Raw genomic sequence first — 144,179 nt, 5'->3', positions numbered from 1 at the left:
ATGTTCCTTGTGCTGTTGTATTACATATCGATGGAAATTACTTACTTTCCCATCAAGTCCTGCAGGTAATTTTTGTGCAGTTTTGGTCTTTTGCCTCAGTGCCAGATTATGCCTTTCCCAGAACCTAGTACACCAGGATACAGTGGCCTTAAATCCTTTGCTGTGATCTGGGTTATAGTCGGCACACTGAAGTGCAAACATACCTATCTTGTTTCGTGTCACTACATAACCATTGTGACGATGCTCATGCACCATGTCTGCTACTTGATTTTCGAGTTCTGGCCAATGTGGGGTGCCTCTTCTTAATGCACACTTACTCCTTGGCATACTCTTTAACCTCCCTAGCGGTCTGATTATGTCCATATTTCTGTGCTCAAAGCTGTACATTTTTTTGCATGGAAATATGTTGTTTTTTTATTGTAGGCCTGTAATTCTTATTAATAACTCACAGAAATCTGTCCGAACAAGAGTCTAGTAAACATCTCGGGTATGATAAAATTTGAAACACAAAATCATAAATTATAATATAATAAATAATCATAAAAAATAATAATATAATAATAATACATTTAATTCAATAATATAATCAAACCAAAAACACTGAAATTTGAAATATAGCGCCAAGTTCGCACATCACTAATCGTTTTCAGTGTCTGATGACGAATTTCCCCCATGAATCATTATCACTCAATTCTGCAAGTGGTTCTGATTTACTATCGCTGTTCTCTAGCCGGTCTGAAACCGCTTTTAACCTAAAGGGACGCTTTTTTGACGCCATGGACATTTCTCAGTTTCCAGGCAGAAAGAACAGTAAAAATGCAGGCAGGGCGCCGGACAAAGCACTCGGGACAAAATGTATGTGAAATGGGTTGATACAGTAATGTTATACTATAAGTATTGGTGTATTGAGTGAATGTCACATTTTAAAATTTTTTAATTTCCGGACGGTTCTGTCCCCCGTACGTTCCATACATCCCAACGCTCGCAGGGAACGGAACCCGGAAGATGGATGCCGGCATTGGCCGGAGGAGATGGACGGGGATGCTGCAGGGGGGACATCGTATGAGCGCAGGACAAAGTAAGTGATCGAGGGATCCCAGAGCAACACTGCAGTGTATTCCTGAGTGTAGCTCGGGGTTACAGCTTCTGGTACTGAAACACTCGGGAATACCGGCAGGGGGTGTTAATGAATCTTCATTTCCTTTCCAGTCTCGGACCTTCTTTTCTGTTACTGCATATTGTCTTGCAGCAGTGCAGTTATTATGTTCCTTGGCAAAGTTTACAACTTTCAGTTTGAAACTGGCTTCATATTTCCTTCTTCTTGCTGGAGCCATGATGGGGTCTTGTCTACCAGCCATTTTGTTTAAATATACGGTACACCCACTAATCTGTCAGCCCGCTAGATGTGCGGTAATACGGTACTGTATGTACGTTAGCTTCAGCTACATACAATATATATACAATATACCACGCTGAGCCAAGCTGGCTCAAAACGAATGTCCCTATGTTAATCTGTCAGCCCGCTGGATGTGCGGTACTACTGTAAGTACAGTAGTTTAGACTACATACAGTATACACTGGGCCAATCACGGTGAGCGATGTATTCTACTAATGAATACAAAGCCTGCTCGGATTGGCTGAGTTAGAGAGTCAGGCTGATGATGTCACAACCTCAGCCAATCCAAGTAGGCTTTGTATTCATTAATAGAATACATCGCTCGCCGTGATTGGCCCAGTGCGGTATATTGTATGTAGCCGAAGCTACCTACATACAGTATTACCACACATCCAGCGGGCTGACAGATTAGAGAAGATTGTTTTGAGCCAGCTTGACCCAAATGAACTAAAGTTTCACATTGTCTACCCCGCGTATAAGATGACCCCTGATTTTTGGGGTATATTTTTAAGTATATAAAGACGTCTTATACGCTGGAAAATATGGTAGTCTGATCGGTGATTATACAGTTGTACTCAAAAGTTTTCATACCCTGGGAGAAATCATGAAATTTTGGCATTAATATTGAAAAACATAGTGATCATATGAAGCCATTTATTATCACACAGTTGTTTGGCTCCTTTTTAAACCATAATGATAACAGAAATCACCCATATGGCCCGGATCAAAAGTTTCCCTCCCCTGGAATGTTTGGCCTTGGTACAGACACACAAGGTGACACACACGGGTTCAAATGGCAATTAAAGGTAATTTCCCACATTTGTGGCTTTTTAAATTGCAATTAGTGTCCGTGTATAAATAGTCAGTGAGTTTGTTAGCTCTCACATTGATGCACTGACTAGGCTAGATACTGAGCCATGGGGAGCAGAAAAGAACTGTCAAAAGACCTGCACAACAAGGAAATGGAACTTTATAAAGATGGGAAAGGATATAAAAAGATATCCAAAGCTTTGAATATGCCAGTCAGTGGTGTATTTAGGTTTCGTGCTGCCCTAGGAAACACAAAAATTTCCCCCCCACCACCACCACCACGGAGAGATCCTGACACCGACTAGCACCCCCTCCCCCACAAAGCCTGACATTGACCAACAACACCCTAGCTCTCACCCTCACCTGAGAGAGCCTTCCACTACCTCCCCCCCCAGCGAGATCGAATACACTCACTCTCACAGCTCCGGACATCCCTGGGAGCATGAATCAGGCTCTGCATACACCATCAAGCAGCCCGCAGCCTCTCTCAGATCCCACCTGGTCCCCATGCTGCGTGTCCCTTCTTCCATCCCTTCTTTTGGGGGGTGGCTCTGACCCCTGAAAAATGCCGCTGCCCCCTGAAAGATGCTGCTGCCCCCCCGACAAAATGCCGCCCTAGGCAAATGCCTTGTTTGCCTTGTGGTAAATACACCCCTGCAGTCAGTACTGTTCAATCACCTGTTCAGGGCTTTCCTGATACCAAACTCAAGGTCAGGTAGACCAAGAAAGATTGCAGCCACAACTGCAAGAAGAATTGTTTGTGATACAAAGAAAAACCCACAGGTAAGCTCAGGAGAAATACAGACTGCTCTGGAAAAAAGATGTTGTAGTTATTTTAAGGAGCACAATATGACAATACCTGAATAAAAATGAGCTGCATGGTTGAGTTGCCAGAAAGAAAGAAGTCTTTACTGAGCCAATGCCACAAAAAAGCCTGGTTACAATATGTCTGACAACACCCTGACATGCCTCTCAGCTTCTGGCACACTGTAAACTACAGTAATCAGACCAAAATAGAACTTTATGGTCACAACCAAAAGCACTATGTTTAGAGCAACAAGAATACCATCCCCACTGTGAAGCATGGTGGTAGTTCACTGATGTTTTGGGGGGATGTGAGCGCTAAAGATTTAAACTTCAGCAAGTTGTCTTCACCATGTCTAGATGCCTAAATACATTGAGTTGCTGCCATGTGATTGGCTGCTTAGCAATTTGTGTTACCAAGCAATTGAACAGGTGTACCTAATAAAGTGGCCGGTGAGTATAAAAACCACATTAATAATTATGCTATGAAAATTAGTGTGTGCTGTAAATTGCTTCCAGCATTGTTCCTCTTTCTTCTTGATGGAGGCTGCCATTTTGTTAAAGCCCAGAGCTCCTGAGCAGCAGTAAATCTTGAGGCTGTCAGCAGATCTGTCTCTACATTTTTGGCACAGGGCCAAAAAATAGAGAGCAACTGAGCATGTGCAGAGCAGGATGAGATAGTGTTTAACTGGATTTTAAACAGTATAGGAACTTATTTTGAATGTTTTACCTGTTTACCTGCAAAAGGGGCCAGCCTGAAGTGATCGAGCAGGACTTAAAGTGTTACTAAATGCAGGACCCTGCATTCACTATATCAGGTCTCCCCGGACCCTGCATTCACTATATCCGGTCTCCCCGGACCCTGCATCCACTATATCTGCTCTCCCCGGACAGTGCATTCACTATATCAGGTCTCCCCGGACCCTGCATTCACTATATCTGGTCTCCCCGGACCCCGCATTCACTATATCCGGTCTCCCCGGACCCTGCATTCACTATATCTGGTCTCCCCGGACCCGGCATTCACTATATCCGGTCTCCCCGGACCCTGAATTCACTATATCTGGTCTCCCCGGACCCTGCATTCACTATATCTGGTCTCCCCAGACCCCGCATTAACTATATCTGGTCTCCCCGGACCCTGCATTCACTATATCTGGTCTCCCACAGTACACACAACATGGAAATGCAATTATTTTAGTAAATATAAACTGCTAAATACCTTTTCTCATCAGCAGTTAGAACAGTCTTGTGACTTCTATCAGTGTCCAGCCCACCACTAGCTAAAGCTTGTAGGAGACGCTTTCTTTCTGCTCTAGGAGGATGGAAATCCCCTGACCTCTGTCTGGACAGTGCTGATTTGCCCTGAGCTAATCTCATGCACTCCCCCCAGAAAAAAAAAAAACCTCTCTAGCAATACACACCAAACTGAGCATGCGAATGCCTACGGTTCAGTTTGGAGATAAGAGGTGGTCACTTGAAAAAGGGGAGGAACAGAGCAGACAGGATCAAACAGCCTTTTTATACAATGTGGAGGATTAACCCCTTAGGTTCCACAGTGACTATGACAAGCATGCTTTACTGCATATACAGACTGATTTTACTGTTGTGGGTTTAGTAACACTTTAATTTTCTGACTAATGTTCCACTTTAATCCCCCTGGTTCACATCTGTGTGGGTGGTGCCGCTGCGGGACTCGCACAAATACCTGCAGCTGCACCACCCACACAGATGAATGCGGGACCTGCAGGCATGTGCCATTAATCTGAATGGCACGCCACCCGCATTGGAAATCAAAACCTTACTGGGACCCTCGGTTCCCATGTGGGCTGCAATTTCCCAAGTAGTGCAGGGACTTCAATGCGTGTCCTGGGGCACGGGAGTCGATTCAAATGAATGGGCTCTCGTGCCCGCGCAAATCGCAGCCCGCATGACCGCACAGATGTGAACCAGGGGTAAGCTATGCATACAAAAGCACTGGGTGTAAAGCACATATTGCACTTATGCTGCGTCCAGCAGATGCTGAATTGGTCATCCCACTAAGGAAACCTGTTGCAGCAAACAACAGAAGTGGCGATTGACTGCAGAATCAGCAAATTAGAATGTCCCCAGCACACCGAGGATCACCAATATGGGTCCACAAGCAGGGGCAGACTGACCATTCGAGCACTCGGGCACTGCCCGAGGGCCCAGGGTCAGTAGGGGGCCCCATGAAATGCCCCTGGTACCTTTTATAGGCTTTTTTTGAGTGTGGGCAAGGACATAGGGGCCCCATGATTCCCTATTGCCCAGGGGCCCCATGAGTTGTCAGTCCGCCCCTGTCCACAAGTGTTAATGAACAATCACATGGTTACAGCAAGGCAACGTTTCGGAGTCTCGAAGGACCCCTTCATCAGACATTTGGTCACATTCCCGATGAAGGGGTCCTGCGAGACTCCGAAACGTTGCCTTGCTGTAACTTTGTGATCGTTCATTAAAACTTTTGGACCCATATCGGTGATCCTCGGTGTGCTGGTAACATTCCTCCTTGTTGATTCTGTTCGGTTCCAGCCGACTGTCGCTGCAGCACCCACTTAGTAAATTTTTAACGCAGGAAATTGTGCGTTTGGATTGTACACTTGACTGCAGAATCGGACCCCAGAGATGCTACACCCCGTGCTCATTGTACAAGGCTTGAAACCCAAAGTGAACCCTTCAAGTAGCTGCGTGCAGATTGTACATCTCCCATGTCTATAGAGGAGAGCACAAAGACATCTTAAGAGGATCAGAGTACAGACCAAATCAGAACACATCTCAGGGACAGGAGAGATCCTTCATCTTTGTATATCCTCTGCTGGAACAGTCCTGTGTTTTTCAACAGAATCATTCTATAGTATGTATCAGGGGTGGATTGACAACTCATGGGGCCCCTGGGCAATAGGGGATCATGGGGCCCCTGTGTCCTTGCCCAAACTCAAAAAAGCCTATGAAAAAGGTACCAGGGGCATCTCATGGGGCCCCCTACTGACCCCGGGCCCTCGGGCAGTGCCCGAGTTTCCAAATGGTCAGTCCACCCCTGGTATGTAGTAACCGGAGGCAGCCAAGGGGCTGGCACGTCATTTCCTAACACTGACCTATGATTACCCGGCTTGTCAGCTGTTATTATTCTACCTCCCGGACTGCTTCAGGGACTCAATGATACTTCTGTTGGGTTGCATTCAAAATGACACGCTGAGAAATCTTGCATAATAGGCTTGTTAGGACAAGGATCTTCAATCATTGAGAACATTGGATGTGTGTATGTGATGTATATAACGTATGTATGGATATACAGCCCCCCCACCCCCAGAGGAACCCACACACATTAACCCCAGGTTCACACCTAAGCGTTTTCTGCAGTGCTCTGCAGAAACGCAGTACAGTCCATTGAACATGATTTCCTATGGGACAGGTTCACATCTCCGCGTTTTCACCTGGTGTGTTTTTTGGAAAGGGTCAGGGACTTTTTTGAACGCAAAAAGTGGCAGTTTTGGTTCTATAGACTTCAATGGAAACGCTGCGGAAAAGCATGTAGTGCATTTTTGATGCGTTATGCGTTTTAAATCTGCCTAGCAACAAGTAAAATTTAAAAAATGAAAAAAAAACGCATCAAAAACGCAGGTGCAAAAACACAAAATGCAATGCAGAAACAGCTCAAACGCAACCTGCATAGGTGTGAACCGAGCCTAAAGGGTGACTGAGATGAAAGAGAGGTGCCCTGTAAACCTCCAATTACAATAACCCCTTGAAGACCAAGCCTTTTCTGACACTTATTTACATGCAAAAATCTGTATTTTTTGCTGGAAAATTTCTTAGAACCCCCAAATATTATATATATTTTAATGCAGAGGCCCTAGAGAATAAAACGGTGGGTGTTGCAATTTTTTATGTCACGTGGTATTTGCGCAGCAGTTTTTCAGAAGCAATTTTTTTGGAAAAAAATACACTTTTTAAAACTGAGCTGTTATACTCCATACAATGTATGTAAGCAGGGGCGGACTGACAACTCATGGGGCCCCCGGGCAATAGGGGATCATGGGGCCCCTGTGTCCTTGCCTAAACTCAAAAAAGCCTATAAAAAAAGGTACCAGGGGCATCTCATGGGGCCCCCTACTGACCCCGGGCCCTCGGGCAGTGCCCGAGTTTCCAAATGGTCAGTCCGCCCCTGTATGTAAGAAATGTATATAATAATGTATTTATAAACTGAAGATGTCCTCACAAACAGTTAAAGGAGACTTCAAATGAACCATGGGTATACCTCTAATTCAGAGGCGGACTGACCATTTGGAAACTCGGGCACTGCCCGAGGGTCCGGGGTCAGTAGGGGGCCCCATGAGATGCCCCTGGTACCTTTTTCATAGGCTTTTTTGAGTTTGGGCAAGGACACAGGGCCCCCATGATCCCCTATTTCCCGGGGGCCCCATGAGTTGTCAGCTGTCTAATTATATTATAAGGGGAGTATATTATTATATGGGTGGCACAGTGGCTGGTTAGCACTTCTGCCTTGCAATAATTGGGTTATGGGTTCGATTCCCAACCATGGCGCCTCCTGCATGGAGTTTGCATGTTCTCTCTGTGTTCACATGGGTTTCCTCCCACACTCCAAAGACATGCTGGTAGGTTATAATTGGCTCCTGTCTAAAATTGTCCTAGTTTCATCCCTGGCCATGCAGGATCTCCTACATAGTAGGGACTGGGCAAAGACCTGGCAACCTACCCTGTAAAATAATTGCTAAGAGAATTCATGGAAAAAGTCGCTTACGAGTGACAGTCCATGCAATCGCCAAGGGTCAGATACGACTGGATGGATAGAGATATTATTATATCACTGAGCTGGTATACTCCATACAATATACAGTATTTATGAAAGATACTGTATATTAGATTGTAAGCTCTTCTGAGCAGGATCCTCTTGTTTTTTATTGTAACTGTATTGTCTCCCTTTATATTGAAAGCACTGCGCAAACTTTTGGTGCGATATAAATCCTGTATTATAGTAATTATAATAAAAATAATAATAATAATATAATATCCTGCTGCCGTCAGCATTATGAGATGGATATCTGACCCCCTTTGTTCCTCCGATGGTTCACGCCATTAATACTTTGGACTATGCAGCCTCATCTTGGAGATCATTATTTTACGATTGCTCTGATTAATATTAAAAATATATAAAAATATAATACAGTGCAGCGCTATAAATAACCTATCCACATAGCTTGGTACACAAAGATTATAACAGAAAATATATATATAGTGCTGTGATTCCTCCCAATACAAGTCCTATAGGGTGAAGAAAACACACACAGCAATCTTCATGCAAGTGCTCCCAATTGTATTGTGAATCCACAATGACAGGGGTGCCCCCTCACCTTCCTGCCCAGGCCCGGCAGGACCACCGAGCCAGACAATTGCCTCTTTGTTATCCTCTCACAGCACCTTGGGGACCTCCTCAGCAGTACTAGTAGTACTTCCTCCTCTGATGGGTGATATTTCCACTAGGTCCTCCAGATATTAATGCGCACTCATTTCCATATGCATCCCACATAAGACAAAAAAAGATCCACATAGTGTAAAATCGCAAAACCTTTTATTCAGAAAGCCACACTACTAGCACTACTCACATTTCGTGTGGTTAAACATACGCATTTTCACCACACCATGGGTGTACTGGCTTGTGTGGATCCTCACGATAAAGGTGGACTAAGATGGCGCCGACGCCGGATGTGACGTCACCGCGCAGTCCGTTAAGCTCCTCCCACTGGCGTATCTACATGTTACGTCACGGTTGATGACACGTGACTTCGTCAGGATAGACCATATATATATATGATTAATATTTATATCAATAAATACCAGCGCAAACCCACATAATAAATTGCATTACCAACCTATAAAACAAACTTAAAAACCGTGACACAAAATCACTTTTGTGCTAGTAAAATAAAAAAATATATATAAATAAATATATAAATAATTATTAAATTCATAAGTCCAGTGACAAAAATAATCCCAAAAAAAATAAAATTAACAGTCCCGTGACAAAATAGGTCAAATTGTAATTAAATTGTAATTTTCATTGGATTCTTCCGTGCCTTTGATCCCTTCACCATCCACCAGTGCAAAAACCAACATTAACCGCACTCACCAGATATTAGTGAGTCACACGCCTTTCAGGCGACTCACTAAGATCTGGTGAGTGCGGTTAATGTTGGTTTTTGCACTGGATGATGGTGAAGGGATCAAAGGCACGGAAGAATCCAATGAAAATTACAATTTAATTACAATTTGACCTATTTTGTCACGGGACTGTTAATTTTATTTTTTTTGGGATTATTTTTGTCACTGGACTTATGAATTTAATAATTATTTATATATTTATTTATATATATTTTTTTATTTTACTAGCACAAAAGTGATTTTGTGTCACGGTTTTTAAGTTTGTTTTATAGGTTGGTAATGCAATTTATTATGTGGGTTTGCGCTGGTATTTATTGATATAATTTTTTTTGGTTTTTGCACCTGTGTACAGCAGCATCTCACGGGGAATTGTGTGTTTAATAGGAGAGTCCTGGGCGCTGAGGTTTTTTCTTTTTTACATATGATTAATATTGACTGCTCATTTCCCTTGTAAGTATTATGACAATTATGTCAATGTTATCGATTAATCTCCTATGTGTAAATTATCACTTATTCCTATTGTGTCCATTTAGAAAATCTCCTTGTATGTATGTTCCCTGAAGAAGATTAAAAAGTGGAATGATCGAAACGCGTCGGGGTAACTTTTTGGGAATTCTGTTATTCTTTGAAGGAAATATCCTTGCAATATCCATCAGAGCTAATGTTTTTTTTAAAGATAATGTATGTTTCACAAGTATGTTCATGTAATAAAGCATATGTTTTAAAAAAAAAAGTTCCTTTGAATATATGTGTAGTGATATGGTTGCTGCCAGCGGCGGACTGACCATTTGGGCTCTCAGGCAGAAGCAAGAATTGACTCACACTTAGAATCAACTCCAGACCTTTTAGCTGCTTAATTGATGAAGAAATAACAAAGGAGTAGCCCACACCTGGCCATGAAACAGCTTTTGATTCAATTGTTCAATTACTTTTGGTCCCTTGAAAAAGGGGGGTGGCTACTCTTAAGAGCTGTAATTCCTAAACCCTTCCTCCAATGTGGATGTACATGCCCTCAAATTAAACCTGAGAGTGTGCACTTTCAGCTCATATCCATTATATAACTAGAGCTGGAATATGTTTTGGTCAATACCTGAAAAAAACTAAAATTGTGCCTGTGTCCAAATATATATGGACCTAAAAGTATGATGTATATAATAATGTATGTTTAAACCAGAAAGGTACCCATAAACATTCCGGGGTTATCTCAAATAAGCCAGGCAGTGGCGTCCCGAGGCAGGTGCGGGGGGTGCGGTCCGCTCTGGGTGACACCGACCGCATGGGGTGACATTGGACCCGCTCCACAAAAAGGTAAGTTGTAAAGCAAGCCGACGATCCCCACAAGATGGATCCGATCCATCCTGCGGGGATCGTCGGCTTTCTTTACAACTTACTTTCTTGGAGCGAGTCTGGTGTCACCCCGTATAGGTTGCATGCCGACAATCCTGTAGGGATCGTTGGCATGCAACCTATACGGGGTGACACTGGTGTAGGAGCAAGATGTGTCTCTCATGTACAGTAGATATGTCCCCCCTAAAGCAACTGCACATGTCCCGGTATCACTGATACTAATGATGGGGCACTATTCCTCCCACTGACACCAACGATGGGGCACTATTCCTCCCCCCACTGACACCAACCATGGGGCACTATTCCTTCCCCCACTGACACCAATGATGGGGTACTATTCCTCCCCCCACTGACGCCAACCATGGGGCACTATTCCTTCCCCCACTGTCCCCCCTAAAGCAACTGCACATGTCCCGGTATCACTGATACTAATGATGGGGTACTATTCCTCCCACTGACACCAATGTTGAGACACTATCCCCCCCACTGACACCAATGATGGGGCACTATTCCCTCCCACTGACACCAATGATGGAGCACTATTCCTCCCACTGACACCAATGATGGGGCACTATTCCTCCCACTGACACCAAAGATGGGACACTATTCCTCCCACTGACACCAAAGATGGGGCACAATTCCTCCCACTGACACCAAAGATGGGGCACTATTCCTCCCACTGACACCAGTGATGGGGCACTTCCTCCCACTGACACCAATAATGGGGCACGATTCCTCCCACTGACACCAATGATAGGGCACGATTCCTCCCACTGACACCAATGATGGGACACTATTCCTCCCACTGACACCAATGATGGGACACTATTCCTCCCACTGACACCAATGATGGGACACTATTCCTTCCACTGACACCAATCATGGGGCACTATTCCTTCCACTGACACCAATCATGGGGCACGATTCTTCCCACTGACACCAATGATGGGACACTATTCCTCCCACTGATACCAATGATGGTACACTATTCCTTCCACTGACACCAATCATGGGGCACGATTCTTCCCACTGACACCAATGATGGGACACTATTCCTCCCACTGATACCAATGATGGGACACTATTCCTTCCACTGACACCAATCATGGGGCACGATTCTTCCCACTGACACCAATGATGGGACACTATTCCTCCCACTGATACCAATGATGGGGCACTATTCCTCCCACTGACACCAATGATGGGGCACTATTCCTCTCACTGACACCAATGATGGGACACTATTCCTCCCACTGACACCAATGATGGGACACTATTCCTCCCACTGACACCAATGATGGGGCACTATTCCTTCCACTGACACCAATGATGGGGCACTATTCCTCCCACTGACACCAATGATGGGACACTATTCCTTCCACTGACACCAATCATGGGGCACGATTCTTCCCACTGACACCAATGATGGGACACTATTCCTCCCACTGATACCAATGATGGGACACTATTCCTTCCACTGACACCAATCATGGGGCACGATTCTTCCCACTGACACCAATGATGGGACACTATTCCTCCCACTGATACCAATGATGGGGCACTATTCCTCCCACTGACACCAATGATGGGACACTATTCCTCCCACTGACACCAATGATGGGACACTATTCCTCCCACTGACACCAATGATGGGACACTATTCCTCCTACTGACACCAATGATTGGACACTATTTCTCTTACTGACACCAATGATGGGACACTATTCCTCTCACTGACACCAATGATGGGGCACTAATCCTCCCACTGACACCAATGATGGGACACTATTCCTCCCACTGACACCAATGATGGGACACTATTCCTTCCACTGACACCAATCATGGGGCACGATTCTTCCCACTGACACCAATGATGGGACACTATTCCTCCCACTGATACCAATGATGGGGCACTATTCCTCCCACTGACACCAATGATGGGGCACTATTCCTCCCACTGACACCAATGATGGGACACTATTCCTCCCACTGACACCAATGATGGGACACTATTCTTCCCACTGACACCAATGATGGGACACTATTCCTCCCACTGACACCAACGATGGGGCACTATTCCTCCCCCCACTGACACCAACCATGGGGCACTATTCCTTCCCCCACTGACACCAATGATGGGGTACTATTCCTCCCCCCACTGACGCCAACCATGGGGCACTATTCCTTCCCCCACTGTCCCCCCTAAAGCAACTGCACATGTCCCGGTATCACTGATACTAATGATGGGGTACTATTCCTCCCACTGACACCAATGTTGAGACACTATCCCCCCCACTGACACCAATGATGGGGCACTATTCCCTCCCACTGACACCAATGATGGAGCACTATTCCTCCCACTGACACCAATGATGGGGCACTATTCCTCCCACTGACACCAAAGATGGGACACTATTCCTCCCACTGACACCAAAGATGGGGCACAATTCCTCCCACTGACACCAAAGATGGGGCACTATTCCTCCCACTGACACCAGTGATGGGGCACTTCCTCCCACTGACACCAATAATGGGGCACGATTCCTCCCACTGACACCAATGATAGGGCACGATTCCTCCCACTGACACCAATGATGGGACACTATTCCTCCCACTGACACCAATGATGGGACACTATTCCTCCCACTGACACCAATGATGGGACACTATTCCTTCCACTGACACCAATCATGGGGCACTATTCCTTCCACTGACACCAATCATGGGGCACGATTCTTCCCACTGACACCAATGATGGGACACTATTCCTCCCACTGATACCAATGATGGTACACTATTCCTTCCACTGACACCAATCATGGGGCACGATTCTTCCCACTGACACCAATGATGGGACACTATTCCTCCCACTGATACCAATGATGGGACACTATTCCTTCCACTGACACCAATCATGGGGCACGATTCTTCCCACTGACACCAATGATGGGACACTATTCCTCCCACTGATACCAATGATGGGGCACTATTCCTCCCACTGACACCAATGATGGGGCACTATTCCTCTCACTGACACCAATGATGGGACACTATTCCTCCCACTGACACCAATGATGGGACACTATTCCTCCCACTGACACCAATGATGGGGCACTATTCCTTCCACTGACACCAATGATGGGGCACTATTCCTCCCACTGACACCAATGATGGGACACTATTCCTTCCACTGACACCAATCATGGGGCACGATTCTTCCCACTGACACCAATGATGGGACACTATTCCTCCCACTGATACCAATGATGGGACACTATTCCTTCCACTGACACCAATCATGGGGCACGATTCTTCCCACTGACACCAATGATGGGACACTATTCCTCCCACTGATACCAATGATGGGGCACTATTCCTCCCACTGACACCAATGATGGGACACTATTCCTCCCACTGACACCAATGATGGGACACTATTCCTCCCACTGACACCAATGATGGGACACTATTCCTCCCACTGACACCAATGATTGGACACTATTTCTCTTACTGACACCAATGATGGGACACTATTCCTCTCACTGACACCAATGATGGGGCACTAATCCTCCCACTGACACCAATGATGGGACACTATTCCTCCCACTGACACCAATGATGGGACACTATTCCTTCCACTGACACCAATCATGGGGCACGATTCTTCCCACTGACACCAATGATGGGACACTATTCCTCCCACTGATACCAATGATGGGGCACTATTCCTCCCACTGACACCAATGATGGGGCACTATTCCTCCCACTGACACCAATGATGGGACACTATTCCTCCCACTGACACCAATGATGGGACACTATTCTTCCCACTGACACCAATGATGGGACACTATTCCTCCCACTGACACCAATGATGGGACACTATTTCTCCCACTGACACTAATGATGGGGAACCATCATTGGTGTCAGTAGGAAGAATAGTGCCCCATCATTGTTGTCAGTGTGAGGAATAGCGGCCCATCGTTGTCAGTGGGCGGAGCTCTAATAGGAAGAGGTGGGGCCTAAAGAGGAAGGGTGGAGTTTGCAGGTGAAAGGGTGGGACAAATTTAGCTGGGGGGGGTGATTTTAGTCTTGCCTAGGGCAGCACAAAACCAAAATACACCATTGGTTGGAGGGGGTGTCACCAAGTGTTACCTCACTGGGTGACACCAACCCTAGGGACGCCTCTGAAGACAGGGGTACCTGGTACACTTCATATTATATAATAAAGGGGTATATTATTATATCATTGAGCTGTTATATACTGAGCATTGTATGTAATGTATATAATAATGTATGTGTGGACCCATACACATTTGGGGTCACCGCAGAGGGGCGTAGGGTACCTGGTACACCTCATTTTATATAAAGAAGAGGTATATTATTATATCATTTTGCTGTTATACACCATACATTGTATGTAATGTATGTATGCCCCTTGAGGGTTAGGGACTGATGTGACTGTACAATATATATATAAAGCGCTGCGTAAATTGACGGCGATATATAAAAATAAATAATAAATATAATAATGTCATTATGGACCCATACACATTGGGGGGTCACCGCAGAGGGGTGAAGGGTACTTGGTACACCTCATATTATATACTAAAGGGGTATATTATTATATAATTCAGCTGTTATATACTGTGCATTGTATGTGATGTATATAATAATGTATGTATGGACCCATATACATTGGGGGGGGTCACCGCAGAGGGGTGCAGGGTATCTGGTACACCTCATATTATATACTAAAGGGGTATATTATTATATCATTTTGCTGTTATATACTGTGCATTGTATGTAATATATATCATATTGTAATTATGGACTCATACACATTGGGGGTCACCTCAGAGGGGTGCAGGGTATCTGGTACACCTCATATTATATACTAAAGGGGTATATTATTGTATCACTGAGCTGTTATATACTGTGCATTGTATGTAATATATATAATAATGTAATTATGGACCCATATACATTGGGGGTCACCTCAGAGGGTGCAGGGTACCTGGTACACCTCATATTATATAATAAAGGGGTATATTATTATATCATGTTGCTGTTATGCACGTGGTATGTGATGTATATAGTAATGTATGTGTGAACACATCACTGAGGGGTCACAGAGGCGCCATGGATCCCTCCTATAAATGGGTATTGTATTGTATCACAGATGGGTTATATATATAGTTGATGTATCCCGACCACCCAGGACCTACATATGACATTCAGTCCCGTATTTCCTTCATTAGGAGGACGGTGAGCGTTGTGTGAGGAGAGTCCGCCATGTGACACACTGGGAAGGTTGTGGCGGGCTCTCCGCACTCGGCGCCATGACACTCACACCCCCCTCATACAATGTGACAGAGATGAAGGAAGGACTCGGCGCCCTCATAGATGTATATGTGTGATGTATTTTATTGGTGATATGACGATAACTGTGTCCGAGGACAGACATAACCGTGTCTTGTGGTGTTTCTCCTCAGGAGGGTGTTGGAGGAAGGGGGAGGGGGGAGGTGAGCAGAACAATGAGCGGCCGCCATCTTGCAGCAATGACTCTGCACATAGTAAGAAGGAGCAACGGAGGGAGGAGTGCGGAGAAAAGGGAGGAAATTCGTCTATTCAGCCGCCAGTAGGTGGCGGAAAGGGTCCAGCATCCGGGGGCCAGGGCGTCCCAGGAGCTGCGGGAAGGCGGCAGCAGGGGGAAGAAGAGAGCCAGAGGAGGAGGATGGAGAAGCGCTGCTGCCTCAGCTCTCCGCAACAAAATGGCGGCGGCTCAGAGCAGGCGGGGGCGGCGTGTGCCTGCGGGGACCGGGAGCCACTTTCCGGCGGCCCCGCGCGGTGGGAGACGGCTCGTTTTAAAGAGCGGACTTCGGTTTATCGGGTGGAGGGCGTCATTTTCGAAAAGGAGGCGGGTTTCCCGGGGAAAACGGCCGGGAACGAAGTGGCCGCCATTAGGGGTGACCTGAGGGAAAAGCAGACAAAGCCGCGTGTGGTAAGGAACTAAATGATTCCGTTTGATGTGTTTTTGTATGTTTATGCCGATTTATCGCTTTTATATTCATGTTGTGCCTTTATTTCATTTCTTTATAGACATTCTACGACACTGTCAGGAATTGGTGACCATTTTGTGAAATACACGACGGTTCCGTGGAGCTCTGGGGCGACTGTTATGTTTCCAATTCGTTTTATTAATCTGTGTACTTCAACGGCCGCACTTTTAGCGTTATAATGAGGAAAAATGGAGCTGCGCAACAAGATGGCGCCGTCTCCTTCAAGGCAGCAGAAGGAGAGAAGAACAGCCACGTCGCGTGATGCGAGAAGCCCGCCCCGTCTGCCCGGTAACAGCCAATGGCGGGCAGCGGGACGGCGGAGTTCTGCCTAGCTCCAGCCAATCGCTAAGGAGGTTTTCTTGGGTGACGTGGAAGCCGCGCTGAGTCACTTGTCCTGGAGTCCTAGGAAGGAAAGGGCGCGTCCTCCTCAGCTGCTGCAGTAGTAGTACTCTCTTCCGCCGCTGGGGGCGTCCGAACAGCGGGAGGCATGGCGACCAATGGAAACTCATCTCGTTGCCTGTGGGCGGAGGAGGTCCTAACGGACAGACCAACAAGCCAATGGATGCGCAGGGACCGCCAAGGAGGCTGGGTTTCAGAGGCCAATCGGCGGCGGGCACTTCGTTTATATAAGACCGGCCTCAGCCTCTCGAGGCGCCATTTCGCTGAAGCGGAGAGCTGAAGCTGGATAAAGAGGGAAAGCCGTGAAGTGGTCTGAGCCAAAGACGCCGCTGCGCCCTCAGCCGGAGAGCGGGCGTCTACACAATCCGTATCCATCCGCATGGAGGCAGCCCTCGGCCCAGCGTTTAAAAGGTACAGGAGATCCTCGGGGGCCCTTTGTACCTCTCAGAGCCGCATATTGTTACGTAAAACCCGCATTTTTGATTCAAATGGTGAACTTCCCGCAGCGCCCCCCCTCCCCCGGCCTGGCTTCCATAGAGATGGCGTCTACTTCCCCCTAACAACACCGGATACAATCCGCGTCCATCCGCCTCACCGGAGCACGACCTCTCCGCGTTCATCGCCGGGCTACAGCCACACGGCGCCGGGGACCTCACCCCCGCCCGGATCGGTGTCCGGAGATCGGTAGCCGGGGAGATATCGGCGGATTTCTACTCTGCGCCCTCCGAGCTCTGCGGCGCCGCCATTTTCTTCCGGCAACCCAGACAGAGCTGTCCCCGGGGGAGGGGACGCCGCGTATCCTGGCAACAGGGGAGCCCTGATCTCTACACTCCGCTCACCTCTAGCCGGGGCACACCCGACACCACCACCACCCCCCCCCGACACCCGGATCCCTCGGGGCATTCCTACCGGGGACGGGGTGCTTTTATTTGGGTGACCTATGGCTTCCCCTTCCAGGTCATATGCGGGCTGTTTACTCTGCTGTGCGATAGGCACGATTCTTGTTTGGAGGGTCACTGTTATGTTTTGTTGTTTTGTTTCGTTTGTATACATTTTTTATTTACTGAAACACTGTAAACAAACAATTGGTTTCCTTATTTACAGTTCCAGTAAACGGGAAATTTTAAAAATACGTTTTTTTTATTTCCTAAAACGCTACAAATAAGGTATTCAATAATATATTTGTACAGTGCTTAGTGGGGTTTTTTTGGTATATAAAGAGATTTTTTTATTACATTTATATTAATGTCTTATAATGTTATAGTAAGCAAGAAATGTTCTTTACTGTAACTACAATAAGACATTAATAGAAATATTTCACTTTATAAAATTCCTAAACACTGCAAATAACTTCAATGCTGTATAGTTTCCTTTTTTGTTTTTTTACACCAATTTTTTAATTTTCTTTTGGAGATTTTTTTTTTTTAATTTATAGAGCTAGAGATATATATACATTTTGGAGATGTCATTTTGTAATATATATATATATATATCCCCCCCATTCATGTAAGATATTTTTTCCTTTAATTAAATGTCTTCTTTATACAGTGTATGGACTGGATTGAGATATATATATATATATATATATATATATGTGTGTGTGTGTATCTATATATATATGTGTGTGTATCTATATATCTCAATCCAGTCCATACACTGTATAAAGAAGACATTTAATTAAAGGAAAAAATATCTTACATGAATGGGGGGGATATATATAATAAAAAATTTGACAAAATGACATATCTCCAAAATGTGTGTGTGTGTGTGTGTGTGTGTATATATATATATATATATATATATATATATATATATTTATTTATTTATTTTGGGTTTGTTTTTGCGGTGTTTTTTTTTGTTTTTTTCCTTCATTATAGATTGGAATGGCTCACTGCCACTAGGGGTATTTATTTTCCCTATGGCTTGTTTTGTGGATCTGAAACATTTTAGTCCTTTTTACAACTTCTTATGGGATGGTATATAACCCTTTTTTTGTCATATTGCCTCTTCTACAGACTGTTGTGTGGTCAGTGTGACATCTTTAAAAGTCAGACCAGGCTGGAGGGACCCTGGCTGATGGAATGCTTTTATATCGGGTGATTTAGGAGTGATATGCTGTAGGGACTTTGTTTTGTTTTCTTGGCTGGTGGCCTCAGGCTTGCTGTGCAGTAGATTGCTCTTGCAGAACCTCTTGTGTGTAATAAACCTTCGTTCAGTGTATGAGGTGTGTCAGTGTATGAGGTGTGTGTTGTGTGTAGCCCGGTAGTGGATGGTCATGTTACATTGGACGTGTTCAGGATGTTGTGTTTTGCCCAAGAAGCTGCTTTGGGTCAGAACCAAAGAGGTTGCCTAGATGAGCTGTCACCCCTCTTCAGTGTTATTGCACCTGACTTCTGCCTGTACCATGGACCAGAGATGTGAGAATCTCCTGCCTGACATCATGTTGTTGGATCTTGGAGTAGTGTCCTCCTGTGTATTACTTGTATGAAAATGAGTTGAGTAGTGTGTGGTGACATAATCAACGCGGGAGATATGTATATTGGTGTTTTCCCTTAACTTGTGCTGTGGGCAGTAAATCATATTTTGTGGTGTTAGCTTGTATTTTGGTTTATTTTTCCTTCTAAGTGACCAGACTGATTGGAAGGAGCTATCTTCGTGTATTTGATACCATTAGATATAGACTGATTGGAAGGAGCTATCTTCGTGTATTTGATACCATTAGATATACCTGTTAAGGTTCCCATATATCCATGTCCCGGTACAGCTCAGGAGTAGGCGGCAACTTCAACATTCCAACTGTTAACTACAAGTCCCATGAGGCATTGTAAGAGTTTGACAGCCACAGGCATGGTCCACAGAGGCATGATGGGACTTTCCTCACAGCTGGAGGGCTGAGGCTGCCTTCCATTACTACATCTAGTGGTAGGTAGTTGTCACATTTTAGTTTGGTTTGTTCTGTAATGAAGATGTTTGTGAAAAGCCACTGCAATGGTTAGGAGAATCTATGAAATGTCTTCATTATAAAACAAGTCCAGCTAGTTAATTATTAGCTATGCACACTTACACTCGGTCGGCTTTTCCCTGGAACGTTTAAAATGTCCTATTGCTTTTGTTTTGTCACATTGGGTTAATGTATCTTTGGACTTCGTTTGGGGAGGTCTTTGTGATTAGAGGACATTACGCATTTGTAATGTTTTCCTTTTTTTTTTTTTGTATAAAGGTTACGTAATGTGAGTCTGGTCTGTGGTATAAACATTGTTGTGGTTAGGGGTGGAGCTCGATCAGCTCATTCATAGAGGAATGTCCAATGTAAATGCCACCTCCAGCTCTAGTTGTGTTGTAGTAACTTTGTTTCAGAATAGACATTCTTCCAACGCCCACTGAAGGGTTCACATGTAGGGACTTTGGAGCTTGCTGATTGCTTGACTGTTTCACCAGACTGGTGGTATGATTTGCAATTGTTGTATGATCTGGTGATTTGACACGATTGTATTGTCCTGGTGAGGTTTGTATTGTCTGGTGATTTGCCACAATTGTATTGTCTGGTGATTTGCCACAATTGTATTGTCTGGTGATTTGCCACAATTGTATTGTCTGGTGATTTGACACAATTGTATTGTCTGAGGTTTTGTTTTTTTTCTATTACTATTACCTTATGGGTGGCACTAGGTTATAGAATTGTTGGATACCGTACAGTTTTGTTATTGATCACATTGAATACATATTTTGGTGCCTTTAAGCAAGTATACTGGATGGTAGGGACAATGTATGAGCAGGAGCTTCTTTTAAACCATTTTAACACATGTGGTGGTTGGGAAGCAGACTGCGAGTTTTTGTGCTGACATTCCTATGTATGCAGCTAGCAAAGCATAAAGGGTCACAAGGCATGATGAGGTCATTGCCTTTACATAGAGATGTTTGTTCCTATGGGGTGTTTTTGGGCGGGAGAATGAGTCAACACTTCAGATGGGGAAATCAGCCGGTCACTGGGATGTGTCAGAGGTTTTACTGTCTTTACTTTCACTGTGTTTAGGTGATACATTCACTCACTGGTGTTTCAGTTGTGTTTTTTTTTTTAAGTTTTGTGTAAAGGTTATTGATCCATAACTCAGTTTTGGACAGTTTTTCTAAAGCTATGATCCGTTTTCCTCTTTCATACTTTGATATAGTTATTGAAATAAATTGGCACAAAAGAGAGTTGTCTATGGGACTACTGACACTAGTACACACACACTCACTCTCTCTCTCTCTCTCTCGCTTTTATGTACTGCAGAGGGAAGATTCCCTAGAGAGGCCATGTCGCCTTTAAAGCCTTTTCTTTCTGTTTGGTAACTTTTTATGGTGTTACTTTACGTTGATTTAAATGAGCTGAAATTGTAGTAGTAGAGAAGGCAGTCCATACAAAGGCAGTGTCATAGAAATTATTAGACTTCAGACAACCCATTTCCATAAACCTTCTAATTGGAGACCCATTTGGCCATCAGGGGCCCTATTCTGACCACAGATTGTATATACAGGCTTGAAAATGTAAATGGTATAGATTTTCACCAGTCATATTAGACGTGATGTACTACTGCAGTTGTGGAGCCTTGTTTCTTTTTGCACATTCTTAGATTTGTGTAATCAATGTAGATTGACAGCATTTCTATTTGCAGGCCTCCTCTGGATGTAAACCATGGTATGATGGGGCAGACTGTCGAGGGAACCCCAGGAAAGCGTATTCGCAAACCCTCTCTGCTATACGAGGACTTTGAGGGCCCCACCATGAATTCCAGTGTCTTTAATCACACGCCTCAAGTCACCCCACACACTCCGGAGGTCAGCAATTCCAAAAAGCCTGGCCGCTGCACTAACCAGCTGCAGTACTTGCTGAAGGTGGTCATGAAGTCTCTGTGGAAGCATCAGTTCTCTTGGCCTTTCCGTCAGCCCGTTGATTCCATAAAGCTGGGTCTTCCGGTACGTTTCTGGGGTTGTTTTCTGGGGTTTAAAAAGTTACTTGCACAACACACTATTGGGGGTAACCAATAAAAAAAAAAAAAGCCCAATGACATGCATATGTTTTTCTTACCAATCCTGTTCCTTGTTTTTTGGCAAATGCAATATTCTGCATATTGTCACTATCCACAGCACAAACACATTGAAACATTATTCATATAATAACCGCTTGCTTCTAAAACCTGATGACAGCTCTGGGTTTGTGACTAAAGCATTTGGTGCTGTGGGGTTCAGGGCACATAGCGTGACAAATGTCTGAGGACATGTACAAGTTCTCCTGCCAATGCAGGTTATGATGGGGTAGAGTTTGTATCGCTTCTCTTTTCTGCGTGGTGAAGAACAGATAATCATGTAGTGTAACCTTTTCTACCTTGCATCCATCGCTGCCCCCTCCCACTCATCCCTACAAATGTATGGATGTCTTCATGCACGCTGTGTAGTTAAAGCTTCTTATAATGTAGCTGCCAACCCTATATTTTATGAACTGATTGATTTTACTTTGTGAAATGCAAATTTCCAATTGATACATTTTGCAGATCTGCACATCCATGAATTTGTACAGGACCCCAAGTGTGACAAAGTATTTAACGCTACACACACTGAGATGTCTTGGATTAGAAGTATGAAGGTACATTAAAAATGGTAGGTGTGCTATTATTTAGCTTCTAGACTACAGCCATAATTTGCCCTGCACCTCCTCACCATCTCGCAATGCTCCCATGATTTAAAATGCCTGTGTACCCTCCTGACCCGCCCGTAGCTCTGAGCTTCTGGTGTGGTCACCTCTAGCACCGTACTGCACCCGCAGGGCAGGTCCTGGGGTTACAGTCTTGCTGCATTTATGGATTCAAATTGATACGTTCAGACTTTGTTTTAGAATTGTTGCTTGTGTTTCACATAGTGGCTAAAGGGGTACATGAGTTTTCAAAATGGAATCTTGTTTCGAACGCCTCCTGTGTCTTATCAAATTACTTGGAGTGGACAGTTGTGTAACACGTTAACTGTTTAATGTCCCAGAGCTGTCATCAGGTCCTATGTACACAGAGAAAGTGATAGCCACTCATGATACAGGGTCTGTTGTACACTGTGCTGAAGATGCAGCCAATATTGGGATCTAAGTGGGGGGGCTATTAAATATGAATGTTGTGTTCCTTAAGACAGGAGCTGATCTATGTAAACTGGATTTCAGAGCAACAACTTAATGGGGTTCGTTACTTAAACTGCAGTGCAAAATCTGGTGCAGCTGTGCATAGCAATAAAACCTGGAAGTGGATTGGTTTCTAAGTTTTTAATTGATCAAGCTGAAGTTAGAAGCTGATTGGTTACTATGCATAACTGCACCAGATTCTGAGCGCACCAGTGTTAAGTAAATCTCCCCCAATGTTGTCTACCAGTTGCTGCAGCTTTCATAAATCAGCCATGTTTTCTTCTGTGTAGAGGGAAATAGAAATGTATTTTATGTGGCCAGGTTATATTTATCGTGTGTGTTAAACTGGAGAGCTCACCAACATGCTTTTTCTTCGGACTGGTGTGGTTGCAGGATTATCATAAAATCATCAAGCAGCCAATGGACATGGGAACTATTAAAAAGAGACTGGAGAACAACTACTACTGGAGTGCACTGGAGTGTATGCAGGACTTCAATACAATGTTCACTAACTGCTATATCTACAACAAGGTAAGAGCTGCTTGCATTACAATGGATTACTTGCTTCAGCGTTTACATGTAAATAAAGTACATTCTGTGTCTGCTGGGAAGACCAGGTTTTTTTTATTAATTGTGGTTCTACATTTATGAAGCCCACAGATGACATTGTGCTGATGGCCCAAAGCCTGGAGAAGTCCTTTTTACAGAAGGTAGCGCAGATGCCCCAGGATGAACAAGAAGTACCCAATACTGCAAACAAGAGCAAGCAAGTGAAGAGTGTCAAACCTCCAGGTAGATACATCCGCTCTTCTGTTCCTTACTCCTAAAGGGACTTTTTGCAAAAGTAGTAAATTCAGCAGAATGATCCTATGACCAAGGTGTATTTACTACGTTTTTACATTGAAGCCTGCAAAGCATTGCACCCTCGATAGTGCATAGATTCTAGGCAGTGTTTTGGTCCTGGGCATGTGCAGAGGATGAAGCATCTGTTCTGTAAAAGGAATTTAAAGGTATAATGGTATACTACATGCTTGTCTGGTTTTTCTTCAGCTGTCACGGGTGGAATCACAACTGCACATCAAGTCCCAGCCGTCTCATCCATGTCTCAGTCTTCACTGTACCCCAGCTCCCCAGAAACACCCACCACCATTGTTAATATACCACATCCACCTGTCCTCTCTAATTCTGTGATGAAACCAATGCCCCCTGCGCAGACACTGATGCCTGTGGTTCCAGCAGCCACACAACCTATAGCAAAGGTAAGGTGGTGTTTGTTTTATGATGCTAATGCATGTTGTGTTTGTCATGTGGGATGTTATTTGTAATTGTCTACTACTAGTCCTCATGTGGGACAAACGTACGTTTTAACCTTTTCAGTTCATAAAGTAGAATATAGGTTTCATGACTTATTTGTTCTTCTCTTATAGCAGAAGAAAGGTGTGAAGAGAAAAGCAGACACTACAACCCCAACCACCACAGCTATTATTGCTACCAGTGGAGACTCCTCCCCTCTAACGCCACCCGATACGAAACCTGCCAAAATCCCGGCCCGGCGAGAAAGTGGTCGGCCCATTAAACCACCTCGAAAGGACTTGCCAGACTCTCAACAGCATCAAACTTCAAAGAAGGGCAAACTGTCTGAGCAACTAAAATACTGCAATGGCATTCTGAAAGAACTTCTTTCTAAGAAACATGGAGCCTATGCATGGCCGTTCTACAAACCCGTGGATGCCTCTTCTCTGGGACTACACGACTACCATGAAATCATAAAACACCCCATGGACCTTAGCACCATTAAGGTGGGGACAAGATGCAGAGAGCAAGCACATGTTTTATATCGATATATGCACAAATCTATATAGATTAACTTGCTGGAACCAAATGACTCGAATTATCCGATTTTTAGTTAATTTGAAATATACATAAACCTTCATATTATGGAAAGGCTTAATATTGGTTGTCGCTAATGACAGGAGGTGAAACCTATTAACCATTTTGAAAGGTGACTTGTTCTTGAAAGTTAGTAGCCTTTTCGTTGCCATAGTCTGAACGGATGGAATTGTTATGTGCAATCCTAGCAATACTCATTAGCCTTTCTCCCTATACAGAAAAAGATGGAGAACAGAGAATACCGAGATGCACAGGAGTTTGCGGCCGATGTCAGACTCATGTTCTCTAACTGTTACAAATATAACCCTCCTGACCATGATGTGGTGGCCATGGCCAGGAAGCTGCAGGTAAGAATTGTTGTGTGGGAGCCGTTGGTTTGTTACGTTGGTCATCTATGGCGACACTCATCTGTGGTTCATTTTCTAGGACGTATTTGAGTTTCGTTATGCTAAGATGCCTGATGAGCCTATTGTAGTGACTCCGCCTGCCTCCTCCACACAACTGCCTCCCTCCGATTCCAAATCCTCCTCTGAATCCTCCAGTGAGAGCAGCAGTGACAGCTCAGACGAAAGTGAGAGTTCTGATGACTCTGAGGAGGAGCGGGCAAACAGACTGGCGGAGCTTCAGGAGCAGGTATGACTGCAGCAAAATGGCGTTGTCTGGCAATTTTACAGAGGAGGGTGGTTAAACTATGGCTTGTTGCTATATTTGTTCAGGTGAACTACAGTAACTTGTAATTGGAAATTATTTTAATGTGAAATCTTGTTGCTATTGGCTGCTCCAGTTTAGAATGTTCTCTTATAGTTGGGCTCCTGGAAGTGTAACTTTTCTAAAATTTGCATGGCTGTTACCCCGCTGTTCTTTGACCCCATGCTAATATTGTTAAACAATGATTGTCCACTTAGGGCTCATGTACACTGCAGCTGATAAACTCGCGTTTAGGAGCTGTTCAGCGGGTTTTTTTTTTTTTTGGTTTTTTTTTTAGCAGCCCCTGAACTCTCCCCAATGTTTTCCTATGTGTCCATGTACACACCTTCGTTTACAGTCAGTTTTTTTTTTTTTAACGCAGAAAACTTGGTTCAGCAGTCGATTTGTCAGTGTTTCAAACGGTAAACGTGGAAAATCACGTTTTATAAGCGCTCGCTAATTTTTTATTTTTTTTTTAACTCTTCCAGTTCCCAATGCTGTCCAGAGCCTTTTTTCATCATGAAAAATGCATGGAAAGTGTTTTCAGGGTACTCAGATGGACAAAACACTGAACACAGGATGTTCCTACCAAGCTTGTCACACATTGTAATGACCAATTCACACCTCAGACCTCTCCCAACCTTGGAAACAAAAGATGTTAATGACCATTCACACCTCACATTCCTCATGAAGACCCCCTGCCAGATGACCTTAATGACACCTTTCCCACCCTTGGAAACAAAAGAAATGTTAATGAGCAACTCACACCTTAGCTAATCTCAACACATACTGCTGTCTCTGCTTCTACTCTCTGTATTTCTCTGAAATAGTTCATAATTTACCACTTTTCACTGCATTCTGGGCATTTGAGAGGTTCTCCTGTGCTTCTCTTTAAAAAAAAAAAACAAAAAACGCTTCTAAACATAAGCAAGTTTCGCAAACGCGGCTAAACAGACTTTTTTTAACCTACGTTTTCCAGCAGTCAGTTTTCATCGGTCAGAAGTGTCCCGTGTACATGGGGCCTTAGAAATGTAGGGGGTGTCACCCATGGCCCTTTTTGGGGAAAACTGTCAAGGACAGGCTTACCTGTAGGTACAGTAAATATCTCAAACAGTTTTTAGTAGATGGATACATGTGTAGCAGCCAGTAACGTCACCAGCAGATGCACACTTCACTCTTGGTGGACAGCATGCTGTCCATTGAGGGCTGTGTCGCAACCGTGACCCCTGTGTGTGGAAGTGATCTAATTTCAGCTTGGCCATTCAAATGGCTCGAGCCCACAAACCTGGAAGGAAGACTGGGTGAAGATGGAATCCTTGAGTGGTGACAACACACCACCACAGGGACCCCTCCACTCCTTTTTTTTTTTTTTTTTTTTTTTTGCATACTAGCACATTATGACAGGCTCAAAAGGAAAAAAAACCCTTTTCCTAACACTTGGCACAGCACAGTGGCTAAATGGTTAGCACTTCTGCCTGGCAGTACTCGGGTCGTTGGTTCGAATTCCAGCCACAGCACCACCTGCCTGGAGTTCTCATGGTCTCCCTGTGACTGTGTGGGTTTCCTCCGGGTACTCCGGTTTCCTCCCACACTCCAGACATGCTGGTAGGTGAATTGGCTCCTGTCTATATTGTCCCTAGTATGTGTGTATGAATGTAAGTTAGGGACCTTAGATTGTACGCCCCTTGAGGGTTAGGGACTGATGTGAATGTACAATATATATGTAAAGTGCTGCGTAAGTTGACTGCGCTATATAAGTACCTGAAATAAATAAAATAAACACTTTCAGATACTTGAGAAGCATTTACATGAGACTACTAGAGACCACTGTCCTAATAGCCTCTTCACACATGAATGCTGGGAGGATGCAGCGAGTACGGTAGATGTACCGGCACAGGTGCTACACAGTATTGAAATGTAGCATTAGTCCAGGGGTGGCTAACCTGTGGCTCCAGCTGTTGTGGAACTACATTTCCCATGAGGCATTGCAAAGATGGGAAGTTACTGACTTGCAGAGGCATGATGGAACTTGTAGTCCTGCAGCAGCTGGAGAGCCGCAGGTTGGCCACCCCTGCATTAGTCCATAACTCACTTTCTTCAATTTTTGTTCTGCTCAGGCAGAATTTAGGTTTGTCTTCTATCTATAAATGCTTTGGGGAACTGTACGGTTTACTTGGCTTGCTGCAGTGAGAATCTAACTTTTTTAACATTTTGTATCTTTAAAGCTTCGAGCTGTACACGAGCAGCTGGCTGCTCTCTCCCAAGGCCCAATTTCCAAGCCGAAAAAGAAGAAAGAGAAAAAGGAAAAAAAGAAAAAGAAGAAATCTGATAAGCGGAAGGTCAAAGATGATGAAGAATGGAGGTGTGGCAAATCAAAATCTTCTCAGACCAAAAAATCCTCTAAAAAATCTGGGGGGACCACTACCACCAGCAGTTCTATGCCTGCTGTTTCAAAGTAAGTTTAAAGTGGAACCAAACCCTTAAAGCGGAGTTCCAGTCACACTGTCAAGTCAGCAGCTACAAAAATTGTAGCTGCTGACTTTTAAAGTTACTTACCTGTCCCCTGGTCCTGCTGTGTCCTCCCCTCAGCCCGTTTCACCAGCCGTCTGGTGTTGCAGGCAATGGCAACTTCAGTGTGACAGCTTCTTACAGCCGGGTGCCCACTGCGCATGCGTGAATAATGCTGTGCTTCCTGAATGGCCCCGTTGTCTTCTGGGACCCGTCACATGTCCCAGAAGACTACAAGGAGGGAGGGTAGGAGGACAATTTCTGCTTCTGATCGCCTAGGCGATCACAGTGGAAGTGGGAAGCGGGTACCTGTCAATTTTGGATACCCGCCCCCCAAAGGTGCCAATCCTTAATGGGGAGCGGGGGGATCAGTTTTTAAAGCAAAACTTTTCCTTTTGGGTGGAGCTCTGCTTTAACATGATCAAATAATGTTCTTTAGCAAGGGACATGCATTAATTGTGCTACCAATATTAGTGTGTAGTGTAAATTGCCTCCAGAATTGCTCTGGTTTCTTGCCAGAGGCGGCCATTTTGCTGAAGCCCAGAGCCTCTAGACAGCAGTAAATCATAAAGCGGAACTAAACCCATCAATTTAACTGTTTAAAATAAACTTACATTCCTGGAATGCTGGGATTTCTGTCACATTCGCTTGTGTCCCCAACCAAACTTTCAAATGGCTGGCGTCATGTTCACATGTTCAGTACCATGGCAACTGCAGATCAACAAGCAGCTTTCTTGGCTCTAAAGGATAGATTCTAATTCTGCTGTCAGCAGATTGGCCTCTACAGATTCAGCAGTGCCTAAAAAGAGAGAGACTGAGCATGTGCAGAGCAGGGTACAACTGTATATTACTGGATTTTAAACCGTATAGACAATGTACATAGAGCTGCAAAAGGGCCATCCTGAAGTGATCTGGTAGGACTTTCTGACTAATGTTCCACTTTAAATTCTTGTATGTATTTTTGTGATCTGTAATAGTTAGTTATTGGACAGATGTTACATGCACAGCCTTGTTTCCTTATAGCATAGTGTCTGGATTGAGGAAGGTGGGTTTTTGCAATTGCTACGCATTGATGATCTAAAGGTGCAAGCTTTGCAGATTCTTGCTACGGTGATAATGAGCTTTTTGTTTTCATTTTTCAGGAGTTCTAAGAAATCCGCGAAGTCCCTTCCCCCACCTGTACCTGTTATGTATGACTCTGAGGAGGAAGAGGAGTGCAAACCAATGACCTATGATGAGAAGCGGCAGCTGAGCCTGGACATTAACAAACTTCCAGGAGAGAAGTTGGGCCGTGTAGTACATATCATCCAATCCAGAGAGCCCTCTCTGCGGGATTCCAACCCTGAAGAAATAGAGATTGACTTTGAGACTTTAAAACCTTCCACTCTTCGTGAGCTGGAGAGATATGTCATGTCTTGCTTGAGGAAAAAACCACGGAAGCCCTACAGTAAGTGCTCAGTCATTAGAACTGAAATGTCTCATCTACAGCTGAACATGAAGTCTGTACAGTCATTACTTCTATGTGACACTGCCTCGGAGAGGGGCCATTGCTGGATGCATTCCTTTTTACTGCAGTGTATAGGGGAAGATGTGAGCACAGAGTTGACCTCATCAGTGTTGCTTCTTGTCCTGTCAGCTAGCTTGAAGTGTGTTGTGGTGGGGTTATTTATTTGTTTTTCGGGCAGGAGACAAACTTTGCTGTAGGGAATTACAAACATTTTCAGAAGCCGTTCCCAATATGTGATTCAAAAATGGACTTCATTAAAGCAGAACATAATGTTCAACGCTGTCACAAACTGCGAGCGGGTAGGCTCTTTATTGCAGAAGAGCTATGAAGTGTCTTCAAGTTTCTCTGCTTTTTTAAAACTTTTTTTTTTTTTTTTTATGGGGAGCAGTCAACTTAAAAGTGCAGTAATAAGGTGTAAAACTAGTAGACTCCCTCCATCTGTCCAAAAGTGATGGGATTGTGTACTCACCCCCTGAGCTTCCCAATTATAGATGAGTAGTTCTAAACGCATTGGAATATGTGTACAAATTGTAAATGCCTAAATTGTAACCACCTTATCTTGTATATATGGAAACTTGTACCCTGTCTAAAAATCCATGTCCTTGTTTATCCTCAGCTTCCCCTAACTCGCTGTCTGCTGCACTTAAGAAACCAGTGGGGAAGACAAAGGAGGAGATTGCCATGGAGAAGAAGAGAGACCTGGAGAGGAGGCTACAGGATGTCAGTGGGCAACTGAACTCTGCCAAGAAACCACCCAAGAAAGGTTAATGTCCTGTGTTTTTGCTGTGATTTGGTAATATGTACACAGATGTTTTAACATGTATGGAGTATGGCTACTGTGTGGTAATGTCACCATTGCATGGCCCTCTAGGGCCTGTTCAATATTCTATGTACCTGGGATGGCAACAAAACCGAAGACTGAAGCCCAGTCTGTTGACTGGCCTCGGGTGGTACACCGGTGAAACAAATCCTCCTAAGTTGAACCTGTGTATCCGCAGTCCTCTTTACTCTACATCTGTTCAATGTACTTGATTTATAAAGCTTGTCTGAGAGGAAAAAAGGGGCAGAGCTGAAATTACTCTTAGAGATGCACAAGAACAGAGCTTAGGCTGTCCATCTGCTGAAGCTCCCTCCCCTGTCAATGTTTTTCTCTTGGTGTCAGGAAACTTGTCAGAAGTGATTCATGCTGACAGCAGAGAGAGGAGTCAGCAGACAAGTCATACCTAGTACTCGTCTTAATTGAGATAAATACACGTGTATTTATATGCTTTGTTCATATTTTATGTCTGAGGTTTACAAACACTTTAACCTGTAGGGTGGTGGTCTGTGCCCAGGGAAATGGAACTCATTAAAGCAGAACTAAAGTCCTGCTTTTTAAACCACAAATGTCAAACGCCAGGCTCTTTATTGTAGACAAGACATGCAGTAATGTCTCCTACAATAAAAAGAAACCTTTCTGCTTAGTCTTTCAACTAGACGCTGAGCTGCAGGATGACTACATGTATATGCAGGAGTGACGTCATCCTGCAGCCCGGCCGGTTAGAAGATGCTGGTGTAAAAGAAGTATCGAAGAGTTTAGCTCTGCTTTTAGGGGCGTTTCAGATCCATTTTGAATGTAAAATGTTGTATAAGAGTACTCAAACTTTCCAGGACAGTGCAAAACCTCACACACAGATGTCGGTGCCTGTGTCCACGAAGCCGAACTCCCTGATCGATCACTCCATTCATGTTATGACAATGTTTGTATATTCTGTACTCCTTTCCTGGAAATATTAACAAACTCTTACTGTTCTTTTGCAGCCAATGAGAAAGTGGAATCAGCCCAGCCGGTGTCGGTCTCTCGTCTCAGTGCTTCCAGCTCCAGTTCGGACTCTGACAGTAGCAGTAGCTCTACATCCAGCTCCTCAGACACTAGTGACTCTGACTCTGGCTGAGGGAGAGGGTGTAGCACAGAGGGGACATTTACCTTCCACTGTAGCAGGGTTGGAAGGCTGGAATTTTTGGTTCTAAAAGGATCTGCAGGAACAGAACCCTCCTGAACCAGACTTGATGCCCTTTGAGGGTAAAAGCAAACTGAGGCCTTTGGTATTTAGAGAACACCCGCCTTTCCCTCAGCTAGCTGTACTCTACAGCTGGGGAATCTCCTGGAGCATGATGAGGCATCACCCTTCTACCACCTGAATACGGACTCCTGTGGGGATCCAATAAAAGGCATTATAAAGGGTGGATGGCAGAAATGCAGTGTCCTTATTTTATTCTGTTTACAAGTTCTCCTTGGAACGCACAGACCTGGAAGCTGTACTCGGCTTTAGGATGATCTCGGCGGAGGATCTGTTCGAAGTTGGTCTCTTAGTTGTTACTTAGTGCAGTGTTAATCGTTGACTCTTCAGGCTTTCTCCTTCCTGTTTGTTTTCTGATGCGTACAGCACGCAATGGCGAAGTACTCTGTAATGTCTCCATTTGCAGTGTCTTGCCCATCAGTGCTTTGGGAATTTTTAGCACAGCAAAGAGGGCTGCTCGAGGGTCCAGAAAACATCAGCCTCCTGCTCATCCATCATGCAAATGTTGAGGCATTTGGAAGAGTTTTTATATCTGACAAGTAACTCGGTGACAGAAGGTCAGAAACCCCCTTTAGCCCCCTACTGCATGCAGCGTGTAAGGTGGAGGTTAGTTCTGTCCTACTGAACACATTCTATACCGAGTTGGTGTGTAAGGTGGCCATTCGCTCTTCACTGAACACTTTCTATACTGGAGGCTCCAAACTACAGAACTCATTCATAGCCTTTTCATGTTTTTATTTTTTTTCTTTTTGTATTTATTTTAAACAAGCGAAAGAAGGATTTTTTTTTTTTTTTGTTCTTTGTTTTATAATGTAAAATAACAGAGGGTGCCCTGTTGATACAGGGGCCGGTGTAGATGTAAGATTTTATAAGCCCTGTACATAAATATATATATACGGAGTTGCACAAGCAGCATGTTTCTCAATGTAAAGGGTGACTTTATTTTTTACCTGGAAAAAAGCATTTTTATTTTCTTCCTAATGTTCCGTTGCTATAAATATATATATACTCCTGTCTTATTCCCCCATCCCCCCCCCCCCTTTCCTTTTTTTTTTTTTTGTTTGTTTTTTTGTCTCTTGTATCGGTTCAAGCCCTTTAGTTTGGAAACATGTAAAATAAAGAAAATTTACATCCATCTGGAGTTGGTTTGTTTATTCACTAAACTGCAAATCCTGAGATAAAGTGGAGTTATTGGCATGTTTCTTTTTGTAAGACTTGTTTTTTTTCTGTGTGGGTTTTTTTTTTTTTGTGTTCTTTTTAAAAATTATTATTGTGCACAATTAGGCAAGTGTGTATTTATTACCAAATCATTTTTATGCATAATGTCCAACTCCCACTCTGTATAAATGCGAATGCTTATTGGATTTAAGCCTATCCGGTGATGTGTAATGAGGGAGGGTGTGGCCTAAGGAGTTCCACACCGTATATCAAAGTGTGCATAATTATTTAAAAAAAATTTTTTTAAGAGACTTTTTTTTGCAATTTTTGAATTTTCAGAGGATGGAGCACTCTTGAAATTGCTAAGATTGCAGAGTGATCACAGAACCATCAGATGTTTTTTTGTTGCAAATAGTCAACAGGGTTGCCCAACATGTTGAGTAAAAGATGCAAAGAATCAAATGTGAAGCTACTTGGAACCCATTACTCTCCAGTGATGTCATATTCCAGAACTGCATCCTACCCGGAGTGCCCCGGTACAAGGTGTTCAGAGCTCAGAGACATGGACAAGGTAAGGAAGGCTGAAACCTGACCACCACTGAGCAGGACACAAGTAGAAACGTCAAGACTGGGCCAAGAAATATCTGCAGATTTTTCAGAGGTTTTATGGACTGATGAGATGGGCCTGTGGATGGATTAGTAGCAGGCACAGAGCTCCACTTCAGCTCGGATGCCAGCAAGGTGTAGGTGGAGTACTGCTATGGGCTTCTATTATTAAAGATGAGCTAGTTGGACTCCCAAACCTACTGCCGGGTTTCAGAAGATACCTTGTTCAAGCATTGCTCCCAGAACAAGTCTGCATCTTTCAAGAAAACAATGCTATGCAGGACAATATGCCATTGCATGCTTTGAGGCACTCCAGTGTGTGGCTTAACTACTTTGCCAACCGCAGATAGCCAAATGACGGCTGCACTGCGGCTGGCCAGTTCTGGGTGGGCGTCATATGATGTCCTCCCAGAACGCGGGCGTGCATCCGTGATCACTGTGTCCTATGGACACAGCTGATCACGTGATGTGGTAAAAGGCCAGTCACAGTGGCCTTTTACCACGTGATCAGCCGTGTCCAATGACACTGATTACCGGGAAATGCAATTGCCGGTTCTCGGCTGCGCTTTGCTCACGCTGTCAGATCGTGAGGAAAGTACTACCAAGAACCAGCAGTTGTTAGAGCAGGGATCGGTACCGATCATCAGGGCACTGATGATTGGTGCCTAGCAGTGCCACCCACAAGTTCTGCCCAGCAGTGTGCCCACTAACTTCGCCCACCTGTGCGCCCACTAACTGGCCAACTGTGCCCTGCAGTGCACCCACCTGTGCCACCCAGCAGTGTCACACATGTGCCCAGCAGTCCCACCCACCTGTGCCCATCAGTGCAGTGCTGCCAGTCAGTGCCCAGTGGTTGTGCCAGTCAGTGACACCTATCAGTGCCGCCTATCCGTGACACCTCATTAGTGCTGCCTATCAGTGCTGCCTCATCAACGCACATCAGTGAAGGAGAATAATTACCTGTTTGAAAAATTTTATAATGGAAACAAACTTTTTTTTTTTTTCTTTCTTCAAAATTTTGCAATTTTTTTGTTTATAGCGCAAAAAGTAAAGAGCCCAGCGGCGATTAAATACCACCAAAAGAAAGCTCTATTTGTGAGAAAAAAATGATAAAAATTTCATATGGGTACAATCTTGCATGACCACGCAATTGTCAAAGAGCGACAGCGCTGAAAATTGGCCTGGTAAAGAAATTGGCCGGGTATAAGTGCCTGGTAGGCAAGTGGTTAAAGGCCTTAAAGATAAATAATGGCATAGCCCCCTTCCTCACCTGACCTAAACCTTATTGAGAACTTGTAGGCCCTTAAATGGGATATTTATGGTGAAAGGGATATCTATACTGATGTGGACGGGGTAATGTGTTCGGATGCTCTATCCTTCGATGGAAATGAAAATTATCAACCTACAGAGGACTGACGTCAAAGACACCCTGAAAATCAAAGGGAAGAAAAGATGCATCAGGTGAGTCCATTTTACTGAAATTTCATTGCAGCAACTCAGAATGGTCCTCAGTAGTTTTGCCCCTGCTTGCTTGTATGCATGCCTGACAATATTGGGGCATGCTCATAATGAGGTGATGGATGGTGTCCTGGGGTATTTCCTCCCAGATCTGGACCAGGGCATCACTGAGTTCCTGGACAGTCTGAGGAGCAACGTGGTGGTGTCTGATGGATTGAAACATGATATCCCAGAGGTGTTCTATTGGATTTGGGTCAGGTGAGCGTGGGGGCCATTCAATGGTATCAATTCCTTCATCCTCCAGGAATTGTCTGCATACCCACATGAGGCGTGCACCAGGAGGAACCCAGGACCCACTGCACCAGCGTAGGGTCTGATAATGGGTCTAAGGATTTCATCCCGATACCTGATGGCAGTTGGTGCCATTGTCTAGCCTGTAGAGGTCTGTGCGTCCCTGCATGGCTATGCCTCCCCAGACCATCACTGACCCACCACCAAAACGGTCATGCTGAACGATGTTACAAGCAGCAGAACGTTCTCTATGGCTTCTCCAGACCCTTTCATGTCTGTCACATGTGCTCAGGGTGAACCTGCTCTCATCTGTGAAAAGCACAGGGCGCCAGTGGTGGACCTGCCAATTCTGGTGTTCAATGCCAATTGAGCTCTATGGTGCTGGGCAGTGAGCACAGGGCCCTCTAGAGGATATTGCGCCCTCTGACCAAACAATCAGAAGCAGACTTCATGAGGGTGGCCTGAGACATCCTGTCCAGCTCTCCTAGAGTAACTGCCTGTCTCCTAGAATCTCCTCCATGCTCTTGAGACTGTGCTGGGAGACACCGCAAACCTGGAAATGGCACATGTTGATGTGCCATCCTGGAGTAGTTGGACTGTCTGTGCAACCTCTGTAGGGTTCAGGTATCGCCTCATGCTACCAGTAGTGACACTGACCCTAGCCAAATGCAAAACTAGTGAAAAACAGTCAGAAAAGATGAGTAGGGAAAAAAATATCAGTGGCCTCCACCTGTAAAACCATTCCTGTTGTGGGGGTCGTTTCATTGTTGCCCATCTAGTACATCTGGTAATTTCATTAACACCAAACAAACTGAAACTGATTAACAAACCCCTCTGCTACTTAAACTCCTGGGATATTGATCTGGTCAGTTTGATATGAGATCAAAGAGAAATGGCGCAACATTTTGTGGACTGATGAAAGTAAGATTGTTCTTTTTGGGTCTAGTGGGCGGAGACAGTTTGTCAGACGACCACCAAACACTGAATTCAAGCCACAGTACACTGTGAAGACAGTGAAGCATGGTGGTGCAAGCATCAGGATATGGGGATGTTTCTCATACTACGGTGTTGGGCCTATTTATCGCATACCAGGGATCATGGATCAGTTTGAATACATCAGAATACTTGAAGAGGTCATGCTGCCTTATGCTGAAGAGGAAATGCCCTTGAAATGGGTGTTCCAACAAGACAACGACCCCAAACACACCAGTAAATGTGCAACATCTTGGTTCCAGACCAACAAGATTGACGTTATGGAGTTGCCCGCCCAATCCCCGGATCTTAACCACTTGACCTCCAGAGGATTTACCCCCCTTAATGACCAGGCCTCTTTTTGCTACTCAGCGCTGCACTAATTCAACTGATAATTGTGCGGTTATGCAATGCTGCACCCAAACTAAATTTACGTTATTTTTTTTCACACAAATAGAGCTTTCTTTCGGTGTAATTTGATCACCTGTGCGCTTTTTATTTTTCACGCTATAAACAAAAAAAGGCCAAAAATTTTGAAGAAAAACAATATTTTTTACTTTCAGCTATAAAAAATATATAGTAAACTCAAAGTTGGTTATTAATTTAGGCCAAAATGTATTCTGCTCCATGTTTTTGGTAAAAAAAAATCCCAATAAGTGTATATTGATTGCTTTGTGTGAAAGTTATAGCGTCTACAAACTATGGTGTAGATACTGCAATTTACGCCATTTTTTTTCCTATACAGCGCTGCGCTAGTTTGACGGACAATTGCGCAGTCATGCAATACGGTACATAAATGAAATTTACATCCTTTTTTCCCCACAAATCGAGCTTTCTTTCGGTGGTATTTGATCGCCTGTGTGGTTTTTATTTTTTGCGCTATAAAAAAAAAAGTCTGACAATTTTGAGGAAAAAAAACTATATTTTGGACTTTTTGCTATAAAATATGTCCAGTAAAAAAAATTTAAAAATCAAATTTAGTCATAAATTTCTGCCAAAATGCATTCTGCGACATGTCTTTGCTAAAAAAAAAAAACCCAATACGTGTAAATTAATTGGTTAACCTGAAAGTTATAGCGTTTACAAATGGCGGGAAAGATACTGGGATTTTTATTTTTTTTTTTATACTAATAATGACGGCGATCAGCGGCTTATGGCGGCGATCAGCGACTTATGGCGGGAATGCGGCAGACATTCTGACATTGGGGGGTACTGACTTGGGGTCACTGACATCCCCAGTGACACCAATACAGTGATCAGTGCAAAAAAAAAAAAAACACTGACACTGTACTAATGGCACTGGGGAGGAAGGGGTTACATTTATTTTTGAGGGAAGGGTTATCTGTGTGAGGGGGAGTGTTTTACTAGGGGGCGGGGGTGTGTGCTGCAGGGGACATGGCTGATCGGGAGAGAGAAACTCTTCTGTCCTGATCAGCTTGTCCTGGAGCTGTCAGGGAAGTGACAGAAAGCACAGCTACTGCAGCTGTGCTCTCTGTCACTGATTGCCGCCGATCGGCGGGACATAGCCGGTAAGGACCGGCTGTGACCCGGCGACTGACATCCGCGGCTGTGATCGGCGGGACAGGCAGGGCGGTGGCGCGCCTCGCGTGCGCCCCCTACCTGTTTACAAAACACACGTTTTAAAACGTTGTTTTGCCCAGCCCTGCCGCCCTGCCGCCGTATTTATACATGGGCTGGGCGGCATGTGGTTAATCCAATAGAAAACTTGTGGGGTGACATCAAAAATGCAGTTTCTGAGGCAAAAGCAAGAAATAGAGAAGAACTGTGGAATGTCGTCCAATCATCCTGGGCTGGAATACCTGTTCACAGGGGCCAGAAGTTGGGTGACTCCATGCAACACAGATGTACAGCAGTTCTCAGAAACAGTGCGACTACAACCAAATATTCATGAAGTCATTCAAAGGAAAGCAAAATCTTCAAACATTTTTCAGTTTATATAGTGAATGTTTGAGTTTGTAAAGAAGAATACAAACACTGCTATTGTTTTTGAACCGTCTAATATTCACTTTTCTTCAATTTTTTTAGAGGAACAACACAAATTTGATCTATTTTTCTTCATGTTTTGATTTGGAATAGAATGTGTAGTGTTCCCAATGCATTTGTGTGTATGGAAATAAAAGCTATTAGAAGGATTTTGAGCTTTATTCACTTTTTTCAACACACTGCTATTTTGAACACAACTATATGTCTAGTGTACTACTGACAGTGCGGATTGAAAGTCCTGCCTGATTTCTGAGCAGTCTGGTTCAGGTGCAGATTACAGGCTAATGACTTCTATGGGAACAGTTTTTAAACGGCACATGTGAACAGGATAAAATCAGGACCTGAACAACTCCTGTGTCTACTGTGAAACCTGCGTTTCAGTCCGCCCCGCACATGTGTGAATCGGCTCTAAGAGTTGTCACACAATTGTGCACACAAATATTCTAAGAAAGCCAAAACCTCACTTTTACTTTGTTAAATATTCAGGTTTGAGGTTTATTATTAACATTTTGGGTTGACTGAGAGCACTGGAGTTCAATAATATAGCCTGCCTAATTGTGCACACAGTGTACTTACCTGCTTTGTGCAGTGGAATGTCAGAGCGGCCCCAACCTCCTCTTTTCAGTTTCACTGTTGGTGCTCCTGACTTCTCCCTGGCAAGTGTCCCCATAGAAAAACATTTTCTGTGTGGAGGCACAGTGCTGGATCGAATGAGGACTCGGGTAAGTCAAAAGGAGGGGGGGATGCTGATGCAAGGAATGCATTAAGGTAAATGTGTAAGCTTTATAAACACTTTAAGGCGAGGCATACAGACCAAAAATAAGAGTGACCCCACTTTAGTTGTGGGAAAAAAAAACCCATTCCCCTCTGGGTGTTCTATGAACATAGTAAGGATTTAACCACCTCCCGTCTGGCCGTTGTATATAAACGGCCGGACGGTGGTAGTGCAGGATCTGGTGGCCATTTATAAATGGCCTCCCCACACCCTGATTGTGTGCGCTCTCTGGGAGCGCGCAGCACCGCGATCCGGTGCCCGCTGTGTCCTCCGGACACAGTGGAACACCAATCGTTGGACGGGACCTCTGTACGAGGTCCCGATCATGTGATCGCTGATTGGCCAGAGTAGTAAGCAAGATGTCACTTGTGACATCATTGCTTACTACATGTGAAATCTGAATGATCTCAGAGATCACATGGTACATGGTACCACACCCTAGGAAACATAGTTGAGTAACCCTAACCAAAAAAGCTAATGGGGCTTTGAAGATACCAGACCACAACACTGGAAATATAGTAAACACGTAAACACTTTTTATTAGGTTAAAAAACCACCTATGGATGGAAAACATTTGATAGGGATATACATGAAAAAAACATAAAATTACAATCAAGAAAAAGAAAGGTCGCGGTAAGTCGTGGCTGATGCCCTAGACGCTAAGGCGTCATGGGTGTCAGCCGCAATGAACCGCAGCCACTACATAGGGACAGAAAAGCTATGAAAATCGTAAAAAGAATGCTTGGTTAACAGTGGAGACATAAATGGTATTGAAACAACACCTAATTGGACAAAGTCATAGGTGTTGAAAAACAAGTAATTCATTGATATCCACTTCAGACCATGTGAGGTGTTTTGTTTGTAAATTCACAGTGGCCTGTGTCCATGCACATTTGGACTTTTACAAATGGAGCTTATGAGCAAAAAAATGCTTGAAGTGCATAAATGCTGCGTTCAAGCGCATTCTGCATCTTGAAGTGTAAATTGATTATACTGAAAATGAGCAGAGGGGAATGTTTTAGAAAAAAAAACCTTATAAATGCAAACGCACATAAACCTGTGTGCAATATGGGCCATTATGAGTGTTTTTTCTGCCGCTTTTTTCTGCTAAAGGTTCTGGCAATTTTTTCAGGTGCCTTGTGTTTAAGGACCCATATACAGTGCCTTGAAAAAGTATTCATACCCCTTGAAATTTTCCACATTTTGTCATGTTACAACCAAAAACTTAAATGTATTTTTTGGGATTTGATGTGATAGGCCAACACAAAGTGGCACATAATTGTGAAGCGGAAGGAAAATGATAAATGGTGTTCAAAATTTTTTACAAATATCTGAAAAGTGTGGTGTGCATTTGTATTCAGCCCCCTTTACTCTGATACCCCTAACTAAAATCTAGTGGAACCAATTGCCTTCAGAAGTCACCTAATTAGTAAATAGAGTCCACCTGTGTGTAATTTAATCTCAGTATAAATGATTATTATTATACAGGATTTATATGGCGTCAACAGCGCTTTACAAAATGAAGGCAGACATTACAGTTACAATACAATTTGGTACAAGAGGAAACAGGGCCCTGATCCTGGGAGCTTACAATCTAGGAGAATGTCATAGAATGTCAACAACAATTAGCTATATGTTGACACTGGATATATAGTATGTTAAGCAAAGATGACCGCTGTTAATCTGCTAGGGGAAGCATTGTGTATTGCTTGGTGCCATAAGAGCATGAAAGCCTCTCCTTAGAGCTTACAGTCTAGGAATACAGCAGTTCTGTGAAGCCCTCGTAGGTTTGTTAGAGAACAGTAGTGAACAAACAGCATCATGAAGGCCAAGGAACACACCAGACAGGTTAGGGATAAAGTTGTGGATACGTTTAAAGCAGGGTTAGGTTATAAAAAAATATCCCAAGCTTTGAACATCTCACGGAGCACTGTTCAATCGATCATCCAAAAATGGAAAGCGTATGGCACAACTAAAAACCTACCAAGACATGTCCGTCCATCTAAACTGATAGGCCGGGCAAGGAGAGCATTCATCAGAGAAGAAGACAAGAGGGCCATGGGAACTCTGGAGGAGCTGCAGAGATCCACAGCTCAGGTGGGAGAATCTGTCCACAGGACAACCAGCAGTCGCGCCAACTGGATGCTTGGGTCTCCCGATGGGATGAGAGATTCCAAGTAGGCAGCAGGGGGGGGTTAAGTCCACTCCAGCTGCTTGTAATAGCAATTGAACAGCCAGGTAGCCGCTCCAATTGCTATTGCAAGAGCCGACCATCGGCTCTAAAAAAACGGTAACGGGGTGATGCAGCTGCAGGCATCATCCTCGTACAACCACTTGATGTACCAGGTACATGGTCGGCAAGTGGGAATTATTGGTGAAGCAAATCTACACCTCCAACAGCAATCGCCCCAGGGTGTGCTCACATCTTATAGTTTGACCTTCATTATGAAAGCATGAACAGACAGATATCCAGGCAAATTCCTCCTTGGATACTTCCAAAAATAATGGAGGCTCTCTCCCACCTCTTCCAAATCCAAGTACCGCATGGGTTAATGAACCAATGAAATTAAACTTCTCATCTCTGCAGTGCTGTGTGTACCAGAGGCTCAAAAAATATATATACATTTCATACTCACTGCTAAAAACTATTTTATTGAAAAGCAGGTACAATATGAACTCACAGAATAGGTAGATAACATGAACAAACACTGTGTACCAATACATCACTGCAAGCCCAGGATCGCTCTCCCAAAAAGAAAATTGCACAGAGATGGGTCAGATGCAGGCTTCCCTCACAGTATCACACTCTCCTGGATCACTGTAATCCGCCCAACATGTTTAGTCAGTATGACATCATCAGGGGTACGGTGCAGAAAGATGTGGGACTGGTCTAAAGCAGTGGTCTCCAAACTGTGGCCCTTTGCTTGCTTTTATCCGGCCCTTGGGGCACTATTTCATTTACCAACACCAATAATGGGGCACAGTTCCTGCATATGACACCAATGATGGGGCACAGTTCCTCCCAATGACACCAACAATGGGGCCCAATGGCACTAATGATGGGGTACAATTCCTACTAATGATTGGGCACAATTCCTTCCAATGATACCAGTGATGGGGCACAATTCCTCCCAATGAAGCCAGTGATAGGGCACAATTCCTCCCAATGAAGCCAGTGATAGGGCACAATTCCTTCCAATGAAGCCAGTGATAGGGCACAATTCCTCCCAATGAAACCAGTGATGGGGCACAATTCCTCTCAATGAAACCAGTGATAGGGCACAATTCCTTCCAATGAAGCCAGTGATAGGACACAATTCCTCCCAATGAAGCCAGTGATAGGACACAATTCCTCCCAATGAAGCCAGTGATAGGGCACAATTCCTCCCAATGAAGCCAGTGATGGGGTACAATTCCTTCCAATGACACCAGTGATGGGGCACAATTCCTCCCAATGAAGCCAGTGATAGGGCACAATTCCTCCCAATGAAACAAGTGATAGGACACAATTCCTCCCAATGAAGCCAGTGATGGGGCACAATTCCTCCCAATGAAGCCAGTGATGGGGCACAATTCCTTCCAATGACACCAGTGATGGGGCACAAATCCTCCCAATGAAGCCAGTGATGGGGCACAATTCCTCCCAATTACATCAACGATAGAGCCCTATTCCTCCCAATCACACCAATGATAGAACACTATTCCTACCAATGATGGGACACTATTCCTACCAATGACACTAGTGATGGGGCACTATTCCCACCAATGACACCAACAATGGGGCCCAATTACACCAATGATGGGGCAAAATTCCTCCCAATGACACCAACAATGGGGCATTGTTCACTCCAACTGATGCTGGGGCATTTTCTACTCCCAATGGTCACAGTGCGGCCCCTTTAAAGTCTTAAGGACAGTAAACTGGCCCTTTATTTAAAAAGTTTGGAGATCCCTGCTCTAAAGGATAAATTCACTTCTGGAACATGTTACATGTTCCACCCATTTTAGGGTGGAACATGTAACATGTTCCAGCATGTGCAGCCTCCACCTCCATGTGACAGTGGGTCAGAGATCTTCTCTTCGCACCTGCTGTCACTATTTGAAAACAGTGCAGCCATGCGAGGCCCTGCCGACACAGCCAACAGATTCCTGTGAAAGAATGCCTACAACTACCATCAGTCTTTGCGGCTGACAGCTTGTCGTTTTCAATGAGTTGCGAGGGCGCTGGTGAGGGTCCTCTTAGTCCATTGATCTTCCTGCTTGTACGAGGTATGAGCAGACAGTATTCAAAGAGTCTGCAGGAGCTGGACATTGCACCCGTGATCTCCTGATTGTTGGTGCCATGCTCTGCAGGCTCCTTAGGGAAAAAAATAAGAAATTCACATTTTTTCACCTGCAAAAAAACGTGCATTTATTAATTTTTCATTTTTTTTTTTTTAATCCTTTAATTATACATGCACCTGACCGGCCTGCTCCACAAGCAAACTCAAGGAGACAAATCATTCCATTGTTACTAAAAATTGCATCTAGGCTGCAAGCGATCCACTCGGAGCCCTCTAGTGGACATGGCCTTTAAGTACAACTGCTATACAGTAGATCCAATTTGATGTGGCCATCTGTGCACCTGGAGCCCTCTAGTGGATAGAACTGGGAGGACAGTAGTGTATTGTCTGTTCATGCTTGTTTGACCTTTCATCCCAGAAGTCAAACCATAAGGTGAGAGTACACCTTCGGTTGCTGGTGAAGATTTCACCTGCGTAGATTTGCTTCACTATTAATATGGCATATTTTCACCAAATTTTGTGGACGTACGCCCCGGTCACACCGATCCCGACTTTAAAATCGCACGACTTACATCATGTCGGATGTCAGGCCAATCTGAAGTGCGATTTGCAAGACATCTGACACAGTTGTCTATGCACCAAAAGTAGTGCATGAGATCGGTGCAGCTCCGACCAAGTCGTAACCGCACCAATATGACCGCTTTAATTGCGGACAATAGGGTGCAACTTGGCATGCGATTTTCAAGTCGCATGGCATGCAAATTGCATGCCAAGTTGCACCCAGTGTAACCGGGGACTTAACCACCATTTTTTTAGTATTTTATTTGGACGTTACTGAACATTTTGTATAGTATATGGCTACACAGCTATGATTGCACTGTTGTTATTTCACTTGTTTATCACAGTTTTTTGTTTTATTTCCAGTTGCTGTACTGCATATTTTTTACTTTTATTTTGTACAGCGCTGTACTTTTTTATATGTTTTATATATACTTTTTTCTATCTGAAACTGTAACATAGGTAGTTCGGTAAGGTCCGATTTTAAAGCGGCGTTCCACTCAACCTATCAAAAAATAAAAGTCAGCAGCTACAAAAACTGTAGCTGCTGACTTTTAAAAAACAGCCACTTACCTGTCCCTCGGTCCCACGGTGTGTCCCCGCAGCTCGTTTCACCGGCCGTCCTGTATTCCATCTTCAGTGTGGGCACCCAGCTCTGATAGCTTGCGGCTTCACAGCCGGGTACCCACTGCTCATGCGCGAGAAGCTCTGTGCTATGTGAATGGTCCTGTAGTCTTCTGGGACCTGTCACGTGTCCCAAAAGACTACAGGGAGGGAGGACACCTTCCGCTTCCGATCACCTAGGCGATCGCAGCGGAAGTGGGAGCAGGTTGCCTGTCAAATTCGGGTACCCGCTCCCCAAAGGTGCCAACCTTTAATGGGAAGCGAGGGAGCAGTCCATAAAGCGGAACTTCCCCTTTTGGGTGGAGCTCCGCTTTAAAGTTCCAGCCAGTGCTATCAGAAATAGGATTTCAGGTCCCAATCAGATGGGCTCATATATAGAGTGCATAGTGTCCACTTAAATCAAAAGTAAATGTTCATTCACTTCAACACAGGCAGAGACTTAAGTTGGCCAGTTCAAAATTTTACCAGTTCAGCAGGAATTGGGCAAATTTCGATCTATATGCAGGCTGGCTGTACTGAAATCGATCTATCGATTGACTTTCATTCAATCACTTCCTATAGCTGCCACTAGTACTCACTGTATTCTGATGGTGGAGAAACTGACTGTGTTGATGGGGGAATCAAGGAAATGTCTTTCCTTATAAGTGTGGTTGAAGGCAGGAAATTGCATAATGTATGGCCAGCCTTACTCTAATCATTTCACTTGCCAGTTCTCATTCGTAATATATGAGCTTGTCTCCTGTAGATTTATATCCATAGATAGACTTCACCTCCGCAACATCTCCAAGATACGCCCGTTCCTAACCTCGGAAACCACTAAGCAACTTATTCACTCCCTGGTTATCTCTCACCTTGACTATTTTAACTCCCTCCTCATTGGCCGAACTCATCGCAGGCTATCCCCTCTTCAGTCTACCATGAATGCTGCTGCCAGACTCAACCATCTTACTAACCGTTCTGTATCTGCCACCCCTCTCTGCCAATCCCTCCACTGGCCTCCACTCAGTGTCCTCCACCCCTCTCTGCCAATCCCTCCACTGGCCTCCACTCAGTGTCCTCCACCCCTCTCTGCCAATCCCTCCACTGGCCTCCACTCAGTGTCCTCCACCCCTCTCTGCCAATCCCTCCACTGGCCTCCACTCAGTGTCCTCCACCCCTCTCTGCCAATCCCTCTACTGGTGTCCATTCAGTGTCCTCCATTCCTCTCTGCCAATCCCTCCACTGGCCTCCACTCAGTGTCCTCCACCCCTCTCTGCCAATCCCTCCACTGGCCTCCACTCAGTGTCCTCCACCCCTCCCTGCCAATCTCGGCACTGGCCTCCACTCAGTGTCCTCCACCCCTCTCTGCCAATCCCTCCACTGGTCTCCACTCAGTGTCCTACACCCCTCTCTGCCAATCCCTCCACTGGCTTCCCATTGCCCAAGGAATAAAATTCAAAACACTAACAATAACATATAAAGCCATTTATAACTCCGCCCCCAATTACATCACCAATTTTGTCTCCAAATGTCACCCAAACTGTCCTCTCCGCTCCTCGCACAACTTCCTGCTCTCTAGCTCCCTTGTCTCCCCCTCCCATGCTCTTCTCCAGAGCTTCCCCCATCCTCTAGAACTCTCTACCCCAATCTATCCAACTATCACCTACTCTGCCCACTTTTAGGTGATCTCTGAAAACCTATCTCTTCAGGGAAGGGTATCTCACTTTCAGCTAATAATGGAATCCTCTATTCCTCCTATCAGTCCATCCCCCACAGTTATTACTTTTTTTACCACCAGCCCCGCCCTCTTAGATTGTAAGCTCCCAAGATCAGGCCCTCCTAACCTTCTTGTATTGAACTGTATTGTTGCTGTATTGTCTTCCGTTATATTGTAAAGTGCTGAGCAAACTGTTGGCGCCATATAAATCCTGTATAAAAATAATAATTGTAAGCTCCTTGAGGGCAGGAACTGATGTGAATGTACAATATAGATGTGTAAAGTGCTGCGTAAATTGACGGCGCTATATAAGAATCTATAATAATAATAATGTAGAAGGATCACTCAAAGATAAAAGATTGCATAGCCCAACACCAACATCCTATAAGTCTAGGTTCACACTTGCAAGTACTGAGGCACATGCTTGCACTGGCACAGCAGCCCATTCATTTGAATGGGCTGCTGTACCTGCGGGACACGCAGAAAAAAAAAGTATCTTATCCTTTTAGTAAAATCTCGGCTGCATGCGACTATGCATGGGTTTCTGACAAGCACAGATGTGAGCCTAGCCTTAGGAAGTGAGTACCAGTTTCTAAACATTTCATGGAACGTAAATGCCACACACATGGAGTAAGGAAGGGTTATAGCCCCTGTCATTTTATTTTTTGCCATCTGTGTCCCATTGGGGAGATTTCCCTTCACTTCCTGTCCCATGGCCAAAACAGGAAGTGAGAGATAATCTCCGCAAATTAAGGGAATTTCCCTTAAAGTGTAGTTTCGACCATTTTTATGTTTATTACAAGGCAACCACTACAAAAACTGTAGCGTCTGACTTTTAACCACTTCCCGACCGGCCGTTGCATATAAACGGCCGGACGGTGGCACTGCAGGGTCGGGTGGCCATTTATAAATGGCCTCCCCACACCCTGCTTGTGCGCGCTCCCTGGGAGCGCGCAGCACCGCGATCCGGTGCCCGCTGTGTCCTCCGGACACAGTGAAACACCGATCGTCGGACGGGACCTCTGTACGAGGTCCCGATCATGTGATCACTGATTGGCCAATCAGTGATCACATGCAAAGTAGTAAGCAAGATGTCACTTGTGACATCATTGCTTACTACGTGTGAAATCTGTGAATGATCACAGAGGTCACATGGTACAAGGCTATTCACAAAAGCCTTGTACCATGTGACAAGCTGTGACCAATCACAGCTCACTCAGTACTTCTCAATGAGTGCAAGAATGCACACAGAGAGAAAGAGAAATGATTGCTTTTACATCCTATATGGGTGTAAAAGCAATCAGTGTAAAAAATAAAAAAAAAAAATCTTCATCACCCCCCACAAGTAGTACAGTGTCACCATGGTGGCACTGTACTGCTAGGGTGACTGTATTTAAAAAAAAATAAAAAAATAATATAAAAAATTAAAATAAAAATGTAAAAAAAAATGTTTAAAAATTATAATTTTTGATTATAAACTAATTTGGATTTTTTTTTTTTTACTAAAAAGATAACGGAATAAATATTGGCTAAGATTTATGATGAAATATTATTTATTTGCAAAATTTTATTAAAAAAACACTTTTCTTCAAACTTTTTGGACATTTCATTTACATAGCAAAAAAAATACAAATCCCAGTGGTGAATAAATACCACCAAAATAAAGCTTTATCTGTCTCAAAAAAATGATAAAAAATTCATTTGGGTACAGTGTTGCATGACCGCGCAATTGTCATTCAAAGTGTGATAGCGCTAAAAGCTGAAAATTGCCCTGGTCAGGAAGGGGGTAAAAGTGTCCGGACTGGAAGTGGTTAATAAACACACACTCACCTGTCCCAGGATCCAGTGATGTGCTAACTCATGCTGTACCTTCTCTCCTCCACAGTAACAGCATCTCAACTGTGGGCACCAGGCTGTGACAGCTTGTGGCTTCACAGCCTGGTGTCCACTGCACATGTGCGAGTTGTGCCACATCTCCTGATTGGTCCAGCAGTCTTCTGGGATCTGTGAAAGTTCCCAGGAGACTGCGGGAGGAAGCAGGGGGCTGAACTTATTATTATTTCAGGTACTTATATAATGCTGTCAATTTACACAGTGCTCCACATATATATTGTACATTCCCATCAGTTCCTAACCCTCAAGGGGTGTACAATCTAAGGTCTCTAACTCACATTCATACACATACTAGGGCCAATTTAGACAGGATCCAATTAACTTACCAGCATATCTTTGGAGTGTAGGAGGAAACTGGAGTACCCAGAGGAAACACACACAGGCACAACATTCAAACTCCAGGCAGGTGGTGCCATGATTGGGATTTGTACCGGTGACTGTAGTACTGCCAGTTGGAAGTGCTAACCATTTAGCCACTGTGCTGCCCAACGTCCGGCTCACTTCGCCACAAAACTAGGTACCCGCTCCCCCCCAAAAGGTGGCAGTGGGGGGGGGGGGGGGGAGGAGCAAAATAGGTGATCTTCTACTTTTAAGTTTATTATTAAGAAATAGTGTCCCCCTTTGGAAAATTTCCCTCTATTACTTTTTCTGGGACAACCCAAACTTTGGGGTTTTCTTTACTTTCACTTTCAATGATAATGATAAACAAGACAAACAAAGAGGGTGACTCTCCCTAACGGGGTCACAGACAGCAATACAAACCTGCGAGGGGGTCTAATCCATTTACATTCCATCCTAAACTAAAAAAAAAAACGTTTTGCCTTTAGTTTAGTTTTGTTACTGTGTTTCATTCATTTGCTCCCTCTAGTGGATACTATGTTTCAATCAAGTATACTTACCATAGGCTTTGTCTGGATGGATGCGCCCTCTGGTGGTTACTATATGATAATGTTCTGTGACATAATTCCTGATGTGGGGGTATTTAACCCCTCGCCCTGCAGAGGATTTACCCCCCTCGGCCATTTTTTGCGTTACGGCGCTGGGTTTCTTTAAATGACAATTGCGTGGTCATGCTGCATCCAAATGAAATTTATGTCCTTTTTTTCCCCCCACAAATAGAGCTTTCTTTTGGTGGTATTTGATCACCTCTGCATTTGTTATTTTTCGGGCTATAAAAAAAAAGACCGACAATTTTGAAAAAAAACTATTTTATTAATGGCCGTGATCAGCGACTTATAGCGGGACTGTGGCGGGCATTCTGACACTGGGGGGGGAACTGAATTGTTGTCACTGACATCCCCAGTGACACCAATACAGTAATCAGTGCTAATAAAAAGCACTGACACTGTACTAATGCCACTGTGCAGCAAGGGGTTAACATGTGGGGCGATCAACTGAGTTAACTGTGTGCTGTTTTACTATGGGGGCTGTGTGTGCTTTCCACTGTAAGCACACTGCATTGTATTGCTATGCAGAGCCATCCAAAGCAGTGTGCAGGAGCTGACATGGAAGAGTTCTGTATTGTTTACATATAGGTCTCTCCTCCGTCGGTAATGCTCGGCAACAGCCGAGGCCGCAAATAGCAGTGCAGTTAGGGCACTCGTGCATGCTCCCTACTCGGAACTGCAAGATCATGTATATATACGTGATTGTGCGCACCCATGCTGCCCTGTAGCAGTATATCTGCTATAGAGCGGTGGGAAAGCGGTAAACGTGGTACTAAAGGTTATTTTTTTTAAATAACAAACATGTTATACTTACCTGCTCTGTGTAGTGGTTTTGCACAGAGCGCCCCAATCCTACTCTTCTGGGATCCCTCGCTGGTGCTCCTGGCTCCTTCCCGCCAAGTGCCCCTAGAGCAAACTGCACTCATGCGTGCTCGCTCTTGAGCCACTTCTTTGTGTCCTTAAGACTCAAAGAGCATGTCCCCTGATCTGTCTTCACTGGTTGTGATTGACAGCAGCAGGAGCCAATGATGAGGCAGAGACCCCATGGAGCCACTGCTCTTGTGCACAATGTTGGATTGGGATCAGGCTCAGATGAGTATAAGAGGGGGCTGCGGGGGGAAGCTGCATTTAGAAGATTTTTACCTTCATATATAGAAAAGGTAATAAAACTTCTGCATTTACAACCACTTTAAGTGCCACCTTGTTACTGGAGCTGGACATTCCCTGACATGCCTAAGTCCTGGATATGAATTGGCATGCGATTTGCATGTCATGCGACTTGAAAATCGCATGCCAAGTCTCACCCTATTGTCTGCAATTACAGCGGTCATATCAGTGTGGTTCCGACTTGGTCGGAGCCGCACCGATTTCTAAAGTAGTACTTTTGGTGCAATTTGCATAGACATCTGTGTCAGATGTCTTTCAAATTGCACCTGAAATCAGCATCTCACCCAAGTTTGAAACTGTGCGACTTCATTGTAAGTCGGGTTTGATGTGACCGGGGGTTAAAGGGTCACCATATATATTTATTTAATATAACAGGTACTTTTACAGTGCCAACAATTTAGGCACATCTTTTACATATCTCTTGTACAGTCACATCGGTCCCATTACATTCTGGCCAGACGATCTTTGCACAATTGATTACGTAATCCATCCAATCAATTTGTATCCAATCAGGAAGGCCCTTGCACTACAGAGTTGTTGGAGGATCTAAAGGAGGTTGTACAATCAGATTGTGCATCAATGTATCTGTCCCCCGCCGGCTCTAAGGGTGAGAACTCGGTGATCACATAACTGCTGATCGCTCAGTTCTCCTCTTCTGCTCTGAGCAGAGAGCGGGACGGTCAGTCACCCCTATCTGCTCTGCCCCTCCAGCACTCACTGGAACTCTGGGCTGTGGAGGGGGAGGGAGCAGTGGCTGGGCCAGGTGCCGTTCCAGATTCTGGGGTGTATCCTGTCTTTAAAGTCAGGATCTTTCCCAAGGCTGGACCAGCTGAGTGACGTCAGCCAACAACAGGCTTCAGCTCACTGTCAGCTGAAAACGGGTCACAGGAGTGCAGAACGAACTGCACTCCTGTGATCCACAGGAAAAGTATAGCCAAAAGAGCTTTGTCTGTATTTCTTTTATAAATCACTGTTTACAGCTAAAATCCACAATGACCTGCTTTACCTACAAATTAAAAAATTGTTTATACAACCACAAGGCGGTGACATTCTATCACAATCAGCATAAGGTATCTTGAGAACAAATGGCGTGGTTTGAAGCAAGCGGAGTGTTTATAACCCCCTGTGAAATGAGCCAGAACCGGTACTGTTTGGATGCTCCTGCAGAGTAGCTTGTAAATGATACCCATCTATGTATAGTAAGTAAGTGATATGTTGAGTTTCGCTCAAACAATTTTAGCTGTGCTGTGTATAGCTTAAAGAGGAGCTACAGCCCCCTAATGAAGAATGAAATAAAAGCACCCCCCCGTGCAGCTTAAAAGACGATTATTAAAATTTGGATATTATCTTATTACAATCCGAATCCCCCCACTCATGTATTGCCCCAATTATACTCAATTCTTCTATGTGCATCCTCTCCTGATCTTCCTCTGTATACCCAGGCCTGGGAGGAAGAACTGCAGCACACCATCCCTCCCTCGGACTGGCAAAAGTGTTTTCTTTTGACCCGTAAACTCTCCCCGGCCACCAAAACTCAGGAAAAAGGATTTAAAGGATAAGTTAACCTTTTTGCCAAAAATAATAAATGCACATTTTTTTGCAGGTAAAAAATGTGCATTTATTATTTTTGTCTGCAGCAGCCTGGAAAGCATTGCACCATCAGTAGATAGCTGAGGCCATGCAGGTCTCCTGCAAATTGTCAAAATATCTGCTTGCCCTACGGGAGGTACGGGATGTATGGGATGTATGGGATGTACAGGATGTATGGGATGTACGGGATGTACAGGATGTATGGGATGTACAGGATGTATGGGATGTACGGGATGTACAGGATGTATGGGATGTACAGGATGTATGGGATGTACAGGATGTACGGGATGTTCGAGATGTATGGGATGTACCAGATGTATGGTATGTACAGGATGTATGGGATTTACGGGATGTACAGCAGGGCCATATCTAGCCTGTCCGATGTGGGGGTGCAGTAAAAAATGTCAGGGGGGCACAGGATGTATGGGATGTATGGGATGTACGGGATGTATGGGATGTACGGGATGTTTGAGATGTACGGGATGTATGGGATGTTTGAGATGTATGGGATGTACAAGATGTACTGGATGTACGGGATGTATGGGATGATCTGGATGTACGGGATGTTCGAAATGTATGGGATGTATGGGATGTACCAGATGTATGGTATGTACAGGATGTATGGGATTTACGGGATGTACAGCAGGGCCATATCTAGCCTGTCCGATGTGTGGGTGCAGTACAAAATGTCAGGGGGGCAGAGGATCGGAGGTCAGCAGGGGAGAGGACAGGGGTCAATTCTGGCAGAGCAAAAGACAGGGGCACAGCTCCTTCTCCCACACAACACACAGGCAGCAGAGCTGCTCTTCCCTATACAAAGCATAACTGAGATCAGTATAGTGTCAAATTAGGGCAGGAAAGTATAAGATTAGGATGGTATAGTGTCAGATTAGGGCAGCATAGTGGCAGGTTAGAGAAGTATAGTGGCAATATACTGGCAGGTTAGGGTTGGCTTTGGGGGGGCATAACTAAAATCTCGGGGGGCATAGCCCACCCCAGCACCCTCCCAGATCCAGCTATGATATACGGGGTCTATGGGATGTACGCTCAAGCAGATATTCTGACAGGAAGCTTCAATCAACTACCAATGTGCTCCACAGCGCCGTGCTAGTTCATTGAAAACTACAAGCTGACAGCCACTAATGCTGCCGGGACTTGTAGGCACTCATCCATAGAACTTTGTGAATGAGTGATGCGGAAATGTGGGCGGAGCCCCGCACTGCCATGATGTTTTCAAATCTAGCAGATAATACGGGTGGAACATGTAACCTGTTCCCAAACGTGAACTTCTCCTTTAAGCTAGTAACCAGATGGTACAGATGCCTGTCAACTCTTTACCGATTTGACTCATGCGTCCCACATACCTGCTGGCATTGCCAGCCCTCACAGGGTACTATGTTGCACACTTGGTGGACCTGTCCCCCTGTCTGGAAATTTTGGCAATGTATTTTTGATCTATACAGTAAACTGATGGCAACATCAGCTCATCCTTCTCCAGAGATAGCCCTTCTCTCCATACTGCCTGGACCCCTTAATTCCACAAAGAAAGATATCTTGAGACGCTTTGTGGCTGCAGCCAGGGCGGTCATCCCACGCCACTGGAAATCAACAACTGTGCTCTCTCTCGGGGGATCGGTCAACGAACTGGAATCTATCAATGACCTGGAAGACCTGTTGGGGCAGGAAGTAGGAAAAGTGGTCCTGCTCTCCTCTATTTGGACCTCTTGGTCCATGTTTCGATATTAATCCAAGTTATTATTATTATACAGTATTTATAAAGCGCCAACAGTTCACTCAGCGCTGTACATTACAAAGGGGGACAGAACATGTGACAGAACAATACCAATACAATGCGATACACGAGGGGTTCGAGGGCCCTGCTCTTTCGAGCTTACAATCTAGGAATCCATTCATGGGTTGACAGCGATATCGATTCTTCATCTGTGTAGCTGTGGTGGCGCGTGCACTCTACCTTTCCTCACTCTCATGTTTTTTGCCTGCTTTGCTTTTCCCTTCTTTTATCTACTCATTTTTTTTCTCGTGATAATATGCAACCTGATGCACTTAACTTCTTATTACAGTCTGAGATGTGTTCCCATTATCCCCGATTCACCGGTGTTTCAACAGAGCCATGAAGCCCATTATCCGTGTATTTATCTAAACTCACAAGATTGCTCACATTATGGGTGCTTCGTACTATTTCTCGAATTTGTCAACTCATGTTGTTACTAAACTGTTTGTGATATAGTTTTTCTAAAGCAAAATGCTGCTCTGATCTTCGTCTTTAGCTTTCCATTATCTCTTGTCTTGTACTCGATATGTTGCACCTTTTTATATTTTGTGTATTTAAAACTGCAATAAACTCAGATTGAACTAAAATTTGGATATTATTAATATAGTCCATCAAGAACTTACTTGCCAAATCTGCGGTTTCCTTGCCCTGATGAAATGCAGCCAGTGGCCATCTTAGGTGAGGGCATCTGAAGCCGGGATTTAGTGCAACTGGTTTACTCAACATGCACCTCCCGATCCCACGCACCAATGACATTCCCCGCACACAGTGTTGTCCACAGGTTGCTATACAATGGCGGAAGCTCCTGCCCTGTTGTTATAGCAACCTGTTCACAACAAAAGACCTGGAAGGAGCAGAGGAAAGTGCGGTGCCTAACTCTACCTTGCATCATGAAATTTCTGGTTTTGAAATAACGTGATGCCAGAAGAGGAGGATGCCCGTTGACTCCTGGAATTGATGACATTGATATCCCAGGAGTCAACAGGAGACCAGAGATTACGTATCTGGCCACAGCAACAAGGGGCCAGAAGTGGCAGAAAAGTTTTTAAAAAAGGTACTTAAAAAAGAAAAAAAAAACAATTTCCAAACATTAAAGAGAGAGGTATTAGCTAGCAGCAGGCCTATGGGTGTTAGGGTGAAGCTCTGCCTTAAAAAGGTATCAGAGGCAATATTAAAGCTGAGCCCCAGGCAGGGGCGGACTGACAACTCATGGAGCCCCCGGGCAATAGGGGATCATGGGGCCCCTGTGTCCTTCCCAAACTCAAAAAAAGCCTATGAAAAAGGTACTAGGGGCATCTCACGGGGCCCCCTACTGACCCCGGGCCCTCGGGCACTGCCCGAGTTTCCAAATGGTCAGTCCACCCCTGGCCCCAGGTATACATTTTATTGCATAGTTACATTGCTCCAGCTTGGACCAATCTATGGTGTCCAAGGGGGAGAGTGGAGCTTGGGATATATATGGCTGGGGTCTGGCAGGGTATGGCAGGACCTTACAGTGTGTGAAAGTAATCAGGTGGTTTTGCAGTTGCCCAGGTCACTACTACTAGCAAGCTGGCAGTGTGCTGAAAACATGTACAAACCCTCCTGATTGCTATAGCAATCAGGAGTCAGTTTACAGCGCTGTGCTGCCATGGACGTACTGGAACGGTTATAGTACTTACGCCTATGACAGTGAAAGGGTTAAATCTTTCAACTTGGGGGGAGAAGTACAATTTTTAAGGTTTATGAACTGAGTCCAATTCTTATGCTGCCATATAGAACCCCTTCTTTTATCCATCATAAGATCTTTTTTTATTTTGGCTTTAATGGAGTTGTTGTTAATATGCCAAAGTGTTATGAAATGGGGAACCCAACACCCATTATACAGCTGCCAGTACTATTGCAGTCCCAGTATATGTGGCTATAGTGAAGAATACACTAGTGATCTCCTATCTGTCAGAATGGGTGTGTTTTTTTGTGTGTGTTGTTCTTGATGGCCATCTGGGATCTGAGAAAACTTATGGCCTAGTTCAAGTTTCTATTGGCCCAAGATGAGAGATACCATGACAAGTGTATGTAGACATTGTCTCAGATATTTACAGAGAAAAGCCCTGCCAGTTTTAGCTGCTCCAATGGGGTACTTGCAGAGTTTGGGCCCTTTGGAATCAGTTTGTATAGATTTTCTCTGCATTGACAATGATTCAAGAGGAATTGGAAATGTACTGGTGGTGACTAATCACTTCACCCAATACACCCATGCTTTTCCTACCAAGGACCAAAGGGCATTTATGGTCATGAGAGTGCTTTGGGAGAAGTATTTTATCCATTATGGCCTACCCCACAAGTTACACTCAGATCAAGGCATAGATTTAGAAACCAAAAAGATTTAGTTCAGCTGCTGAACATTCATAAAAGTCGAACCATTCTTTATCACCCCAAAGGTGATGATCTCCCTGAGAGATTCAACAGGACCTTGCTTGATATGCTTGCTATTCTACAGGCTGGTGACAAGCAAACCTAGAGCTACAGAGTTGAAGCCGTGGTCCATGCCTATGACAGCACCAGGCATAAGAGTTCTGGATTCTCCACCTATTTCCTGATGTTTAGGAGGGAGCCTACATTGGCCATTGACCTCCTATTAGGAGTTTCCACCAAAGGAAACTCACCTGAAGGATCCTCTCAAGTCTGCTTACCATTTAGCTAAAGAAAACACAGCTAAATTAAACAAAGGGAACAAAAGAAAGTTAGAACTCTGTGTGAGATACAGAGATTTGAAACCAGTCTTGCTATAGAACTTGGGAGCATCTGCAAAGCATAGGTTGGCCAACAGATAGCAAAAGGTGATTTTTACAATGTTGAACAAATAGGTTGGGGTCCCAGTGAACAAGATAAAGGGACCAGAAGGCAGCATCAAAGCCTGGCACATAAGTCATTTGCTGCCTATTCCTAATAATTAGGTCAGTGATGAAGGTGGCTCAGATGACACTTCCGAGTTCCGAGTAGCAGTAGCTTCTCTGAAACACCCACAGGCCCCTTCCTAGGGGAAAGCCCAAGGGAGAAGAGAGGCTGATCAGATCTTCCCAAATATTTAATTTCACACATCTTCTGGCTCAGTTTCCCAGGGATTGGCTAGGATCAGATAATTATTCATGATCCAGGGATTGATTCTCCCACACTATTTCTGGAATATTCATTCAGAACAGGTAGAAGCAATCAGTCACCAGGTTTTGTGATAAACCTGATCAGACCTAAAAAGTAAATTGATCACAGAAAAGCCATACACTAAGTTTAGCCAGCCAAGGGCAAGGCCACTACGCTTATATTACTTAAAACAATTAATACAAAATTTACCCAAATCTGTGTAGTTTTCCTTTAAGAACCTTAAGATTCACCCTTGGTTTCTGCTCAGAATGTACAGTGGGGCAAAAAAGTATTTAGTCAGCCACCAATTGTGCAAGTCATCCCACTTAAAAAGATGAGAGAGGCCTGCAACTGGCATCATAGGTAGACTTCAACTATGTCACATTGACTGATTTGGAAAGAATTTATTTGCAAATTATGGTGGAAAATAAGTATTTGGTCAATATCAAAAGTTCATCTCAATACTTTGTTATATATCCTTTGTTGGCAATGACAGAGGTCAAATGTTTCCAGGAAGTCTTCACAAGGTTGGCACACACTGTTGCTGGTATGTTGGTCCATTCCTCCATGCAGATCTACTCTAGAGCAGTGATGTTTTGGGGCTGTCGCTGGGCAACACGGACTTTCAACTCCCTCCAAAGGTTTTCTATGGGGTTGAGATCTGGAGACTGGCTAGGCCACTCTAGGACCTTGAAATGCTTCTTACAAAGCCACTCCTTCGTTGCCCGGATGGTATGTTTGGGATCATTGTCATGTTGGAAGACCCAGCCACGTTTCATCTTCAATGCCCTTGCTGATGGAAGGAGGTTTGCACTCAAAATCTCACGATACATGGCCCCATTCATTCTGTCCTGTACATGGATCAGTCATCCTGGTCCCTTTGCAGAGAAACAGCCCCAAAGCATGATGTTGCCACCCCCATGCTTCACAGTAGGTTTGGTGTTCTTTGGATGCAACTCAGCATTCTCTCTCCTCAAAACACGACGAGTTGTGTTTCTACCAAAGAGTTCTATTGGTTTCATCTGACCATATGACATTCTCCCAATCCTCTTCTGGATCATCCAAATGCTTTCTAGCAAACTTCAGACGGGCCCGGACATGTACTGGCTTAAGCAGAGGGACACGTCTGGCACTGCAGGATCTGAGTCCCTGCTGACGTAGTGTGTTACTGATGGTAGCCTTTGTTACGTTGGTCCCAGCTCTCTGCAGGTCATTCACTAGGTCCCCCCGTGTGGTCCTGGGATTTTTGCTCACCGTTTTTGTGATCATTTTAACCCCACGGGGTGAGGTCTTGCGTGGAGCCCCAGATCGAGGGAGATTATCAGTGGTCTTGTATGTCTTCCATTTTCTAATTATTGCTCCCACAGTTGATTTGTTCACACCAAGCTGCTTGCCTATTGCAGATTCAGTCTTCCCAGCCTGGTGCAAGTCTACAATTTTGTTTCTGGTGTCCTTTGACAGCTCTTTGGTCTTCACCATAGTGGAGTTTGGAGTGTGACTGTTTGAGGTTGTGGACAGGTGTCTTTTATACTGATAACAAGTTCAAACAGGTGCCATTGATACAGGTAATGAGTGCAGGACAGAGGAGCCTCTTAAAGAAGAAGGTACAGGTCTGTGAGAGCCAGAAATCTTGTTTGTTTGTAGGTGACCAAATACTTATTTTCCACCATAATTTGCAATTAAATTCTTTCCAAATCAGCCAATGTGATTGTCTGGATTTTTTTTCTCATTTTGTCTCTCATAGTTGAAGTCTACCTTTGATGCCAATTACAGGACTCTCTCATCTTTTTAAGTGGGAGAACTTGCACAATTGGTGGCTGACTAAATACTTTTTTCCCCACTGTATATGGTCTTTATGGTTCCAGGTGAATCCTAACAGAATTATCTCCACCTAGATACAATGAGAAAGTTATATCTCTTCCTCGTTGTTATAATGTTGAATTTTGTCTCTGTCCCTATTTGAGAGATTTTTTCTAATTTTCTTTCCCAGTATCAATATTGTCTCTAGGACAGGAAGTAAGGGGACAGATGCCAATAAAAAGCTCAAAGGTTCTATCCCTTCCCCACCCTATGGTTTTGGCTTGAGTTACACTTAACCACTTACCTACCGGGCACTTATATCCTCTTCCTGTCCTGACCAATTTTCAGCTTCCAGCGCTGTTGCACTTTGAATGACAATTGCGCAGTCATGCAACACTGTACCCAGGGGCGGACTGACCATTTGGAAACTCGGGCACTGCCCGAGGGCCTGGGGTCAGTAGTGGGCCCCATGAGATGCCCCTGGTAGGGGCGGACTGACCATTTGGAAACTCGGGCACTGCCCGAGGGCCCGGGGTCAGTAGGGGGCCCCATGAGATGCCCCTGGTACCTTTTTCATAGGCTTTTTTGAGTTTGGGCAAGGACACAGGGGCCCCATGATAACCTTTTGGCCAGGGGGCCCCATGAGTTGTCAGTCCGCCCCTGACTGTACCCATATAAAATTTTTAGCTTTTTTTTCATACACGTTTTTCTTTATTTCTATTATAATATTTTCAAACAGGTAATTTTTCTCCTTCACTGATGTGTGTTGATAAGGCTGCACTGATAGGAAGCACTAATGGGCACTGATAGGCAGCATTGAGGAGGTGGCACAGATAGGCATAGGAGGGACTGATAGAAGGCACTGATAGGTAGCACTGATGATGCTGCGCTGATAGGTGGCACTGTAGGGTAGCACTGATGGGCGGCACTGAAGGGTGGCACTGCTGGGCGGCACAGATGGGTGGCACTGCTGGACACAGGTGGGTGGCACTGCAGGGCACAGGTGGGTAGCACTGACAGGCACAGGTGGGCGGCACTGATGGGCACAGGTGGGTGGCACTGCTGGGCACAGGTGGGTAGCACTGCTGGGCACAGGTGGGTGGCACTGCTGGGCACAGGTGGGTAGCACTGACAGGCACAGGTGGGCGGCACTGATGGGCACAGGTGGGTGGCACTGCTGGGCACTGATCATCAGTGCCCTGATGATCAGTGCCGATCACTTCTCTGAGAATTGCCGGTTATCGCCAGTACTTTCCTCACACCGTGACAATGTGAGGAAAGTGCAGTCGATAACTGGCAAATGAATTTACCCAGTGATCTGTTGTGTCATGGGACACAGCTGATCTCATGGTAAAAGGCCGCTGTGACTGGTCGTTTACCGTATCACATAATCAGCTGTATCCATAGGACACAGCGATCACCAGTGGCGCCAGAACTAGACAACCACGTTGTAGCCATCTTTTGGCTATAGCATGGTAGGGAAGAGGTTAAAGTGGAACTTCATTCAGTAATTAGACTTTAGTTCCATAACAAGCCAAGGGGGGAATGTGAAACTCAGGAACGCCACATCACTGGAGCCAAGCTGCGTATAGTCCCGCTTTTCAGAAGATCTATGGTCACGGCATGCATTTTCGTTTCATTCTTTCAGTTTTGTAATAGCTATACAGTTATTGTTGACAATCCAATGTAAGCTTACTTGAAAAGTCTCCTTTCATGTTGTGAGTGCTGCCTGTCCACTGGCCTTCTCCTTCCACAGCTTCTCCTCTATTTACAGCTTCTCCTCTGCTGTTTATTTTCCATTTTGAAGAACTACATATCCCATGGTACCTTGCTGCCTGCAAGCATTGATTCCTGTATTGACTCTGCCTCCTGAAACTCTGTAGTTCAGAAAGCAGGCTCTGTGAAATGTGTGACACAGCAGTGCCTATTGACAGGGCACAGTGAATATATGTCACAGAATTTAAAGCGGAGTTCCATCTGTAAAAAAAAAATAAATAAAAGTTTTTGTAGCTGCTGACTTTTAAAATACAGCCAATTACTTGTCCCTTGATCCAGCAGTGTCCTCACCATGGCTGGTTTCACCGGCCATCTTCTCTCCTCGGCGGCGGCATCTTCAGTGTGGGCACCCGGCTGCGACAGCTTGCATTTTCACAGCCAGGTGCCCACTGCGCATGTGCGAGAAGCGCTGCGCTTTGTGAATGGCCCCGTAGTCTTCTGGGACCTGTCAGAAAACTACAGGGAGAAGAGGGGGATAGGACAACTTCCACTTCTGATTGCAGTGAAAGTGGGAGTAGGTACCTGTCAAATTCGGGTACCCGCTCCCCAAAGCTGCCAATCCTTAATGAGGAGCAGGGGACAAAGGCTTAAAGTGGAACGTCCTCTTTTGGGCGGAGCTCCGCAATAAGGAAGTAAATATGCGTGGATCTTCATAAAGTACATTTACAAATTAAATTTTTCAGATTAACTAGACTTTGGGTGTGTAGCCCTTCATCATTGTACACAGGGAGTGTGTAGCTTGTCCAGTTTTTCTGTCCTGCTTCTGGGACCCCCCCCCCCCCCGTATTCAGTAAATCTCAGATATGTTTAATCAAAACTGCATTATTGTATACTCAGAGAAGGAGTTAGTAGCTGTATTTGTCAAAAAAGCAGCCCGAATCAGTGATTATAAATAACACTGGTCCAGACAAGAATTATAGAAAAATACAAAGTAACATATTGTTGTTTTTGTGTATTTCTGTTCATTCATCTGCTGAACAAAGGGATTAATTTAGCTCTGCAAGTGATGTCAGTTAAAGCAAGCTGACAAGTAAAAAACGTTTTTTTTTTTAAAATAAAATGTTCCTCGTATTAACCCTTAGTTTACTCTGATCAGCCCCAATTAACTCCTTCAATTATTATTTTCCTGCTGATTTTTGTATGTTTCTATTCTATTAACTAATATTATTTAAACTTTTTTTATGTTTTTGTTTTGTTTGTTAATATTTTTACACACTTAAAATATATTTACACATTTCCCTTAAACAAAAACACTTTATTTCATTTGCAAATAACTTTGTATGCTTTGTGCCAGAATCATAATTTTAGTGTTATTTTAAACATATATTTATTATATTTAAACAAGACAGATTACAGAAAATAACAGAATAAAATGTGCTCATTTTATGTACAGTAACACTATTTATTTTTAAACAAAAAAAGGAAATGGTGTGTTTTGTTTAGTTTTGTTGTATTTTATTGTCTAAGCCAGTGATGGCAAAACTTTTAGAGACTGAGTGCCCAAACTGCTACCCAGAACCCACTTAGCACAGCAAAAGGGGGCAAAGTTCCACTGACCACCAGAACAAGGGGGCAAAGTTCCACTGACCACCAGAACAAGGGGACAAAGTTCCACTGACCACCAGCACAAGGGGGCAAAGTTCCACTGACCAGCAGCACAAGTGGGCAAAGTTCTACTGACCAGCAGCACAAGGGGGCAAAGTTCCACTGACCAGCAGCACGAGGGGGCAAAGTTCCACTGACCACCAGCACGAGGGGGCAAAGTTCCACCTACCACCAGTACAAGGGGGCAAAGCTCTCCACTGACCACCAGCACAACGGGGGCAAAGTTCCACTGACCACCAGCACAACGGGGGCAAAGTTCCACTGACCACCAGCACAAGGGGGCAAAGTTCCACTGACCACCAGCACAAGGGGGCAAAGTTCCACTGACCAGCAGCACAAGGCGGCAAAGTTCCACTGACCACCAGCACAAGTTAAAATCTTATGTTAATAAAAATGAATGTATTAAAACTCACAGCCAGTCCAATATATACTGTATATATCCTTGGCAGCGCACTGACAGGTCATGCGAAAGCTCGGACGAGTTGTGGCTAATGAGTCGCGGCTCGTGACATCATCGTCTGGTACCGCTACTCCCTTCTGAGCATGCGCACCTATGTGCACTGTTATCCTATGCTTGGCTGCTGGGGCGATGCTGGGGCGACTCGGCTCGCGTGCCGACAGAGAGTGCTCTGCGTGCCTGCTGTGGCACGCGTGCCATAGGTTCACCACCATTGGTCTAAGGATTGAGAAAAAAAATCATTGTTGCAAGACAGTATCTTGAAAAGAAATCCTTGCGTGACCTAATACAATATATGTATTCCCTTGTTATTGTAATGACAAAGTTATTTCCGAATAGACAGGTACATAGCAGAATTGTAAAAATTGCTTGGAGTAGGCTGGAAATAATTGAAATACAAGTTGGAAAAAATATTAGATTTTAGATTTTGACCATAACTACACTTTAAAACTTACAGCAGAGAGTAAATTATTCTCTGTTTTGGTATTAGTAGTAGTTTTAGCAATACCATCCATAATGGTGCTCTATAATATGTGCCTTTTTTTTTTTTGGAAGAATCCAAATTATTGCTTTCCTGTACAGTATAAACAGTGCAAATGCAGTTTAGGAAAAAGTTACTTTTTTAAAACCAGGTTATCACATCTCTTCAGCACTAAACTTCACTTTTTCTTCAAAACCTTCCCTGATAAGTGATCTAGGGAGATTGGTTGCAGAATTACAGTCATTTATTTGAACTATTAACACTTAAAAGGCATGAACATTCTAATTCCTATTATTGCATTGAGAAAGTCAGATTGTCCTGTAATGGGAAATAGAGGCTTTACCTAGTAACTGTGAAAAGTCATCTTTTTTTGTTTCTGATTGGCTGGTAAAGAGTGATTGTAGTTTCTACCTTTCCCTATTGTTAACAGAGAGTGAGAACGAGTGAAGTATTTGTGTCTCACTAACTGGATTGCTTTGGGTGAGAAGTGTTTTCCCTGTGACCATGATTGTCCTGTGTTTGTCCAGTTTGCTGTTGGTGACAGGAGTCAGCTGTCAATCAGTTGAAGGTATTGTACATTTTTATTCATAGTAAATGTTTTAACATCTTTTAGCCTGATCTGCTTTATGTACTTTAATTGTTACAAAAAATCACAAAGCAAACAAGGAAATGCAAGTCTAAATTGTATTCTTTTTAAAGAGGCAAACTTCAGAGGGGTTACACTTCACACTGATGTGGTGCAGAATTCGCAGCAGTCTCTGTGCGAATTCCGCACTGCATCACAATCGCACCCCGTTAATGCGAACCGCTACGGGTGTGTATGTTAAGTTAACAACACCCCGAAATCGGTCCTCAAAACGCGGTGCGATGTGCAAAATCACATCACATGGGTGTTAATATCCATGCAATCCGATTCTAGTGCAGACCAAAAAAAGGGTCCTGCACGTTTTTGGTGCGGATGCGGTGTGATTGGAGCCATACAAAATGTATGGCTCCAATTGCACTGCACACAATTCGCATGTGATTTGCACAGGAATGCGGTGTGGCTCCTGTGGGAATCACAAGCGATGTACCGCACCGCATATATGTGAACCCAGGCTAAAAATAAGAAATGCTCATATTTTTGCAGGTTAAACAATTAACATTTGTTATTTTTGAAAACAGGAGCCTGCAAAGTATTGCACCCGCAATCAGCAGATCGCTGGTGCAATGTCAGTCTCCTGAACACACTGCCTAAACCTTTGTACCCATAGCCAGTGCTGTGACAAAGTCATCTAGTGCCCAGGGCGAAGATACCAAATGGTACCCCCCCCCCCCCAAATGCATGAGCATTATGTGTAACAAAAAATCCTCCCCCAAAATAAAATTCAAGCACTATAGGGCGCTATAGAGAACTATAGGATCACAGCATCATGGCGCCACACTATAAATACCGCTGGCTGTCAGATTGCCACTGTGCTGTGCTTGCTTACCCACCCCCAACCAACATTCTCTGCTGGGAGGAGATGGGGGAGGGTAAACAAACTGTGGCGATCTGCCGAGGAGCTAGAGGGGAGAGAGAGTACAACCTGTCCCTCCTCCCAGCTCTCTCTTCCTTTCCAGATCTGGCTTGTTTCCTCCAGAGCTAAGCTGACAGGAGTAATGAAGATGCCGTCACAACTCCTGTCAGCATGTAGGTAGGAACTGTCCATGTGGTGCCCCCCCACCCCACATGATACCACCACGCCCAAGGCAGCCGCCCCTCCCTCCCTCCCACCCTTTGTCCCAGCCCTGCCTATACCTCTGTCTGGGCTGTTGTTTTAAGAGCTGTAGACAGTATGAATAAACTACGATCATGCTGGTCAGTGCACTCACGGTTCATTTAAACTACAAGTCCATCTGCATCAGTAGTAGATGGGATTTGCAGTTTTTTCATTCACAGATTTTTAAAATGTGACAATGAGTTAAGGGATAAAACCCCCACCTGCTCTCACACTGAGGGAGGGGGTGCTGAGGGGAAAACTTGCCAGTAGCATTGCCACATTAAAAATGCATTTTTTATAATATCCAGTGTGCATGAGGCCTAAGAAAAAAAACCCCCATCACCCAACCCATCATAATTAACACGCATTAATGCATTCTAATGGCCAGAATTCTCCATCTCCTTGATATGGGGGGGTTATAGTTCATAGAAGGTAGTTGAAAAAGCTGACAACATTTGAGATATCAGTTGAGATATCAGTTTAAAGCACAGGAAGCTACAGAGACACAAGAATTTGCTTCATTTTGAACCAAGGGCTGTGTGAGGTCCAGACTCACTCAACATTGAACTCCCTGGAATATTTTGAACTTGCATAGTGCTTGGCTCTCTCTCCCTGCAGGTTATAAGAAACCATTCCTGAGAGATACATGGAGGTGGCCATTGCCACTTCATATGCTTTTTTGCCAGAGAGCAATCTGAATCTACATGTATACCTTTTATTATTCCCGCTTTGGGAAGGGTATCTTACTCATTTGTAGCTACATTCAAAACTTTCTAAGAAGACCTCTAAAGCTGTGAAACTCTTGTAGTGGAGGGGTGGAATGGGAGAATTTTTTCTACAGACTGTAGTTTCCCATGTGGCACCCGCTCACAGGGCTATACCAGAAGCACCTCTTAAGGCGGCCATAGATTTCTGATTTTCTTGCTGAATTATCAGCCGATAATCGTCCGATATTCATACCGTTAGTGGGGAAAAATGTCGGCCGTTTTTCTTAATTTTAAGAGATTTTGAAAATTGTCCAAGCTGGAAAATCCTGGGACGATTTGTTACATCGGCCGATTTTCGCAGTAATTTTTGGTCAAATCGACCATTCTTCTGGCCGATTTGACAATAAATTGACTATGAAGAAAAAGAAGGAATAAAAGAAATAGATTTGGCAGCAGAAGAAGAAATAGAATATCAAGAAGAATAGAAGAAAAGAGAAGGTGAAATAGATTTTGCAGAAGACGGAGAAGAAAAATGTTGCAACATTGTATCTATTTGTATGCATTTCGGATACAGATGTTTCTATTCAAGTACAAATAGATACAATGTTGTTTCTCTTCTTCTTCTTCTGCATAATCTATTTCTTCTGTCAAATATAACAGCGGGCCTCTATGCAGGGACACCGCTATTATATTAATTGATGGCCGTAGACGGGACTAAAACCCGCCAAAATTTTTTTTAATTAGTTGCAACGTCAGCCGTCTGAACGACCGATTTACGATTTAAAAAAAAAAAAATGGCTGATTTTCCCCACGTCTATGGCCTGCTTTACTATTGACAAGTTGCAGATTGCAGTTTTGGCCTCTGCCAATCATAAATCACCAGGCCCTGATGACTTTCTGGCAGAGATATACAAACACTGAGGAAATAGACTATTGCCTGCGTTGTTGCAAGTTCTGGAGTGGGCATTTGATAAAGGCAATTTACCTCGCTCAATGAGAGAGGCTACAGTCATAGTTCTAACCCAAATATTTCAAAAAAATGGACCGCGCTAAGGTCACAAATTGACTAAATAAATTGTGCAATCTTTGAAGTGATAACCATGAGCAAAATTTAAATAAAATATTAATATTCAGTCCCAAAATGTGAATAATTGGTGCAACGGTGCTGTATCTGTAACAATGATACTCCATGCTGAAATGACAAGTGCTTCACTGTGTTCACACTGGTGCCCCCCATAGATGTAAACTCACCGTCATTTCATGACCACCTATCTCTAGGTAAGTCACACTCGCTTTTTGGGACTATCCCAGTATGCAATCCTGTCCTGATGGCCGATATTCCTTCGCCCTTATAATCATGGTTGCTGGTAGTAACCAATAACTTTCCACTAGGAGTGCATCAATGTTAGGAAACTCCTCTCCTCCACAGGCAGTATTTTCATATTTTCAGCATAAATTAAAACAAAACCAGACATCCCATAGTATAAAGCTGTATAGAACTTTAATAAGGGGTCAAGCAATAGAAATGCCACTCACAAAAAAGTGCCCTTCCTGGCACTAGGTGTATTCAGCTTTGTGTATTATGAATGGGAATTAAGATGGCCACCGCGTTCCAGCGTGCGTTCCAAATACCGGACTTGACATCAGCAGAAGTTGCGTCATAAGCCCTTGACGCGTTTCAACCAATAGATCATCTTCAGGAAGTACTTCTATGGTTCTTACTGTGATGTAATGTTGAGATACTCTGCTCAAAAGTAAAGTAAGGGAAGTATCAGTTGTTCTCAATATAAAGGTGCAGCGCTAAACACTAAATATACAGCGTAAATCTCGTCAATATATTAAAAGAAAATGAGAAGATGCAGTCTCTTTAAAATTTTTGCAACATGAGAAAGTCAGTAACATGTGCTCAGTACATAGGTATAGATTTCCAGCAATATCAAATCGTTCGCGGGAATAAACCAATATAAAATGTACAAATAAATAAATAAGTAAAATTTGTGCATAAATGATGTCACCAATAGTTGAATAAAGTGCAAAAAAGTCCCAGATGTATTGCCCACGTGAGGATCCTGTATGATCCCGATAAGCGTGCGTGGAGGGTTACTTCCAGTGGCAGGTGTTCAATATAAATGACATGTGCACTCACCAGAAGAGCGTGTATACACGCATTTGAGATATAACCTATCTCAATAGGTATAATTCAGGTTATCCACCTCCCAGATCAGGTCAGGCGAGGTCTAGACCCTATGACTACGTGCATCGCAAGAAACGCGTCAGTGGGGCTACAGCAACTGGACGTCTAGCCACCGCTGGTAGCCATCCTGAAATCCCTATTACATGGTCAGTGTTTTGTTTCCTTTTTTGGTCATTTGCACTTCTCATTTGATGGAATAAAGTTCCCTACGGTATCACACTATGTGGTCTCCTTTATTGGTCCCTATTTTGTGAGGGGCATTCGCAGAGACCGCACTATGGGTGAGCCCCTAAGGTGATACGCATCAAGGATCCCTGAGTGCTGCATGCAGATGTGACTGGGAGTATCCTGACCTGGCCTGACCTGATCTGGGAGGTGAATGACCTGAATTATACCTATTGAGATAGGTTATATCTCAAATGCGTGTATACACGCACTTCTGGTGACTGCGCATTTCATTCATATTGAACACCTGCCACTGGAAGTAACCCTCCACGCACGCTTATCGGGATCATACAGGATCCTCACGTGGGCAATACATCTGGGACTTTTTTGCACTTTATTCAACTATTGGTGACATCATTTATGCACAAATTTTATTTATTTATTTATTTGTACATTTTATATTGGTTTATTCCCGCGAACGATTTGATATTGCTGGAAATCTATACCTATGTACTGAGCACATGTTATTGACTTTCTCATGTTGCACAATTTTAAAGAGACTGCATCTTCTCATTTTCTTTTAATATATTGATGAGATTTACGCTGTATATTTAGTGTTTAGCGCTGCACCTTTATATTGAGATTTACATTGGAAGGTTCTGTTTGGTTACCTTTTTAGGTGTTTCAGAGGCTATTTTTCTTTTGGATAGCGCTCGCATATTTACTCTTTACAAGTATCAGTTGTTGAACACTTAAATAATAGAAAGAAGACATGATATGTGTACTTTGAAATATGTCTTTATTATTCTGATAAAATTTATTGTTTAACAGGCACAAGCAAAAAACATTTATGTCTTCATAGTGAAATTGATTAAAGTGGTTGTAAACCATTACATATACTGTACCTAGCAAAGTGACTGGCCTCAGGTGATACACAGCGATGAAACAAATCCTCCTACATAAGTTGTACCTGTTTATCTGCAATCTTGTCTTCTCTACATCTGTTCAAAGTGTTGAATTTGAAATGCTTGGCTGAGAGTTCGGAAAAAAGGAGGCGGAGAGATGAAATCACACTCCGTAGAGCTCAGTGAGGAGAGTTCTGAGAGCTGATTGGAGGGAAGGGACACACCCCCCTTCACACAGCGCACAGGAACAGAGCTGAGGCTGTAAATCCGCTGGAACTCCTTCCCCTGTCACCATTTTTCTCTTGGTGTCAGGAAAACGTGTCAGAAGTGACTCATGCTGATAGCAGAGGAACGAGACTGCAGACAGAAATTACATTAGTGCCCTGGATTGCAACAAGTACACACTATAAAGGGATATGCTTTGTTCGTATTTCATGTCTAAGGTTTACAACCACTTTTAAGTTCTACCAGTTTGTTTGTAATTGTTATACATTTTTTGTGTAGTATCCCCACTATTGTGAAATTGTTGGGGTTTTCTTTTTCATTGAGAAAAAATTGTTGGTTTGGTTGGAACCCTATAAAACTTTTACTATAAACCGATTCAACAAAATATTGTAGGATAGGGGCACAGATGTTGGAGTGCTTGGTGTCATTCCCCAAATTGGCCAGTATAAAGTGGCCATACTTAGGCTGGCCATAGACTGTACAATTTTCTGTCCAATTTACTTTAGATTTACCTTCAACTATATAGTGCAAGGGCCTGTATACTTGGATACAACTGAAAATGCTGTGTAGGTTTGACGTCATATTATATGGTTTTTGGTAAATCTAAAGCAAAATCCTCAAGAAAATTGTATAATGTATGGCCAGCCTTAGGGCTTGGAACCCTGTAGTGTAGAGTAGACAGTATACAATAAGTGCCTAGATAGCTGCTAGAGGTTCCCAGAGTAGATAGTGAGGTGTATTAAAGATAGCTAGGAGGTGCCAGCCGTGCCCCTGCCAGTGTGGGGAAAATTGGATAAGATGGCTCTGTATATACATTCTGGTAGGAGTCTGCCTGGGGTGGAGTTGGTCATGGAAAGCAGTGCAAGGAAGGTTCACATTGGATTACTGCACAAATCCCAAACAACTTCACAACGCACACCAAGATGCAGGTAAGAATACATTCCTCTTATATTTAGATAATATCAGTGAGTCTTGCAGGTTGGGTGTTGAGATCATATACAGGTGCATCTCGATAAATTAGAATATCATCAAAAAGTTAATTTATTTCAGTAATTAATTTCAATAAGTGAAACTCATATATTATATAGATTAATTACACACAGAGTGATATATTTCAAGCATTTCCTTCTTTTAATTTTGATGACTATGGCTTACAGCTAGTGAAAACCCAAAATTCAGTAACTTAAAAAAATTTGAATATTACATAAGACCAATAAAAAAGGATTTTTAATACAGAAATGTTGGCTTACTGAAAAGTCTGTCCATGTACAGTATAGTATGCACTCAGTACTTGGTTGGGGCTCCTTTGTGTGAATTACTGCATCAATGTGGCGTGACATGGCACAGCTGAGGTGTTATGGAAGCCCAGGTTGCTTTGATAGTGGCCTTCAGCTCATCTACATTGTTGGGTCTGGTGTCTCTCACCTTCCTCTTCACAATACCCCACATATTCTCTACAGCACAGGTGTCAAACTGGCGGCCCTCCAGCTGTTGCCAAACTACAAGTCCCATGAGGCATTGAAAGATTGACAATTACATGCATGACTCCCAAAGGCAGAGGCATGATGGGACTTGTAGTTTGACAACAGCTGGAGCGCCGCCAGTTTGACACCCCTGCTCTATGGGGTTTAGGTCAGGCGAGTTTGCTGCCCAATTAAGCACAGTGATACCATGATCCTTAAACCAGGTATTGGTACATTTGGCAATGTGGGCAGGTGCCAAGTCCTGCTGGAAAATGAAATCAGCATCTCCATAAAGCTGGTCAGCAGAGGGAACCATGAAGTCCTCCAGAATTTCCTGGTAGAGGTCTGTGCTGACTTTGGATTTGGTAAAACACAATGGACCAACACCAGCAGATGACATGGCTCCCCAATCACCACTGACTGTGGAAACTTCACACTAGACTTCATGCAGCTTGGATTCTGTGCCTCTCCTCTCTTCCTCCAGACTTTGTGACCTTGATTTCCAAATGAAATGCAAAATTTACTTTCATCCGAAAAGAGGACTTTGGACCAATGAGCACCAGTCCAGTCCTTTTCCTCCTTAGCCCAGGTAAGATGCTTCTGACATTGTCTCTGGTTCAGAAGTGGCTTGACACAAGGAATGCGACAGTTGTAGCCCGTGTCCTGGATACATATGTGTGTGATGGCTCTTGAAGCACCGACACCAGCCGTAGTCCACTCCTTGTAAATCTCCCCCAAATTATTGAATGACCTTTGCTTAACTATCCTCTCAAGGCTGCGGTTATCCCTGTTGCTTGTGCACCTTTTTCGACAACACTTTTTCCTTCCACTCAACTTTTCATTAATATGCTTGGATACAGCGCTCTGTGAACAGCCAGCTTCTTTAGCTATGACCTTTTGTGACTTACCCTCCTTGTGGAGGGTGTCAATGACTGTCTTCCGGACAACTGTCAAGTCAGCAACAGGGTCGGACTGACAACTCATGGGGCCCCCGGGCAATAGGGGATCATGGGGCCCCTGTGTCCTTGCCCAAACTCAAAAAAGCCTATGAAAAAGGTACCAGGGGCATCTCATGAGGCCCCTACTGACCCCGGGCCCTCGGGCAGTGCCCGAGTTTACAAATGGTCAGTCCGCCCCTGGTCAGCAGTCTTCCCCATTATTATTATTATTATTATTATTATACAGTATTTATAAAGCGCCAATAGTTCGCTCAGCGCTGTACATTACAAAGGGAGACAGAACATGTGACAGAACAATACCAATACAATGCAAAACATGAGGGGATCAAGGGCCCTGCTCTTTCGAGCTTACAATCTAGGAGGGAGGGGGTGGTGGCACAGGAGGAGATAGCTGTGGGGGATGGAGTGGTAGGAAGAGTGGAGGAGGTCGGCAAGTTAGCAGGGGGTGGGGTAGGCTTCCCTGAAGAGATGGGTTTTCAGGGTGCGCCTAAAGGAGAGGAGAGTAGGTGATAATCTGATGGGTTGGGGCAGGGAGTTCCAGAGGATGGGTGACACCCTGGAGAAGTCCTGGAGGCGGGCATGGGAAGAGGAGACCAGGGAACTAGAGAGAAGGAGGTCTTGTGAGGAGCGGAGTGTGCGTGCTGGGCGGTACTTGGATATTAGGTCAGAGATGTAGTACGGGGCAGTATGGTGGACAGCTTTGTACGTCAGCGTTAGGATTTTGAATTTGATCCGTTGCGCAATCGGAAGCCAGTGGAGGGATTGGCAGAGGGGGGTGGCGGAGACAGAGCGGTTGGAAAGGTGAATGAGTCTGGCAGCCGTGTTCAGGATGGACTGAAGAGGGGATAGCCAGCGGCGAGGCAGGCCAGTGAGGAGGGAGTTGCAGTAGTCGAGTCGTGATATTATGAGGGAGTGGATGAGCTGTTTAGTGGTTTCTGGGGTAAGGAACGTGCGGATTTTGGCGATGTTGCGGAGGTGGAGTCTGCACGAGTTTGTTAAAGATTGGACTTGGGGCTGGAAGGATAGGTTGGAGTCCAGAATGACACCCAGTACTCTGGCCTGCGGGGCGGGTTTGATGGTAGCGTTGTTGGATGTGACGGAGAAATCAATGGGGGGTGGTGTCCGGGCTGGGGGGAAGACAAGAAACTCGGTTTTGGAGAGGTTCAATTTAAGGAAGTGGAGTGACATCCAGTCAGATATGTCACTCAGTAGGTGTGTGATTCGGGCTGAGACCAAGGGGGTGAGGTGGGGGGTTGAGAGATAGATTTGTGTGTCGTCGGCATAGAGGTGGTAGTTGAAGCCGTGAGAGTGTATGAGTTGGCCAAGGGAGGAGGTATAGATGGAGAAGAGAAGGGGCCCGAGGACAGAGCCTTGAGGGACCCCAACAGAGAGGGGGAGTGAGGGGGAGGTGGTAGCATTATAGGTAACGCTGAAGGAGCGTTGTGACAGGTAGGATGAGAGCCAGGAGAGAGCAGAATCTCTGAGGCCGAGGGAGTGAAGTTTTTTGAGGAGGAGGGGGTGGTCGACTGTGTCAAAGGCCGCAGAGAGGTCAAGGAGTAGGAGCACTGAATAGTGTCCATTAGCTTTGGCGGTTAGCAGGTCATTGGAGAGTTTGAGTAAGGCAGTTTCGGTGGAGTGTAGGGGACGGAAGCCGGACTGTAGGGGATCGAGGAGGTTGTTGTCGTTGAGGTGAGAGCATAGGCGGGTGTAGACTAGGCGCTCGAGGAGTTTAGATGTAAATGGGAGCAGGGAGATGGGTCTGAGGTTATTCGGGTCATTGGGGTCCAGGGAGGGCTTTTTAAGTATGGGGGTGATGTGTGCATGTTTCAGAGGGGAGGGGAAAGTGCCTGAGGAGAGGGAGAGATTGAAGATGTGGGTGAGGGAGCGTAGGATGGAGGAGGAGGAAGGTCGTAGGAGTTGTGAGGGGATAGGGTCGAGGGGGCAGGTGGTGAGGCGGGCATCAGAGAGGATCTTGGAGACTTCCTCGATGGTAGTAAGGTCAAAGGTGCGGAGTGTTGGAGGAGCTTCAGTATGAGGGATGTAGGGTGGGGTGGAAGAGGAGGTCAGAGCAGTGGTGGGGCCGTGGGAGAGGGGTGATGAGGGGGTAGTTGAGTGAGGGTGAAGGGGGTTGGAGAAAGTTTGAGCAGCGACGAGGTCCCTGCGGGTTATGTCGAGGGGAAGGGGGGATAAGGGGGTAGCTGTGTGAGAGGGGACAGGTTGAGAGGGCGTGTGAGTTGCGGCAATGTCCTTGCGAATTGTGTCAATTTTGTTTTTGAAGTGATTGGCAATCTCAAGGGCAGTGAGTGAGGTGCTGGGTGGAGGTGGGGGTGGAGAGAGTAGAGAGTTGAAGGCAGAGAAGAGTCGGCGAGGATTGGAGGAGAGGGCCTTGATGAGGGTCAAGAAGTAGGCCTGTTTGGCAGCATGGAGGGAGGAGGTGTAGGTGCGGAAGGCAGATTTGTAGCGGGTGAAGGCTTGTTTGGATTTGGTTTTGCGCCATAGTCGCTCTAGGGCACGACTTTGTCGTTTGAGGGTTTTGGTGTGATCAGTCTGCCAGGGCTGGAGCGGTCGGGGTCTGATGTTGCGTGTGGTTAAAGGCGCTAGTGAGTCAAGGGCTGTTGAGAGCGCATTGTTGTAGGCGGTCAAAGCCAAGTCGGGGCAGGACAGGGGGAGGATGCGGTCGTGGAGTTGATCAGCTGCAGAGTGGAGGGAGGCAGGGTTAAGGTTGCGGAGGTTACGGCTGGTAGTAGTGTGACATTTGGAGGGGTAGGCGTTGGAGGACGAGGAGATAGAGAAGGTGATCAGGTTGTGGTCAGAGAGAGGGAAGGGGGTGTTAGTGAGGTTGTGGGGAGCGCAGCGGTTGGAGAAGACAAGGTCCAGGATATTTCCGTCACAGTGGGTGGTGGATTGTATGCACTGTGCAAGTGCAAAGGAGGAGGTTAGGTGGAGGAGACGGGCTGTGTCCGGGTTGTCGAGGTTGACAGGGATGTTGAAATCCCCAAGAATGATGGTGGGTAGCTCAGAGGAGAGGAAGAAGGGTAGCCAGGAGGAGAAGTCATCCAGGAAGCGAGGTATGGATCCAGGAGGCCGGTATATCACAGCAATCTTCAGGGGGGTTGGGGAGAATAGTCGGATGCAGTGGGCCTCGAAGGAGGAGAAGGATAGGGAGGGGGGGTTTGGGAGGACTCGGAAGGTGCTCTGCGGTGACAGGAGCAGACCAACCCCACCACCTTTACGACCGTTAGGCCTGGGTGAGTGGGTCCAGGTGAGACCTCCGTAGGAGAGTGCAGCAGGGGAGGTAGAATCAGTGGGCTGGATCCAGGTTTCCGTGATCGCTAGGAGGTTGAGGGAGCGGGAAACAAAGAGGTCGTGGATGGCGGTAAGCTTGTTGCACACCGAACGGGCGTTCAGGAGTGCACATGAAAACGGGGGGGAGATTTTAGGGAGCAGGGGGACAGATACTAAGTTTCGGGGGTTGCAGTAGGACGTGGAGGTGGGAGGGTGTTGAGCGGGTGAGGGAGGTGGAGGGCCAGGATTCGGGGAGATGTCCCCTGCGGCTAGGAGGAGGAGAAGGGTGAGAAAGGTGGCATGGGAGCGGGATGTGCAGGAGTGTGAGAAACTCCTAGTGGAGGTGTTGGGGTCAGTGGGAGAGAGGAGTAATAGGAGGAGATGGTGGGTGCCATAGAGGGGTGAGGGAAGCAGTGAGGACACGATATACAAATGTTTGGGAGGGGCAGAGGGATATAGTGAATGGATTTTGGGAACGGAGGAGAGGAAAATGAGAAGGAGGAGTGGAAGAGACATTGTGGGGAGGTGAAGAGAGCAGTAGTAGGGAGATGATAGCAGTGAGGGGGAGATGTACAGGTTGTGGGGTGGAGCAGAGGGGTAGAGAAATGAGATTTGGGAACAGAGGGTAGTAATATGATGAGAAGAGGGGTGTATCATATAAAGGTACACAGAGTGGGTCTAAGGCATGTAAGAGGTTTCCCAGGGTGTTTGCTTGCAGTCTTCCAGCATGCAGTAGAGTTTCTTGCTGTTGTTGTGTCTTCCTGCTGCTTGGGTTCTCCTGCTTTCGTTCAACTGCTGCGTTTAACTGCCATGATTGTGTAACCTACTGAACCAGACTGAGAGGCCATTTCTAGGCTCAGGAAACCTTTACAGGTGTTTGAATTAATCAGCTGGTTAGAGTGTGACACCTATCATGAGTCTACAATATTGAACATTTTCACAATATTCTAATTTTCTGAGATACTGAATTTTGGGTTTTCACTAGCTGTAAGCCATAATCATCAAAATTAAAAGAAAGAAATGCTTGAAATATATCACTCTGTGTGTAATGAATCTGTATAATATATTTTAATTAAATTACTGAAATAAATTAATTTTTTGATGATATTCTAATATATTGAGATGCACCTGTATAGGTGTGTGATATGCCTAGGGAAGAAGGAAGGAGACGAGCAGCCAGGCAACTCTGGAACCATCCTAATCTCAGGGGGAGTTTTGGAGAGCACAAAAATCCAATATGGTGGATCACTTAATTCCCAATAATGGTCATTGGAGGGTGTCTGTTTCAACTCATAGGCATGATGATTTTTGTAGGTCTTGTACTCATGAGGGGTATAAACCTGGCAGTATAATTTGTTGGCGAAAGCCTTACTTTTCATATCTCATGTATTTCTGTTGTGTCTTTCAGTGGATTACTTTGAGTTTGCTGCACTCATTGTCCAGACTCAGAAGCCAACAGGGGAATATGTATTTGATTACAATGGCAATGAGCTGTACCATGTGGATCTGGATAGTAAGCAAGTAGTATGGACTCTCCCCGGCTTAGAGAAACACATGACATATGATGTACAGAATGCTCTGCAAAATATGAAAGTAGGAAAACACAACTTGAATATAATGATGGTGCGCTCAAACCACACCCCAGCAACCTGTGGTAAGGAACCCATTTCACAATATGCTGCAAATATTTGGTATATTCTTTTTTTTATATCAAAGGTATTTATATAGTGCTGAAAACAGCACTTTACATATATAAAACAAATTATATTTGAAGAAAAATGTCACCAAACATAAGCCCAGCACTTAATGGGTTACCTCAATATGAAACGCAATATAAAAACAAATAAAATGAATAGGAAGTGTTTCCATGTAACAATTCCATAGTCCAAAGCAGATGACAGTTCTGCTGCATGCTTGTGTGAAAGTCCATTTACATAGTTTATAAAAAAGGTTCCATTACATGTGCCTCCAAAGTAGTAAGAAAAATCCACTAGTACCCCAGTTCACTCAAAGAAAGTCATTCCGCTCTCACTGGATCCTCTAGCCCAGTGGTCTCCAAACTGCAGCCCCTTGCTTGCTTTTATCCGGCCTTGGGGCACTATTTCATTTACCAACACCAATAATGGGGCACAGTTCCTCCCAATGACACAAATGATGGGGCACAGTTCCTGCCAATGACACCAATGATGAGGCACAGTTCCTCCCAATGACACCAACCTCCCAATGACACCAACAATGGGGCCCAATAACACCAATGATGGGGCATAATACCTCCCAATGAAGCAAGTGATGGGGCACAGTTCCTCCCAATTACACCGGTGATGGGGCACAATCCAATTACAGCAATGAAGGGGCACAATTCCTCCCATTTACATCAACAATGTAGTCCTATTCCTCCCAATCACACCAATGATGGAACACTATTCCTACCAATGATACCAATGATGGGTCACTATTCCTACCAATGACACCAATGATGGGGCACTATTCCTCCCAATCACACCAATGATAGGACACTATTCCTACCAATGACACCAATGATGGGGCACTATTCCTCCTAATCACACCAATGATAGGACACTATTCCTAACAATGACACTAATGATGGGTCACTATTCCTATCAATGACACCAACAATGGGGCCCAATTACATCAATGATGGGGCACAATTCCTCCCAATGACACCAAGGATGGGGCATTGTTTACTCCAACTGATGCTGGGACATTTTCTACTCCCGATGGTCACAGTGCGGCCCCTCTAAAGTCTTAAGGACAGTAAACTGGCCCTTTGTTTAAAAAGTTTGGAGACCCCTGCTCTAGCCCAACTTTTTATCAAAGCAAGGCCAATGCTCTTAAAGCGTTGAGAATATTGGACGAATGGTCGCCGTTTCTTTTTACATGCTAGTCTCATATCGAAAAAGTTATGTAAATTCTCGTAAGATAGAATACAACTTCGGAAGTGTATTGTAACGTATGTAACAAATTGTATTGTATTCTTTTGTTTCCGGGCATACATGGTCTTAGTCACTTGATTTTTTATGGACGAAAACTTTACTGATTAAACAAAAATCGTTTGTTCCGTTATTTTATGGAAATAAATTTTTGTGTCTGTCCCTTCAGATATTTTTTGCATAATCTGCTCTCAAAAGCTGTGCGTATTAACGATCAGATTATCGGACGATCGCTCCAAAAGCAGTATTTTTCATCCAATAATATCGTGTGGCTTAACCTCCCTAACGGTATTCCCGAGTGTAGCTCGGGGTAAAATGTCTGTACCAAAAACGGTAACCCCGAGCTACACTCGGGCTTACCATGCAGCGCTGTATAGGGAGTCCCTGCAGCACTTACCTTGTCCTTCGCTCCAGCGATGTGTCCCCTGCAGCGTCCCCGGCCATCTCCTCCGGCTGATGCCGGCATCCGGCTCCTGTGTTCCGCTCCCTGTGACGTCGGGACGTACGGGCGCCGCCGGCGGCGGGAAATTTGAAAATTTTAAAAAAATGTCATTTGTTTTCAAAACGATTTTACATACTAAAACATTGCTGTTTCAACCCATTTCACATACATTTTGTCCCGAGTGCTTTGTCCTGTCCTCTGTCTGCATTTTGAATGTTCTTTCTGCCTGGAAACTTAGAAAAGTCCATGGCATCCAAAAAGCGTCCCTTTAGGTCAAAAGCGGTTTTAGACCGGCTAGAGAACAGCTATAGTAAATCAGAACCACTTGCAGAATTGAGTGATAATGATTCGTGGAGAAATTCGTCATCAGACACTGAAAACGATTTTGCGACTTTGCTCAGCGATGTGCGAACTTGGCGCTATATTTCAAATTTCACTGTTTTTGGTTTGATTATATTATTGAATTAAATGTAATATTATTATATTATTATTTTTTTATGATTATTTATTAAATTATAATTTATGATTTTGTGTTTCAAATTTTATCATACCCGGGATGTTTACTAGACTCTTGTTCGGACAGATTTCAGTGAGTTATTCCTAAATATTACAGGCCTACAATAAAAAAACTACATATTTCCATGCAGAATAATGGTACCGCTTTCAGCACCAAAAATCGGAAATAATCATACCGCCAGGGAGGTTAAGCCTTTCTGTCCCACCCACTCTTTACTGTCCCATCTCCTCTCCTTATCCTCAAACAGTTATTCCGATGGAAGCAAGCCTGCCAGAAAAGAAAGGTTCACATAGTGTAAAATCATAGAACTGTTTTTTATTAAAACGTTTATTATATTCACATGTGAAAGAAATAAAGTAACTGAACAAATCCAGGCTCCCAGGGAAACCGAATACAACATCAACGCACACTCCTAGCATCACCAGCGGGCTTCCATCAGCTGCTCCACATGTCTCTGCAAGCTGCTGTGTCTGCAGCATCCTTTTTCTGCCTCGGACTATCGCTCCGCCCTGATGCGTGTCGTTGATGTGGTGACTTTGTCAAGAGGAACTTTACATATACAGTACAGTAATACCTCTCTGGTCGTGAACCTAGGTAAATTTTCCCATAGGGTTCAATGTAAATCAGGTTAATTCGCTCTGACCCCTATGAACATGGTCGGGAAATTAATTTGGTTGCCAACTGAATCAAATTTTCCCATAAGGTTCAATGTAAATAAGGTTAATCCATTCTGTTTTTGTTTTTGAACCACAAAAATATGAAACAAAGTCACCTTCATTACCGCTCTGCACGTTCTAGACATTTTATTATTTTATTTGTTATATTCCATTTATTTTTATTCAATTTATTCAATTTATGGTTTCTTTTCCTTTCCCCCTTGAGTTGTGCCTCCTTGAATGCTACTGCCCTCTATCCTCACATTTAAAAAAATTACTTTTATTTAATTTAATTATTCTCTATCACATTCTTATTGTACAAAAAAAAATTTCATACAGGATGTATTTGTAACACTCAATTTGCAAAGCATGATTGGCTTTCTGGTAAGGAAGCTCATCACTGCCTGCATGGCTGTTGCCAACCTGTGTATAGCTGACTATATCTAAATCTCTTCTAAGAGAGAGGTTAGGGGTATCCCCCCCCCCCCTGTCTCGTGGTTTTGTGCTGCCCTAGGCCCCCCCCCCTTCTCAACAGAGAGAGCCTGACACCGACCAACACCAGCCCCCCCCCCCTCAGAGAGAGCCTGACAGTGACCAACAACACCCCTGCCCCATCTTCCCCCAACCTGAGAGAGCCTTCCACTAACACCCCCCCCTGCGAAAGAGAGAAAGACACTCACCTTCACAGCTCATCCCCAGGAATGACAATCAGGCTCTGCATACACCATCAAGCAGATCACAGCCTCTCTTGGATCCCAGCTGGTCCCCATGTCACATATGCCCCTTCTTCCAGGGGGCAGTGCTGCCCCCCTAAAAAGTGCTGCCCTAGGCAAATGCCTTGTTTGCCTTGTGGTATATACACCCTGCCTGTGTCAATTTGCAATCTATGTGATCTTACATGTCCTTCAATTCAGGCCTGTTTCACAGCAAAGCTGTAATATGGATCTAGAGAGAGCTGATCTAAGCTCACTACAAGTGCAAAATAAGGAATATTGATATAACTTTACCTGATGGAAAAAACACACACATATTTCCTATGAACTGTCATTTTTGAGGGCAACCCAGTAAAGCTATCCATAGATCCCTCTGTAATGGAGGATTAAACAGTCTTGATGAGAATCTAAAACCTGTTGGCAGCATAATGACCTCAGAGCAATGCCAGTATGTACTGTCTATATGTAAAATCATATTATGTAACAATTGTATTAAAAAAAAAATGGTAACATAGCATATTACTTTTTTAAATGACCTCCCTCCCAGGCATTACATATAAATGTCCGGACGGAGCTTTGTCGATTTGGAAGGATGTACCTGTACGTGCTACCATTAATGTGTGTCTGCAAGGGTGCAACCTATCATCACTGTGTCTCTTGGAAATTGGGGTGCAGGGCCAATGAACTTAGCCCTGTACTGTGTGATTGCTGTGGCCAATCACAGTGATCATAAAGCTAAACAAAAGCTGCATGTTGCAGTCACCAGCTTTTCTTCCCCTCAGAGCGTGTGTGAGAGGAAGGACAACCGATCTGTCAGTTACTGTGATTTTATAGTTAAAGCAACATCTGTACCTGATCATCATCACATTGGTACAGTGTCACCAGTGCAGCCAGCAACATCTGTACCTGATCATCATCACACTGGTACAGTGTCACCAGTGCAGCCAGCAACATCTGTACCCGATCATCATCACATTGGTACAGGGTCACCAGTGCAGCCAGCAACATCTGTACCTGATCATCATCACATTGGTACAGTGTCACCAGTGCAGCCAGCAACATCTGTACCTGATCATCATCACACTGGTACAGGGACACCAGTGCAGCCAGCAACATCTGTACCTGATCATCATCACACTGGTACAGTGACACCAGTGCAGCCAGCAACATCTGTACCTGATGATCATCACACTGGTACAGTGACACCAGTGCAGCCAGCAACATCTGTACCTGATCATCGTCACACTGGTACAGTGACACCAGTGCAGTCAGCAACATCTGTACCTGATCATCGTCACACTGGTACAGTGACACCAGTGCAGTCAGCAATATCTGTACCTGATCATCATCACATTGGTACAGTGTCACCAGTGCAGCCAGCAACATCTGTACCAGTGTCACCAATGAAGTCAGCAGCATCCTTACCAATATCAGACCAGTGCATACCAGCAACCACGCTTGTGATCACCATCACACTAGTACAGTGTCACCATAGCCAACTTAACCTGAATGCCATGTCCAAAAAAAAAGGTTCACAAGTGAGGAGGCATTGCAGATTCTAAGCATGACAGATGAGAGTAGCGGGAAGGAGCTGTCACTGTCAGATTCAAATTCTGAATATGAACCAGTGGAGAGCAGCAATTCAGTAACTGCTTCTGATCCAGAGGATGAAAGGGTCCCAACAAAATGAATCAGGATGAATCAGGCATACTAACCAACATCAGACAGGCACCATCTATGATGTAAATCCTGGTGGTGAGCACCCATAGTGCAGTACACCTGGATGAAAGGTTGATCAAATCCACACCAATACCTGATCACTGTAACACAAACACAGTGTCACCAGTGCTGCCACCAACATCTGTACCAGTGTCACCAGTGAAGCCAACAACATCTGTACCAGTGTTACCAGTGAAGCCAACAACATCTGTGCCAGTGTCACCAGTAAAGCCAGCAACATCTGTACCAGTGTCACCAGTGAAGCCAGCAACATCTGTACCAGTTTCACCAGTGAAGCCAGCAACATCTGTACCAGTTTCACCAGTGAAGCCAGCAACATCTGTACCAGTGTCACCAGTGAAGCCAGCAACATCTGTACCAGTTTCACCAGTGAAGCCAACATCTGTACCTGATCACCATCACACCAGTACAGTGTCACCAGTGCTTCCACCAACATCTGTACCAGTGTCACCAGTGTATCCAGCAATATCTGTACCTAATCACCGTCACACCAGTACCTGATAATTGTCACACCAGTACAGTGTCACCAGTGCAGTCAACAACATCTGTTCCAATTGGCCATTTACAACTCCTACATCATCTACGGGGCCACAGGACGTGCTGGTTCCTTCCTAAACTACCAAGAAGAGGTTATACCAGCCCTTATTTACTAGCAAGGCCCTTCACCTGAAAACATTTGTTCTGATGCCATCAGCAGGCTGCATGAAAGATACTTCCCTAATATGCTCCCTTTTACCGAAACAGGCTGAACCCCCCAAAAATGCCATGTATGCACCTAAGATGGAGTAAGGCATGACACTCTTTACTCTTGTTCCCCATGTCCCTCTTAGCGTGGCCTCTGCATAGTAGAATGCTTCTGTTGCTACCATACCTCACTACGATATTAGTGGAGGTATGATGAAGGTGTCTCTACTATGTCTTACTACCTGTATTTTGCCTATATTTGATGTCCTGTGTACCGTCCCTTTGCTTGTTTTTATCAATTATGTTTCTGCCAGCTGCCTGGACCGACCCTTTGCCTGCATACTGACCATGCCTCTGCCTGCCACCTGTTTTGACCCTGGCCTGTTAATCGACCATGTTTCTGCCTGCTGCCTGGAACTGACCCTGGCCTGTTAATCAACCATGTTTCTGCCTGCTGCCTGGACTGTACTGCCTGCCTCTGGAACTGACCCTGGCCTGTTAATCGACCATGTATCTGCCTGCTGCCTGGACTGTACTGCCTGCCTCTGGAACTGACCGTGGCCTGTTAATCGACCATGTTTCTACCTGCTGCCTGGACTGTACTGCTTGCCTCTGGAATTGACCTTGGCCTGTTAATCGACCATGTTTCTGCCTGCTGCCTAGACTGTACTGCCTGCCTCTGGAACTGACCCTGGCCTGTTAATCAACCATGTTTCTGCCTACTGCCTGGACTGTACTGCCTGCCTCTGGAACTGACCCTGGCTTGTTATTTGACCATGTTTCTGCCTGCTGCCTGGACTGTACTGCCTGCCTCTGGAACAGATTTCCGAAACAACAATAAAGGACAGAGAGCGCACAGGCTTTGGTGCAGTACCCTTTATTACCAACAATAAAAATGAAAAGCTCAAATACTGTATATTGCACTCACAAACAATTATGGCATCCCAAACACATCGCTGGACTGTGAAATACCCAAATCCTTTCAAAATCTCCTGGGTAAAGCTTGTAACGTTGTGGATGGTGCAGTATACACATACTCCATGTGGGAAGCTTACTCTCTGTCTCCCACAGATGCTGACAGGTCTCTGTAACACGAACTCTTCCGGCAGCCACATAGACAGGTGTCACCCTCTGTGTCACATGGTTTGTGGGGCAGGGCGCTGATTGGATGACAATGCCGTTGCTATGACAACACGTTTCAGAGGGCGTGGCCTCCTTTATCAATTCCAACCAATGCTCTCTACTCCGTCTTATATAGCCAACCTGAGTCTCCGGGGGCTGGACTGGCACTGGGTTTGGGTGTCTGCTAGCAACATTGTTATCAATAGCAATCAACTAAAAGCAATTAAAATCGATGATATTTAGATATACTTGTATACTTGTACATCCACAATTAGTGTCTGTTACCCTTTACACAACACTTGAGAAAAATAATAATACAAAAATTAAGTAGATATTAAAGAATATAAATGACATTGTAAAGATCTAATTAAAATTGAAAATGGGGGAATTGTCATGATAATTCAAGTAATACCTCCAGCTGAAAATTGATACCAAATATCGCTAATGCGTTCTACAAATATATATATTAAAAAAATAAAAATAAAAAAAGAGGAGCAAAAAACAATAAGGAAAAAAATTGATTGATACAATGTTGCAACAGTAATTCTAAACATTGGTCTCAACAGAGATATAAAGAAAGAGGAACAATTACCACAGTGCAGCATTTAAAACAAGATCCAACTTTTTTTTACAAATCACACTTACAAGAAAATCAGACAAATCAGTGTGTAAATTCAGTGACCAGCACAGCCACATTCAGCATTGGTGTGCATGATGATGTCATGTGTCTAGCCCCGCCCATCATGTTTCTCCTAAACAGGCATCAACAAGTGAAAGAGGCCTGACCCTGGCCTGTTAATTGATCATGTGTTTGCCTGCTGCCTGGACCGATGCTTTACCTGCATATCAACCATATCCTCGCCTTCCACCTAAACTGTCCCTGGTCTGTTTATCAACCATGTTTTTGCTTGCCACCTGGACTGATTCTTTGCTTGCATACTGACCACATCTCTGCCTGCTGCCTGAACTGAGCCTGGTTGGTTAATGTGTGCTGCATGGACTAGTCTTTTGGCTATTTGCTGACTACGCCTCTGCCTGCTGCCTGTGCTGACCTCGGCCTGTTTATCAGCCATGTTCCTGCCTGCTGCCTGGACTAATACTGTTTTCTGACCACACCTTTGTCTAGCACCAGTACTGATCCATCTACACGTCCCACTGACTATGCTCCTGCAAGACACCAATCCAATCTTCTGTGAACAACTGCACTACTGGAGCCACAGGTACTCTTTTATTCACCCTTTTTTTTCAGCCTCCTGTACATTCAATGTCGGGTACATAATCATTCCAAACATTTAAAAGGTCTTACACATGTGGTATCCCCACACTTGGGAGGAGTAGCAGAATGTGTTTTGGGGTATAATTATAAGTATTTCCCTGCTATGTGTTGGGAATATCTTATTAATTGACAACTTTGTGCTAAAAAATCATTTTCATTTTCTTTACTACATTTTCAAAATGTGGATGTTGTCATTTTGTGGGTGTTTTCCTTGTCCTGGTACTCCGAGGCCTCCAAAAATGTGATAGGTAATTAGGAAATTATATGCAAAATTCATGCCCTAGAAAGCCTGAAAGTGCTCCTTAGATTTTGAGCCTCTCCCTGCAGGGACAGTGCTACCACTAGGCAAACTAAGCAGCCACCTGCATTCCTGCAAGACACCAATCCGATCTTCTGTGAACAACTACACTACTGGAGCCACAGGTACTTTTTTATTCACCCTTTGTTCAGCCTCCTGTACTTTCTAGCTGGTGAACATAGCATTGCTCTATCTGCGCAGCCACATACCAGCAAATTGAGCCTGCTTGGCTTTTAGGAACAAGGTCTGATGTAGGTGAAGCTGCACTATGCTATATTCTCTCACCATCTGTACAGAGGTGACCATCACAGCATATTAATATCAAAACACGGGTGGTACGAAAGGTGCCACACCTTGGACTTTTAAGGCACCAGGTTTTGTCATCAGTTTGAGACACTTCTAAAATCATTCAGAATTCATTGCAAGCATAACTTACCTGTATATCTGGTGTCTTAAAAGCCCAAGTGGTTTAATATTTTGTGATTGTAACATTATAGTATATTTTTTCTATACAGCGCTGGTTGTTTTTTTGTAATACACAAGATTCAATGTCGGGTACATAATCATTCCAAACATTTAAAAGGTCTTGCACGGCCCGAGGGCCCGGGGTCAGTAGGGGGCCCCATGAGATGCCCCTGGTACCTTTTTCATAGGCCTTTTTGAGTTTGGGCAAGGACACAGGGGCCCCATGATCCCCTATTGCCAGGGGGCCCCATGAGTTGTCAGTCCGCTCCTGGTACAAGGATGACCATTACAGCATATTAGTTCAAAACACGGGTGGTATGGAAGGTGACACACCCTGGACTTTTAAGGCACCAGGTTTTGTCAGCAGTTTGAGACACTTTTGAAATCATTCAGAATTCATTGCAAGCATAACTAACCTGTATATATGGTGTCTTAAAAGCCCAAGTGGTTTAATATTTTGTGGTTTAACATTATAGTATATTTTTTTCTATACAGCGTTGAGTGATTTTTGTAATACACAAGATTCATCGTCGGGTACATAATCATTCCAAACATTTAAAAGGTCTTACACATGGTATCCTCATACTTGGGAGGAGTAGCAGAATGTGTTTTGGGGTGTAATTATAAGTATTTCCCTGCTGTGTGTTGGGAATATCTTATTAATTGACAACTTTATTTTTAATTAAATGTATTTATTTTTTCTTTACTACATTTCCAAAATGTGGATGTGGTCATTTTGTGGTTGTTTCCCTTGTCCTGGTGCTCCGGGGCCTCCAAAAATGTGATAGGTGATTAGGAAATGATGTGCGTAATGTATGCCCTAGAAAGCCTGAAGGTGCTCCTTAGATTTTGAGCCTCTCTATGCTGGGACAGTGCTACCACTAGGCAAACTAAGCAGCTGCCTAGGATGCAGCCACAGACACTGGTTTCCTTACTCTCCGCCAGGGCTGCTGTTATAAATCACGGGGCCCCATACAGCCAACCTGACAGGGCCCCCTCCCCACCAAAAAAATACAGTTTACTATGCTTTAGTTATGAAAGATCATAGTGAGTGATCAGTACCGATCACTTATTGTGTTCATTCAGGAAGGGAAGGGGCTGGTGAATGTGACATATTTACTGCACCCGTCCCCCACTCTCCATCTTGAAGAATCCTATTTTGTGCTTGCAGCTACCGGAGGGAAAGAGGAAAGCCGGCAGCACTGAGGAGGAGAGGCACACAAGGAGGCCTGGGCAGCAGGGGGAAACATATGGTGCAAAGGGTGGGTTTTGGGTGTGGGGGGGGGGCTATTACTGGAACCAGAGCCCCTGTACGGCTCTCTCTGCAGCAGCTAAAAACAAGTGGGAGGGAGAGGAGGAGAAGCCAGCTTCTAGCTGCTGCAGAGAATGCCATATAGGGGATCGGTTCCAGTAATAGCTCCACCATTGCACCCATCACCCTTCCTACCCACATCCGATTCACCCAGCTGCCTGCCCCCCCCCCCCCAGCTGGCCTGGGCTCTGTATAGGGGGTCTGGTGGTACCCCCTTATCCACGGCCCTGCTCTCCGCCATGGCTGGACATAGAGGGGTGCTGGAGTGGGCTACACCCCCACAGATTTCAGGTTCCCACCAGGCTGAGCTTACGAGTTGAGGGAACTGTACACAATGAAAGGGGGGCTAACAATCATTTGTGCTGACATGAGATGTTTGTGCGGAAAGGGGATGGGGGCTATTTGTGCTGGGAAGTGTAATGGGGATGATGGGGGTGGATTTGTGCTATGAGGAGTGGGGGGATATGTGCTAGGAGTAGGAGGGAGGCTTGGGTATTTGTGCTAAAAGGGGGGGGGGGTTAAGCTGGGAAGGGTAATTTGGAGGGGTTTTAGCTAGAGGAGAGATTTAAGGGAATTTGTCCTAGGTGGGGGGATTTAAGGAAGAAGATTAGAATTTGTAACAGAAGGGGGGATCAGGGGGAAGGAGTTTGTGCTAGGAGAGGTGATTAGGGGGATTTGTGTTATGAGAGGGGATGGGGGGCATTTTAGGACGGGGGATTTGGTGGCAATTAGTAATAGGAGGGGGGATTGGGGGGGAATTTGCACTAGGAGAGGGGATGGGGGGGCATTGTGCTAGGAGGGAAAATTGCAGGGGGGGAGGGATTTTTGCTATGTGGGGAGATTGGGGATTTGCTAGGAGGCGGGATTGGGAGGAGTTGTGCTAGGAGGGGGGATTTGGGTGGGGAGGAAGGATTTGTGCTGGAAAGGGTAATTTGGAGGGGGATGTGCTAAGAGGGATTCAGGGTGATTTGTGCTAGGAGGCAGGATTGGGGGGATTTATGCTAGGAGAGGGGATTTGGGGGAGAGGATTTGTGCTAAGGTGGAAAATTTGAAGGGAAGGAGCATGTGTTCTAGGAGGGACAAATCAGAACTACAGGCAAAGTTTTATATTTTTTTTTTGTGGGGGGGGAGAGATGCAAGTAGCTGGTCTTGCCTAGGGAGCAAAATAGCACCGGCCCTGTGTCTATGTGGTTAGACTGTGAAAAAGTCTCACACATGTGGTATCCCCATACTTGGGAGGAGTAGCAGAACACATTTGACTTAAATTTATGAAGAAAAATTATTTATATACATCGTTTTATTAACAGAAAAAAAAGGAAATTTTTTGAAAGTTTTGGACTTTTTCCTTTACATAGCAAAAAATAAAAACCCACCTGTGATGATCTTGTGCCAAAAAAATTATATATATATATATATTTCATATGGGTACAGTGTTGCATGATTTGTACTTGTAATTCAAACTGTGACAGCATTGAAAACTGAAATATAGCCAGGGCAAGAAGGGCGTAAAACAGTCCAATCTTCACATTTTTAAATCAGTAATAAACCCAAAACAAACATTTATTGTATTGCAGCTTACCAATTCTTAAATGTGATGGCTGCATTTTTTTTCTTTTGTAGGCTTTCTTTCCTTTATTTTCATCTGGTGATCCTGCCAGCAAGTCTGTTGTTTTTCAGCAGAACAAGCTCTCCTGCAAATGTAGCAGTTTAGAAATTTGAAATAAACCTTTTACTACTGACATGGGTGCTTACAATGATCAGCTTTTATATTTCCATGTAAAACCTTTATCTTAAGAGGAAAAATATTGTTGCTGTAACTGTTTGTGTGACTGACATGTGATCTAGAGTTTGGCTTCAGTTTGTTAGTGTATGAAGCAGTTCTGATGCAAACAAAAGCCTGCCGACACAGGTCCTACATTTTATCAGCATGGCTATAATGGAGGTATCCACTTTGTAATTGACTACGTCGTATAGAAACTCTTTATGGAACAGTCTCGCTAAGCAGATGCTGTTTCAGTTGTAGATGTAAGGCATGATTGTCCAGGATCAGGTTGTGGTTGTCCAGGATCAGGTTAATAATCTTCGTGTCAGGGCCACTGAGTAGAAGTAGGGTCACACAGGCTGAACCATTTCACAGTTTCCTCTGAGGGAGAAGGCATTGCAGGGGATGTATTAAAAAAACAAACTGCAGCAAGCATTTATTTAAAAAAAAAGATTGAACTCAACTTGTGAATTTGCATTAGCATTTGAAAGCTTTTATGAGATTTCAGTGATTGGGTTTAGTTGTACTTTAAACATATTGTTACTGTAGTATTATAACCAATTTCTGCATACTGTTGACATTAGCAAGCTCAATTAATCAAATGTCTACACTGATACAAAGAAAAACCCACTGGTAACCTCAGGAGAAATACAAGCTGATCTAGAAAAAGACAGTGTGGTTGTTTAAAGGAGCACAATACAATATTTGAACAAAAATGAGCTACATGGTTGAGTTGCCAGAAAGAAGGCCTTACTGTGCCAATGCCACAAAAAATCCTGGTTACAATATGCCCAACAACACCGTGACATGCCTCACCAGGCTTTTTTTTGTGGCATTGGTGAGGTAAAGGCTTATTTTTGGAAACTTGACCATGCAGCCCATTTTTGTTCAAATATCATCGTATTGAGCTGTATTTCTCTTGTGGTTACTTGTAGGGTTTGTTTGTATCCAAATTTTTCTGGCAATTGTGGCTGCAATCTTTCTTGGTCCACCTGACCTTGGTATTAAGAGATCTCTGAATTCTTAAACTTCCTAATATGTGATTGAACTGTAATGACTGGCATTTTCTTTTTTATATCTTTTGCCATCTTTATAGTTCCACTACCTTGTTATGCAGGTCTTTGACAATTCTTTTATGCTCCCCATGGCTCAGTATCTAGCCTGGTCATTGCATCCACATGAGAGCTAGCAAACTCATTGACTATTTATATAGTCTATACAAACACTTAATGAAATTTAAAAAGCCACAAATGGGGGAAATTAGCCTTTAATTGCCATTTTAACCTGTGTGTGTCTGTACCAAGGCCAAACATTCCAGGGGATGGAAATTTTCATCATGGCCATTTAGGTGATTTCTGTTATCATTCTAATTTAGCAAGGAGCCAAACAACTATGTGATAATAAATGACTTCATATGATCACTCTCCTTAATGTGTTACTAAACCCACAACATTAAAATCAGTCTGTATATGCAGTAAAGCATGCTTGTTATACTCACTGTGGAACCTAAGGGATTAATCCTCTGCATTGTGTAAAAACGCTGTTTGATCCTGACTTCTCTGATCCTTCCCTTCTTCCAGTGTCCCCCTCTTATCTCCTGATAAGACATATCATGTGGAGTCACTCTGCACATGCTTAGTTTGGTGTGTACTGCTAGGGAGGCTTTTTTTTCCTTAGGAGAGTGCATGTGATCAGCACAGGGCCAATCAGCACTGTCCAGACAGAGATCAGGGGTCCTGCATCCTCCTAGACCAAAATGAAAACTGCTCCTACAAGCTTTAAACAGTGCTCTTCTGGACACTGATAGAAGTCACAAAACTGCTATATACTGCTGATGAGAAAAGGTACTTAGCAGTTTATATTTACTAAAATAATTGCAATTCCATGTTCTGTAACTGTGGGAGACTAGATATAGTGAATGCAGGGTCCGGGGAGACCAGATATAGTGAATGCAGGGTCCGGGGAGACCAGATATAGTGAATGCAGGGTCCAAGGAGACCAGATATAGTGAATGCAGGGTCCGGGGAGACCAGATATAGTGAATGCAGGGTCCAAGGAGACCAGATATAGTGAATGCAGGGTCCGGGGAAACCAGATATAGTGAATGCAGGGTCCGGGGAGACCAGATATAGTGAATGCAGGGTCCGAGGAGACCAGATATAGTGAATGCAGGGTCCGAGGAGACCAGATATAGTGAATGCAGGGTCCAAGGAGACCAGATATAGTGAATCCAGGGTCCGGGGAAATCAGATATAGTGAATGCAGGGTCTGGGGAGACCAGATATAGTGAATGCAGGGCCCAAGGAGACCAGATATAGTGAATGCAGGGTCCGGGTAAACCAGATATAGTGAATGCAGGGTCTGGGGAGACCAGATATAGTGAATGCAGGGTTCGGGGAGACCAGATATAGTGAATGCAGGATCCGGGGAGACCAGATATAGTAAATGCAGGGTCCGGGGAGACCAGATATAGTAAATGCAGGGTCCGGGGAGACCAGATATAGTAAATGCAGGGTCTGGGGAGACCAGATATAGTGAATGCAGGGTCCAGGGAGACCAGATATAGTGAATGCAGGATCCGGGGAGACCAGATATAGTAAATGCAGGGTCTGGGGTTTAGTAACACTTTAAATAAGACAGTGTTTTGGCATGATCAGTCATATATTCAATATAAATGCCCAAATTTCATGATTTCTACCAGGGTATGCCATCTTTTGAGCACAACTGTACTGACTTAGATGGATGCTGCATTTGTCCCCTGCCACCTCTAAGACCAAGAACTGAGCGATCAAAGACTACTGATTGCTCATTTGTTGGTCTCCAGAGAGCAGAGAGTCCATGACTGTCCACTGGCTCTCTGCCTCATCCAGCGCTCACTGGAGTGGTGTGCTTTGGAGGGGGCTGTCTCAGGCTCTTATCAGCACACTGAGAGTCTGAGCCAGCTTCCGATCAGGCATCTGTGTGGATCCCAACATTAAAGTGTTACTAAACCCAGGACCCTGCATTCACTATATCTGGTCTCCCCAGACACTGCATTCACTATATCCGCTCTCCCCGGACCCTGCATTCACTATATCTGGTCTCCCCGGACCCTGCATTCACTATATCTGCTCACCACGGACCCTGCATTCACTATATCTGATCTCCCCGGACCCTGCATTCACTATACCTGCTCCCCCGGACCCTGCATTCACTATATCTGGTCTCCCCGGACCCCGCATTCACTATATCTGCTCCCCCCGGACCCTGCATTCACTATATCTGGTCTCCCCGGACCCCGCATTCACTATGTCTGGTCTCCCCGGACCCTGCATTCACTATATCTGGTCTCCCCGGACCCCGCATTCACTATATCTGTGCTCCCCGGACCCTGCATTCACTATATCTGGTCTCCCCGGACCATGCATTCACTATATCTGGTCTCCCCGGACCCTGCATTCACTATACCTGGTCTCCCCGGACCCTGCATTCATTATATCTGGTCTACCCGGAACCTGCATTCACTATATCCGCTCTCCACGGACCCTGCATTCACTATATCTGGTCTCCCACAGTACACACAACATGGAAATGCAATTATTTTAGTAAATGTAACCTGCTAAATACCTTTTCTCATCAGCAGTTAGAGCAGTCTTGTGACTTCAGCAGAGCACTGGTTAAAGCTTGTAGGAGGAGTCTTCTTTCTGCTCTAGGAGGATGTGAAACCTCTGACCTCTGTCTGGACAGTGTGATTGGCCCTATGCTGATCACATGCACCCTCTCAAGAATAGAAAGCCTCTCTAGCAATACACACCAAACTGAGCATGTGCATGCCTACAGTTCAGTCTGGAGATAAGAGGTGGTCGCTTGAAAAAGTGGAGGAACAGAGAAGACAGGATCAAACAGCCTTTTTACATGTAGTTACATAGTTAGTCTGGCTGAAAAAAGACAAACGTCCATCCAGTTCAACCATTAAAAAAAAAAAAAAAAAAGTTTTAATCCTATACCCACAGTTGTAGCGGATTAACCCCTTAGGTTCCACAGTGAGTATAACAAGCATGCTTTACTGCATCTACAGACTGATTTTACTGTTGTGGGTTTAGTAACACTTTAAAGTCAGGATCCCTCCAGAGTGTGGACTGGCTGAATACAGATCACAGACCTGTGTGAGCCCGTGTGACCTAAAGGACAAGTATGGCCAAAAGAACTTTGTCCATACTTCTCCTTAAATAAACATAATATGCCTGTGTTTGCTACTGATGGCTACAGAGTGACCAGGCCACATATGGCAATCTACCTGTAATGATGGAAAAGAAGTAGGTAGGCCAATGTGTAGCCAGTTAGAATCTGTGATGCCTGCCATACAGGATGACTTTCTCATATTCTTCTCAGTTATACCCAGAGTGAGAGTGTACCCGGAACACCCTGTAGTGCTCGGAGAGCCAAACATCTTGATCTGCTCAGTGACAAACATCTTTCCTCCGGTAATGAATATAACTTGGCTGAAGAATGGAGAGAAGATAGACCGGGGGGTTACTGAAAGCCTCTTCCTACCACGCCAGGATCACTCTTTCTTCAAGTTTCTCTATCTGGCTTTCATCCCAACTATAAATGACATTTACACATGTGAAGTAGAGCACTGGGGCCTGGATGAAGCACAAAGGATCTTCTGGGGTAAGTCTGTGGACAAAGATACAAATATTGGGGATTTATTATGTGATTCCTATAAGAACATACACACCTGCAGCGGTTCGCATGAACGAGGTGCAATTCTGATGTGGTGCTGAATTAGCACAGAAAACGCTGCAAATTCCGCACCGCATCAGTGTTAACCCAGCCTGACACACAGAGGAGGTCTGTATCCAGGAGTACAGATGGGAGCCAGAACAGCAAGGGACTGCCTAGCACATGCACCAAGCTTGTGAGAGCCGTACTGAGAAGTACTATAGCACAGTTTGTGGGACCAGACTAAAGATCAGGAGGACTAATCTTGTTTGTTCTTCGGATGGAAGATAAATGCTGAAAACCCCTGTGAGGGAAACTCATGTTTTGCTTTATGAACTTTCTTTTGGGTGTTCTATTGGGTTGAGGTGCAGGCCGGTCAAGTTCCTCCACCCCAAATTCACTCCTCCATGTCTTTATGGACCTTGCTTTGAGCACTGGTGTGCAGTCATGTTGGAACAGGAAGGGGCCATCCCCAAACTCTTCCCACAAAGTTGGGAGCGTGAAATTGTCCAAAATGTCGTGGTATGCTGACACCTTAGGAGTTCCTTTCACTGGAACTAGGGGGCCAAGCCCTACCCTGAAAAACAACCCCACACCATAATCCCCCTCCACCAAACTTTACACAATGCAGTCAGGCAAGTACCATTCTCCTGACAACCACCAAATCCAGACACGTCCATCGAATTGCCAGACAGAGAAGCATGATTCGTCACTCCAGAAAATACGTCTTCATTGCTCTGGAGTCCAGTGGCAGCGTGCTTTACACCACAGCATCCGACGCTTTGCATTGCACTTGGTGATGCAAGGCTTGGATGCAGCTTCTCAACCATGGAAACCCATTCCATGAAGCTCTCTACACACTATTGTCATGCTGATCTGAAGGCTACACCAAGTTTGGAGGTCTTTAGCTAATGACTCTGCAGACAGTTGGCGACTTCTGTGAACTGTGTGCTTCAGCATGCGCTGACCCCGCTCTGTCATTTTACATGGCCTACCGCTTGGTGGCTGAGTTGCTGTTGTTCCCAGTTACTTCCACTTTGTTATAATCCCACTATTAGTTGAGCATGGAATATTTAGTAGCCAGGAAATGTCATGGATGGACTTATTGCACAGATGGCAACCTATCACGGGACCACGCTTGGAGTCACTTCAGGGGCGGACTGACAACTCATGGGGCCCCCGGGCAATAGGGGATCATGGGGCCCCTGTGTCCTTGCCCAAACTCAAAAAAGCCTATGAAAAAGGTACCAGGGGCATCTCATGGGGCCCCCTACTGATCCCAGGCCCTTGGGCAGTGCCCGAGTTTTCCAAATGGTCAGTCCGCCCCTGAGTCACTGAGCTCCTGAGAGCGACCCATTCTTTCACAAATGTTTGTAGAAGCAGTCTGCATGCCTAGGGGCTTGATTTTCACCATAGAGGTGATTGGAACACCTGAATCCAATGATTTGGAGGGCTGGCCCAATACTTTTGGCAATATAATGTAATATCATCAAAAAATTCAGAGAATCTGGAGAAATCTCTGCATGCAAGGGCCAAGACTGAAACACAATATTGGATTCCTGTGATCACAACTTCCCACGAAACGTAATTTCCTGCTTGTGTGTTTGGATCACTGATTTTCTCAGAAGTCTAAAATAAGATAAAAATCAGATTTTAGCCACGCCCTGTAATAGAATTCATAGAATTTTCAGTTTTTGGTGAGAAATTTCCCATTGGATAATCAGTTTTAAAGAGAAGCAGAAACTGCAGCTTTCCTTATGAGAACACAGAAAGTGCATCAGCTGATTAATAATGAACCAGAACCTCCCATTCAGAATCAGTAGTAAATCAGTCTGGTGAAACAAACAGCTATTTCTTCACAGCAACAAAAGGTAGGAAATTGGTTAACAAAATGTTAAAACCTCTGCAATGTACATAGATCACCAAGAGGGGGTTGTTTTTCCTCATTAAAAATGGAGTTACACTTTAGGGAAAATGACTTAATAATGTTTAGGATTGACATGACATATTCACCTATTTTTGTCTGCCGTCTTTCATTCTTTGCCTCTACAGAACCTGACGTTCCCCCAGCGCTATCTGAGACAACAGAGACCATAGTCTGTGCTCTTGGCTTGTCTGCCGGAGTAATTGGGATCATAATTGGAGTTTTCCTGCTCATGAAAGGGATGAAACACAATACTGAACAAAGGATGAGAGGAAGCTACTGATCGAAGAAAATGCATTCAAAAGAATGTATCAGTCCAGGTGCAAAAGACAAACAGCAAGCAAATAATATATGTGTATATTCTCCTCTCCAAGGTGTCTTTATTAAAATTTTCACCCAAAAGTTGTATATTTTTTTACCTCAAGATTTTATTAGAAATATGTAGGCATATTGGGTGACATGTTTGTGAAACTTGGGTGACAGCATGGGTAAATCACCCCCAGCAGTGAAAATAAGAACAGTGCCATTAATATACATGCCTTTCAGTGCCCATCATTGCTGTAGATCAGATCCCATCAATGCCACATATCAATGCCATATATCAGTGCCCATCAGTGCTGCCTTTCAGTGTCCATCAGTGATGCCTGTCAATGCCTATCAGCACTGCCTAGCAGTACCTCCTCATCAGTGCAGTCTATCACTACATATCAGTGCCACCTATCAGTGCCAGTCAGTCGCCTATTAATGCCCATCAGGGTCACCTATCAGTGCCCGTCAGGGTCACCTATCAGTGTCGCCTATCAGTGCCCATCAGTGAAACCTATTAGTGCCACATGCCAGTGCCCATCAGTGCTGCCTTTCAGTGCCCATATATGATGCCTGTCAGTACCTATCAGTGCCGCCTATCAGTGCCATCTATCAGTGCTGTCTATCAGTGCCCATCAGTACTGCCTATTAGTGCAGCCTCATCAGCACACATCAGTGAAGGAGAAAAATTACTTATTGACAAAATTTAATAACAGAAACTAAGAAATTTTTTTTTTGCCTTTTTTAGTTTGTCTAGCAAAAAATAAAAAGCTTAGTGGTGATTAAATACTTTATGCTGTGAGTCATTCATTTGCTGAGGGTGTCGCACTTTGAAAGTCCTTCATTGTTATGCTTCTCTATCATGCTCTGCTAAAGTCAGCGGAGTATTTGCCAGGAGGCAAACAAGGCACTTGCCTTGGGCAGCAATTTTCAGGGAGTGCACGCTGCCCCTCAGAAGAAGGGACCTGGTAAGGCACGGCCAAGGACCTGAGGAGGGTGTGCGCTGCTGTAGGGTGCGGGGATGGCAGGATGCTTTTCTGTGATTCTGGAGAGATAAGGTTAGTGAATTGGGAGGTGGCGGTAATGGTTGCAGTGGTCAGTGGTGATTGAGGGGGGGGGCGGGGCTTGCTGCTGTTTTGCCTAGGGGTGGCAGATGGTGGTGGAAGAGGTTAGTGGTGCCGGGGGGGGGGGGGGGGTTCTGTGTTGCCTAGGGCAGCACAAGAACTAAATACACTGCTGGCTAATAGAACCTAGGAAAAACAGGATGCTGATTTATGCTAATGGTTCATTTTCAACTTTCCAGCACTGCGGGCTCAGAAATTATTTAATAGATTCCACTGGATTAACACTGGGAGGGCAACTGATTTGCTCTGTACCTTGGATGATAAGTTCACACTTATGTATATTGTTTACAGGACCAAGTTGTTAAAATTCTTTCCAAGTGATATTAAGACACACTCCCCAGAGCTCCAGAAATCCAGACATCTAGACCAGCCTTTCTCAACCAGAGTGCCCCGACACCCTGGGGTGCTTTGAGGTTTCTTAAGGGGTGCCTTGGCAAGATTTCTAAAAATTGCCCAAAACTTGTATACAAGCCAGTGGGTGGAACAAGCCTGCCTTTTAGTTACACAAAGTCACAGGTTTTCATTGTGCACCATTACGACCTTAGAGCTGCCGGAGTCCTAACAAGCAATGACATCATCAGTTGATAAGGAGGATGTCAGCTGCCTGCACCATATCCTAGTTTTACCCTCCCCCACCCCTCTCCATCAGCGAAGGGGTCATATTAGCTCAGGGATGGAGAAAACTGAGGAGGAAGAGTAACATTCAGCACCAGTGGGCAAAAGTGTATTTGCTTTGGAAGAATAAATCACCTCTAATTTTGGGTGTCCTACATGTGTGGATGTTGCTGCATTATATAAAACTATTAGAATAGTTTTTCACATTTTAGAATGGGGTGCCTCAAAATTGTCCATAATTTTAAAGGGTGCCTCAAGACTGTCCATAATTTTAAAGGGTGACTTGGGATTGTCCATAATGTTAAAGGGTGCCTCAGGACTGTCCATAATTTTAAAGAGTGCCTCAAGACTGTCCATAATTTTAAAGGGTGCCTCGGGATTGTCCATAATTTTAAAGGGTGCCTCGGGACTGTCCATAATTTTAAAGGGTGCCGCGGGACTGTCCATAATTTTAAAGGGTGCCCCGGGACTGTCCATAATTTTAAAGGTTGCCTCAAGACTTTCCATAATTTTAAAGGGTGCCTCAAGACTTTCCATAATTTTAAAAGATGCCTCAAGACTTTCCATAATTTTAAAGGGTGCCTCAAGACTTTCCATAATTTTAAAGGGTGCCTCAAGACTTTCCATAATTTTAAAAGGTGCCTCAAGACTTTCCATAATTTTAAAGGGTGCCTCAAGACTTTCCATAATTTTAAAGGGTGCCTTGGGACTGTCCATAATTTTAAAGGGTGCCTCAAGACTTTCCATAATTTTAAAAGATGCCTCAAGACTTTCCATAATTTTAAAGGGTGCCTCAAGACTTTCCATAATTTTAAAAGGTGCCTCAAGACTTTCCATAATTTTAAAGGGTGCCTCAAGACTTTCCATAATTTTAAAGGGTGCCTCGGAATTGTCCATAATTTTAGAGAGGGTGCCTTGATTGAAAAAAAGGCTGAGAAACACTGATCTAGACGGTATCAAAATAAAATGATGTTAATGCTCCACTGGCGCTGCCCTCCTCAGAAAGGAGAGTCTTCACAGATAACTGAAAAATAAACAAAAAACACACAGAAGGGTGCAATCTTCTAGTACAATACTGTAGAATTGACCCATAAATTGCACAAAAAACATACGCAAAGGTGTGCTGAGAAAACAAGCATTGTATCACATAATTTTCCACTCCAGCACCGGGATGGCATCACACAGCCTGATCAGTCCCTCAATAGAAATGCTTACATGTTTCAGGGAACGTGTCCCCCTTCTTCAGAGACACAAAGGAAGGGGGCACATTCCCCCGATATCTGTAAACCTATTGAAGGACCAGTTGGGCTGTGTGATGCCACCCCAGTGCTGGAATGGAATATTTCATGACACAATGCCTGTTTTCTCAGCACACTTGCGAGTATGATTTTGTGCACTTTATGGTCAACAAAGGTCTATGGCAATACATTAGGTGTTTGCGCTCTCCTGTGAGTGTTTTTCTGTTATCTTTCTATCAGATCTTGAATACATTTCAGCCAAACATATGGAGTAATTATAAACTATATTGAATGACATAATCAGATTTCCAAAAAAGAGAATGTAGTTATACATTAGTTCCCAATATCTACAATTGTGTTTCAGAAGCTATTTAAAAAATGTTTTTTCTACCCAGTTATGATTACCATACAGACCTGCTTAGAAATACAGTGTGGTTGATTTACTAAAGGCAAATAGACTGTTTACTTAGCAAGGGCAGTTGCACTCTGCAAGGGAATTTGCTCCAGAGCTCAGTAAATGAGGGGAAGCTCAGCTGACTTTCATTATCCAATCATGTGCAAGCAAAAATGCTGTTTTATATTTTCCTTGCATGTGATTGGGTATTCTTTGCAAATGGAAGCTTCACCTCTGGAGCAAATTCCTAGCAGAGTGTAACTGCACTTGCAAAGTTCAAAGTCTATTTTCCTTCAGTAAATCAACCCCATTGCATGCTTGAAAACTGTGAGCTCATGTAACAATTTTTCATATTAAAAAGAAGGTTCAGGTCCTCTTTCCATACTTTTACAGAAGGAGGGGGTCCCACTCTTTTTTCTCATAATTATTTTCCAGGGAGCAGGATGGTTCATACACAGATTTTTAACTATGAAGACAACTTTCTATCAGTCCACTTTCAATTTTAAACTTTTTCATAACATACATTGAGTTTTCAACACTGATTGTATATCCATCACTGGCCATCCGGTGTTCCCGGCACCGTCATCTTCAGTGTGGGCACCTGGCTGTGACATCTTGCGGCTTCACAGCCGGGTGCCCACTGCGCATGTGCAAGTAGCGCTGCTGTAAGGGAACTCCTGTGAGTGGGGACCAGCTAAGATTCAAACCATGTATGGGCAGGATGAATGTACCCAAGTTGGTCGTTTGATCAACTTGGGTACAACCAGACTGTTGGATTTTACATTTGATCTCTGCTCCTATTGGTAGAACACAATGAGGTTGATTTACTGGATTTATTGGAAGTGCAGTTGCTCTAGATCTAAGGGGAACACGCAAGGAAAATAAAAAACAGCATGTTTGCTTGCACATGATTGGATGAAAGAAATTAGCAGAGCTTCACCTCATTTCAGAGCTTCTCCACGGATCTAAAGCATCTGCACTTGCAGTGCACTTCCGGTGCACCTACAGGGCACAGCCTATTTACCTTTAGTAAATCAACCCCAATGGCTCTGTGGGAGGGCACCAAACGATTTTTCGCAGGAAAGAAAATCACTCCATCTATGGCCGCTTTTACACAAGGTACACGAGCAACACAGTATGGGTTATTTACTAACATAGGAGAGTGCAAAATCAGGTACAGCTCTGCATAGAAACCAATCAGCATCTAGATTTTATTGGCAAAGCTTAATTGAACAAGCTGAAGATAGAATCTGATTGGCTACCATGCACAGCTGCACCAGATTCTGAGTGCACCAGGTTTAGTAAATCTCCCCCAGTGGCTGGAATGACGATCCTTATGTCCATAGAACTGACTTAGGATGGGTAATAATTGGAATTCATCATGAACCCAAACCTCAAGCTTCAGGTGATGTGAGTTCTAACAAGATTGCCTGACTAGGAATTCAAAATTTCACTAGACCCACAAAGACAACACTCCAGACTGTCACTCATAGCAACAACATATTGATACTTCAACAGCCAATCAAGAATTTATTAACACTGATATCCTTCACAACAATGCTGATGTTTATCAGCTCATGGACTGTTTGACTACTAACTCTAAGGCTCCATTCCCACTTGTGCAATTTGTCATGTGACTTTGGACGCTAAAGTTGCATGACAAGATGTACCCAATTGTTTTCAATGACAACCATCATGTACGACTTAAAGTTGCAGCGACTTCAAAGTAGTTCACGCACAGCTTCGGTACAACTTTCATGCAACTTGAGTGCCATAGACTGCAATGTAAACCCTCAAAAGTCGTATGAAAGTTGCACCTGAATGTTATATATGCAACAGTTGTCCATTATCATTAAAGTCGTATCCAAGTTGCACCCATCCAACGTTGCATCAAAGCTACAGGTGAAACTCCAAAAATTAGAATATGGTGCAAAAGTTCATTTATTTCAGTAATGCAACTTAAAAGGTAAAACTAATATATGAGATAGACTCATTACATGCAAAGCAAGATAGTTCAAGCCGTGATTTGGCATCATTGTGATGATTATGGCTTACACCTCATGAAAACCCCAAATCCACAATCTCAGAAAATGAGAACATTACATGCAATCAATAAAACAAGGATTGTACATAGAACAATATCGGACCTCTGAAAAGTATAAGCATGCATATGTACTCAGTACTTGGTTTGGGCCCCTTTTGCAGCAATTACTGCCTCAATGCGGCGCGGCATGGAAGCTATCAGCCTGTGGCACTGTCGAGGTGTTATGGAAGACCAGGATGCTTCAATAGCGGCCTTCAGCTCTTCTGCATTGTTCGGTCTCATGTCTCTCATCTTTCTCTTGGCAATGCCCCATAGATTCTCTATGGTGTTCAGGTCAGGCGAGTTTGCTGGCCAATCAAGCACAGTAATCCCACGGTCATTGAACCAGGTTTTGGTGCTTTTGGCAGTGTGGGCAGGTGCCAAGCCCTGCTGGAAAGTCAGCATCCCCATAAAGCTCGTCTGCTTGCCAAACGCCCCTATAGCATTTGACAGGCGTTAGGCATTTGGGAAGCGTTTTTAATGCTCCTCAAATGCTCGCCAAATGCCCTATGCATGTTTTTGAGGCATTAAAACACATACGCCTATAATGAAGTTTAATGGTATTAACGCTCCGCAAATGCCTTGCAAACGCCCAGCAAACGCCTGCCAGGCCTTTGAGGATCAGCACCATAGACTTGAATGGGAGGCTTCAACTCCTCCTGACTCGACATGAGGCTTCAATTTTGCTGCGATGCTAATGCTTCATTGTGAACAGCACTGTGTGCTGCCATGTGTAGAATTTTCATAGGCGTTTGAGGAGCATTAAAAATTTTTCCCAAACACCTGTCTAATGCCTGCTAACAAAGCTAGTGTGAACTTAGCCTTAGAGAGACACTATTTTATTGCCAACCTCAAGGGAATTTGCAAACTTCCCCTCCCTTGGAGAGGTGACCTCTTGCAAAGACTGATCCAAGATGTTAACTGGACAGCATTTCTGTCTTTGTGACCTCTGGGATTGTAAGGTGGGGTTCAAGAATCATCTTCCTTCTATATACTGTAGACTAAAGTTCTTGTATTTGCATGTTTGCATTATTGTTTCTCCTGTGTTATATTTTTCAGGTCTTAGGAAAATTCATCTGTTTTGGACTAAGGGCATGTTATGGTTTAAAAGTGAAATTTGATTATTTCAGACAAGGGAGTGTTCTTGAACACTAATCGCGTATCCATTACTTTGTATTGCATTACATTATGTCATGTATAATATCTTTGTGCTGATGTAGTTTACGGTAACTAAAAATCTTATTTTCATGCTTGTAAAGTGGTACAATCCAGTTGTAATCCAGTTTAACCAAGTGTCTACATTAGTTGGTGTAGTTGGTTTAGTCGGTTTAGTTAGCTAGAACCCTCCCTTCTTCTTGTTCCCTCGATTAGTTTCCAGACTTCATAGTGGGCACAAGGTGTAGAAGATCATTGTCCATTTATACTTCAATATGGCTGCTTACCATCCATGTACTGCATTTTGACAAGTAATGATATGCTGGATATACCTGCCATGTCTTATTGGAGAGTTGAACTGTCTGTGAAGAGCTCTTATTCGACAAGTGATCTTATTGGCTGGATGGACCTGGTCTATGGCCTGATCAGGTTTTGCTCAGCAGGGGATCCATCCACTGATCCTCTGCTGAGCTTATGCAGAACAGACACGGAAGCAGCCGCTCCTCTTATGCAGAACAGACACGGAAGCAGCCCGCTCCGCTTATTCAGAACAGACACGGAAGCAGCTCACTCCTCTTATGCAGAACAGACACGGAAGAAGCCCGCTCTTCTTATGCAGAACAGACACGGAAGCAGCCCGATCCTCTTATGCAGAACAGACACGGAAGCAGCCCGCTCCTCTTATGCAGAACAGACACGGAAGCAGCCCGCTGCTCTTATGCAGAACAGACACGGAAGCATCCCGCTCCTCTTATGCAGAACAGACACGGAAGCAGCCCGCTCCTCTTATGCAGAAGAGACACGGAAGCAGCCCGCTCCTCTTATGCAGAACAGACACGGAAGCAGCCCGCTCCTCTTATGCAGAACAGACACGGAAGCATCCCGCTCCTCTTATGCAGAACAGACACGGAAGCAGCCCGCTCCTCTTATGCAGAACAGACACGGAAGCAGCCCGCTCCTCTTATGCAGAACAGACACAGAAGCAGCCCACTCCTCTTACTGTCCACCCAGCACACTATATACCCAGCACACCGTTCGCTCAGCACACTATACACCAAGCACACTATACACCCAGCACACTATACACCCAGCACCGAGCACACCGTCCGCCCAGCACACTATACACCCAGCACACTATACACCCAGGACACCATACACCCAGCACACTACACACCAAGCACACTATACACCCAGCACACTATACACCCAGCACACTATACACCCAGCACACCATACACCCAGCACACCATACACCCAGCACACTACACACCAAGCACACTATACACCCAGCACACTATACACCCAGCACACTATACACCCAGCACACTATACACCCAGCACACTATACACCCAGCACACCATACACCCAGCACACTATACACCCAGCACACTATACACCCAGCACCGAGCACACCGTCCACCCAGCACACTATACACCCAGCACACTATACACCCAGCACCGAGCACACCGTCCACCCAGCACACTATACACCCAGCACACCATACACCCAGCACACCATACACCCAGCACACCATACACCAAGCACACCATACACCCAGCACACCATACACCAAGCACACCATACACCCAGCACACTATACACCCAGCACACTATACACCCAGCACACTATACACCAAGCACACCGTCCGCCCAGCACACTATATGTAGGCCATGTACCAGGGTGGGCTCCCCAGGATACAGTGAAGTCACGTACGAGGAAAGCAACCCCAACACCAGCTTTTGCCACAATAGAATTTTACTTAGATGTGGCAAATAAACACAATCCCAAATGCTGAGAACATACAATAAATTTACATACACCCAGCCCAAAGGCTGAGACCCTTGTGCTTCATCTGATGGATGAAGGTAGAAGGTGTAGTAATTTACCTACTGGCGGGCACAACTAAGCTGTCATACCTTACCTGTTATTACCCTAAAAGAGCAGGAATCAGTGTATGGGTGTACGGTATGGGCTAGCCTGCGGTGCAGCACAACAGCTTACAATCTTACACAAATCTACAGTATTCCCCCCTCCCATAACTGCTCCTGTAGCACGTGCCTGAGTATTCCTTCTGAGCAAAATGCCAGTCTGGCTTGAGTTTGTGGGATTTTATCAGTTCTCCAGTGTGAAATGTCACATTAAGTTGTGGAGTCCTTCCAATGATCAGTAACAACACTTGTGGCCTGACACAGAGACCCTAAATAACTATAGGCCTGGACTCAGTCTCAAGGCGCCAACACTGAAATGAGGTGCGTGCACAAACTTACCGACCTGGGTCTGCTTTGTATCCGCTGGTGACTCTGAACAGAACAAATGTCTCTCTAACAAGCACGCAGTCTTGCAGTATATGTTGCTTAGTTCCTTTGCTCTCATCAGCATTCCTGGCAGCAATCTCATCAGCATTCCTGGCAGCAATCTCATCAGCTTCACTTAGCTGCAGCTGTGGTTACGGAGGGATGCTCTCACACCTGGATGTCATCAGAATCTCAGCTCACACGGCCCCCTCATTCACCATTCTCCAAAACATGGCTGCTCTCTCTTCTTCCTGTTCTCTTTCAACTCTGTTTGTAAACTCCACCTCTTCATGAATATAGAAATATCTATGCAGTCTGAGGCTGTGTTAGAAAAACAGTGACATCTTGTGGCTAAACTGCAGAATGTCAGTCAAAACATTTAATTTACTCCACACAAGCAGTGTTCAAACAATGAGAGCTGTTTCCCCATCTCACAAGAGGACATGGAAGCAGCCCACTCTGCTTTTTGGGCATCCTGATGTAAACAGACCACCTGTCGGTTTTACACCCTCTAATCTAATCGGTCCAGATGGAGAGGAATGGATCCTCTTTTTTTTTGCCACACTGGATCCAGAGGTAGCTAGGTGTAAACTGACACCAGGCCATTTACATTAAGTGATCCATAGAGGACAATAAAGGGTCTTATTGGGTCCAGCTTAAAAACAGACAGCCAAGCCTGATTGGACCTCTTGTGTGAAAGGAGCCTAATTGAGGTATGTAAGTGTATAAAGTGGTCCTTGAAACAGACCATAGCAAAAGATGGTGAGCTACTTACATTCATATCAAACATCACATTTGGGATAAAACACAAACAAAATAATTAAAGTACCTCTAAAGCCTACACATTTTCTACCGCTTTCCATCCACCCTATAGCAGAAATACTGCTACAGGGCGGCACTGGTGTGCAAAATCACGTGATTTTTCATTTCTGGGTCCTGGCCGGTGATTACTCGTTGATGCCCAGTGATTGCCGAGCATTACTAATGGGGGGGGGGAAGAACTGTTTGTAAACAAAACAGTTCTCCTCCCTGTCAGCTTGTGCACACTGCTCTGCATGGCTGTGGGGGAGAGGGGCCTTCTGCTGCCTGTAAAAGGGATCTTGCAGCTGTACAGCCACTCAGATCACTTTTACTAGAAAGAGAATCGCCAACTCTAAAAACAGTAGTTGTAGCCTCAACCGTGATCCTGATATTACCACCTCAATACGAGGCCTGGATATATACATACAGCAGAAAATTTGCACATTTTTATAATTAAAATACGGCACCATTTAAAGGAATAGCACTAGCAGTGTTTTGTTAACATTTTTTAATTATTTGGACATTTTTTCTAAAAATACCCCCTATTTTACTACAATTGGTGCTGTATTCTAGTTGTAGTAAATTGAGCCCTCTGTTACCGGACAAGTGACTAACACCTAACAATTTAAACAAGTGACGCTGATGGTGGTTTGATATATTAATTGATGGACTCCACCACTGTTTGCAGGAAACCCAACTGAAATTTTGAAGGAAGTATTTTTTTTATGAGGAGCATGGAGGAATCTGAGTTATGTCCTGAAATATACACGGTATGTTTTCAGTCGTTTCCAGTTCTGTACGCCAGTTTTATCGCAGAGCAAAGATCTTGTCTACCTGGAAACTAATGACACAGCCAGCTGAGGCATCCTATTGGTCAGTCCCCCAGGTGAAGTGGAATGCAGGTGATACAATGTTATGAGATGGAGAATCCAGTGTGGGAGGATCGCTGATCTCTGCAGAGATGATTGCTGTGTATTACCCGCTGCTCCTCTCTCTTCTATCCTACCCCGGATTACTATCCTCCCATCCAGGTAATATACATGTGATTCTTTCTCCAATGATTGTGTCTGTATCTCTGTAATTATTGTTATTATTATTATTATACAGGATTTATATAGTGTCAACAGTTTACAAAATGAAGGCAGATATTACAGTTATAATACAATTTGTTACAAGAGGAAACAGAGGGCCCTGATCCTGTGAGCTTACAATCTAGGAGATCATTGGATGAATTGTGTGATTGGTGTTCAGTTGTCCAGATAATTTCTACTTTTTGTGTTACATTGGGATATTTGGGCCTCATTCACATGGGTGATTTTGTAAAGCGCTGCGCAAACTGTTGGCGCTATATAAATCCTCTATAATAATAATTGCTTGTATGCCCCATGCAGGGCCATGTTTTGCTGGCATGGGAATTCATGGGTGTTGTGTGCATCTTGGTGCTGGCAGTGGTGTATGTAGGTTTCGTGCTGCCCTAGGCAACACAAAAATCATCCCCCCTCCCCCACGGAGAGACCCTGACACCGACCAACACCCCCCTCCCCCACGAAGAGAGTCTGACATTGACCATCAACACCCCAGCCACCCCCCCCCACCAATGCCCAAGAGAGGCTTCTACTACCACCGCCCCCCATACTGGCCACCAGGCAAGAGAGAGAAGACACTCACCTTTACAACTCTGGACATCTCCGGGAACAAAAGTCGGGCTCTGCATACATCAAGCAGCCCGCAACCTCTCTCGGATGCAGTGGTGTATTTAGGTTTTGTGCTGCCCTAGGCAACACAAAAATTGGCGCCCCCCCCACAGAGAGAGTCTGAGATTGACCAAGAACACTCCTGCCCTCCACCCGAGTCTTTCACTACCACTGCCCCCCATACACCAGCCACCATCCCCCATTGAGAGAGAGAGAAAGACACTCACCTTCACAGCTCCGTACATCCCCAGGAACGTGAGTCGAGCTGTGCCTACACCATTATAAAACCCGCAGCCTCTCTCGGAACCCACCAGGTCCCCATGCCGCATGTGTCCTTTCTTCCGTCCCTTTTTCAAAGGGGCAGTGCTGCCCCCCCTGAAAAATGCTGCCCTAGGCAAATGTCTTGTTTGCCTTGTGGTAAATACACCCCTGCTTGGATCCCACTTGGTCCCCATGCTGCATGTGTCCCTTCTTCCATTCCTTCTTCCGTGGGAATGGCACTGCCCCCCTAAAAAATTCAGCTGCCCCCCTGAAAAATTCCACCCTATGCAAATGCCTTATTTGCCTTGTGGTAAATATGCCCCTGGGTGCTGGTAGTCCTATAGATAGCTATTGGAACATGAGGCTACATGGACTCAGCCCCTGTGTTCTAATATGACATCTGTGCGGGTGCATGTCCCCGAACTCAACCAGGGTGCTTTTTGGGCACCCACATGGGTGTCACATTCTGTTACAGAGGCTGTGTCTGTGCAGCCCCATGTCCCAATAGACATCTATGTAACTGCCAGCACTGGAATGCATGCAGCACCTGTGGATCCCCATGCCAGCAAAGCATGGCCCTACACGGGGCACGCAAGTAATCGCCCCATGTGAACGAGGCCTTCCACAGAACACTAAACATTGATGTAGCCTGGCGTTGGTAATAGGAGCAGTCAAACCCCTCCAGTGTGACATCATTGTGACCCCCAGTGTGATGATGAGGTGACCCCACTATGTGTTCTCTCCCTGCAGATGATTTTGTGTATCAGATGAAGGGTCAGTGTTATTACCGGAACGGGACGGAGGATATTAGGGTGCTGCAGCTTTGGATTTACAATCAGGAGGAGTATGTGTACTTCGACAGTGATAAAGGAATCTTCATCGCCAAAACCAAGCTGGGGAGATTGAGCGCTGAATACTGGAACAGCCAACCGGATATACTGGAGAAAGCACGAGCTGCACGGGAGACAGTCTGCAAACACAACTATCAGTTCTACAAGCCTACTGCCATAGACCTGAAATGTGAGTAGCAGAGTGACCTCCTCCGTATACAGCTTTATCCTATGTTTGTTTATTTATTTTACAGCTTAAAACAGGCCATAGATGATTCAATTTTCTTTCCTGCAGAAAGTCGCTTGATTCCCCCATCATGTTGTTGGGGGAATCCTTCCTGCAGCGCTACTGTGTTCTGCCAGGGTAGGAGGAGGGGGGCACAGGGAGCCTTCCTGGCCCAGAGAGCACAACGATGACTGCTAGCAGCTATAGGTCATTATGGTTCCTATAACGCATGCGCGCTGGTGTGCAGTATGAAGGGTGATGCAGTGCATTGTTACAGCACATCACACTTTTTATCTTTTAAAATGAGTAACTTGTCCTTAATGAACTGGCTCCAGAGCCATGGATAAGGGGGTACCATTAGTCCTCCTGTACGGGGCCCAGGCAAGCAGGGGGTCATTGGATGTGGGCTAGGAAGGTGATCGGCACAGTGGGGGGGGGGGGGGCATCTACTGGAACCGATCCCCTGTATGGATCTCTGTGCAGCAGCTGAAAGCTGGGAAGGGAAAGTGGTATTCTAATGGAAGTACTCAAGCGCAGTCTGGGTTGGTTCTGTTACAGCCCTGTATCCCAATCTGTGATCCACTGTGTCTAGGGGACACCGCCATCACAGAGTACACTGCTACTTATTCTTGAAGCTGTGCAAAAGCAGCAGATGTGGAGGGAGCATATACATATACATCCTTCCACATTAACCAAGCTCCTATCTGGCAGTAGAAGCATGTGAACGGTTTCTTTGGTCTCCTTGCAATCTTGTAAGAGGTGGTAACCCCATTTTAATAATTCCTCAAGCTTACTTGTTGTAAACCTCATATATTTTGTAATATTTGTTAAAAATGTAATTCCATGTGTTACAGCTGAACCCAGTATCAGAATTATCTATGCACCATCAACAGACCAGGAATACGAGAACATACTGACCTGCTTTGTGGACAACTTTTTTCCTCCAACGATAAAAGTCACCTGGATGAAGAACGGGGTGGAGGAATCAGATAAGGTCACAGCATCAGCACTATTAGATGATGGGGACTGGACATACCAGATACATGTCGACCTGGAGGCAACCATACAGCATGGGGATGTTTTCATCTGTCGTGTGGAGCACAGCAGTTGGACCACACCTAGAGAAGTACAATGGAGTAAGGTCAACCTAACCCTACTTATTTTTTTTCACTTGAAAGGGAAGTTTACAGAAGAGGGACACTGACACCTGTTTCATGGTAAAGGGTTTCTAAAGCCAAAACTTTTTTTAAAATATTGCATAGAGTAATAACCTCTGTCATATTTTTACTTCTGTACAAAAATGGCCCCTGCTCCAGTCTATAACTGGCCTTCACAGCAAGGAGCACATGGAAGGGTGTTGCATGTCAAACAACAAAAAAGAAAAATTCCCAGCTCAGCTTGCCAACCAGCCTGCAAACAAACCAAATTAACCTGTCTAACAGTATGCGTTAAAAACAGGAGTTTAGTTAGCACACATTTGCAAATACATGCGTAAGCTACAGAGCCTCGTCATGGCACCCTAATATTCTGTAGTTCCTAACTCTACAAATTTTGAGAGTCCCCATAGTACAGGCACATGTATTTAATGGATAGACCAAGGGCAGGTGAACCTGAGGGAGCCCACCCCTCCTTTAAGGTACAGGAGCGCACTGGACACCCAGAGACCAAGGGCAGGTGGACCTGAGCCCACCCCTCCCTTAGGCTAGATTCACATTTGTCTGGGTGGTGCCGCTGCGGATCCTTACAAAAATATGTGCAGCTGAGGAATGCGGACCTGCGGGCGCATGGGAAATCGCAACCATACGGGGAACTGAGGTTCCCGTGTGGGCTGAGTTTTCAGAAGAAGTGCAGGGACTTCTTCCTTGCATGTCCCAGGGCATGGGAGTCCATTCAAATGAATGGGCTCTCGTTCCTGCGCAACACGTGGACCGCAGGAACGTGGATATGTGAACCAGGGGTAAAGGTACAGGAGCGCACTCTACACCCAGAGACCAAGGGCAGGTGGACTTGAGGAAGCCTATCCCTCCTTAAAGGTACAGGAGCACACTGGACATCCTTCATGTAGCACAATGGCAGCCAAGGTGTCCAGTGCGCCCCCTCACCAAAAATTCAGCAGTACAAAAAATGGCCACTGCCCCAATCTATAACTGGCCTTCACAGCAAGGAGCAAAATTACTATAAATAAATATTTTTACTTCTGTCTGTGAAAAATCTAACGTTTTGAGTTGTCACCAGAATAGGATAGGACAGTGGTCGCAAACTGATGGTCCGTGGACCATTGGTGGTCCATGAGAAAATGTAGGTGGCCCGCAGAAAAATCTGGATTTTTATTCAATTTTCAACAACATATTAGTGCGAAAAGACATTTTCATCTGTCACAGCAATTAAAAGTCGGTACCGATCTGAACTTCAAATAAAAAATGCTCTCCGTCTTACAGTAACGTAATTGGAGCCAAAAATCCATAAACCTATTTCAAACAAGCAGGAACAAATATCACACTAAAAATGTGTAAAACTAATAAAAATGTGTAATAAATGTGTAATAAGCTTCAATTATTATTGTAATAATTAAACTAACTTTAATCATTTTGTTACAAGTAAACAACCTTTAAAGATTTTGTTATGATTTAATAAGCATTTACGATTTTGTTATAATTAAAAAAGCATTTATAATTTTGTTATATTAAATAGGTGCATCATATAAATAAAATGGAAGATCTCTGATCCGTATTTTACAAATGTATTAATCTTTTTTAAAAATTCATATTAGTGGTCTGCGGGTTTTAAAATGATGAATTTAGTGGTCCGTGAGGTCTGAAAGGATGGCGACCGCTGGGATAAGGGGAGTCTTCCGGTGGGGATACCTGGTCCAATGAGAACTGTCTAAGAGGCGATTTCCTTCACTTAGGGAAGATTACCACTCTTTTCTTATTTATAAAGCAGGATGTTCAGGGAAGTTTCCCCAGTGGGACACAGCAAAAAAACTGACAAGGGTTCTAACCATTTTCTACTCCATCCACAATGAAAAAAAGATTTGACTTTAGACATATTTTAAAGGATAAGTTCACCTTTCCTAACATGTTACACCCATATTCAGGGTGTAACATGTTACTGTAGCACTGGCCCCCACATCCCCGCTTCCCCGTTGTGACAGCAAGAAGGGGATCTTCTCCCCCTGCTCACTGTCACACTTTTTTAAAAAAGAGTTCCACCCTGAGTTCTGTGAATGTGAAAACTACAAGTACCAACAGCCTTTGCATATTACCAGGGCACTGTTAGCCCGGGTTCACACTGATGTGGTACATATGTCTCAGTGATTTCTGTGCGAATTCCGCACTGCATCACATTCGCACCCCGTTCATGCGAACCGCTGCGGGTGTGTATGTTAACAACAACCCAAAATCGGTCTGCAAAATGAGGTGCGATGTGCAGAATCGGATCGCATAAGTATAGACCCAAAAAAGGATCCTGCACCTTTTTGGATGTGGTGCGATTTGAGCCATACATAATGAATGGCTCAAATCGCACTGCACAGAATTCGCATGTGATTTGTACAGGATTGCGTTGCGGTTCCTGTGTGAATCACATGCAATGTGACGCACCGCGTGAGTGTGAACCCAGCCTAAAGCTCTCTGGTGGTTCATTGATTCTTCCTGTCAGTGTGAAACTGCCTGTCCATACAATATATGATGTACGGGCAGACAGCTTACACTGACAGTCTGTAGGAGACCTGCATGGCAACCACTATATGCTGATTGCAGGTGCAACGCTTTCCAGGCTTCCTAAAAAAAATAGTAAATGCATATTTTTTACCTTAAAAAGATGTGCATTTTATTTTTTTTAAGTGAACTGATCCTTTAAGGATTAAATCAATTATATAGTGAAATACCACTATACACACAGTGCAGTAAGCAAAATAAGTCCTAGTAATGGCTCATCTTTTTGCACTCTTGAACTGTCATAGGCCAATCACCCGGTGCATTTTTTGGAAAGGGTCAGGGACTTTTTTAAACGCAAAACATGTTTTTGGTTCAATAGACTTCAATGGAGACGCTGCAGAAATGCATGTAGTGCATTTTTTTATGTGTTTTGCGTTTGAATCTGCCCAGCAACAAGTTGAAAAAAACAAAACAAAATGCATCACAAATGTGTCAAAAAAGCATGTGCAAAAACACACCGCAGAAACGGATCAAACGCAAACTGCATAGGTGTGAACCAAGTCTTAGGTAGGAAAACATACAGTTTTGCTAACTTGTCAAAGGTTGCAAAACTGGCTTTAGGCATTAAGGTTTGTTTTGATCATGAAGGGTTAATTGTTCTTTATTTATGGACAGAACTGTCTTGTCATGTTTTTCTATTGTAGAATTCCAGACATCCGAATCTGCTCGAAGCAAGACTCTAACCCAGCAATGGGCAAACTACGGCCCGCGGGCCGTATACGGCCCGGCGCACCTTTTAATCCGGCCCGTGGAGCTAGGCTCCCCTCACAGTCCGCCCTGAAGACCGGTGTAGCATGAAAATCTGTCTCCTATGAGGATCTGTCCCCCTCGACGTATCTGCGCATGTGCCGGAGATCGCCGATCGGCTGCTAATGCCTGAAACTGGCACATGCGCAGATACGTCGAGGGGGACAGATCCTCATAGGAGACAGATTTTCATGCTACACCGGAACGGCGCGGGACACGGCGAGAGGAACGCGCGGAGCAAAGGTAAGTGAATTGACACAGGGGGGACTTGGGGACTTAATATGGGGGATGAATTAATATGGGGAATGAATTACTATATGGGGGATGAATTACTATGGGGGATGAATTACTATATGGGGGATGAATTACTATGGGGGATGAATTACTATGGGGGATGAATTACTATATGGGGGATGAATTACTATGGGGGATGAATTACTATATGGGGGATGAATTACTATGGGGGATGAATTACTATATGGGGGATGAATTACTATGGGGGATGAATTACTATATGGGGGATGAATTACTATATGGGGGATGAATTACTATGGGGGATGAATTACTATATGGGGGATGAATTACTATATGGGGGATGAATTACTATGGGGATGAATTATTATGGGGGATGAATTACTTTGGGGGATGAATTACTATATGGGGGATGAATTACTATATGGGGGATGAATTACTATGGGGGATGAATTACTATATGGGGGATGAATTACTATATGGGGGATGAATTACTATATGGGGGATGAATTACCATAGGGGGGATGATTTACTATAGGGGGGATGAATTACTATATGGGGGATGAATTACTATGGGGGATGAATTACTATATGGGGGATGAATTACTATGGGGGATGAATTACTATATGGGGGATGAATTACTACGGGGGATGAATTACTATATGGGGGATGAATTACTATGGGGGATGAATTACTATATGGGGGATGAATTACTATGGGGGATGAATTACTATATGGGGGATGAATTACTATAGGGGGGATGAATTACTATGGGGGATGAATTACTATGGGGGATGAATTACTATATGGGGGATGAATTACTATGGGGGATGAATTACTATGGGGGAATATTACTATACTTACTATGGATGACACATACACATAATTTATCTACTCTTGGTCCGGCCCCCGGGTCCAATATATGAACCCATTGCGGCCCTCAAGTCAAAAAGTTTGCCCACCCCTGCTCTAACCGGTTTGGTGGGGTTTGCCCTGGGATTGGTGTTCTTCATTGTTGGACTTCTCGTGTATCTGCGAAATACAAAAGGTATTTTCACCAACCTTAGTGGACTTTTATTTGCTCATTTTTAACTTACAAATCCAACAAATTCTATTTCTGTGTGTTTGTCTTCAGGTGTCAGATTCCTGCCTGTACAGCAAAACAGTGAGTATAAAAATTGTTTTTTGCCCTGCATTTATTTAGCACGTCCTTTCTGCACCTTTTTACCCCAGAGAAATCCAAAGAGACATGCAGAGTCTCCTTTGCCAAAAAACTCACCTCTGATTTTTTTTTTTAGGGTGTTTAATTAACCTCCCTAGCGGTCTGATTATGTCAGTATTTCTGTGCTCAAAGCGGTACATTTTTTTGCATGGAAGTATGTCGTTTTTTTATTGTAGGCCTGTAATTCTTAGGAATAACTCACTGAAATCTCTCCGAACAAGAGTGTAGTAAACATCCCGGGTATAATAAAATTTGAAACACGAAATCATAAATTATAATTTAATAAATAATCATAAAAAATAAAAATATAATAATAATACATTTTATTCAATAAAGTAATCAAACCAAAAACACTGAAATTTTAAATATAGCGCCAAGTTCGCATATCACTGAGCAAAGTCGCAGAATCGTTTTCGGTGTCTGATGACGAATTTCCCCCACAAATCATTATCACTCAATTCTGCAAGTGGTTCTGATTTACTATCGCTGTTCTCTAGCCGGTCTAAAACCGCTTTTGACATAAAGGGACGCTTTTTGGACGCCATGGACGTTTCTCAGTTTCCAGGCAGAAAGAACAGTAATAATGCAGGCAGGGCGCCGGACAAAGCACTCGGGACAAAATGTATGTGAAATGGTTTGATACAGTAATGTAATACTATGAGATTTTAGTGTATTTATTGAATGTCACTTTTTAACATTTTTAAATTTCCCACCGTTCCGTCCCCCGTACGTCCCGACGTCGCAGGGAACGGAACCCGGAAGACGGATGCCGGCATCGGCCGGAGGAGATGGCCGGGGACACTGCAGGGGGGACATCGCGGGAGCGCAGGACAAGGTAAGTGCTGGAGGGATCCCTGAGAAATGCTGCAGGGTATTCCCGAGTATAGCTCGGGGTTTCCGCTTGTGGTACTGAAACTTTACTCCGAGCTACACTCAGGAATACCGCCAGGGGGGTTAAAATGGAAGTTTATTCAAAGTCTAACTAAGGATAAATCTGCTCCCATCCTCATTCTGTCTAACCCCGTGTATACTTACCTATACTGATCTCTCCAGGGGGCGGATTTTGTGTAGAGGAGAGATGGGCAAGAACAACTGCAAATGCCTGGGAGATGTTGTCACCAATAGGGTTACTATGGGCATCGGTTGTAGGCTGTCCCTCCTCTATAGTGAAGTGGCTGCTGACAGCTGGTCATGGGAGCAGAGCGGCTTCAGAATAGGTAAGTATGCAGATCTTTTCTTGACAGGGATAGAATAGGCTTAGAATAGGGTGGGAGTTTAGCCTTAGTCAGAGCTTTTTTTCTCAGAAAATAGGTGCAGGAACTCAACCATGACCCCCCAAAACCCCCCTCTCCCACACACACACCCTCCATACCACATCAGTGGGTGTGGTAAAATTTCACTAACAGTGGGAGGGTCCTAAAGGGGCATTAAATGCCAAGAGTGCATTACATATCGAGATTGGTGGGGGGGGGGGTTACACAGAGTACAAAGTTCAAGGGGTGCGCTACATGCAGAGTTCGGGGGTGTGCTACATACACAGCGCAGAGTTCAGGGGTGTGCTACATGCAGCATTCAGGGGTGTGCTACATACATAGCGCAGAGTTGGGGGGGGGGTGCAACATGCAGAGTTTGGGGGTGAGCTACATACATAGCGCAGAGTTCAGGGGTGCGCAACATGTAGAGTTCAATGGTGTACTGCATACATAGCACAGAGTTTGGGGGTGTGCTACATGTAGAGTTCAGGGGTGTGCTACATATACAGCGCAGAGTTCAGGGGTGCGGTACATGCAGAGTTTGGAGTGTGCTACATACATAGTGCATAGTTCAGGGGTGGGCTACATGCAGAGTTTGGGGTTGTGCTACATACATAGTGCATAGTTCAGGGGTGCACTACATGCAGAGTTCGGGGTTGCGCTACATGCAGAGTTCAGGGGTGTGCTACATATATAGCGCAGAGTTCAGGGATGCGTGACATGCAGAGTTTGGGGGTGTGCTACATACATAGCGCATATTTTAGGGGTGCACTACATGCAGAGTTTGGGGGTGTGTTACATACATAGTGCATAGTTCAGGGGTGCGCTACATGCAGAGTTCGGGGGTGTGCTACATACATAGTGCATAGTTCAGGGGTGTGCTACATGCAGGGTTCGGGGTGAGCTACATACATAGTGCTGAGTTTAGGGGTGCACTGCATGCAGAGTTTGTGGGTGAGCTACATACATAGTGCAGAGTTCAGGGGTGCGCTACATGCAGAGTTTGGGGGTGTGCTACATACATAGTGCAGAGCAGGGGCGGACTGACAACTCATGGGGCCCAAGGCAATAGGGGATCAAGGGGCCCCTGTGTCCTTGCCCAAACTCAAAAAAGCCTATGAAAAAGGTACAAGGGGCATCTCATGGTGCCCCCTACTGACCCCAGTCCCTCGGGCAGTGCCCGAGTTTCCAAATGGTCAGTCCGTCCCTGGTGCAGAGTTCAGGGGTGCACTACACACAGAATGCAGAGTTCAGCCTTTTTCCACTGCTGTTTACCACTGCATGCCCCATCCACAACTCACTTTCACCCCTCTTCAGCTCTGACCTCATGCATGCAACCCTCCCCCCTCCACTGCCCCATTTTTTCCCCCCACCATCTTGCACATGTCATGGCATGGTTCTAGTACCTTCCTACATACTGTATGTGGTTCCACCTCTTTCACTTGCAGGGAGTTCATCCATTGAGGATGTCAGCGTCTGCACTGTACCCCGGGCATCTGCTTTTCCCTTTTCTCCATCCTGCACTCAGTGGGACCCGCTCAGGAGATCTGTGGGAGCCATTGGGAGACAAAACTGTCACATAAACACAGATGTTTACAAGTGACAGTGGTGAGCAGGGAGCAGAGGGCCTGAGCCAAAGGTGGTGGAACTGAGTTCCACCAAGTTCTAGCTGAAAAAAAACCCTGGCCTTAGTAGATTTTTGACTAAACTTACACTCCAAGTTTTAGAAACAGTCCACGTAAATCAGGGAATCCCCCCCTTCCTACCACTTAGACTTCTTATTCCTTGTCAGCGGTGCTGCTACATCCAGCCTTATAATCCATTCCATCCTACTTCTTGCTATGAAAGTTCCTAGTATAACTTATCAGATGTACAAGAGATTGTCTATAGCTGAAGAGGATGATTGGACCTCTCCTCATTGAGCTTTATGTATTTTACCTTGTATGTAAGTTACATGAGATTCTGCTACTCAAATCTGTATTCACAGCAGGAAGCAACAATTTCCTGGAAGAAGTAAATTTGATACATTATTTGTGTAATATATCATATTTTCCTGACTACAGATGCTTTCCATTTAATATTGTTACTTTTATGCATCAGGGAGTTTAAGTTTTAAGTAGCAGAAGTGGAGGTATTGAAGTAATTGTAGAAGTTCTGAAGTTACTTTTAAACCAGTTATTAAAAATGTGATATATCCCCTTCAAGGTGTCCATACACTCCCAGATTATATCTGATTAGATTACAGTAGTTTATTGTGAAAGAAGGTAGAGAGGGCGCCATTGAGTGCAGACCATTATACACTTTATTAAAAAGCAATGCTGTGAATATACACTCACATTACAGAAAGTAAATACACATCTGGAGTCCAATGTAGGCCTCCGAGACTGGTTGGCATAAGCTGCGGGTCAAGGTGTCCAGTTCCAAGGTCCAGTGGCCTGCTGTGAAGTGGAATGGGATTTGGACAACCGCTACGGTGTGCAGTGGAACGCAGCATTTGGTGTAACCGCGTCACAGGAAGTGATGCGACAATGTTTCAGAGCAAGCGCTCCAACTCTAGGGGCACACTCCTTTGTCAAGCTCCTTTGTCTGAGTTTGACAAAGGAGCGCGCCCCCAGAGTTGGTGCACATGCTCCAAAACATGGTCAAATCACTTCTGGTGAAATGCTTAGACCAAACTATGCCTTCCATCTGCGTTCCACCGCACACCATAGCGGTTGTTCGGGTCCCATTCCACCTCACTGCCGGCCCCTGGACCTTGGACCTGGATGCCTTGACCTGCAGCCTATGCCAACTGGTCCTGGAGGACTACATTGGACTCCAGGTGTGCCTGTATTTACTTTCTATAATGTGAGTAAATGGTCTGCACTCAGTGGCGCCTTCTCTACCTTCTTTCACATGTGACATTGGAGACCCGATTCTGCTCTACCCTGAAGGCAGCCTTGAAGTGACGACCATCTAGGTACCCCCGTGGATCTTCTGCCAGATACAGCAATGGTCTTCTCCTCCCCCTCAGATTGGCTTTTGTCTCCCCTCATAGTGGGGATATGGACCTGACAATGGACATCTAACTTGCGCCAACTCGTCTCCATGTATATTAGATGAGTTTAGCCTTAGTATACCTGCTCTGGTCCATGTTTTTGAGTCAGTATTGTGCACAGTGAACGGAGGATCATTGGCTCAGTATCAAAGTATGCCCAAACATATTGCATAATGTTGCCACCTATTTGTTTCATATGTAATAAAAGAAAATGTGCAGCATGATGCCTTCCTTGTTGAGCCACCATTGCTGTTACTTTCTGTCCTTTTATTACAGATCCTATGAGCTGAACTAAGAGTAAAACCTCCTGTATATACTCTACCATGGAAGCTTCAACCCCCATCATCCTTCGAGCCTACTCTTCAGAAGAAATGGAGCAAAAACAACTATACCTCAACATTAGATATACAACTCTACCTCGGTCTGAAAACCATATGTTACAGTCTAATATCCTCTGCTACAAACAGCCATATTCAGAATGCAGTTGCCATGCTTTATCCTGAAGTTCCCAATAATCCTGTTTATATTAAAAAAATGATAAATAAAATGCCAGGCAAACAGATAAATACACAGATGAAACAAACGACCTGCATTTCTACTCAGTCTGACCACATCACTGGACAGGTGACACCAGCTTTTCCTCTTTTAGGTGTTGAGATTGCTGTCCCTTGCTCATTAGATAAGTTATCAGGGACATGGTATTGATCCACTTAGTTAATGGAGGGAATAGTGGTATAAGCAGCTTTGCAGTATGTCGGTGTTACAAGATTGAAATTCAAATGCTTTGGCAGGTAAAACAATCCACATATGTGGATAGGCTTTTAAGCAGTGCCATGCAACACAAAACACCTCAAGCAGCTGCTACACCCCCAGTGAGTCTGCACCTGCAGCATCAGGGACAGTGTCCCTGTGGCCTTCAGTCTGTAGGGAGGACCACAAGAGCCCTGCAGGTAAGATTAAATGAACATATAGGTAACATCAAAAGAGGGTATAAAGGGCATAGCGTATCTAAGCATTACATGCTGTGCCACAATAAGAACCCTTCTAGTACTTTTTTTGACTCTCGATAAATATGATCCTCACTGGAGGTGTAGTTATGTGGAAAGGGGAATGTCTAGGCTTGGGACCAGGTGGATTTTTAATTTGAAAGTGTTTTCCCCCTCATGGGCTTAACATAGAATGGGATATAAATGTATTTATTGACAATAATTGATGTGGGTGATCTCTAGTGTTTACTGAACAGTTTCGAAGCTATTGGGGTATTGAAATTTTTCTGTATGTTAAACTTGTTTATGAAATTGTATCATTATTGATGTTCACGAGCAGTTGGGTGGTATATATATTTTGCATAACTTCATCATTTTTATATATTTTTTTTACATTAGAATTTTCTTCTTTGGGTATCTTTATGTATAGTTTTTTTTTTCATTTTTGTAGTAAAAATATTTTGGTGAAATATTATTTTTACCCACAAGATGGATCTTTTCAGGGATATTCTTGTGTCTAGTAGAATCCGGGTTCCCATCACGTGTTTCTGGTTGCCAATTTGAATATGTGGATCCACCCTCCTTCTCCAGTACTATGTAAGCACACGATGAGCAGCATTCGGGCGGCCCTCTGAAGATGTTAGTATTTGATGAAATGCGTAAGGGTGTGACCTGAACGCAATGACATCATCATTTATGGCAGATTTTGCTGATCTATGCTGGATACCAGCAGGAATAGTGTAAAGCACTATAACATTGATCTTTGTGAATATTTTTAACATTTTAATAAACCTTTTATAAATGATTTTACACTATTGTGGGCATATTTGCATATGCATCCTGTTAACATCCTGGAGTGGGGCTGGGGAAGAGCTGAGCCAGTTGGTTTATAGGCAACATGCATACCATGACCACTCAATTTTAGAGGGTTATATGGCATGCCTTGCTGTCCTCAATGAACAGGGGAAGTCCAAATAATGTGGATGCAAAGAAAACAAACAGAGGGCGCTTAGGCCTAGTGCATTACCTTAAAAAAACATTTATTAATAAAAAATGATAGGTAATATACTCACAGATGACAATAATGTCAAAGGCACATCATAAAAGAATAGCACTGTTCAATCCACACTGAGTGATGTCTGCAATGGGAACCCTGGACCGCCAACATTCTAGCCCTATGTAGCGGAATGCATTTTGGCCTAAATTTCTCATGAAATTTTATTTTTTTCACTTTTTAATTGGATTTAATTTATAGCAGAAAGTAAAATAGTTTTTTTTCAATATTTTCAGTCTTTTTTGGTTTATATAATATAAAATAAAAAAACCCAGTGATGATCAAATACCACCAAAAGAGAGCTCATTTTGTGTGAAAAAAATAACATAAATTGAATTTGGGTACAGCGTTGCATCTGTGACCACGCAATTGCCAGGTAAAAGTAGCGCAGTACCGAATAGCAAAAATTGGCCTGGTCATGAAGGGATAAAATCTTCCAGAGTTTAATTGGTTAACAAAAAAACAAAACAAAACACAAAAAAGGGCAAACTCGATGGACCACTTGTGCAGGCCATAGATGGGTCGAAAATCGGCTTTCGGATCGTTAGTGGGCTATTTGTTCGGCCGTTTTTTGGTATTTTGGCAGATTTTTTTTATCGGTAAAGTTGGAAAAAAAACGGCCGGTTTTGCCGATCGGCCGATTTTCGCGGCAATGATGGGCAAATCGGCCGATTTTTTACCGATAAAAAATCTGCGCATGAGCAGTGACCTGCAAGAGGAAGACAAAAAGAAGAAAAAGAAGAAGAGGAAGAAGAAGAGGATGAAGAAGAAGAGGATGATGAAGAAGAAGAAGATGAGGATGATGATGAAGAAGAAGAAGAGGAAGAAGAAGAGGATGATGATGATGAAGAATAAGAAGAAGAGGATGATGATGAAGAAGAAGAAGAAGAAGAAGAAGAGGATGATGATAAAGAAGAAGCAGAAGAAGAAGAAGAGGATGATGATGATGAAGAAGAAGAAGAAGAGGATGATGATGATGAAGAAGAAGAAGAAGAAGAAGAGGATGATGAAGAAGAAGAGGATGATGATGAAAAAGGAGAAGAAGAAGAGGATGATGATGATGAAGAAGAGGATGATGATGATGCTGATGAAGAAGAAGATGATGATGAAGAAGAAGAGGATCATGATGATGAAGAAGAAGAAGAAGAGGATGATGATGATGATGAAGAAGAAGAAGCAGAAGAAGAAGGATGAAAAATAAGAGGAATTCCAGTACGGCAAAAAGTGTCCCTGCAGAGAGCTCCGCTATTTCTTAGACAGTTCCTTGACATTTATAGCGGCTGCAACATTGTATCTATTTGTTTCCGAATAAAAATATCTGTATCCTAAATGGATACAAATAGATACATTGTTGCAACCGCTATAAATGTCAAGGAACTGTCAAAGAAATAGCAGAGCTCTCTGCAGGGACACCTTTTGCCGACTGTAGACGGGATGAAAATCGGCCAATTTTTTTTACCATTGCTGGTAACGTCGGCTGCTTGAGCGACCGATTTTTCGTTTTTTAAAAGAAAAATCGGCCGTTTTTCCCCCCGTCTATGGCCTGCATTGGTCTTTTTCCTACCGTCTTTTTTTCTATGTTTCTATGTACTGTAGTATTAAATGCACGTGTCTTTATTTATGCACATCTTGATCACTGCAGTGTTTGTTTTTATTAACATTTGTTTTACATATGATGTGATTACTATTGTTTATAACACTGGTTACATTTGATTCATATGTTCACTATGGTGATTGGTTATAATTTTTTATCATTCAGTTTTATTCTTGGTGGGACTCGGCGGTGCCTTCATTGTATTATGCTATTAGTTATGTTTGGTATATCAGGGCAGCCGGCGGCTTTGTCTCTGTAGGGTGTAGGTGTCGTGAGTGCCATCCTTTTTATGGTATATGTTTAAAGACTACTGACAGAAGTGTACCTGTCCTCTTGTTGTTATCTTGTGATAACACCAAAATTTAACACACCTGAGACCTTGTAACACTAACGAGTCACATGACACCGGGGAGGGAAAATGGCTAATTGGGTCCAATTTGGACATTGTCACTTAGGGGTGGACTCACTTTTGTTGCCAGTGGTTTAGACATTAATGGCGGTGTGTTGAGTTATTTTGAGGGGACAGCAAATTTACACGTTATACAAGCTGTACTTTCACTACGTCACATTGTAGCAAAGTGTCATTTCTTCAGTGTTGTCACATGAAAAGATAGAATCAAATATTTTAAAAAATCTGAGGGGTGGACTCACTTCTGGGAGATAGTGTACTTCCTCCCTTTGGAAAACCCAGTCCTGCCCCACAGGGACAGGTAGTGGTACATAAACGTGACATTAGCAGCACAGCCACTTACAGATACAGTCAGTAGAGGGCAGCAGATCCTTACCCAAATATCTTGTCTGCCTGGAAACTAATGATGCTGCCAGCTGAGGCATCCTATTGGTCAGTTTCCTATGTTAAGTGGAATGTTGGTGATACAATGTTATCAGATGGAGAATCCAGTGTAGGAGATCATTGAGCTCTACAGAGATGATTGCTGTGTATTACCCGGTGCTCTTCTCCCTTCTTTCCCACCCCGGATTGCTATCTGCCTCCCATCCAGGTAATATACATGTGACTATTTCTACAATGATTGTGTCTATATCTCAGTAATCGGTGGGCGTATTGTGTGATTGGTGTCCAGATCGCGTCTACTTTTGGTTTTACATTGGATAAAATGTCCGAACATAGTATTAGGCTGGAGGAGGTGATGGAAGCAACCAACACTCTACCATGGAGAAGGGTGACCCCTCCAATGTGACCCCAAAGTGATGATGAGGTGACCCCTCCAGTGTGATTCCAGTATGATGATGTGACCCTCCAGTGTGGCCCCTGGTGTGATGATGAGGTGGCCCCTCCGGTGTGACCCCAGTATGATGATGAAGTGACCCCTCCAGATGATGATGCGACCCTGCTGAATGACCCTAGTGTGATGATGAGGTGACCCTTCCAGTCTGACCCCAGTGTGATGATGAGGTAACCCCCCTAGTGTGACCCTGCTGTATGACCCTAGTGTGATGATGAGTGTGACCCCAGTGTGATGATGAGGTGACCCCTTCAGTGTGACCACCGAGTTATGAAGAGGTGCCCCCTTCAGTGTGACCCTAGTATGATGATGAGGTGACCCCTTCAGTGTGACCCCAGTGTGTGACCCCCAGTATGATAATGAGGTGACCCCCCAGTGTGACCCCGGTATGATGATGAGGTGACCCTTCCAGTCTGACCCTAGTGTGATGATGAGGTTACCCCTCCTGTGTGACCCCAGTGTGGTGATGAGGTGACCCCTCCAGTGTGACCCCGGCATAACGATAAGATGACCCTTTTTAGTGGGACCCTGGTGTGGTGATGAGGTGTCTCCTCCAGTCTGACCCTGGTATAATGATGGGGTGACCCCTCCAGTGTGACCCCAGCATAATTATGGGGTGTCCCCTCTAGTGTGACCCCGACATAATGATGAGGTGACACCTCCTTTGTGACCCTGGTGTAGTGATGAGGTGACCCATGCATAATGAGGTGACCCTTCCAGTGTGACCATGGCGTAATGATGAGATGCCTCATCAAGTGTGACCATGGCGTAATGATGAGATGCCTCCTCTAGTGTGGCCCCTGGTGTAATGATGAGATGCCTCCTCCAGTGTGATCTAGCTATGATGATGAGGTGACCCCTCCAGTGTGACCCCCAATATGATAATGAGGTGACCCCATGGTCTGATGATAAGGCGACCCTTCCAGTCTGACCTCAGTGTGATGATGAGGTGACCCCTTCGGTGTGACCACCGTGTGGTGGTGAGGTGACCCCTCCTGTGTGACCCTGTCATAATGATGAGGTGATCCTTCCAGTGTTACTCCATTATGTAGATGAGGTGACCTCTCCAGTGTGACCCTTGCATAATGATGAAGTGACCCTTCCAGTGTGACCCCAGTGTAATGATGAGGTGCCCCCTCCAGTGGACCCTAGTATGATGATGAGGTGACCCCTCCAGTGTGACTCCTAGTATGATAGTGAGGTGACCCCCCCCCCAGTGTGACCCAGGTATGATGATGAGGTGACCCCTCCAGTGTGACTCCTAGTATGATAGTGAGGTGACCCCCCCCCCAGTGTGACCCAGGTATGATGATGAGGTGATTCTTCCAGTCTGACCCCAGTGTGATGATGAGGTGACCCCTCCAGTGTGACCACCGTGTGGTGATGAGGTGACCCATCCCATGTGACCCCAATGTGGTGATGAGGTGACCCCTCCAGTGTGACCCCAACATAATGATGAGGTGACCCTTCCAGTGTGACCCCAGTGTGGTGATGATGTTCCCCCTCCAGTGGGACCTCGGCATAATGATAAGGTTACCCCTCCAGTGTGATCTCAGCGTACTGATGAGGTGACCCCTCTAGTGTGACCCCAGTGTTGCGATGAGATGACCCTTCCAGTGTGACCCTGGCATAATGATGAGGTGGCCCTTCCAGTGTGACCCCTGTGAGGTGATGTGGTAACCCCTCCAGTGTGACCCTGGCATAATGATGAGGTGACCCTTCCAGTGTGACCCTGGCGTAATGACGGGGTGCCTCCTCCAGTGTGGTCTTGGTATGATGATGAGGAGACCCCTCCAGTGTGACCACGGTGTGTGAACCCCAGTATGATAATGAGGTGATCCCCCCCAGTTTGACCCCGGTGTGATGATGAGGTGACCCCGCTGTGTGTTCTCTCCATGCAGATGACTTCATATATCAGAATAAGGCTCAGTGTTATTACCGGAATGGGATGGAAGACATCAGGTATATGGAGCGTCATGTTTACAATCAGGAGGAGTTCATGTACTTTGACAGTGATTTAGGATTCTTCATCGGCAGAACCGAGCTGGGGAGAGAACAGGCAGATTACCTCAACAACCAGACGAGTATATTAGAGGGAAGACGAGCTGTACGGAATGCAGTCTGCAAATCCAACTATCAGATCCTCAAACCGAAAACCATAGATTGGAAATGTGAGTACCGGAGCACAGCCTTGTATACAGAGTTATAGTCAGTCTTATATATAGAGTATATTCAGTCCTATATATTGTGTTATATTTAGCCTATGTAAAAATTCCAGGTTTTTGAGATATAAAACAAAATCAGACCAAGATTAATCACTTCAGAATGCACCGCAAATGCACATGAACGCACTGCCATTGCGCATGAACATGTGCAAACGTGTAAATAAAAATCAGTAAAGAAAATAAATTTAAATAAATAAAAAAAATATTCCATGAACTCAGGTCACTGTCCATATAGAAGGCTAAAGGTAGGATAGGCTTTTTGAGTTTAAAGAGGGTTGGGGCATAAATGAACCACAGTTTCCAAGTCCTCAGAAATTTAGGTTGAGAGGTAGGAACACTGAAAGGTTTCTCATTAATTAACATCTAAGTCATGTGGGCCTTGACTTTCTCTAGAGAAGCCATAGGCTTCTTCCGTGCCTTAGCTCTCATTTGTGTGGCCGATAGGAAGAGGTACATTGCCATGGTCTATGGTGCACAGACAGGCCTGGGATTGGGTAATAAAGCAAAGCATAGCTAGCATCCCTGGAGACAACTAGATGGAACAGAGTTTGAAGGAGTCCAAAAATTCTGTACCAAAAGGCAATGTGTTTTCCGGCCAGTACTTGATTTAACCACTTGAATCCCTTCATGTCCAGGGCATTTTGTTGCTATTCGGCACTGCACTACTTTAACTGCCAATTGCGTGATAATGCAAAACTGTACCCAAATGAAATTTATATTATTTTTTTCACACAAATAGAGCTTTGTTTTGGAGTTATTTGGTCACCACTGGGTTTTTTTACTTTTTATTCTATAAAGGAAGAAAGACTAAAACTTTTTCTATTTTCTGTTAAAAAATCTGATAAAAAAAATCTAATTTCTTCATAAATTTAGACCAAAATGTATTCCTTTACATGTCTTTGGTAACAAAAAAATTCCAATAAGCGTAAAATAAATGGTGTGTGTGAAAGTTATAGCGTCTTCAAATGATGGTACAGATACTGGAATTTTTTTTATACTAGTAATGGCGGCTGCTTGAATAGCCGAGCAGCTGCTGCCGTGCATGCATGCGGGAGTTTCGGCCACGGCACACAGCTCTGAAGGAACGACATGGGTATGCTGTTCCTTCAGAGCACATGTGCCGGTATTGTCATTGGCTGCTGCTCTGTAGAATATCTTCTAAACAGTGAACGGTGATATTCATATACCGACAGGTAAGATTTATTTATGTAGGTAAAGATATAGACAGTGACTTTACTACCACTTAAAGCAGTTGCAGAGCAGTGTGGGGGCAATACACAGGTGAATGGTTTATTTGGCCTGCCAGCCAGAGGATGGTAACCACGTTGGTTTAATAATTCCTCAGAAAACAGAAAAAACATAATATTAATTCCTCATGCTCCTCTTTTGGAAACCTCTTAAATTATATATTATGATGTTTCTTAAAAAATACATTCCATGTCTTATAGCTGAACCCAGTATCAGAATTATCTATGCACCATCAACAGACCAGGAATACGAGAACATACTGACCTGCTTTGTGGACAACTTTTTTCCTCCAAAGATAAAAGTCACCTGGCTGAAGAACGGGGTGGAGGAATCAGAAAATGTTACAGCATCAGAGCTATTAGATGATGGGGACTGGACATACCAGATACAACTTGACCTGGAGGCAACCATACAGCATGAGGATGTTTTCATCTGTCGTGTGGAGCACAGCAGTTGGACCACACCTAGAGAAGTACAATGGAGTAAGGCCAACCTAACCCTACTTACTTCTATTTACTATTATGAAAGGAAGTTTACAGAAGAGGGATGCTGATAGCTGTTGAAAACTGCATCCATGGTAAAGGGTTTCTAAAGCCAAAGCTGTTTTTTTTAATATTGGATAGAGTAGTGAGGGGTGAGAACCTCTGTCATATTTTTAAAATAAATATTTAGAGTTGTCACCAGAATAGGATGAGGGAAGTCTTCCAATGAGGAAGCCCCGTCCCGTAGTAGGGCGGAACCAGGCAAGTGATGTCATCCCGTGGCCATCTTGCCTGACTGTGTTAACGTTGATTACTTGGCTTGTAAACCCGCACAGTGGAGTGCCTTTTATTGTAAGTGTATTCTCACGTCTACTATTAAATGTGATATATGGAGAACACTATGGGCTCTCTTTTTTCTATTTTATGATGGATTGATATTGCTGGGAGTGTACAGGAATGTTGAAGAACTAAACCTGCAGCCTCTATATGCCAAAAACCAACACCTCCTGCTCTCTATGACCCAGAACAAGGGTGTATAGATGGACACGAAACTTGAAGAAATTCACCACCAAAGCATCAAAGGTTGTCCGGCTTTAAACAAGGCTGGGGATGGCCGACCAATATTGTAAAATAAAACAAAAAGAAAGCGCACCAACCTTGCGCATTACCTCAGTAAAATGTGATTTTAGCCTGAGTCTGAGAATTTTCCCTCGTGTTTAGACTCGTGCTGGTTTCTAACTGTTTAAGTCTTGCTAAGGACTTTACACACTTGTTTTACTTCTCTGTTTGTGAGTATATTTTCAAATTCAATAAAATCACATTTTACTGAGGTAATGCGCAAGCTTGGTGTGCTTTCTTTTTGTTTTGCTTTAAAGCACCTTTGACTACCGGTTGGTTCAGGGGTCAGTTTTTAAAGGTGATCGGCCAGTTCTTCTGGTGGAGGTGGTTTGTCACATATTGAAGAATATGAGGATTATAAGGAATCATGAATTGGTTAATGAGAACTGTTTATATCACCTAGATCTGATGGACATTCACTCACCTTATGAATATTGTACTTATGTTTAGATTATAATCATTTTATGTATTATTTTGCACATTGGGTTGCGCTGCACTTTATCATTCTTATTTTGATAGTTGGCACACTAGGTCTAATGAGAACTGTCTTAGAGGGGATTTCCTTCACAGAGACTAGCAATTTTCTTAGTAAGATTCCCCAGTGGGGCACGGATCAAAAAACTAACAGGAGTTCTGACCATTTTCTATTCTATCCACAATGAAAAAAAAAGTTCTGGCTTTAGATATGTTTTAACCTCCCTGGCAGTATGATTATTTCAGATTTTTGGTGCTGAAAGCAGTACCATTATTTTGCATGGAAATTTGGCATTTTATATTGTAGGCCTGTAATTCTTAGGAGTAACTCACTTAAATCTGTCCAAACCAGAGTCTAGTAAACATCCCGGGTAGGATAAAACTTGAAACACGAAATCATAAATTATAATTTAATAAATAATCATAAAAATAATAATATAATAATAATAAATTTAATTCAATAATATAATCAATCCAAAAACACTGAAATTTGAAATATAGCACCAAGTTTGCACATCACTGAGCAAAGTCGAAGAATCGTTTTCAGTGTCTGATGACGAATTTCCCCACTAATCATTATCACTCAATTCTGCAAGTGGTTCTGATTTACTATCGCTGTTCTCTAGCCGGTCTAAAACCGCTTTTGACCTAAAGGGACGGTTTTTGGACGCCATAAATGTTTCTCAGTTTCCAGGCAGAAAGAACAGTAAAAATGTAGGCAGGGCGCAGGACAAAGCACTCGGGACAAAATGTATGTGTAATGGTTTGTTACAGTAATGTTATACTATGTGATTTTAGTGAATGTCACTTTTTGTCATTTTCAAATTTCCCACCATTCCATCCCCCGTACGTCCCGACGCTCGCAGGAGACAGAACCCAGATGACAGATGCCGGCATCCGCCGGATTACATTGCCGGGGACACTGCAGGGGGGACATCGCGGGAGCGCAGGACAAGGTAAGTAATCGAGGGATCGCGGAGCAGCGCCGCATGGTAAGCCCGAGTGTAGCTCGGGGTTACCACTTGTGGTACTGAAACTTTACCCCGAGCTACACTCAGGAATACCGCCAGGGAGGCTACGGAATATTTTAAAGAGGAACTTTAGTCCCCATAATGCTGGCCCTGCCCCTTCTCACAGCACCACCATCTTTGAAAATCTGGTGCAGGTGTGCCAAAGGACTGTACCAGCATTCAGGACTCGGAAGAAGCTTGCTGCACAACATGAGATATGGACCCTCCATAACTTTGGCATCTTCATGCATGCACAGGGAAAACCCCTGCTGGGTTCCAAGGGCCAGGCAGAGCTCTTGGCACATCTACACACATGTAAAATCTGGCCGCATGCATTTGCTATTCTACTTCATTCTCATCTAGGAGAGAAAAGATGGACATGCTTCCCTCAGCCCAAAAATATCAAAAACATTTATCTAATTGCCTTAGAGGGATGGGGCTGAAGCCAGGTGCAAAGAACTTTAATTCTATACTGAATTACCATTCTACACAGTGCAGTAAGCAAAATAAGTCCTAATAATGTTTTATCTTCCTGCACTCTTTAATTTTCAATATTAAAATACAAAATAATTATGGTTCCATGATGCTCAAATAAAACTTCCAGTGTTGCCTATTCATTCAGGTGTCAGCTGGTACACATGTTAAACACATCCTTTAAAAATGCTTAACAAATTACTAAAATACACAAAAAAGCTTGGCTAAAGCTTAAACTCCCTGCTAAGAGCCTTTATGCATTGGGAGTCTTACACTAACCGTTTCTCAAAGTATTATGGAGTTGCAGACTTTTTACACAGAAAGTATAGAATTGCCTTCGGGGAACAGTGAGAATTTTTTTGTTGGGGTAAATTGTACCAGCATTTTGTGGCTTCCTATAAATTAACTTCAGGTTTGGTAGTAGTATTTTTCTGCTGGAGTTTGATGTGGAAAATAGTAGAGTAACTGATTATTGACCAGTTAATTTGGTAAAAGTTAGAAGCACTCTGTTGCTGTGCATGGCTTCTCCTGAACAGTGTAATAAACCACCATGAAAAGATCTACATTTATGGACACAACTGTATTGCCATGTTTTCCTTTCCAGAATCCAAAATACAGGAAACTACTCGCAGCAAGACGCTGATTGGTTTAGTGGGCTTTGGCCTGGGATTGGCTTTCTTTACTGTTGGGCTACTTGTGTATCTGCGAAACACAAAAGGTATTTTCAACAACCTTGGTGGAATTTCACTCCTGTGTTTTTAACTGCAAAGTCAAAAATTCTCCTTAAAACTGTTTGTTTGTCTTCAGATTCCTGTCAGATTCCTACCTGTACAGCAAAACTGTGAGTATACAAATTGTTGCTTTCCAATTAAATGCAGTCCTTTTCTTCTTGCCGCAGGGGAATCCTAGAAATATTTTTTATATCTCAGGGTATCCAACTAAGATCAATTCATTGGTGGTCAGTGGGAAGAATGATTTTTACATTGGTGGTTACTAGGAACAATGTTTCTTACATAGGTGGTCACTGATAAGAATGCTTCTTACATTTTTGGTCTTTGGGAAGAATACACATTTCATTAGGAATATTTCTTACATTGATGGTCACTGGATGAATGCTTCTTACAATGGTGGCCATTGGGAAGAATTCCCCTTACGCTGGTGGTAAGTGGGAAGAATGCCTCTTACATTGCTGGTCAGTGAGAAGAAAGCCCCTTACATTGGTGGTGAGTGGGAAGAATACCTCTTACATTTGTGGCCAGTAGGAAGAACGCTCCTTACATTGTTGGTGAACGGGAAGAATGCACCTTATATTGGTGGTGAGTGCACCTTACATTGGTGGTCAGTGGGAAAAATGCACCTTACATTTGTGGCCAGTAGGAAGAATGCACCTTACATTGGTGGTCAGTGGGAAGAATGCCTCTTACATTGGTGGTCAGTGGGAAGAATGCCTCTTACATTGGTGGTCAGTGGGAAGAATGCCTCTTACATTGGTGGTCACAGTGTAACCCTTAAAGACAGCTAAAAAGATGATTGATGTCATGCCAAGTGGTATTGGACACAAAACTATCTAGGTAATAGGCATCATCAAACTGGAGGTCAAATCAGTCAAAACTTAAGGAATTCCTGGCAGCCTCTGGACGATCCCCAGGGTATTAGGTGCATACAGTATATAATTCTAAACATCGGTCTTATTCATTACATTTGCATCTGTTTACACTGATATGAATGCATGGCTTTTTCAATTCAGCAAATATAGGTAATTAAGTTCTTTGTAAAATTATTTTTGCATGGGATTGCATCCTAATTTTTTGGTGAATTAACATTCTCTTGCAAAATGTGTTATTCACATTCATGTAGATACTACATCTTTGATGGACGCATTATAAGATCTGGCCACCTTCACCGACTTGTGACAAATGACTGGTCAAACACACACCACGCTATCTCTGATACAGGACAATGACTCTCAGCCTCACCCTGCAAGATTTTCCAGCTTGCGGGACCACAATCTAACCGCCAGCAGATTGAGAGCAATCATCACTAGCTTTAGTTAACTACACAGTTAACCCTTTATATCCCAAATCACTACCAACAGATAACTTATCGGTCTATCAACCATTAACAACAATTATGACTTATAATAAATGTCTGTAATATACAGGGTCACGACGGATAGGAATGTCCAAATATTTACAATATAGTAGCACTCTTCAAAGAGACAGGGATTCTTTAAGTTCTGCATAAGGCCCCTTTCACACTGACGGTCCGATTGGGTCCACCTGGCAGTGTTTCAGGCGGATTTGATCGACCCATCCATGGCTCTCTATGGAGTGGCGGGTATCAGCAGATGCCCATCAGCAGAGTCTCCTCTCCCGAAAAACTCTACCGCAGAATATTTTTTGGCGGGATGTTCCCTTACGCATTAACAAAGGTCCAAAAACATGAGGGAACCCCACCCCCCCTTCCTAAAGCAATAGTATTTAGGGTTTAATATTCCTTGTCGGAAGTGTTCTATATCCAGCTGTGTTACTCCAGCCTTATAATCCATTCCATCATTTACCTTGCTATGCTAGTTTATAATATAACTTGTCCGCTGTAAAGTGAGATGGCTTAAAAGTGTGTTAAACCCACAACATTAAATGAAAGTATCTCCTTAAAGCAGGGGTGGCGAACACGCGGCTCTCGAGCCGCATGCGGCTCCCGGCCAAAATGAATGCGGCTCTTTGCTCTTACTTCTTTGATCTTACCTGTTCCTCTATCCAGCGGCGCGCTGTCTTCCGGCTTCTGTAGTGTGGGCACTGGGCATGACAGCCGGGTGCCAAGTGCGCATGCGCAAGAAGCGGTGCATTTTGTGAATGGTAAGGCGGTACCTGGGACACATGACAGATCCCAGAAGCCGCCGGACCAATCACAAAGCGCAAGTGCTTCTCGCTCATGTGCACTGGGTACCTGGCTGTCATGCCGAGCACCATTACAGAAGCCGGGAAGACAGCACGCGGCTGGATCGAGGAACAGGTAAGATCAAACAAAAACTCTGCGGAAGTAAGAGCGGGTACCTGTCAAATTCAGGTACCCGCTCCCCACCTCCCCAAAGGTCAGCAGTCATCTGTACTGTCCGCAGTCTCTGGTCATCCCTGTGCTGTCCGCAGTCTCTGGTCATCCCTGTGCTGTCCGCAGTCTCTGGTCATCCCTGTGCTGTCCGCAGTCTCTGGTCATCCCTGTGCTGTCCGCAGTCTCTGGTCATCCCTGTGCTGTCCGCAGTCTCTGGTCATCCCTGTGCTGTCCGCAGTCTCTGGTCATCCCTGTGCTGTCCGCAGTCTCTGGTCATCCCTGTGCTGTCCGCAGTCTCTGGTCATCCCTGTGTTTTGTAAGGGGAAGAAAGTGTTATGGTGAATAATATGGTTTTAATTATGTGTTTTTGTGTGAGTGTTTGTCTGTTTTGGCAGGTCACTGCGTGGTGTGGCTCTCTGACTTTCACAGTTTAAAATTTTGGCTCTTTGTGCCTAACTTGTTCGCCACCCCTGCCTTAAAGAATGCAACAGATAACATTTTTAATGCTATCCTTTCGAAAATATAATATTTCTAAACTGATATTTTATATCATCTATAAAATAATACAGAGTGGTTTTGTATGTGCGGTGCATACTGGGTTGTTGACAACTCCTGATGACTGAATATGTACAATGGATTGTCTATAGATGATGAGGATTAGGGGCTCTCCTCTGAGACATTGAGCTGTGTGTAGGTTACCTGAGATTCTACTAATCGAATCTGTATTGGTACAGCAGTAAGCAGCAATTTGCAGCAAGATGTAAACATGATACATTTTCGAGTAATAGATCATATTTTCCTGAAAGATCCTAAAGATCCTTTCTATTTAATGTTGTTGTGTATATATGCAACTGGGATTTGAGAAGTGTTGAAATTACTTTTCAACCAGGTATCAAAATGTGACATATTCATTTCAAGGTGTCCATACAATCCCAGATTATACAGTATGTAACAGGAACGGACTGACAACTCATGGGGCCCCCGGGCAATAGGGGATCATGGGGCCCCTGTGTCCTTGCCCACACTCAAAAAAGCCTATGAAAAAGGTACCAGGGGCATTTCATGGGGCCTCCTACTGACCCCGGCCCTCGGGCAGTGCTCGAGTGCTCGAATGGTCAGTCCACCCCTGGTATGTAATTAGTTTAGTCCTAGCATACCTGCAGTGGTCCATGTTTTAAGCAGGCCATAGATGGTTCGGATTTCTTTCCTGCAACCACAGACAGTGTTGACAAGGGAATCCCCTCCCTTGTGTTCTCATGGTGGGGAGGGAGGGGCGAAGGAAGCTGTCCCCAATGGGAGAAGACAGTGATTATTGCTAGCAGCTATAACAGTTGCTAGCAATAATCACACATAAATTCAAGCAGGTTGGTTGTACCCAAGTTGATCAGTCAACTTGGGTACATTCAGCCAGCCGATAGGTGAATCAAACTGTCTATGGCCGGCATTAGAGTCAGTATTGTGCACGGTGAGTGGGGAATCATTGGCTTTGTATCAAAGTACACCCAAATATATTGCAAAATATTGCCTCGTGTTTATTTGTACGTGCTTCATATTTGTAAGAAGAAAACATGCCTTCCTTGTTGGGCTGCTGGTTCTTTTATTTTTTATCTACTTTTGTTACAGATCCTATGAGCTGAGCTAAGAATAAAACTTCCTATATATACTCTGCCATGGAAGGTTCATCCTCCTTCACCCTTCAAGACTATTCTTCAGAGGAAATGGAGCAAAAAGAAACATATCTCAACATGAAAACCATACATTCCAACTCAATGATTTAAGGACCCTGTAGTTCAGATCACACACACATCTGACAGATTTACCCCCTGATCACATCAAAGCTGATTTTGAAATCGTGCGACTTGCAGTGAAGTCGCACAATTTCAAAATCGGGTGACCTGCTGATTTCATTGCGATTTGCAAGATATCTGACACAGATGGCTATGCAAATCACAACAAAAGTAGTGCATGCACTACAGAAATCAGTGCGGCTCTGACCAAGTCGGAACCGCACCGATATGACCGCTCTAATAGTAGACAACAGGGTGCAACATGGCCTACGAATGCAAGTCACATGGCCAAGATGTGACCAGGGGCTTATTCTATCATTTTATGGTTGGTAATTTTAAATAGAAAAAGTTGCAATTTAGTAATAAATAAACCATGGGCTGAATTAAAAGCATGTCCCAGTGCTGCAAACAGCCATGTTCATAATGCAGATGTTGTTATTCCTGTGTCCCATGCCTGCTTATTGGACAGTAAATTTTCGGGACCATGGTATTAATTCATCAAACATTGTTTACTGAACAGAAAGACAAATCCTTTGTCAGGTAAACCAGTCTACATACGTGTACTTTAAATCTTTATTTAGTTGTTTTGCTCCATATTACTCCTTAAAGCTGAACTCCAAGAAAAAGAAAAATCCTCCCTTGCAGTGGGGCTACCCCGGCAGAGAAATGGTTTAATGTAGAGATGGGCATGATGAAAAGATTTGTTTTGTTTCAGCTTCATTTGTTAACTCGATCATTTTGTTTCGTATATTTCCTATATCAGAACATTCCGTATATTTGTTGTTCCAAATCGATTCGTATTTTCAGAAGTTATTTTGAAAGTTTCAGGTTCAGTTATGCAACCTTGCATTGCGACTTTGCTTGCGACTTTGCCTTACGATTTGCTTGTGATTTCAATGCAACTTGCTGCCAACTTTGATGTTTTGTGACTTTGACCAATCCTAACAATACAGAGTGTAACACCTATTATTGAACATAAAAAACCCTCAGAAGTCACAAACAATGAATACGAACAGATTTGTTCGTATTCACTGAAATTTGTTACTATTGTGATTCGAAGATTCAGATGCATCCAAATTTCCAAATGATGAGATTTTCATCCAAATTTCAATTCATAGTGAAACAAATCGCACATGTCTAGTTAAATGCTAATTTAGGACTAGGGGGCCGGGAACAGCAGTTTTACTTACCCGATCCTCCCCTGTTACAGGCACCCTCCATGCTGCTGGATCGGTCCCTGCAGCTTCTTCTCACCAATGCAGGTCCTCTGGGGAGTGTAGGTACAGTCCACCGGAGGAGCGTACCTTAGACCTTAACAAGCATTGAACCCTTGCAATGCAGGGGCAGTTTGTGGGTCAAATGAGGCTTGTTTGCCATTGCTACTAATGAGTATGTGTCTATTCTGCTTTCTTCTGAATGGTGATTGGTTTCTATACATTTAGTAGGTTAACTTTAATGTCAGGCTTGGCATGCAGGTTATGATGTAGGGTGTTTGTAATCCTTTTTTTTTTAAAACAAATTTTATGTTTTTGAGTTAATAAAAACTTGTAAATATAAATTGTTTTTAAAGTGTGATCTCTTTTTGTATATATAAAGCTAAGTTCATGCCTGTGCATGTGCTTCCTCGTGCGTTTTATGTGCATTTTTGCTGTGCTTTTTTTTTTAGCACACTTTTTATGCCATTTTATGTTTTATGCATTTTTATGTAGGAGACTGGTTGTTAGACACAAAACCCATAAAAACAAATGCACCAAACAATACATATGTACATGTGTTTTTAGCATGCTCCTGTTAAAGTCTGTGGGGCCAAAACCACACTCCAAAGAAAAGAAAAGACTGGTGAAGAGGTCAATGGCATAAGTGGTGCCATAAAGCCTGGCATCTTTTAGAATTTTCCCTCCTCTCTCCATGCCATCAAAGAATCCTGCAAAAGCAAGTTATTTTTAATATGTATAGGGAGTGATTGGAAAGGTGTATGCAGAAGACCCGCAGTAGACCACGGCTGTATCGTATGAGAATCAATATCTGGCTTAGTGTAATATGACGAGTTATAAACCCAATCTCTTACGTAACGTAACAAACAAGCCAAATTATATAAATGGAGATTCAGAAGATGAAAACCAAATAAACATTTAGGCATTTGTGATCTCTTCAAAGCAACTCTAAACTTTTTACTTCACCATATAAAGGAAGAAAAGGCCAAAATGAATTTATTAATATCTCTATGTCTTAGCAATAGAGCAGGGGTCTCCAAACTTTCTAAATGAAGGGACAGTTTACTGTCCTTCAAACTTTAGGAGGGCCAGATTGTGGCCAGCGAGAGTAGAAAATGTCTTGGTGTCAATGGGAGTTAACAGTGCCTCATTGTTGGTGTCAGCTGAAGAAATAGTGCCCTATCGTTGGTGTCAGGTGGAGGAATAGTGCCCCATCATTGGTGCCAGGTAGAGGAATAGTGCCCTATCGTTGGTGTCAGGTGGAGGAATAGTGCCCCATCATTGGTGTCAGGTGGAGGAATAGTGCCCCATAGTCGGTGTCAGGTAGAGGAATAGTGCCCCATAGTCAGTGTCAGGTGGAGGAATACTGCCCATCGTTGGTGTCAGTTGGAGGAATAGTGCCCCATCATTAGTGTCACTGGGAGGAATAGTGCCCCATCATTGGTGTCAGTGGAAGGAATAGTGCCCCATCATTGGTGTCAGTGGAAGGAATTGTGCCCCATCATTGGTGTCAGTGGAAGAAATAGTGCCCCATCATTGGTGTCAGTGGAAGAAATAGTGCCCCATCATTGGTGTCAGGTGGATGAGTAGTGCCCCATTGTTAGTGTCATCTGGAGGAATAGTGCCCCATCATTGGTTTCACTGGGAGGAATAGTGCCCTATCATTGGTTTCAGAGGGAGGAATAGTACCCCATCATTGGCTCAGTGGGAGGAATAGTGCCCCATCATTGGTTTCAGTGGGAGGAATAGTGCCCCATCATTGGTGTCAGTGGGAGGAATAATGCCCCACCATTGGTGTCAGTGTGAGGAATAGTGCCCCATCATTGGTTTCAGTGGGAGAAATAGTGCTCCATCATTGCTGTCATTGCCTCATTGGTGTTAGTGGCAGGAACTATGCCCTACTATTGCTGACAGTGGAGGTAATATTGGCCCAAGGGCTGGATAAAAGCAAGCAAAGGGCCACATTCGGTCCCAGGGCCACAGTTTGGAGGCCACTGCAATATAGGAATCTTCTGGAGGGAATATAGCAACCTAGGAAAACTAAACATTTTAGTCAAGAGACACCTGCTTAACATAGAAATAGGGAAATCTTTCCATTGTTGTAATTAAGAAAATTTTTTTTTTTTTAAATTACAGGAAGATAATTAACGGCATGTAGATCATACATATTTTAGGTATCAAAACCCCAAGGTATTTTCTATAATAATTCTTGACTCACCCACTATACTGTAGATCTTTTTCAGGAAGTGTTTCAGAAAAAAATAACAGATCACTATTGTCCAGATTTATGCAAAAACCTGAAGAGGCTCCAATTTGTTCTAAATGTTTCATAATTTTAGGAACTGGAGACTTAGGATCAGATACTACTATTATTATTATACAGGATTTATATAGCGCCAACAGTTTGCTCAGCGCTGTACATTATAATGGGAGAAGTACAGTAACAATACAATTCAATACACGAGGGGTTCGAGGGTCCTGCTCCTTGGAGCTTACAATCTAGGAGGGAGTGGATAATGGTACAGGAGGAAATAGCTGTGGGGGATGGAGTAGTAGAAAGAGTGGAGGAGTTCAGTAATTAGCTGAGGGCGGGGTAGGCTTCCCTGAAGAGATAGGTTTTCAGAGTGCACCTAAAGGTGGGCAGAGTAGGTGATAGCCTGATGGATTTGGGAAGGGAGTTCCAGAGGATGGGGGAAGCCCTGGAGAAGTCCTGGAGATGAGCATGAGAGGAGGAGACCAGGGAACTAGAGAGTAGGAGGTCTTGTGAGGAGCGGAGAGTACGTTTTGGGTGGTATTTGGATACCAGATCGGTGATGTAGTTTGGGGCAGTGTTATGAACAGCTTTATACGTCAATGTTAGTATTTTGAATTTTATCCGTTGGGCAATCGGAAGCCAGTGGAGGGATTGGCAGAGAGGGATGGAGGACACTGAGTGGAGGCCAGTGGAGGGATTGACAGAGAGGGGTGGCGGATACGGAGCGGTTAGTAAGGTGGATAAGTCTGGCCGCAGCATTCAAGATAGACTGAAGCGGGGATAGCCTGCGGTGAGGTAAGCCGATGAGGAGGGAGTTACAGTAGTCAAGTCGTGATATAAAAGGGAGTGAATGAGTTGCTTAGTGGTTTCCGGGGTTAGGAACGGATGTATTTTGGCGATGTTGTGGAGGTGAAGTCTACATGAGTTTGTCAGCGATTGGACTTGGGGCTGGAAGGACAGATGGGAGTCTAGGATGACGCCTAGTACTCTGGCTTGAGGGGTGGGACTGATGGTGGTGTTGTTGGTCTTGATGGAGAAGTCGGGGGGGGGGGGGCGGGGCTGGGGGGAAAACTAGGAGCTCAGTTTTGGAGAGATTTAGTTTGAGGAAGTGGAGTGACATCCAATCCGATATGTCGCTCAGTAGGCTTGTGATACGGGCAGAGACTGAAGGGGTGAGGCGAGGGGTAGAGTGATAGATTTACGTGTCGTCGGCATAGAGATGGTAGTTGAAGCCGTGAGAATGTATCAATTGGCCAAGGGAGGAGGTGTAGATTGAGAAGAGAAGGGGCCCGAGGACAGAACCTTGAGGGACCCCAACAGAGAGAGGGAGTGAAGAGGAGGTGGCAGCGTTATAGGTAACACTGAAGAAGCGCTGTGACAGATAGGAAGAGAGCCTACTGGTATTATGTCATCAGCAAACAAAGACATTTTAATGTTGTTGGTCTCCAGTTTTACACCCTTGAGGAAAGAAGATTTTGAAGAACAAGCCAAAGGATCTAAGGGTAGATTAGATAGCAAAGGAACCAAGGGGCAACTCTGATACATTCCCTTATAATGATTTGAAAGAAATAGACAAAGATCCCAAGAAATAAATTTGGGCAGAAGGATTAGCATACATAGTTTGCAATCATAAATCATAAAATTTGTCCATGAAATCTCATATGCTACAATCCACACCATAGCCATTGCCGATTTATGCTATTTAAGGCCTTCTCCATGTCCAACACCAACAATGCCAGAGAACACAAAGGAATCCCTGTTGTTAGTCTGTCCAAAACAGTCATTCATTTTCTAACATTTGCAGCAGCAGGCCTACCCATTGAAAGCCTGTCTGGCATGGTGTGATTATTTCAGAAGCAATTTTGCCAACCTCTCTATCATTATTTTTCTTTTTCACATCTTGATTTCACAAAGATATAGGCCTGAATGACCTGGTTTCTTTAGCATCTTTACCTTTTTTTTAAGTATTAAGCAGATATAAGCCTCACAGCTTGCAGGAGGATATGTTTTATTAACAAGAATATAGTTAAAGAGTAAGTTCTCCTTTGTAATAAAAATAATAAATTCACATCTTTTTGGAGGTAATAAAAAATTTAATTTATTTATTTTTTTTACTAGGAGCCTGCTTGATCAGCAAATTGTCTGTGTAATGCAGGACTCCTACAGACTATGAGTGTCCCAACTCCTTTCTCACAGAGGGCTCGGATCAAGGAGCAGCTGCAGGAGTGGGAACATGTTACATGTTCCACCCTAAAAATGGGTGTTACATGTAACGTGCTCCCAAAGGGGAACTTATCCTTTAAAAAGGTTACTTGAGGGGATAGTTAAATCCTCCAATAATATAAAAAATAAATTCCTAGATGAAGCCGTTTGTTCTGAGGGCCATATTAGAGGGAGAATTTCTTAGCCTTTGTGATATTTCCTCTATTGTAATCCCCACATTCAACAAAATCCTATCAGCCTGTGACAGTGTCGGGAGCTCATTTTGGTCTAGAAAGAAAGATATCAGGAAAACTGAAAAGAGCACTACGGATAAAAGGCCACAAGATGGTGCTAGACACTCTAATGTATGCTCACCAGCCACATTATTAGGAACACCTTGCTAGTATCGGGTTGGACACCCTTTTGCCTTCATTCTTCGTGGCATAAATTCTACAAGGTGTTGGAAACATTCCTCAGAGATTTTGGTCAATATTAACATGAGAGCATCAAGACGTTGCTGCAGATTTGTCGGCTGCACATCCATGATGCGAATCTCCCGTTCTACCACATCCCAAAGGTGCTCTATTAGATGGAGATCTGGGGACTGTGGAGGCCATTGGAGTAGAGAACTCATTGTCATGTTCAAGAAACCAGTTTGAGATGATCTGAGATTTGTGACATGGTGCATTATCCTGCTGGAAGGAGCCATCAGAAGATATGTACACTGACACCTGGTGTGGGCTTCTGCTGCTGTAGCCTATCTGCTTCAAGGTTTGATGTGTTGTGCATTCAGAGATGGTATTCTGCATACCTTGGTTGTAATGAGTGATTATTTGAGTTACTGTTGCCTTTCTATCATCTGGAACCAGTCTGCCCATTCTCCTCTGACCTCTGACATTTACAAGGCATTTTTGTCCACACAACTGCCACTCTCTGACTATATTCTCTCTTTATAGGACCATTCTCTGTAAACCCTAGAGATAGTTGTGCGTGAAAATCCCAGTAGATCAGCAGTTTTTGAAATATGCAGACCAGCCCATCTGGCACCAACAACCATTTCACGTTCAAAGTCACTTAAATCCCCTTTCTTCCCCATTCTGATGCTCGGTTTGGACTTCATCAAGTCGTCTCCACCACGTCTGCATGCCTAAATGCATTGAGTTGCTGTCATGTGATTGGCTGATTTGCAATTTGTGTTACCAAGCAATTGAATAAATTGGCCAGTGAGTGTATCTGGGCACAACCACAATCTTATCAGAGAAACAAATAGTAATCCAAATAAAGGAAAAGGTTTATTCAGTCATAGTTGTGAATGCATAATTAAAAACAACAATTGTCCAATATTATTCATGAACCGTGCTTATGGCAGAGGTAAAATTGTGGCATACTGGTTTACTGCTGGTTGTTGGGGAAGACAGGGCAATCAGCTTGGAGATGGTGAAACAATGGTATTGCTGTGCAGAAGCTGCAATGTGGTGATATGCTCCGGTAGGCAGATTATGGAGGTACCAGGGATTGATCATGTTTACATCAAGCCTATGGACCATATAGCGGTGTTAGCAGAGGCTGTACACATGAAGTGATGTCCAGCCGCACCCAGTGGTGTATAAGAAAGAAAGAAAGAAAGAAAGAAAGAAAGAAAGAAAAAGAAAGAAAGAAAAAGAAAGAAAGAAAAAGAAAAAGAAAGAAAGAAAGAAAGAAAGAAAGAAAGAAAGAAAGAAAGAAAGAAAGAAAGAAAGAAAGAAAGAAAGAAAGAAAGAAAGAAAGAAAGAAAGAAAGAAAGAAAGAAAGAAAGAAAGAAAGAAAGAAAGAAAGAAAGAAAGAAAGAAAGAAAGAAAGAAAGAAAGAAAGAAAGAAAGAAAGAAAGAAAGAAAGAAAGAAAAAGAAAGAAAGAAAGAAAGAAAGAAAGAAAGAAAGAAAGAAAGAAGACAAAAAGAGAAACAGCGAGAGAGAGAAAGAGAGAGCTATAAAAAAAGAAAGAAGAAAGAGAAAGGAAAAAAATTTGAGAAAAGAGAGACAGAGAGAAAGAACAAAAGGAGAGAGAAAGAAAGGAGAGAAACAGGAGAAAGAAAAAGAAAGAAAGAAAGAAAAAGAAAGAGAGAAATAAGGAGAGAGAAGGAAAGAAGAGAAACAGGAGACAGAGAGTGAGAAAGAAAGAAAGAAAGAAAGAAAGAAAGAAAGAAAGAAAGAAGAGCAACAGGAGAGAGAGAGAGGGAAAGAGAGAACTATAAAAAAAAGAAAGAATGAAAGAGAGAGAGAAAAAAAATGAAAGAAACGAGAGACAGAGAGAAAGAAAGAGAAAAAGAAAGAAAGAAAAAGGAGAGAGAGAGAGAGAAAGAGAGATGAGGGAGGAGGCTGCTGGAGGAGATGAGGGGGGCACTGGAGGAGATGAGGGAGGGGGCTTCTGGAGGAGATGAGGGTGCCGCTGGAGGAGATGAGGGAGGGGGCCTCTGAAGGAGATGATACATGTGGGGGGTGATGAAGATTTTTTTTTTTTACACTGATTGCTTTTACACCCATAAAGGCTGTAAAAGCAATAATTTCTCCTTCTCTCTGGTTGCATTCCTGCAGCCATTGAGAAATACTGTGAGAGCTGTGATTGGTCACAGGCTTGTCACATGGTACAAGGCTGCTGTGTATAGCCTTGTACCATGTGATCTCTGTGATCATTCATAGATTTCACAAGTAGTAAGCAATGATGTCAGGAAGTGACATCTTGTTTACTACTGTTGATGTGATCACTGATTGGTCAATCAGTGATCACATGAATCAGGACCTCACACAGAGGTCCCATACAGCGATCTGTGTTCCGGTGCTCCACGCTCCCAGGGAGTGTGCACAGGCAACGGATGTGGGGGGGGGGGACGACTTTTAGAAACATCCTCCCACATTGGCAGTACTCCTGTCCGGCCGTTTATCGGCATGCACCAGAAGGGAAGAAGTTAAGCATTGTGAGAACCCAAAGGGTACACATATTCAAACAAAACAAGATTGACACAATTCGCAAGGACATCGCCGCAACTCACATGCCCTCTCAACCCGTCCCCTCTCACACAGCTACCCCCTCATCCCCCCTGTCCCTCGACATAACCCGCAGGGACTTCGTCACTGCTCAAACTCCCTCCAACCCCGTTCCCCCTCACTCAACTACCCCCTCATCACCCCTCTCCCATGGCCCCACCACTGCTCTGACCTCCACTTCCACCCCACCCTACATTCCTCATACTGAAGCCCCCCCCAACACTCCGCACCTTTGACCTTACTACCATCGAGGAAGTCTCCAAGATCCTCTCTGATGCCCGCCTCACCACCTGCCCCCTTGACCCTATCCCCTCACAACTCCTACGACCTTCTTCCCCTCCATCCTACGCTCCCTCACCCACATCTTTAATCTCTCCCTCTCCTCCGGCACTTTCCCCTCCCCTCTGAAACATGCACACATCACCCCCATACTTAAAAAGCCCTCCCTGGAGCCCAATGACCCGAACAACCTCTGACCCATCTCCCTGCTCCCATTTACATATAAACTCCTCGAGTGCCTAGTCTACACCCGCTTAAGCTCTCACCTCAACGACAACAACCTCCTCGATCCTCTACAGTCCAGTTTCTGTCCCCTACACTCCACCGAAACTGCCCTACTCAAACTCTCCAACGACCTTCAAACCGCCAAAGCTAATGGCCACTATTCAGTGCTCCTACTCCTTGACCTCTCTGCGGCCTTCGACACAGTCGACCACCCCCTCCTCCTCAAAAAACTACACTCCCTCGGCCTCAGAGATTCTGCTCTCTCCTGGCTCTCATCCTACCTGTCACAACGCTCTTTCAGTGTTACCTATAATGCTACCACCTCCCCCTCACTCCCCCTCTCTGTTGGGGTCCCTCAAGGCTCTGTCCTCGGGCCCCTTGTCTTCTCCATCTACACCTCCTCCCTTG

The 144,179-nt window shown here is 44.2% G+C and overlaps 4 protein-coding genes and 1 long non-coding RNA gene across 7 annotated transcripts; all 5 read left to right on the top strand.

Annotated features, from left to right (window-relative positions):
- The first annotated feature begins 16,244 nt into the window (after positions 1-16,244).
- Positions 16,245-32,945, top strand: BRD2 (bromodomain containing 2). 3 transcript variants are annotated; one of them, XM_089658001.1, is made up of 13 exons: positions 16,245-16,559; positions 16,658-17,427; positions 21,672-21,972; positions 23,552-23,689; positions 23,812-23,950; positions 24,209-24,417; positions 24,586-24,957; positions 25,267-25,395; positions 25,475-25,681; positions 27,961-28,097; positions 29,386-29,690; positions 30,367-30,513; positions 31,551-32,945. In XM_089658001.1, the coding sequence occupies exons 2-13, from the start codon at positions 17,396-17,398 to the stop codon at positions 31,682-31,684; spliced, it is 2,250 nt and encodes a 749-aa protein (XP_089514127.1). In that variant the 5' UTR covers positions 16,245-16,559; positions 16,658-17,395; the 3' UTR covers positions 31,685-32,945. The 3 variants fall into 3 exon arrangements, with proteins under 3 accessions (XP_089514127.1, XP_089514126.1, XP_089514128.1); XM_089658000.1 differs by having other exon boundaries at positions 16,253-16,559; positions 27,961-28,190; XM_089658002.1 differs by lacking the exons at positions 16,245-16,559; positions 16,658-17,427 and adding an exon at positions 22,548-22,653 and having other exon boundaries at positions 21,836-21,972; positions 27,961-28,190.
- Positions 32,946-63,296: 30,351 nt separating this feature from the next.
- Positions 63,297-96,167, top strand: LOC149440892 (H-2 class II histocompatibility antigen, A-U alpha chain-like). Its single transcript, XM_089658015.1, has 4 exons — positions 63,297-63,431; positions 75,917-76,162; positions 92,818-93,099; positions 95,203-96,167. Exons 1-4 carry the CDS (start codon positions 63,368-63,370, stop codon positions 95,355-95,357), a joined length of 747 nt encoding a protein of 248 aa, XP_089514141.1. The 5' UTR covers positions 63,297-63,367; the 3' UTR covers positions 95,358-96,167.
- A 9,852-nt stretch (positions 96,168-106,019) lies between these two features.
- LOC149440891 (HLA class II histocompatibility antigen, DQ beta 1 chain-like) lies at positions 106,020-110,828 on the top strand. Its single transcript, XM_089657999.1, has 3 exons — positions 106,020-106,118; positions 107,793-108,062; positions 108,953-110,828. Exons 1-3 carry the CDS (start codon positions 106,049-106,051, stop codon positions 109,300-109,302), a joined length of 690 nt encoding a protein of 229 aa, XP_089514125.1. The 5' UTR covers positions 106,020-106,048; the 3' UTR covers positions 109,303-110,828.
- A 13,719-nt stretch (positions 110,829-124,547) lies between these two features.
- On the top strand, positions 124,548-127,563 carry LOC149440890 (SLA class II histocompatibility antigen, DQ haplotype D beta chain-like). The gene is made up of 2 exons (XM_089658014.1): positions 124,548-125,378; positions 126,881-127,563. The coding sequence occupies exons 1-2, from the start codon at positions 125,156-125,158 to the stop codon at positions 127,231-127,233; spliced, it is 576 nt and encodes a 191-aa protein (XP_089514140.1). The 5' UTR covers positions 124,548-125,155; the 3' UTR covers positions 127,234-127,563.
- A 2,755-nt stretch (positions 127,564-130,318) lies between these two features.
- LOC149440889 (uncharacterized) lies at positions 130,319-136,071 on the top strand. The gene is made up of 3 exons (XR_016307470.1): positions 130,319-130,456; positions 130,546-130,579; positions 134,413-136,071. It is a non-coding gene; the product is annotated as an uncharacterized LOC149440889 (long non-coding RNA).
- Positions 136,072-144,179: the final 8,108 nt, after the last annotated feature.

This window comes from Staurois parvus, unplaced genomic scaffold, assembly GCF_062004578.1.
Source record: "Staurois parvus isolate SC_StPar_1 unplaced genomic scaffold, SC_StPar_1.0 ptg001049l, whole genome shotgun sequence".
NCBI classification, from domain to species: domain Eukaryota; kingdom Metazoa; phylum Chordata; class Amphibia; order Anura; family Ranidae; genus Staurois; species Staurois parvus.
This window is presented reverse-complemented; position numbering and strand designations above follow the sequence as displayed.

Coding starts and splice junctions, on each gene's coding strand:
- LOC149440892 (XM_089658015.1), top strand. CDS start 63,368: ATGATTGTCCTGTGTTTGTCCAGTTTGCTGTTGGTGACAGGAGTCAGC. Junction 63,432..75,916: donor CAGCTGTCAATCAGTTGAAG/GTATTGTACATT, acceptor TGTGTCTTTCAG/TGGATTACTTTGAGTTTGCT. Junction 93,100..95,202: donor AGCACAAAGGATCTTCTGGG/GTAAGTCTGTGG, acceptor TTGCCTCTACAG/AACCTGACGTTCCCCCAGCG.
- BRD2 (XM_089658000.1), top strand. CDS start 17,396: ATGGAGGCAGCCCTCGGCCCAGCGTTTAAAAG. Junction 23,690..23,811: donor ACTGCTATATCTACAACAAG/GTAAGAGCTGCT, acceptor ACATTTATGAAG/CCCACAGATGACATTGTGCT. Junction 24,958..25,266: donor TGGACCTTAGCACCATTAAG/GTGGGGACAAGA, acceptor CTCCCTATACAG/AAAAAGATGGAGAACAGAGA.
- LOC149440890 (XM_089658014.1), top strand. CDS start 125,156: ATGGAAGACATCAGGTATATGGAGCGTCATGTTTACAATCAGGAGGAG. Junction 125,379..126,880: donor GAAAACCATAGATTGGAAAT/GTGAGTACCGGA, acceptor CATGTCTTATAG/CTGAACCCAGTATCAGAATT.
- LOC149440891 (XM_089657999.1), top strand. CDS start 106,049: ATGATTGCTGTGTATTACCCGCTGCTCCTCTCTCTTCTATCCTACCCC. Junction 106,119..107,792: donor ATTACTATCCTCCCATCCAG/GTAATATACATG, acceptor CTCTCCCTGCAG/ATGATTTTGTGTATCAGATG. Junction 108,063..108,952: donor TACTGCCATAGACCTGAAAT/GTGAGTAGCAGA, acceptor CATGTGTTACAG/CTGAACCCAGTATCAGAATT.